Raw genomic sequence first — 113,933 nt, 5'->3', positions numbered from 1 at the left:
TCCTTTTCTCCAGAGTAAATTTTCATTAACTGTTTTTGCGGCACGTGACTCTTGCACATATTTCCTTCACAGCTACTCCTCAGAGTGCCAGAGTTAAATTCAGCCACAAAGCGTGTTTAAGAACTTGACTGAACTATACCCAGAAGGTTTTACTGCGCAGAAATACATATTGAGAAACCTGCATGCTTCCTGGAAAGTGTGTGTGTGGTGTTATCTTCCATCCTCATTCTTGATTCTTCTTTTCAAAACCTGACAGATATGTGCTGCTTGTAGGAAATTAGTGACATTACCTCAACAAATATTTTTTTCAGAATTATAATAATAGTCAGGTCCTGTAAAGATTAGAAATTAATGTATTCAGCCCATGAAGGATTGGATTATTGGCAACCCTGACCTGACCTTTTCCCCGTGAGCCTGCTCGAGCGTTAACTGCCTACAGCCATCATGATGGATGCATCTGGTGGTCAGCAGGATGGCAAGTAGCATCACCAGTTATTTATGTAGGCATGGAGTCCAAACTCTTTAAAAGAATGGGCTGGTGACAACTGGAATAATTGGGAAGCAGTTAAAGACCACCTAAAAGTAATTATGGGCACAAAAGATGGAAAAGGGAAAGGGTTAACTGCAAGATGCTAGGGGCTAACGCTCAAAATGCCAACAAGAAACTCCCTTTATGGGCAGAATTAATACACAGCATTGTTAACTGCAGCTGTGAAATGGGCTGGGAAGATGCACCAGCTGAAAAACAAAACCTGAAGCCCTAGGAGGAGATGGCAAAGTAATGCCTGTGAAACAGGCAACAGAGACTCTATCAAATGGAAACAAATTTTAAAACATACAAACAGACTCTGGAATGGAGAAATGAATTATGGAGAAATGCATTAGCCCTCGGCATTCCCAGAGCCACGATTCAAGTTCAGCCTACTACTGTTATCTTGAGATAAGAGCGAAACGAAGGGAAGGACCTTCAACTCCTTCAGTGGCAGTCCCCAGAACTGGAGACAACCACTTCCTCCCCTTGAGGGAGGAATTGCAGGGCATGAAGAAATGTCTGGGAGGCAATTGGGCCTGCCTGTCTGAAAAGTGGAGGCTTATCAGTGGATAAGTGATGATGGCCCATATATTTTGATTCCTGTTGGTCCTCAAGGATGCTTGGTGAAGTTTTTAATAGATATGGAGGCACAGATTTCAATACTAACACAAGAAGATGCTGAGAGGCTGAGCATGTGATCCACATAGCAGAGTTAAGATGATCGGTGTGAAGAGACCAAGTGTTGTGTGTCGAACTGCCAAGGTCAATTTATGAATCCTGGGCAAGAAGCGCATGATGACTACTGGCTTTGCAATTAAAGAACATCATGAAAATATTTTATGTTTTGATGTTTTAAATGGACCAATCTGATTCAAAAATTACTAAAGCACCACAATATCTGATTTCTGCTATGGCACAAAATGGGATTTCTGAAGTCAAAGCTGATTTGGACAGATGACTCCCCATATAACTCACCTGTCTGGCCAGTTCAGAAACCAGAGAGGAGGTGGCGTTGAAGAGCTGATTATCAGCACCAGAATGCTAGTACAGCCCTGCTAACAGCTGCTGTACCAGACATTAAAACAGCTACTTTGCAAGCAGTTGCACACCCATGTATGGCAGGACTAGAGGCAATAGATACATTCATTATGATTCCCTTGAAGGAGGAAGATAGAAATTTACTCCCACTTGGGAGGGAATACAATATACCTTTAACAGACTCCCACAGGTATAAACACTCACCCACAATTGCTTATGCTGCACTTGCTGAACTTTTACAGACAGTCTTACTCCCACAAGGTGTGAAACTTTACCAATATCTAGATGATATTCTGATTGGAGGAACTTTCCCTGAGAAGGTAGGGGAAGCGGCAGCAGCAGTATGGCAAACACTAAATAAAGCAGAAATTGAGATACCACACAGAAAATGACAGGGACCAAGTAAAGAAGGAAAATTTGTAGGTACTTGGTGTGTAACAGGCAGTGCAGTGATTCCTCCAGATACCACAAGAAAAACTGAAGGGCTGCAAGGAAGGAGATAGAACAACTAATGGAAATTCTAGGATGTTGGGGGAAGCATGTACCTGAATTTTCTATGATCTCCTATTTATTACACTCACTCTTACAGAAAGGCAAACCCTGGGAGTGAAAGTTAGAACATAAAAAGGCAGTAAAAACTGTAACTGAAGAATTAAAAACATATCAGCCACTGGGACCAGTACACCTGGGAGACCCTATTATAGCCCAGTGGAGTTTCACCAACTATGTTACTTACTGTAACAGGTTCTAAATTGTCCCTGATGGGCCAAAAAGCCTTTAATTGTTCAGCTCAACCACATTTAAAGAAAGAGTACAATGATATCCTGAACAGAAAAGGGACTTTTATCTTTAGTACAAGCAGTTAAACAAGTTGAGAAAATACATCAGGCATAAACTGTGCAAACTAGAGGACCATTAAATTTACTAGAAGCAATTCTAAGGGGAACGGCCCTGAGAAGGTGTTGCACAAAAACCCACTATCAGAAAATGGTATGCCTACCTACCAGTAGTTGCAGGAAATATGCAATTAACTGGTCATGCTAAGGTTTCTAAATTTCAGGTGCCCATAAACACAGATGCTTTAGTGTTACAAAAACCTTTTAAACCTTTGCCCATTCTGGATGCACTGCGCCTCACTGAGGGTACTCCAACAGAAAACAGGTGTTTTACAGATGCTTCAGAAAAAAGGGTCAATGGTAAATGGCAATATAAGGCTGTTGAATTCAATATAACAACAGGCAAACAAGTAATAGAAGGTGAAGAAAATGCACAAGTGGGAGAAATAAGAGCAGTTGTTTTGGCAGCACAGAATGGAGCAAAAGTCATATATGTAGAGTCTTATGCTGTGTGGGCCAGTGCCACACAGTGCCTCTGTCAATGGAAATCCTTGAACTGGAAAGTGAATAGATCCCCTGTTTGGAGAAACAAAGATTGGCAGATATTACTAGATATAGCCAGGAAAACACCTTTCAAGATGGGATGGGTAAAAGCTCATGCTAAGGATAATCAACAAGCCATAAAGTGGAATCAAAAAGTAGATAAGCTAACTAAAATTAGGAAAATCACCTTAAATCCTGAGTGGTATCAACTGGTAGAATAGTTAGATCAAAACCCAGGCCACACAGGTAAAGAAGCACTTTGCTGCACAGAGTAAAAACTGACGTGTAAACAGAAAAACTTGTGAAACTCTTCTGACAGATTGCCTCCAGTGTAGACCAAAATTACAAACAGATCATACTGCCAAAGCACAACCTCCCACCTATCAATGAAGGAAAAACTTTATGGTCTACATGTCAAATTGATTATGTCAGACCATTCAAATCCTGTGTGAGATACCGATACGTCCTCACAGGAGTGAAAGTAATCTCCAGCTTCTTTATGGCAGCTAAGTGTCAGAAAGCTGATGGATGAAATAAAGTGTAAGGGCTACAGTTTTGTTCCTTAAATCTGCCTACTCCTGATGTTATCCAAAAGGATAATGGTTCACATTTTTCGTTTAAGGGGAAGTGCAAGATCGGGCAAAACAAGAGGGAATTAAATGGGTATTCCACACCCCATACTACCCTCAATCAAGTGGGATGGTAGAAACAGCTAATGGCTTATTGAAAAGTAATCCCAAACCACATCAGTTTAATAATCGATATGGGCCTACAGGAAGCCTTGTAAACTGGGCATTCTTTGCAAAAACTGAGCTTAGAGCTCCACTTAGTGGGAAACGAGAATATCTGACAGGGTTACAGCCAGGACTACCTGTGATGGCCGATCTACCATCCACTGGTACTGTGCCTGTGACTTTAACTCAACCTTGTGACCCACTTGCCTGGGAAGCTACTGATAGCAGTGGTGCACAACATAGAGTTAGTGCAAGATTGATTCTTTTCCTTCTTTTTAATGGGGTAACCTGTTCAGACTCCCTCTGATGAAACAAGTCTCTTTTTTCTCTTACAGTGCCTTACAGGAAGGCAAACAGAAATGCTGTATTGATGTTACTATGCTAAACCCTAACAATGCTGCTTTTCCTAAGCTGTGGTCAAAGAACCCTAGAGTGGGATCAAGCTTGTGTTATGCACTTGGTGCAGCCCAGAATAATATTTCCCCAGCTCTCAGCTGTATCCAAGCTCAACTGTGGATGCACTCTATGGTAGCAGCAGAGAAGAGGGTAAAGAGGACACCTTACCCACTGAAATTTGAAATGCAATTTCAGATAATGCGACTAAATTTGAAAATGAATTCTACTCCTGGTGGTATTTAGTCAATTTTACTTATGACCCCATCCAAAAAAGGCCACAGCTTTTGTCTTAACAATACGGAGTGCTTCATTGTACACCATATACCCAATCATTGTGTTAGCATTAAATTACAATGGAGCTATACTCTCTCTCCATTAGAACATAGAGTATGGGCCCTACAAAATGGAAACAAATGGCAAACTGGTGATGTTATTGCATGCATTGTACAGGAACAACAAGGATTTATTCGTGTGAGTAATACCATCAAAGCCTAAGACATTTGTCTTGACACCAGACAAAATGTTTGACATTTTGAAATTCATCCTGATTAAATCCCTGAAACTGTACTTGTATATATATTGGAAAAGGATGTGTTCATATGGGAATCCTTTGTGATTTTATATTTGTAGATAACATTACTATAGATACGAGTAATCACTCAAATATTTGTGTTTGTAACTTTACTAAAATAGTATATTCAGCTCCTGTTACATCATATCAATTGTTACATTCTAGACAGACATTGAGTCAAGATTTATTACCTACCCCCATCAGAGTGAAGCTTACATTGGTGAAGAAGCTACTGCAACATAAAGACTTGTGTCAATGGCTAGAATGCGTCCGAAACAATGGACACAAAACTCTAATCACAGTTCATCATGATACAGAATAGATGCACCATGTCTTGGAAAGAGTGAAGAAGGATGTAGAACATCATTGTTGGGAAACTCTTCTGGAATGGTCACCAACAGCAATGGGAGCTTTTAATTTCATCTTTCACACCGTTGTGATTTTACTAACTCCAACATTAATGTGTCTACTGCCTGTAATCATCCTGTATATAAAGGTTCAATACATGATAAAACAAATAACCCAACTTCAACCATCCAAAACATACAAATTAACACAAAACAAATAGTACCTCACTACCTACTTACCGTGGATCAATAAGCACACAAACTATCAATATATTGTTTATGGTACAGAGGCAAGAGGTGACCATACCACCACTCTGTGAGGGTAAGGTGAATTGACTACAGTCACAGGGTGGAACGTGATGATGTGCTCCCTCTCTGCCCTGACCTGACCTTTGCCCATAACCCTGCTCAAGTGATAACCTCCAGTGGAGGTCATGATGGATACATCTGTTGTCATGGAAGCATCTGTTTATGATGGGTGCGTCTGGCTCAGTGGATTTAGAGGAGACAGATAACAATACAATAGCCAAGGGCTAATTTATGGCAATGCACCCACCTAACCTCAGTGCTGGTCAATATCCTGCTCTGAGAAGGAGTTTAGAATGCAGGGGGGTCCTCTCTGAAATTCATGACTCAACAGGAGGGTCTCACTAAGAGTTTTGTCTGACCCTGTCCTCTATGCAGTAAATAATCAAGTGTACCTTGTCACTGAATCTTGTTAAACCACTGTTGCATTTACCACTGAACTTTGTTAAGTCACTGCTTTATATCAATAAAGTATACTGCTACTGCTCTCTTGTGAGTGAAGTGCATCACTCTCTCTGTGACAAACCTCCAGTATTTTATTCTGCTTTTGACGCTCCAAGTTTATCTGTGGATGGATCTGCTTCTTCCAAGTCTGCAAATTCTTGCTCTATAACTGGCTTCAATATTTTCTCGACTTGTGTAAGTCTTTTTTTCAGTTTCTGTTGTGCAGCTTCATACTCAGCCAACAACCTGGCAAACTTTGTTTGTAATCTGTCCATTGCTCTTTCCATATAGGTGACCTTCTCTTCCAGATCTTTAGGATCACTTCCTAAATTTGCAACTTCGATGTCCAGCAACCCATCTTTCATTAGGATTTGCTTGCCTTTTTCTTCCAGCATAGCCTTTGCATCTGGATACTCTGTTAAAGCCTCCATGAGATCATCTTTAGACAAACAAAACAAGTCAGAGTATCCAATACTTCTAATATTGGCTGTTCTTCGATTGCCAGCTTTGCTCCCTTTGATATTAAGAATGCTGATTTCTCCAAAATAGCTGCCATCACTTAGGACCACAAATTGAGTAACTCCATCATCAGCGACTACTGCCAGTTTGCCTTCTTTGATAATGTACATCTCTCGTCCAATATCTCCTTTTCTGCAAATATAGTCTCCAGGACTGTATACTTGCGGCTGGAGTTTCAGAACCAGTTCAACCAACAGACCAGCTTCACAATCTGCAAAAATCCGAACTTTTTTTAGTGTTTCCAGGTGAACATTGATTGCAATCTCTGCTCTTAGTTTATCTGGCAGATACTTCAAGACTTCCCTTTCATCCACAGCCTTTTTGTTTGTCCACAGGTAGTCAAACCACTTTATAACTCTTTTCTCCATGTCTTTACTCACATTCCGAAAGTGCATATACTGCTTGATAGCATCAATCCTTGCCTGAAACTCTGCCCTTGCAGCATTCATGTTGGAGATCATAGAGCCCACGTTACCAACGATGGTAGCAAAAATCAATACTCCAACCAAGAAGTCAACGACCACAAAGAAATACTCAGAATCTCTTACAGGAGGGGGTGTTTCACCAATAGTAGTCAAGGTCAGTGTTGACCAGTAGAGACTGTAGACATACTTTCTAGTCAGACGGGCAAATTCAGGATCAGAGGTGTTGGGGTAGACCCATGTGTCAGCCCCAAATCCAATGGCTTTCGAGATTGAGTAGTACACACAGGCGTTCCAGTGAATAATAATCACAATGTACATGACAAGGTTAGAGATCCTGAAGATATTTGGGTAGTTTGTCCTTGTTTCTGTTCGCTGGAAGAATTCAAACATCCGAGCTACTCTGAGTAGTCTGTTGATTCTTAATTCTGGGTAATTCAGTCCTAACTTAAAGTATAAGAGATCCGTTGGTATGATTGACAGAAAATCTAATTTGAATTGAAAGGATGTCTTATATTTCTCTCGAAGCTTTTCTTCTTCTTTCACCAGAAGACCTTGCTCTAGGTAACCTAAAATCAAATGGTAAATAATAAAAAATGTCACAACTTCAACTGTGTTGTGTTTAATGTCAATGCAAATCTACTTTGAAAAATATTTTTTGTGAAAGTTCCGGATGGTATACAATTTCTCTTACTTTTTAATAAGCAATTTCTTATTTCAAAATATTCAACATAGTACTATATGTTTCAGCTTGAACTAAACTACACAGCTTTGAAAAGTAAACATTTTGAGCTCTGATTCTTTCCCTCCACTCTTCCACTATTGCAAATGTCTGGAGACACCTCCCCCTGCATCCTTTGCCCCCCCAACATAAACAAAAACCAAACCAAACCAAACCAACAACCAACCAACCAAACCAAACCAAACAAACACAAAAAAGGGTGTTTAAAGAGGGAAAATACTTTGAACATGGGAATTTCAGTTCTGTATTGAGTGTATCTACTCAATAGCTCTGAATATAAGATAAGATTTCAAATGAAACAGTTGCAGTTGAAGTTAATTGGATGTCTTGCTTGCTCAATGGTCTTGAAAAATCAAGCAAATACTTGAATCTCCTTAAATACAAAATCCAGATTTAGGTGCTACTTTTTTCAGAACCCTGATTCTCACTTGGCTGCGTTGCATATTTATTTTGTCTGGTTGAGTCAGCCACAGGCAGAACAGCTTGTTTCTAGATTACCTCATGCCTAGTTTACCTCAGGCTTTATGTATTCTTTGAGTAAAATATCAGAGTTTCTCCTGGTTTTACAGGTCACAGACTACAGTCTTTCAGAGACTGATCTCAATGTCTTTTTCACTATTGCACCTCATCAAGGGTACCCAAAAAATAAGAGTAGTAGTCTGAATATTTTAAACCACCTGACACAAATACAGAAAAGAGCAATAATTAACCATTGAGTATACTTACCTGTTCTTGTCCGTACAAACATGTCAGCAACATAGACGGCATCAGAAATGTAATCAATAATAAACCATATCGCTAAGTAGTCATGCTGAAGCTCATCAAAACAGGCTCTGAATGGGAAAATATGAAAGTAAATTACTATGAAATGAAAATTAAATATTTGCATGAAATCAGTGATGAAGAAAATATTTTAAAAATCTATTTAGGGTTACTATGATTTGCCGGAAGTTTTATATAGTCATTAAAGGCATACATCACCTAGCAATAATCATGGTCCAATTGTACATGACAGGCATTGTGATGCAAAACAACCAGTTATAATACATGTTTCCTGCTGGATCAATAATGAAAATATCTTTCTTCTTCCTAAGTGATAGGAAGAAAAAAAAAAAGGAGATCTAATGAGAAACTTAAAATAAAAATAACAATTTCAAAGAAAGGTATTCCAAAAATTGCTACTCTAAAATAAATGGTCTTTATCAAAGTTACGCTTCCTTGCTTGACTGTATGGAGAACACGAAGTTGCTTGTTAGGCATGACTTGGGATGCACACTTTGGAATCTGAATTTTGCAGCATGTCCCACTTCTGTTTATGGTGGCACATGTAATTTCAACCTTTTTACATTTATTTGTTTCCTACCCAATTAGTGGTCTTGTCTGATAATTGATTTTATCATCTTTCAAAAAATAAAATCATTATACAACTACCAATGTTTAAATAAGTGAGACAAATTATGTCTTTCTCACTGGGAAAAGTCTAGCTCTGAGAAAGATGAAACATTGGCATCATTTAGATAAAGAAACCAAAGCATGTGAAATCATACAATACAAGTTCCTACTGCACTATTTTAAGTTTCTTTTCCTTGGCCAGAAAATTATTAATTTACCAAGCAAGAGTTAGAGCAAGAACTTTTAGGTCATAGAAGAGTTAACTTGCTTGTAGGTGCAGAAGAGATTGCTTTACACTGGCACAGCTTTTGCTGCAGGGTCTTCTCCAAAAAATACGGGAGTATAAGCATCTTGTTTACAGGATGTCCATTAATGGATTCAGTTTTACATCAAAAGCAATTCTATTATACTAACATAGCAGGATGTAAATTAAAATACTCACTCTTCTTTATTTTCTTTCTTCTTGGACTTATCTTTATTTTTGGTTTTCTCCTTTTTTTCCTTGTTCTTTTGTGTTTCTCCATCCTTGCTTTTTTCTGTCTTGCTAAGAAATAGATTTACGTTTTCAGTTGTAACGGACTATGTTAAAACATATTCAGAAGCAAATTAAAAGTCTTAGAAATAGTAGTACTATTACTCTTTGTCTTACCTCTTCTTTTCTTTTTTCTTTTTCTTCTCCTCTCTAAGGAAAAGAAAAATATGATAGGCTTATGGGATGCACATAGCCATTGCTTACACATTTATTTATTAGAATAATTTTAATTCTGTAAAGATAACATTATACTCAGCTGTTTGGCCTTCGAAAATTGGTTTGCTTATAGTATTCACATAGAACTACTTTTATTTTAAATTTATATATATAATGCCAATGACTTTGGTATTGAGAATGATCATCATAATTGATGTGCATGAAGTTCAAATGTACATGCAGTCTCTTTTGGGGTTACTTGAATGACACAACTGTTTATAAAGAAGTTCTTAGATATATATATAATTATTTTTCATTGCTACTTAAACAACCAATATTGCAGTACTCCCATTTTATGAAATCACAAAGATACTTACTTGTCTTTATTACTATTGTTGTTAATATTATAGCGTGCAAATGCACCAGGTAGATACCATTGCCTAGGGAACAGCAAAGAAACCACATTTGTATGATATCTACTTAAATAAACAAATAAATAATCTAAATTGACATGGACTGTTTTTCACCATTTTAGTCATGGGCTAAGTTATCTAAGGAAATTGAAAGAACACATATTTTAATCTCCTAAATTTTACAATAAGCAATATATCACAAAAAACTTAATTTATTAACAGAGGGTGAAGAAAATTATATGATGGGAAGTATCTATGCTTAGCTAATCCCATGCAAATTATGAAAGAAAAAAACACAAAACCACAAACAAACAAAAACCAAACAGCAAACAAATAAAAAACAAGCACAAAACAAACAAAAGCCTAAACCAACAAACTAACACCCACCCCCCCAGCCCCTCCCCACCAACCAAATGAACAAAAAAACTCAACCAATCAAACAAAAATTGGACACAAAAAGGCAAATTTGACACACCTGTTTTCCCTTTTGTCCCTTGGTCCAGGGTCTTCACTGGTGTCTTGCACCACCACGCTGGGAATAATTGTATGGGAGTGATGGGTCTCAATCACTCCTACCTTCATGGTCTAGTTTGTCTTACCTTGGCAACTGAGGAAGACTAATTTAAAAAAACCTCAAGTCATTTCACAACTAGCAGAAGTAACAGGCATTTTTCTTTCTGAAAGATGAATCCTTTATATCCTTGCTTCCCCCAAAACCAACAATTGTATTTCCAATTTCCTCTCGCCCATGACATTCCCAGCAGACAGGAAAGGGCACTGTGGATGCTTCGGTGTGCTGAATGACCAGGCAAATGCTACTAAAAAGAATGTTCTAAACATCTTTGTCTTAGAGGAAACGTTAATTTAGATCTTTCTCCTGAGCCTAATCACACACTTTGAAAATACTTAAACAACTGTGTTTGAAGTGTCTACTGCTGTTTCATTTGGTTTTGAACCAAAGCCTCATAATTTATTGTATCAGGATGGATAAATAGATTCATGTACAGGTGACATCTTGAAAACCAAACTAGGAAGCATCCAATGGTTGGATGTCCAAAGAAATTTCGATATGTCTGACATCTGAGAGTTATACTCCGTTGAGAGCAAAGGGTAGGTTCTGTAACTAGGAACTTGAAAAGCATTGTAGTAGAGTCCCCTTACTGATATAGCAAGTCAGACATAAATACCTAAATGGAAATGTCAGTGGCTGTTCATGTCTGGTTTGTTCCTATCAATATTTTTAAAAATTATAAGTTGTAGTGAACATAACTTCTGCTCACCCTTTTTGCCACTATTCTTAGAACTTTATGAGTTACATCTCATCATCAATGAGACTGCCAGCTCTTTGGGCATGAATTGTGTCTTCAAGTGTGATCTGCTCTTGACAGGGCCTTTTAGATAGGATTATAAAACAGATGTTATCCACTGCAGTAACAAAATCCCTGCACATATGAAGTGAGAGTATAAAGATGTCTGTAAGCCACAAAATGACAAAGGAGCAGCTATACCACTAATAAATGAAGTCAAATGCCACAGAATGAATCAGTCTTAAAGAAAGTACTTCCATTCTGTAGTCAAGTACACTGCAAAAGAGAAGCTGCTGCATTATTGCCAGACTTACCTGACTTTGGTTTTTAGTCAATAAAACTAAAAATATTCCTATGCAGGAAACAGGAGAGGATCCCCATGTTTCCAGCAGTCATCACATATGAATGACACCTGGTGCAAAAAATAATACAGCAATATACAAAATTCTGCAAAACAGAAAGATAACTATTGAAGATTATGACGTGTTCTTCCACGAACAGTCCTAAATGTAGTCCAGAATTGCTGGTCAGTCTTTAAATGCTTAAAAGCAAGGATCTGGTCTAAGGTGTCACATTGAAAGATTCTAAGTTTCTAAGGTATTGTAAACATTAGGTTAGATTCACCAGGAGACTAAAAGCTGCAACAGGATTTCCACTGACTTACTTCAAGGATAAATTGTGTTTGAAAGTATGGAGATTGAAAGTACACCAGGTTGAATTAAGCAGCTTTATGTCTGCTTACAGATGGTCTGAAAGCTCTGCTAATGCTGGCACACAAAATTCCATCCTGATTTAGCCTATATCCTCCACAGAGACACGCTGGAGTCGACAGAGCTGACAAATACTGGTGCAAAATAAAGCTGTGTTCAACCACTTCTAGTTACTCGGCACTAGACAAATACAAATGTGTTCATCTCAAGGAAAATCATTCCTCCAACAGAGAAGGCTCTAAACCAGTTAGGTCACATTAGGAGTCCCAGTACCAGCATTTCTACAGTGACACTCATTTTTCTTGTTTACCTTCGTTCTTTGAGTCTTATTTCATTTTAAAAGAAGAAAAAAAATATCTTTGACTGTGTGCTATCCAGATATACTGATCTGCAGATGCACTGGAAGTTAAGGACAATGAGAAGTGTGGTAAAATAGGACATGTACAGAAATCCACACCCATCCAGAGGACATAGCCTGGAGGCTGGGGAAAAATCTGTATACTCTACATTTCCCTGTTCTTAAAGTAAACAGGATTTTCTGTGCATTTTTGCAAATAACCAGATTTCTCTGGCTCTGTTAGTGTCTATTGTAAGTGGAAGCACCGTGGGGTGCTTTGTGTTCTGCTGAAGGAGCCATGGCAGCCAAGCATAGGACTTGCTGGGAAAGAGGAGCTGCCATTTGGAGCAGGACTGGAGGTTTCATCTTACTGGAAACATTAAATGGGCATAAAAATCAGAAGTTTTTACTTCCCTGTAGTCTCAAAATACCAAATCTGAATGTCAGGCTCCGGTGACTGCTGTACCAGTTGCTCCTCTTGTCCATTGGTCTGGATATATAGCACAAGAATACAGTCAAATTCAATTAGTCTCTGAGCTAATTGTGGCAGGGGTAGAAATTCTTGAGTCTATGACACAGAAATGCTGATGCAGCATGTGCCCAGTGCAAGCTCAATAGACATTGCAACTGCTTCTGGTTTGGGGGCCATGGTTACCTCAGTAAAGCATTTGTATGACAAAACCCCAACACTAGGAACAGTAGAATATGTCCTGTCAAACCCAGTGAGTCCAGAACTCACCTTATTGCATTTTTTATTGTTTTATAGAGGTTTTTCAAACAATATTTCTGATAGTTTTTACTAAGTTGTGCCAGCACCATGTTTCCTACTCTCTAGTCACACAAATTTTACTTAAACTGATACACTGTCCCAAATTGTTACACTGCTTTTATTTTAATAATTCAATGCTCATTTTCACATATTGAGGTAGTGAGTTTAAAAGGTAATAAAGGGAAATGCCTGCTTTACACGTATTTTAGATTTTTGCCATATTGCTTTTACTGTGTCATCACAAATAGTTTGCTTTTAGGACCTTGGATTTTTAAATGTGACTACTATGATAAGCACCTGAGTTTTCAAACATTATGACCTAAAAACTAATTGTATGAATTACTACACACCAAAATCTTCAGGGCTGCACGAAAATGAAGGCAGTATTATCCTTTTACAAGATTGCTGTGAATGGAAGATCAGCTTCCACCTCTTCTCTTTTAATTTACCCATTTCCCACTCACTTACTGACCCACTATATTCACTTATCTAGTCGTTATTTTCAGAGAGAAAATGCTTTGAGTAAGGATGTCCTGGAACAGAATTTGGCATCATATAAAAGTCTACCTTTTTTTCTTTACAAAAAACAGCAAAAAACTTCATTAAAGTTGAGATCTGCAGCATGTTACAGCAAAATCTCTCTTTTATAACATGCATAGTCCTTAGCAGTTCTGCAATAAACAGTTTCATTAGTGTGCATGCTTACCTTGGGAATGTAATCTGCTGCTTCCAATAGTGATTTCAGTCCTTTAAATCAGCCACGTTTCCTTATTAAATAAGCAGAGCCACCACGAAAAGCTAAATATAATCAACATTTCATAAATAAATCCCCTATTGATTGATTTCTCAAACAGCCAGTGCCATGTGCAGTTCTCTGAATTATTCCCAAGGAAGGACATGTATATTAGAGGAGGATTTCCTTGACCTAGTGATGGATTTTGAGATTTAGAGAGAGATGAAAGTGACAGTGGCAGCCACTATTATCCCTCACCTGAGCAGAAGCTTACTAGCCCTATCAACACGCACAAGAAGTGACAAATATTGGAGCGTACTCTGTCCTGAAACTAAAAACATGTTGTTGTAAATGGCTATATATTCAGCATTGTCTGCTGGCCCAGCTTCTTAATATTGCAGATGCCTTTTTACTGTAGTAACAAGTCTTTACTAGAATAGGTAAAACACATAAATGGAAATTTCCTGTTTATTTTAATGTGTTTATAATATTGCTGAATAATAGGAAATGCTGTTTTAAACTACTGAAGGTTCTTAACTCATCTAACATAACTTTTTCACAAGCCTATAAATTGTGAATATATATTTAGTGGAAAATGCCATGATGCTGAAGTTTTAAGACACTGAACTAATCTTCAAGTTTGGTATGGATTATGACTTTGCAAAATAGTTTGTAAAGTAGCTGCAGTCCTCTTCTATTAGAAATGTGGAAGGGTTCATCTCTAGTGGCCACACAATCAAGAAAGCCCCCAAGAAGATGCTAGTGCACTTTGAAAGAGAAGATACTGAGGTATTTGGCCACCTCAGCTTTCTCATTTAACTGCTGGATAGCATGTGAATGAGGAGAATTATGTTCTCAGGAGTTTGAGTGGTGGATTTTTTAATCTGTTACGTTTTACATGGCCCATTTAGAAGGGAAAAAAAAAAAAAAGGCATTGCTGAGCATGAAATCCAGTAAAGAAAAGCTTATGAGCAGCAAAAGGAGTCAATGTTCAAATTTGGAATTGTATTTTTATCACAAGTGAGACATAGATGAAGTTATTGAGTTACTTTTTAACTTTGCTTCACAATAAGCAGAACCCAGGAAAGGAGTCCAGGCCCTGGGACCCCAAGATTAAGACACATTTGTTTCTGTAACCAAGAGCAAGAGGAAGCAACGCAGTTAGCATTTATATGAACTTAAATCTTGCAGCCCAGGTGACTAAGTGGTGATTCATAAGTGGATTGACATGTTGTGGATTTAATCACAGACCCAAAATGACACTCAGAATCACAGGTCAATCTCCTGACCAGAGAAAAAAATTAGTCACTTCTATTGCTACAACTTTCCAACCCTGAAGACAGTCAGTCGATTTTGTAGGAAAGAGAATGTGCATTTGAAAATTAAAGAATACAATATGGTTTTAACAAATCGGTAATGGGCAACAAGGAAATGCATAACATCATGCCCAGTAGAAGCCAGATATAAAAACCTACAGTGAAGTATCCAACATAACAAATGGATGAAGAAGAGAATAATCTTAAAAGTTCTGGCATGTTTTTCACTGTTGTCTTCAAAGGGCTGAAATACAACTCCTGACCTAAAATCATAGACATGGAAGGCATCTTGCAAGGTCACAGCATCCAGCTAGTAATGAATCAGGATGAGTTTTGCCTCTGTCACTCTCATGGGTTTGCACTCTGAAAGATCTCCATTTCAATGCTGAGCTGTGCTTTTGTGAATACATGGTGGCACTGAGTGTCTGGGATATATGCCTTGTTGTGTGTCACAAGAACATCAAACTAATTGTGAATTCCTGCATTCAGTGCCTACCTTTGTCCAAAAGATTCAGATGACCAGCCAAGCCAAGCAAGCCTATGTTGTGTCTCTCAAGCCAGTATGAACTCCAAAGGAAATAACACACCTTTCTACTCCTGCGGAGAACAGTGAGTTTTCTTTTAAAATAAGCAGTCCTGCAAAGCAACTCTAACTTATTTTTTCTGATTTGTTTTACCATGGAGTTTTTCAAAGAAGTTATCAAACAGAGGAAGATGAATCCTACTGTGCCAGACCAGTTCCTTCTGTTAGTGGCCAGGACCTCATTTATCTACAAAGAGGTTTTCAGGACAAGTTCTGGGTGAGCTCAACAGAGTGGTCTCAGTTCTGCCCTCCTTTAAAAGCCAATTATTTAGTTGTCATTGACTTTACTGACAATTACATTAGTTTAGCATCAATATTTTTTCATGCATATTTTTTCATTCCATATTTCGGTGAAGTAACCTTGACTGATGGGAGAACGACTACACTACTGGATTATTGTTTTAGTAGGACAACTTTAATCTATTTTGCATCTTGCTTTGTCATCATCTGTAATTCTTCTCAATCCTATTAAAGCTACCTCTAGTTTCAGACACCCATAACCAAAACACTAGGCACATTATACATGTATATTTATTTATAAATAAGGAGCTTTTAATAGCCTGCCATTGCCTTTCAGCTTACTGTGTTGTAGCTGCGTACAGAGATGGGTGTTTGGATTGGGTCCACAGTTTTGGCAGGTTTATTTTCTGCAAATACATGTCTGTCTTTTCCAGTGCTGATGCGATCTCAGCAATGTCGTGTCAGAAGTGCTGTAGCTGAAAAAGCTCCAGGGCTTCTAACTTATTTAATAATCTTTTGCGTAGACTGGTGTTATAGGGAATCCAGGGTCGTGAAGCACCATCAGCCTCAATGAGGCTCAGTGACTGGAAAACTATCAGCGTAAACAGTATCTCCACCAGTAGGTGGTACTGTATTTTTACTTTAGAGTTAAATGGGTGCTTGATGGAGAGGAAAGAAGTAGAAGCATTTTAAGATGCGTGTTGGTGTGTTGGATTCCCATATGCAGATGAGGCTGGAATCGGAAAACACTGGATAGACTGCAAGCTGTCTGTGGACATGAGCGCTAATAGGCACACAGTACAGCACCACACAGCATGATCATAAAATCATAGAATGGTTTGGGTCGGCGAGGACTTTACAGATCTTCTAGTTCCAACCCACCTCCCTGCCATGGGCAGGGTCACCTTCCACTTGACCAGGTTGCTCAAAGCTTCATTCAGCCTGACCTTGAGCACTTGCAGGGATGGGGCATCCACAGCTTCTCTGGGCAGCCCGTTCCAGGTCCTCACCACCCTAACGGTGAAGAATTTATTCCTTATATGTAATCTAAATCTACTCTCTTTCAGTTTAAAGCCATTACCCCTTGTACTGTCACTACATGCCCTTGTAAAAAGTCCCTCTCCAGATTTCTTGTAGGCTCCTTTTAGGAACTGGAAGGCTGCTATAAGGTTTCCTTGGGGCCTTGTCTTTTCCAGGCTGAACAACCCCAACTATATAAGCCTCTCTTTATAGGAGAGGTGCTCCAGCCCTCTGATCATCTTTCTGGCCCTTGTCTGCACTTACTCTAAGAGGTTCATGTCCCTTTTATGTTGGAGGCCTCAGAGCTGAACACAGTACTCCACGTGGGCCCTTATGAGAGCAGAGCAGAAGGGGAAAAAGCCTTGACCTGCTGGTCACGCTTCTTTTGATGCAGCGCAGGATACGGTTTGCTTTCTGGGATGCAAGCGCACATTGCCGGGTCATGTTGAGCTTTTCATCCACCAACACCCTCAAGTCCTTCTCCTCAGGGCTGTTCTCAATTTGCTCTCCAGCCAGTCTGTATTTGTGCTTGGGGTTGCCCTGACCCATGTGCAGAACTTTGCACTTGGCCTGTCAAGGTTGTCTAAGTCCTTCTGGGTGGCATCCCTTCCCCCCAGCATGTCGACTGCATCACACAACTTGGTGTCATCGGATAATTTGCTGAGGGTGCACTTAGTCCCACTGTCCATGTTGCCAATAAAGATGTTAAACAGTGCTGGTCCTGATACTGGTCCTGAGGAACACCACTTGTCACTGGTCTCCACTTGGACATTGGGCCATTAACCGCAAGTCTTTGAGTGCGGACATCCAGACAATTCCTTTTCCACCAAGTGGTCCATCTGTTGAATCCGTGCCTCCCCAATTTAGAGACAAGGATGTTGTGTGGGACCGTCTCAAATGCTTTGCACAAGTCCAGGTAGGTGACATCAGTTGCATGATAGAAGACTACATCAAAGCCTTTTACTAATATATTTGATGTCAAGACTCTGTTTTTTGCATGACTACTCTGAGCGGGGATTAGCACTTCTGAAATATCCACAGGCATGACAAATGCTGTGGCTGGCCATGCCCACCAGCAATTTGTGTGCCCCGAGCTAACCTGCAATGAGGCTGTCCTTGTGCTACACAGGTTGAGATTAGCTTGAGGTGCCCCTTCTCCTCCCAGCCTAGAACCTGCAAGGAACAGAGGGGCAGGGCCACCAGAATACTCTGGAAAAGACAGAACTTGGGATAAGGAATAAGTGTGGCGACTCTGCAGGAGTGCCAGTAGCTCTAAACAGTCACTTAGGATTTCTGATTAGCAGAATTTTATTTCAAGCTAAAATAACATAGGAAATCTGAGTTGGTTGCACAGAATAATGAAGCTAAAATGTTCACAAATACAAAGGTAATTCAACTGAGATTAATTCTACTTAAAAGAAAATCACTATATTATATTGTCACTAATAATCATGGTAGAAAATGCTCTGTAGTTAACATGGGGTTGGAATATCTAGCCTTGCTTCTCTTTCATTCATTGCATCAAAGTAGGAGTTAAAGTGGCACTATCAGGGCATTTTTAAGGCAATATCTATAGGATTAAGCTCTTCACAGCAAGTACAGCAATCTGATAATACTGAACTGCAATCCAGAGGCATCAATTTCTTGCCTCAGTTGAAGTCAATTTCTTTACATGTTGCTCCTACAGGTCTACACTAAATCAACAGCATTTGGAAGCAGGTGGATTTCCCATGGTCAGAACTCCATTCTCAAACCTAGCTCAGTAATTTCTGTGTGGCTGCATGTCAGGACAGGCAATAAACCTGCCTGTAGCTGCTGTATTGAACGGAGCTGCTGTATTGAATGGAGCCCAAGCATAGACCCTGTTGAATAGCAGCAATTGCAGGCACAGAAGAGTAATGCAGAACAGGGAAGCTGAGCAATGATGAAAGGACTTCAAAATGCCACAGGCAGCTTTCCTAAATAACGCACACACAAAAAAGACACATCTTTCTTCACATCTAGCTGCACAATGAACAGTTTTTCTCACTGTGGTGAAACCCAATGTCATCATGTTCGCTACTGACGATAAATTAATTAAATACTTCATAATAGGACATATAAGGAACTCTGTGTATATGTGTATGAGGAAAAAAAATCCTCAATAAAATTAAAGAATTTATGACAAAGCCAAGAAGTCACACAAATTTTGTTTAATTAAGTCATTTATGGCTAACAAAGACACAAGGTGGGTTTTATTAAGGCACAAAAATGAGGTTTCTAGTGACTATTTCATTTATAAATGCAGAAGTATAAAGTTGGCTAGATATTCAGTGCTTCCATTTTTATTGAAAACCAACAATTAAAGTCAGTGCTTAACAGTCAGTTTCAGCAATTATTTCATTCATTGCATAAGTGACAGAATTTTAACATAACTTCTCTCTTGCATTTTCCACACATTTAACGAAAAAAAAAAAATACTACAATAACCCAGAAAGGTATAATAGGGTTTCATAACAACCTTATTTCTCTTTTAGAGAAAAAAGAACTGCCACAAAATTGTTTTGACTGTTAGTATATGCATATTGTTACTTCATATATGAAAAGGCTGATCTGTGCTTAGCCACAGTTGGCACAGACCCACTGAAATAAATGGAGCTGCCCTGATTTGCACTAGCTGGTGACCCAGGCATTGCTCTGAACCAGTCACAGGTACCGTTTTGAATGGTGAACTAGCATCTTTTTCCTCTTTATGTCAGATGATCAGGTTGCCTATCAAGACTTTATTTTCTTTCCCATTTGACCTTTACAAGCCATCCAAAATAAAGAAAAATATATCGATGTTGATAAATTATTTTTATGTTGTTTCTTTCTTCCTGGCATTTTCTCAAAGTTCTTTGAAATGAGTTGGGTGTGCAAAGTACTCATAAGTCATCAGTGAAGTATACATACATGAAGTACACCCACTCCCTTCCATAATTATATTATAGATTGCACATTCTGTCCATCGACTTGGATTGTTAGCTGTAAGTTTTTTGCGACTTCATGTTTTTTTATTGTCAGAAAGAGTTTCATAGTGTTAGCACAGTTGGCTTGTATCAGAAGTCGTGTGGCCAGCAGGACTAGAGAAGTGATTGTACCACTGTATTCAGTGCTGGTGAGGCCCCACCTTGAATCCTGTGTTCAGTTTTGGGCCACTCATCATAAGAAAGACACTGAGGTACTAGAGAGAGTGCAGAGGAGGGTGATGAAGCTCGTGAGGAGCCTGGAGCACAAGTCTTATGAGGAGTGGTTGGGGGAGCTGGGGCTGTTTAGCCTGGAGAAAAGGAGGCTGAGGGGAGACATTATCACTGTCTACAACTACCTGAAAGGAGGTTGTAGCATGGAGGTTGTTGGTCTCTTCTCCCAAGTAGCAAGTGATAGGACAAGAGGAAATGGCCTCAAGTTGCACCTGGGGATATTTAGATTGGACATTAGGAAAAAATTCTTCACAGAAATGGTTGTCAGGCACTGAAACAGGCTGCCCGGAGAAGTGGTGGAGTCAGCATCCCTGGAGGTGTTTAAAAGGCATTTAGACGAGGTTCTTAGAGACATGGTTTAGTGCTAGGGTTAGGTTAGGTTATGGTTTGACTCGATGGTCCTGAGGGTGTCTTCCAACTGAAATGATTCTATGACTCTTCTAGACTTATGCCAGCATGTCCCCATGGTGCTCTGTGGAGATGTGTTAAAATTCATAGCACAGTTTGGCTCCAGTTTGGAGAGCCCTGTGCATGCTAAAGGTCCTTGGACTCTTCCAGGATGTTTGCTGGGCAACCCTAGGTTAGCATGTAGTGGCTTATTAAGCCACACATTTTGTAAATGTATTTCACTTATCCATGGTGAAACCAAGGGCTTAGATTTGTACCTTGAAACTGTTGGTTGGGTAGTACAAATAATTGTTTCTTATGACACCCTGGAGACTGTTCAACCACAGGGAGTCATCTGAGGGTAAGTACCACCAGACGCTGCCCTTCTTCGAAGCTGGGATAGTGTGGCAGAGCCAGTGATCAGGGCTAGTGCAGGCAGCTCATCACACACTTAGGTGCTTGCACGTTAAACCGCTCACCTCTTGCCTCAGTTGTGAAGGGGAGGAAAAATAAATCTATAGAAATTTCCAGTATACTCCAATACTGCCCAGGTACTCCAGGAGAGAGCTCTTTCCTTTGGATTCAGGGTTCAGGTGGGGCCGCAGAAGTCCCCAGGTGAAAACCGGGACTTTATAATGATTTATACGAAATGAAAACCATTCGGGGTCACTCCTGGAGTCCTCCGTACCCGTTCCCCTGCCGGACGCGCCCACAAGCACGGCGGGGATGCCACCGCCACCTCCAGCTGCCAGCCCAGGGGCAGCGGGGCGGGCGAGTGGGGCGCGCCCAGGTGCGCCGGGACGCGCCCGGGCGGGCGGAGCCGCCGCCGCCGACCGCGACGCTGCGGAGCCCGCGGAGGGGGCGGCCCGCAGCCATGGGGCACCGAGAGGCGCTGCCCGCCCGCCCGGCCTGCCGCACGGGTCAGTGCCTGCGCGGAGCGGGAGCCGGGAGCCGCGGGGCTGCGCGGAGGGGGATGCAGGACCGCGCGCGGCGCGGGGTAGAGGAGCGCGCTGGGGGCGAGGCGCTACGCGGAAGGTGCGCGGGGGTTGCGCGGTACAGGCGACGCGGCGGCGCGCGTAGGATGCGCGGCACCGGGCGGAGGCGAGGGCGCGGCACGCGCGCGCCGCTCCCGTAGCCCCCCGCGCTGCCCCTCCGCCCGCACCGCGGGAGCGGCTGTCGTGCTCCTGCATACGTAAGACTGCTCCGCCGTGACGTCACGCAGTCGTTTTTCGAAGAGTGTGGCGCTGCCAGCCCCGGGGAGGTGCCTGCACTCCTTCTCCCTTGGTCGGATCGTGGATAAACCCTCTTTTCAGCATCTTTTGTGCATTTTTGTGATTGAGGATGTGCCGGGGAACCACCCCTTGCTGCTTCTCAGCCCATTAACTTTCAAGCCCAGCAGCCAGGCCTTGGCAAAAGTGGGCTTGGTATTTCCCAGGTGACCAAGAACGGCATTTCATATCCCTGCCAGGTGTGAGCAGACTCGTGAGCGCAACAAAAACGGTTAAATGACATGTCTAAGCTAAGCAAATAGTTTTCCGGGTGACTTAGGACCAGTATTTTCAGTGGCAGGCTGAAAACTAAGCTGACTGCCACTATGAACCACAGCCCTAGACTTTTGCAGAACTACAAGTTAGAAGTGCTGCAAGGACTGTTTGTAGCAGGATGGCTGATCTACTCGACTCAGATAATGTTTAGGTTTTTGAGAAAACATTTTTGAATTCAGCTGAATTGTAAAAACACTTTAGAAGGTACAACAGCGGCTGCCTGAACTCAGACTGGTTTCTTGTTGCTATCAGCCTTAAGTCACAGCTCAGAGAGTTTATTTCTGCAAAGAGAGGTTCTGCTGACAGGTTTGTGTTTGTTGACGTTTGGAAGTGGGTGGTGAAACTAGCTTAGCTACAGAAACTGGGTGCAGAGCAAGCCAGGCAACCTCAGAGATTTGTCACCTTCCTCAGCGCTTCCAGGTAATCTTCAGACTGTTCAAAGTGGGCAATAAAGTAATAGTAATTCCTGGATCACCTCCTCTTCCCAGCTCTCAGGTGGTTCTTTAATCAGTGGAGTGACATACCACTTTGCATGCAAGTGGAACAAATGACATGTTTTTTAAAACCAGAAAAAGCTTCTCAGCACCATAAACAGAGATCACAACCATTCAAAATGGCTCTTCTCAGCTGGCAGATGGAACAGGCAAAAAAAAGCAATATCTCTTTGTAAATATGAGCAAGCATATTTCAGAAAGGAGAGAAACATGCTGTGGCAGTCACTGACTTAATACAGATGACATGATTAAAATGTCATTATTTGATGTTGTAAAGTGTGCTGGGGAATGGAAAACTTAAGAATCAGTAAAAAAAAAAAAGTCGTAGTAGTGTCATATGGAAGGGAATAAGCCTGCCATTCATCTCCAGCTAAATGAAAGTACACCATTCACAAAAAGGGGGAGAAGAGTGTTATTATATGCTCTTTAGAAACCTAACACACTGATAGAAAGCTGCCTTTACCATTGCAGGTAGCTAAAAGACCACACTTATCCAGAGTTTTTGTCTTGATGGTTTCTTTTAATGAAAGGCAAGAGCTGTTGCTGCTTCTCACATAAAGCCTGTAGTAGCTGAGTGGTAGTGGTACAACTGTCACCAATCTGATTTAGTATCATTATAAGGTATTGATAGCTAAGAGATTTGATTCACTGGCAACCTCTCTGCTTTTTTTGCCTTGCCCTGATGTGTGTTAGCTAAGAGAAACATTTATGCTTAAAGGAATTCTCTGACATTTTCTTTTGTAATTTAATGTTTAATAATTAATAATTATGTCAAAACTTAAGTATATACAAAATTTTCTTCTAAGATTATGCTAATACTTCAGAGTTTAAAAATACTTCGAGATACAGATTCAAATCCCATTTATTTTACATTATCTAGTTGCAACTTATAGTAATGATAAGTTGGCAGAATACTACCTGTCCTATGCACTTTGCAAAAGTAGTTTCATGTAGCTGTAAATTCTTTAAGATTTTAATCTTTAGCTGCAGAATATGGACATACCTGTCTTTTGGGACTATTTTTATGAGGCCTGGCTTAGCAATACAAACCAACTCCTGTTATATAGAAACTGTCTCAGCAAACAAGGAAATGTGACTGCACAGCCCAAAAATCAAGTGAGAACTTACTGTTGTATGTTTGTTGTACAGGATGGCACAGGACAACTGGGAGCAAGTGTTTATTCTCAGTTCCTTACTTGTGAAGGGCAGTATCTCCCAGTATTAGTACCGGCATTGTCAGCTGAAAATGAAGATGTGCTATCAAATTTCATACTGTTTTTAACAGTTTTGGTATTTTAACTATTCCTTCGTAAACATTAGGTGACTTATCCAAGGCTGGCTGTTAATTGTGCAGTCAAACACTTTTGACAGAACATTAATATTGCCAGAGCTTATGTATGAAAAGACACAAAGGCATATCCTTTTTTACCAAGTCTCCAGATGTTTTTTTCAATTGGAAAACAAAAAAAGAGTGTATTACTGATGGTGCCACTCAGCGGGATGAGTCCTTCATGTGTCATTTTAATTACAGGGGAAACATGGAAAACAAAATTATTTGTTGCATCCAATGCTTTGTATGAGTCACAATAGACTGAGCTTTTATATTTCTGCATCTGCTGTTTCATATTTTAACATGTCTTTGCAATAAAACCTTTATTTCCAAAAAGGCTATCCTTAAAACCTATTCCAGCCTAGGTTCTCTGATCCATGCTGCTTGCATGCTGCAGTCTACTGTGAGAAATTGTGAAACATCTGCCTAGACTACTGTGAGCCCTGTGGCAGCATTGCTGCTTGTCCTCTGCTGCCCCATGCAAAATAACAACTCCTTTTGTTCTTGGAAATGCAATACCTTTTCTTCCTTTAAAGAACATGTCTAGGCTGATGATAGCAATGATGTTATTCCTACCAGCTGTCATCGTAATGTTGCTGGTAAGGCTTGGCTGCCAGCGATTATGGAGCTTTAGTCTCAGCTCAGGATCACCCATCTCTGCAGCTGCGTTGCAGGAATAGCCAAGGGGACTGTCCCATGCAGGCTGTGGTCTCCTTCCACCTGGGGGTTGTTAAGATTAGGTGAAAATTGCTGTGAGTTGTAATGAGGCCTCCACCTCAAAACTTTATGATTGGTTAAATAAGATCTGCCTCATGCAGTAGTCACCGAACAATTTTAATAAAATGTATTGGCACCCATATGAAGCAAGGGTTTGCCTAGGTTTTTTTCCTTCTCTATTTTAATAGTTGTTTCCAAATCTTAGCTACGAAGGTAAAACTAGAAGCCTGGAATTACAGCAGGCTTACTCTAGCAGGCAAAGTCTGAAATAATAGATTTGGTTTCTGTGTTTGTGTTTTGGGGATGTGATCTATGTACAACACAAATGAAACCTTTCTTCTTGAGGTTTCAGGTTAGCTTTTTAGGATTTCAAGTTAAATTTTACATTTAAGATAATACTTTATTTTTACATTCCTTGGTATTGCCCTAATTGTTTTACTGAGCCAATGTAGTGCAAAAAATCTGTCTAAAATAAGGCATGCACATGTGAATTACAGGTGTTGGTTATGACCTGGGACAGCATTGTGTATATTATGTGGATTTTGTGTGTTATTTGCAGAGTCAGAAATGACGAGTGCTCTGAGATGTGGAAAGCAGCATGCAGAGCAAGGATGGGGCTCCTTCAGAGCTGTGCCTGATTCATGAATCACTTGTTCTCCTTTTTCTCCTCCCAGGTGCTGTGCTGTCTTTTGCTTGCCATGACTCCTGCCAAGCATGGTGCCAGATCATCAATGTGTCCGAATCCCGCTCTTCTCTCCTTGCCTCTGTGGACGGGACTCTCAATGAAACAAACTGGAGCATTTCCACACCTGCGGGAAGCAAATACCGGCTCTACGTTGGTTTGGCTTTGGCAATAGTTTCCAGTATCTTTATTGGTTCTAGTTTCATACTGAAGAAGAAAGGACTTTTGAAGCTGGCAGACAAAGGAGTCTCCCGAGCTGGTAAGTGGTGTTGACCACGTTGCTTGGGCTGGAGATGCAAACACCTTTGTTATAATTTGGCAAAGTCAAGGCTCAAGTCACAGATTATACGTTTAAAACTGTCATAGTTGAAAAGTGTCATACTTTAACCGTGGTCAGAAGTCCTGTCTTGACTAGGGATGGAAATACAGTATTATTTCTGTGTGTGATTACAGGAACTGAGCTTTCAGTATTCTTAGGGCTGTGGTGGCAGCAGTTGGTCATAAATCTCATGAGGTGGTGATATTTCCTCCCTGACATCAGTTCTCCCTTTGTCTTACCCTTCAAAACACCTGTCTCTTCCCCTCCCCACCCCCCAATTTGAGATGGAAAGTCTTAAGACACTAACTAGATTTAGGTCTTTTTTGCAATTATCTGTAGAAATAATACTCATTACAGGAGTTTCCACAGTTAGTACAACTATTCTTTCATCAAAGGCAACAGATGAAGAGCTAGAAAAAGCATTTAAAAACCCATTAGACTAATCTCAAAATTCCCTTTGCATGGATTTAAATATATAGCATTAGCAGTTTTTGTTTTGTTTGTTGTGTTTCTTGCAATATACTCTTCCAGAAAATTTGGTTATTTGAAAAAAAAAAAGGTGTTACTGAATGTTCTATATACTTATGTTTTATGTAAAAAAAATAAAGCATGCAGTGACATTTTTCTTTCTAATTTCTTTCAATTTAAAGTACAAGGATAGCAAAAATGTAGCTGAGTATGAATATGTTGGATCTGACCTGCAAAAGCACTTTGAAGCATTTTTTAAGCTCACCAACAATCTTCATAGATATTTTACTTTTGCTTGGAACTCTCCCTCCATGTGTATTTAGTCAAGTATCATTTTTCAGAAGTTCACATCAAAAAGCAGTAGAGTAATTAATGAAAAATGTCGGTCAAAATCAAATGATGCATTCTTCATATCACGACCAGATAACATGCTCTTTCAGTACTTTATATAACTAGATGCAAATGTGAAGCTGTCGTTTTGTGTGTTATAATAAGGTGATCTCTTTCTTCTAAGGTGAGATTATGCTCTTTTTTTTCTTTCAGGACAGGGCGGATATTCTTATTTGAAGGAATGGCTTTGGTGGGCGGGATTGTTATCAAGTAAGTCACCTCTTTCCTCTCAGCCTATATGTAAATGCTCCATAAAGCAGATTGTTTTAAGTTGATTTATTCCCTAATTTTTCAGTCCTCTCACTAAAAAGAAAGGTCTTTGCAATCACCTTTATGACAAAAGTCGTTCTGAAATCCCATCTCTCAAATATTGTGTTTGCTCTTTGAAGCTTTTTGCAGTATAACAAACTTTAATATCCAGTTAAATGTAAAGGGATTGAATCTCTCCAGCTCCTAGGAGTACTTAGGGGGAAAGTATTTAACATTTTTCAGCCTTTATTATGCCCAGAGGAATTTCTATAATTTTGAAAATAAAATGTGCATATACAGTGTAGAAAATAGATTTTGGGTTATATTTGCTATCACAGCTATAATACAAAATACTTACAATATCACGCCTTTTATTGCCCACCCCTCAACCTAACTCAAGTGTTCTTTCTTCTGCAGTGGGATTAGGAGAAGCTGCAAACTTTGCTGCCTACGCCTTTGCACCTGCAACCTTAGTTACCCCCTTGGGTGCACTGAGTGTTCTCATAAGGTCAGTACAAACTGGAAGCAAACCTTGGCAAATGAGCCATTTGCTGTGTGAGGGAAAATACTGGTTTTGGCTGAAAGTAGAGAATTTTAGTAAGAAAACTGAGAAGCAATGTATGGAGAAATAATGCTTTTTGGTCCTTGGTGAAAAGATCCCTTGCTTATTTAAAACTGAATTATCTGGGAAGAGGCAATGAGAAGTCTTGTTACAAAGGCTAGTATATGCTTTCTCAACAGCCTTCTACCTATATTATAAAGTATTTCTTATCAGCGTTTACCAGGTATACTGCTGGTGCACAGTGGTAGAAGGCTGTAATTTATCTCTTCCTAGAGAATTGAAGCATTCTTAAAAAGTCCTTTTCTTCAGTTGTGACAGAACTTTAGAAGAAAATATAATATTCCCCCATTAAAATATTTTCAAAACAATTTCTTTTTTATAGGAGCATAATTCCATATTAAGGCACACTTTGTAAGCATTTGAGGTTTGTTTGGTCTTTCCCAAGTCCTTCTGAAAAGAAGGAAAAGAAAAATTTAGCTTTTTAAATATCCACAGTTAAAATCTGTGGTTCATTTGAAATTTTTGAAACACGAATGCCTTTCAAACACTCGTTATTTCCTATGTATAAAGAAAAAAAAATTTCCAAGTACTTAAGCACATATATTAATATGGCTATCACAGAAGCAGAAAAGACATGGATAATGCTTACAACAGGCTTTCTGGGAAATAATTTAATAGCAAAATGGGATTATAGTATTTTAAATGGAAAACTCCTATATTTAAGACCTGGGTACACTATATGAAACATCGTGTTTAAAACCAACCTGGGACACTGCTAAAAATAAAATGCAGCCATTCTGTCATAGCAAAAGTAGTGTAACTGTGTCCCCTCCAGATGTGCTGGGGTCAGCATGTAGGTAGATGCAAACTGCCTGCCTGGCTGCTGCTTCTCAAAACAGCCTGAGTTTTAACAACCACTCCTTTGACGTGGGTGGCAATCTTTCTTCTGAAACAGAGAGGTCGTAAGAACTTCATGTCAGCAAGCTCATCGCCCTTGTGCAAAACAAATAGCTGTAATTTGATAGGTTGGTTGAAAAATATTTGTGGGCATACCTACACCCTGTTAAGCCTGTATCTGTGCCCAAGGTTGTGCTCTAGCTGGCTGATTGTGCGCACTGTAAGGTGGCCTCATTTGGGCTGTGTTGTTATCCTTTGGTTAAATCTTGAACCCCTTAAAGATCTTGGGGTCAGTCCTCTTTGATGGGGGGATGTGCCTTCTCTGTGTCTTTGGGGGGTCCTGGCAAGCCGGGCAGAAACTGTGCCTGGGTTGGAGAGCCCAGGGAGGGATGAGGAGCAGTTTCCAAAACTTGTGTGCACTGCTTGTAATGGAAAAAGAAGCACTTTAAACCACTTCTGCTAGAAAATAACAGCTTGTGTGGTCAATCTATGGGTGTGTGAGAGTGCATATCCCTGACCCAGGCAATCAGTAATGAAGCTCCTTGAGCAATTTGGACTCTTTACAGCCTGGAGGGGAGGGACCAGGGCTGCTAACCCCCCAAACACCTGACCTGACCTTCCTGATCCTGACCACCCTTATTGCAGAACTCCTTAAAATTTGATTGTTTCAGGCTGGTTTCCCATAGATGTAAATTTAAAAGAGATTTTGAATTAATATAATGTTACACAGACAGATTTGAAATGTCTCACGTGGCTGGTGAAGCTGAACCTTTTATTAATATTTATATTTTGCAAACAGTGCTATATTGTCATCCTATTTTTTAAATGAGAAGCTGAATATTCATGGAAAGCTGGGCTGTGTACTGAGCATTTTGGGGTCAACAGTCATGGTTATTCATGCCCCTGAGGAGGAGGAGATCACCTCACTAGATGAGATGGAAAGCAAGCTGCAAGATCCAGGTCTGTATGCAATTACAATGAACTTGTGCCACAGTTTATAGAGGAAGTGTTTGGGCCACCGAATCACTTTTAGCATATACTTAGTCTGGTATTTTATCTCATGCACATTACTCTTTTTGCCTTTCCTCTTTCTTACAGCGTTTGTTACATTTGCTGTTCTCCTAACAGTTGTTGTCCTCGTGCTGATTTTTATTGTGGCTCCAAGTAGAGGTCAAACAAATATACTGATCTACATTTTAATTTGCTCCCTCATTGGTGCCTTCTCTGTCTCATCTGTGAAAGGCCTGGGCATTGCCATTAAACAAATGCTGCAGCAGAAGCCAGTCTATCGACATTCATTGGTTTACATTTTGTTGGGCACCTTAGTGCTCTCAGTCAGCACTCAGATCAACTATCTCAACAAAGCATTGGACGTGTTCAATACATCTCTAGTGACACCTATTTATTATGTGTGTTTCACCACGACAGTTGTGACATGTTCCATCATCCTGTTCAAGGAGTGGAGTAGTATGGACCTGGGTGATATCATTGGAACCCTAAGTGGATTTTGCAGTATCATCATAGGCATTTTTCTATTGCACGCTTTCAAAAATACTATTGTCACCTGGAGTCAGTTGATGTCCGCTGTTACCAAAGAACCATCATTACCACACCATGAATACGAAACCTGTCAGACTTTGCTGGAGAGCATGGAAGACCAAGCTTTGGCATATGAGGAGGACAATGTTTTATTCAGTCAATGAAACTCTCAAGCAGTGTTCATCATTGGAAGTATTGTGAATTGCAGACTCAACCCACCCGTGTCTACCAGAATGCTCTTCTTTCCTGCAGTCCTCTGGAAAACTGTCTGTAAGGCCACTTAAGTGTGGGCTACCCCTTTGTGTGCCAGCTGTTGGTAGTGATGAATGAAAATGTTCAATAATTGACATGACAGACACCTGATGGTGATCATATGTCAGGCAATGAACAACCTTGTCCTTTTTTATGCAGCATCTCCTATTGGAGAATTTCAGGAGAAAAGAATGGTCCTTGTAAGATATATTTACAAAGTGCAATTTTGCCATCATGATAAAAGATAATCCTTGCTGAAGTCACAAGCACTCTCCTGTTATCTTAGTGATGGCCTTAATATTTTAGGCTTTCTTTATATGTTTGTAGTTTATTGCCAAGCAAACTTGTAGATAGTCTACCCGAAGGATATTAATTGCAGATATAATATGAAGAAAATATTGTTTAAGCCCTTTAGCTTTTAATATAAAATTTTATGCAAGTTTTTTTCATTTTTGATGACCTACCAGGGAACCTTGAATAGAAGTCACCAAAAATTTCTGCAATGCAGTTCTTGGTAACCATTCTTCTTCAAAATCCGGTTTTTAACAATAAAGTCTTAGCTCTTCTACCTTAAGAGTCCTGAACTCATTGCAAATCCCTAGATGTGCATGTATCTTTTTATTTTAAAACTATGACACGGTTACATTTTAAGAAATGGCAAGTTTATTAGAGGACTGGACAGTTGCTGTTGGCTTAAAAAAATTATGTAAGGTAAAAAAATAAATTATTCAAAGGTAGAAGAAAAACAGAATGTGTGTTTAAGAAGTTCAACTCTGTTTTATACTAATTTGAGACTTAAGAAGGAGCTTTATTTATTTCTATACTTCTTTCTAATATCGCTGTTTATTCATCAAAACCCATTTAAGCATTTCATTTTTTTTAATAGTTTTCCAGAAATATCTAATTGTTTCTTAAGAGCAAAACAGTCTGGTTATTTATATTCACTTATAAAAGCAAAATCCATTTTCCAATCCTTGAGCTCTTTCTAGAAATACTAGGTAGAGGAAGGGCTGTATGCGAGGGCTGAGAAACATCAAAACATGTTGTTGTAGTTTGGCCTTTTCATCTTTTCTGAAAATGAGTATTCACGTCTATTAGATGTTGTAGCTATTAATCTAGTGTAGGCTTGAAGGGTAGTATCTGTACCACAGTGTGATCCTCAGTTGTGGTCACTGATTGTATTAGGTTTGCGTGGCAAGGTTTTAGTAGCGGGGGGGCCACAGGGGTGTTTTCTGTGAGAAGCTGCTAGAAGCTTCTCCCATGTCCAACAGAGCCAATGCCAGCCGGCTCCAAGATGGACCCACCACTGGCCGAGGCTGAGCCCATCAGCAACAGTGGTAGCACCTCTGGGATATCATAGTTAAGAAGGGGGGAAAAACAAACAAACAAACAAACAAAAACCCACCAAAACCAAAACAAACAAAAAACACTTGTGAGAATATGTGAGATGAACAACTCTGCAGACACCAAGGTCAGTGAAGAAGGAGGGCAGGAGATGTTCCAGGTGCTGGAGCAGATTCCCCTGCAGCCCGTGGTGCAGGCCATGGTGAGGCCAGCTGTCCCCCTGCAGCCCATGGAGGTCCATGGTGGAGCAGAGACCCACCTGCAGCCCAAGGAGGACCCCACACCAGAGCAGAGGGATGCCCAAAGGAGGTTGTGACCTTGCAAGAAGCCTGCGCTGGAGCAGGATCCTGGCAGGACCCGTGACCATAGAGAAAGAGAGAGAGATAAAAAGAGTAATTTTCTTTACAGTTTGCCTTTTAACAAAAACTTACATTGAAAACTTACATGTGAATTACTCATACAATTTAAGGAACAGCTGAAAAAAATACTGGTTGACCCTAAAAAGAGAAAAAAAAATCCTTTTGCATAGCTGATGGCCCCTCTGTTTGCTTATACAGCCACCACTGTGGTGTGACCAAAAGGGTTGTTTGTACAAAAGAAGCAACCAGTCCAGCTCTTGAATGGATGTTTGGCATTTTTAAAACATATGTGGTTATACTTCCTTTGAGAAGGGTCTGGACTTTTTTATACCAAGTCTGTTCTCTTTTTACATCAACTCCTGGCAGTTGATTAACTTGCACCAAGTAAAAAAATCTGTATTTTCTATTGGACCTGCATATCTGCTTTTGTACATAAATAACATTTACTAGGAAAACGATATTATTTTCTTACAATGTCATAGAACCAAAGTTAATGCTTATTTTCATGGTATACAGGAAGTCTGTCATGTTAAGAAGGAAATTATTGGTTACCTTTTTGTATAAAAAACATTTGCTATAAGAGATATTATTTTTGAAACTGTTTATATTTCATTATTAATTTGGAATAATTTTGGTTTTAGTGAAATTATGCTACTATATCTGGTAAATTATTAATTGTTATGTACTAAATGAACTGTGTTTTTTTAAATGAAGGATAAAGAGGAGTGCAATTCTTATTTCTGGTAAGCATTTATACACTATCTGATCGATCCAAAGTGAATAATCTTTGTTTTAGCAGCTGGTCCTATGCACACATAAGTGGATACTAGGTGAAGCTCTGGCTGATGTCCTTGCAGTTCATGTGCATCTTGACCTGATCATGACCTTATTTTAGAAGCTTTGGCTTTTAATTGTTTTTCTGATAGGAAAGAAAATGTTTTACTCCCTTAGAAAAGCCATTGTGTGAAACTATTGTGTATCCACCAGGAGCTAAAAAAGTCTGCAATGTTATGATGGAGCTGGAGGGAAGAACATGGGGAGATCAAGAGGGTTTAGCTTCTCTTACAGAGTTACCCAATTTGTCCAAATGTGTTATTTTACCCTGGTGTTCTGTGAAAAGCATTAGCAAGGGACATTTAATGCTGACGATTAGGAGTCAAAATACACAGATTTTGAGAAACAAAAAGAACAGTCAAGTGAAAACGCCTTTCCCTCTAAACTAGGGAAGAAAATCCAAAGCTGATGTATTAGGCATCTCTTCCTCATGGCCAGTCTCAATGAAGAGTATTTCAGTGATCTGTCAGGTTTTCCAGGCACTGAAACGAAGGGTATTATCTAAAGTAATTTGAAGTGGTTTGGAAAGTAAGGGGGATGGTTAAGAGCTAGAACAAAGAAAACCTCAGAGGCAATATATTGCTAACCAAATAATGGCTTTTAAATGCTGATACAAAACAAATCTTGGTAGCTATTTATTACTACCATACCTCAGGACAAATGAATGGGCAATTAAATTTATTGCATGGCTGCACTGACCAAATGCAGGTAGGTCAAGAAGAGCTGGATAGGTTAAATAACCTATAGGGAGTTTGTAAGGGAGTACATAGGTTATGAGTTTCTATAGACATTCGTTCTGCCATCTTCCTTTATCTGTCTTCACAGCTGTACCTAAAATAGTCATACTATAAAAAATTTTTGTCCCAAAGAGCACTGATTCAAAACTTCCACCTCTTTACTTGTCATGGTTGCATCCTGCAGCTGTATGGGGAATTATACACTTCTAGCAAACACCATTCTCATGCTGTTTGAATGCCAGCAGCACAAAACTAGTGTGTTAGAAAATACTCTTTTAGCAGAGCGGGTTTCCCGTAGCTGACTCCTTTGTGGCAGGTTTTAAAACGGTGCTGAGGTTCAGAACAGGACAGAGAGGCTGAGAGGGAGCCAGGCTGGGTGCGTGAGGGAGAGGTGGTGGTGGTGGTGATGGGGGTCAGTGGATCTGCAGGGCTCCCTGTTTGTGAAAGTTTGCGCGGGGGTGGAGGAGTTTGGTCGGAAAACCAAATGGCACTGCAGAGAAATGTCACCAGACCTGTATGCACAAGTAATTTATCTGCTTTTATTTTTTTTTTTTTGTCGGGAGTACTTTTGATGAGAGAAGTCATTTCACTTCCTGAAAATACATCCCAGTTTGTCAATAATGCTGGTCTTTCATTAAAAAAAAATATATAGATATATAGATATATATATCCTAAGCAGCTGGCGCACAGAAGCTGGGAAATTTGCCTTTTTTCCTCCCATCCATAACACTGGCTTGCTGCAAGTTTCCTGGTGTTTGTTTAGGAAACATCAGCAGAATTTTTATGAATGCTGAGCACCCATACAGCCTTTGTCCAGACATTCCCTGTGTGGAGGTGTTATAGTGTCTCCTTCTAACCTTTACGGCTCTTTCAGATCTCGCTTTTATCACAGAGAGGTTTTTTAAAAAAAAAAGACAGCAGAACAGTTAACAGACATCCGTTTGCCCACATGTGCCTCTTTATGGTCAGGGACATGAGTGACATTCACTGTTCACCAATATAAGTACTTTCATATTTTCCTGTTTGAATATGGTTAGAGCTTGAGCGAAGCTTAGAGACACCGTGAACACTAAGATGGCCTACTTAGTCTTTTTTTTATGGGTGTAGCAGTTTTCGTAAGTAAATACACTGTAGATACCTGACCTTTGTCCTGTAGATCTTTCTTACTGCCGATTAAGCACCAATTTGACTGACTTTAAGCATGTTCTAGTGTTTTCTCATTTATTTATTGTCAACCTGATGATAGAGGCTGTTGAATTTATCTGTGTCAGAGTGCTAATAACAGCCTACTCATAATTTTCCCAAAGCTACCTATAGAAATATTATATTGGGAAGCTGAGGCCACGTGGGCAAGCATTATTTGCTCCACATATTAGACCAATATGTTTCAAGGATGGATGCATATTCACCATGGGACAACTAAATGAAACAGGTACGAGCAGGTTGCTTTGAGTACATAAACTTAACGGAGCTGCTTTTTACTGCACGGTGCTGTAGTATATTACATATTAACTCGCAGTAATAAATGTGGCAAAACCAGTTTTACAGGAGCTGTTGAAAAACATGTCTCATACATTATTCAAAGTCCCCATGTACTTTTACATTGCAGAGACAGTTTGAATTTCATATTTGTAGCACATCATCTGCTGAAAAGCCTTGTACTTCTGTGGCCTGGGCATAAATAGTGGTGAGCATAATGCGCAGTACTGTGTTGTATAGATCTGTATTTAGTCATAGGTCTGATAAGGAATTGAATGGTCATATATAAGTTGATTATAAATGTAAACAGCTACATCAGTTGGTGGCAATTCTTCTAGCAGATTGTATGAAATGATAGGGATATCATGCTTCACTTCAAGCAGAAATGCCTTAAGAGTTGTTTGAAGGTTCTCCTAAACGTTCAAACAATAGGATTAAGAACTTCCTTTCCCAAGGGACTATCAAAATGCCAGGAATGGACGTGACCCAAACATGCCGTCATCTTCTGGAAATTAAAAACTTGGGATGATTGAGATGTTCCATTTTATTGATGCAGTTATTTTTTAAATTTGAAAAGTAAAAATTGTGCAGAACTCAGTCATTCTTCCGCTAGTAAGTTTTAAGTATTTTGTCTACAAAATTTTATAAAACTAAATATTATGATGTATTTACCTATAAATAATACACAATTCAATCACGTTTTTAAAAAACTGTTTATTTCTAATGGTCTGACCCTATTCTATATTAAACAATTATTAACTTCATCTGCCTTGTCTATAATATATTTGTATCAACAGAAATTAAGATTTAAAATTAAAAGTGAATAATAGCATAACAAGTAAGGTTACAGACATTGTCCACATCAGCTGTCTCAGCATCCTTCTGAGCTAGACTAATTCAAAGCACTTTGCTTTCCTTCCAGGTTCCAGCTTTAACTTGTTGATTAACCATTCTGGACACTTGCAAGGGGAGGACTAAGGGAAGCGCAGGTGTTTGAGTAGGCAGCAGGAGACAAGAATTGAGAGACAACACTGGGAAATTCAGGGTTAGAGGTTTGGATAAGAGAAACCACTGCTCCATTTCCTCAGTGCTGAAGGCTTTTGCAGCAAAAGGGCTTGACTTTAGACATAACCCAGCTAGAGCTTTATCAGAGGTTCTTCCTTAATTTTTGCTGCTGCCAATCAGTATTACCCAGTGCGTAAGTCATACTAAGTACCAAATAATTTAATAATACTGTTACAGAAATTAGTGTAGCTCTGACCAAAAAAAAAAAAAAAAGGATAAATAAAAGCATGGTTACTTCTTTCCAGACAGATTTTTCTTCCTAATCATGAAAACAAAGCCTTGAGAGTCCTGAACCAGTCTCCTGTGGTATCTTTCTCAAATGAGTGAAAATTAGGCAAAGTCTGAACAAGCTGCTTCAATACGTAGGATCCTGGGACTGCAGTTTAAGTGGAGACTGCTGTAAGAGGCTGAGGGTTTCCATATCTTGACATGCTTAATGCTAATCTTTCAGTAAATACATTAATGTAAAATCTCCAGTTATCCCATCTCTGTTACATCTGTGAGGGTCTCTATTAACTCTGCAAAAGTAGGACGTCCTTCAGGTTTCTGAAAATAAAAGCAGTAGATAGATAAATTTATATTGGCAGATTGATCAATGATAGTAGCAGGCTTCAGAAAATGGTTCCGAGAACATATGAGCTACCATTGAAAAACTACATTTTATTTTATTTATACAGAAGAAGATATCAAGTTTATCATATGAGAGGAAAAAATGTTCCTCATGACATCAGCAAGGTGAGCACAGCCACTTTTCCATGCATGCATAAAATTTCTTTATTTCAATTCTGGACCAGAATTCCTATAGGATTTCTCCCCTGCTAATGGGTTACTGGAAAGTACTACCACTCAAGAAACCATGATACTCAGGAATTTTTCCTGGGCTGTTGAAAAAAGATCTTCACTGTTGTATCACTTGATGTATTGCAGCTCAGTACAGAACAAACTCCCAGGTGATGGCAGACAGGAGAAGAAAAACATTCTTGCCCATCTTCTCTCTACTGGCTGACATCCCAATGGATGATTGAAGTAAACAAGCAAACTAGATGCAGTTTAGATTTCAGTCTCTTAAGCTTTTTTTTACTCAGTGTCTTAGAATTTCATATAGAGTTAAAAGACAGGCAAGAAGGGAGACGCAGGATAAAGGAGGCAATGGTAGCAACAAGGTTCCCCTGCTACTCTCAGTGTATGCCTGCCTATTTACATGAATGCATTGCACACAAAGCTCTTCTGAAAGTACTTTTTATCCAAAACTAAAGATTTGTTTCCTGTAGACACTAGAGAAGGAGGAACCTTAAGGGATTACTCAGAGAAATTGCTGAAATAAATGTTTTGATACCAATATAGAAAGAAATAAGTGCTGGAGGAATGGAGAAAGAACATCAATTACTAAATCATTGTAGAGAGGGTGAAAGAGGCGCAGCCTGGGAGCTGTAGTAGTGTACAGAGGTACTTATGTACACCTGAATAATGCGGTTTAAAATCCACACTTAGTGGGCACACCCACTTTGTATAGGAATGTGTTAAGGTCTTTCAGAGCAGAGCTAGAGAAAGCTACACATGATATGTAGGTGTGAAAAAGGGTATTACATTTAATGCAGTAGAGAAGCCAGGCTATAGTGGTGTATTCAAAACCAGGGGTGGTTTAGACCCATTGTACCAATGGTTTGCTTTGTGCTTATTAGATGCATCAGTCAAAAGAAATAGGCTTGTAAACTTAGGTGTGGATTGTGAAAAGCATAGTGAGACATCCAGAGGATGTCACAGATGTGAAATAATGATTTGATGCCTCCGTTTTTTAAGATTGGTTTTAGACCTACGTTACAAATTAATAATAAAGTAATATCACAGGAAAAAAAAGGGCAACAGACCTCGTGCCAGCAGCTGTACATGACTTGGTACACGGTTTGTGATGCCAAATGTGGTCGATAAAGCCGGTTACCCTGAGAAATCTCACGGACAACTTCAGAATTTGATTTACTTTCAAAAGGCATTTTACCTTCTGTGAAAACTTCCCACATCAGTACACCTAGAAGTGAACCAAAATATTTAGGATGAAACAAAATGCCTGAACCCACAAGCTATTAAACAACATTACAAGCACAAAAACCACTCTTGATTTTTTGTGTATTGCACGAAAATATGGGCAGCATAAACTGAATGAAGACAGACTACCAAAATAATTTTCAACTGCTAGAATTCTGCTCTCTTTTAAGTCAGCTAGGATGGTGGTCTATCAAACTGAGATGAATATATACTTGGCTAATGGACATGTACCAAAAATGCACTTATCGCTCAAAATCTAATATTTAGGCATAGAGCCTTTCTATTAAAAAACACACTCATCCAATATAACCAAGATTTGAAAAATGGGAAGGACTCAAGCTTAAGATAGGTAGTATCAGTAAAAAGTTACACTATTAAATCACATCAGTAGTTTTAAGGAAGCACTATATGTTGCACATTAACGTAATCAACTCACCAAATGACCAGACATCTGATTTGCTGCTATATTTTTTGAAATGAAAGACTTCAGGAGATGACCATTTGACTGGGAACTTGGCACCTGAAGAGCTGATATATTCATCATCAATTACATACCTAAAGAATAACAGGAAACAGCATATACTTTGATGACAGTTAAATGGCAAGCAGTTCTGGCAACATTTCCACAGGTGGTTTTTAATTCCATAAATACATAGTATCAATATAGCAACAAAGAAATGGTATCACTAATTTAATATGTACACAGGTACCCATACTGGAAGTTATGCAGTTAAAGAGATTTCTGTTAAAATTGATTATTTGAATTGTTCATGACAAGTATGTTAGAATAAACCATTTTAATATGCCCTGTTAGACTGACATGATGGTTGCTATTGTCATCTTCTGGGTATATATTGATAGGAAAGATCCCTACACCATGGGCAGAAAAAACAGCAGCAATAAACAATTCTAGTTGCTTTTTAAAAGAGTCCACCTTTTCAACCATTTGCACCCAAACACTACTGGCAGAGAGCTATGCTTTGTAACTGATGGGTGGAATCCACTGCCCAACCTCACAGATGTAATTCATGGCATGTTATTACACGAGCAACACAGAAAGAAACGTTCATCACATAGAAGGCAACAGCTGTTGCAGACACTCTGGAAAAGTAATTGTCTTTGCCCTAATTTATAGGAGCTGACCTCCCACGTAAGATGAAATTGTGTGCAAAATGCGGGCAGCTATAGAGCAACATTTTTAAAGGCTATTAGGCTGATTTCTACCTACACATTTGCGCTCTGTGCACATTTTTCCAGTATTAATGTTCCTGAGCAGGAAGTACAGGCTACAATTGTCAACTACATAACATTTGTTTTCACGGGAGGCGTAATGCAAAAGCACCTTTTAAAGTACCTTTCACATTCAGAGAAATCATCTCTTTGTCTCCTTTCCTTATTTTGTTGCGGGCAAAGAAAAACAAGAGGTTTCTGGATAAGGAACGCAGGAAATAACAGTACAAAATAAGCAGGAGTGGCAGTTGTGTGAGCTCTGAATAAGATTGTGGTGAGTATCTGTCCTAGAGCTGCACCACTGGTCTCCACGTTTTGGCAGCAGTGAGCCATTTGGGTCCATTATTCTCAGACTGGACCCTGACAGCCCTTTGGTCTCTTACTGTGTTTTCTGGTGCATTTGGATGAGTCCAGACCCCTGATACTGACCTTACCCTTTTGGGGAGCAGTGCAACCAGTGGGCACTGCCATGGTATGGGACAGCCTTTTGAAAAATAAGTGTTTAGTTATGAACTGCTGGGATGTTATAACCCTTAGGTTAGAAATAGGAGGCAAAACCTGGGGGAAAGGTAGGCAGTGTGGGTGTGCTGATCTACTGACTTGCAGCTGCAAGGTGAATGTCACCTCCTGCTCAGAGCCATGTACTGCCTTTCAAGCTCATCTGCTTCCAAAGTGAGCCGATTTGGTCTGCTAATCCAGCAGAAATATCAGCCAGTAAAACACAGAAGTGTAGAGCTTTTTACTGGGCTTGCAAGGGGAAAGAAGGAAGGAGTGAGACAAACCCTCTGGGTAGCAGGCAGTCATTTGGTCAGCTCAGCTATAAAATACAGCACATCTGTGAGGGCAGAGCTATGTTTCTCAGGCCTGTGCCTGTCAGAGTGCATTTTGCTCTCCTTCTCCATGTTTGGCTGGTCTTCTCATTAAGCAGAAAAACCACTTCCCTGCTAGAACAGCGCACATCACGCTTCCTGCCCGACCTGCTCAGCCGCTGCTGCCTTGAAAGGTCAGCACCGCTGCCCGGATCTGTCTCTAGGGACCTTCTGCCCTCCCCACTTCTCAGAAAAGTTGAACTCGTTTCTTCAAGCTTCTGGCAGCCCTGTGCACCCTGGGCCTTTCTCTGTCCATAAACACTTCTGAAGTCTACCTGGCACTTGGTTTGCCTGTCTTACACTCACCAATGGCAAGAGGAGGACACGACATCCAGTTCATGGTACAACAGTTAAACAATGTTATAATTTTCAGCAGAATTCAAAAAATTGACCACAGAGGGATTCCCCAAATCGGTGAGGCAAGCAATCAGGTTAACTCAAGCTCATACTGCAGCCAACTGAGAATAGGTACTCACTAAACCTGCATCAATGGCCTCGTACCTCGCCATGCCAAAGTCAGATACTTTAACGATGTGCTCTGCGTTGACTAAACAGTTTCTTGCAGCCTGGGAAAAATGAGAGACACATATCTGAAATCTGTGCTAAAACATTTTAAGGAAAATACAGCACCTGATTATTTTTGTTTCAGCTCATACCATTTGTATTCTAAGAGGAGATGAGTGTCTTGCTCAAAAATATAAGTGAATTTCTGGTTCTGAGTCAGTGAACATATTCCACTACTGTGTAGTTGCACATACATAGCATATATAAAATTAAATGCTTGTAGTGTGATTTACAATATTTTTACATATTTCTGCATGGTGAAAGAAATTTTAGGCTGCTGAGCCTAGTTATTCAAGTAGATGTTTTTCTGAACACTAGTATTAGGACAGTCAATGTTAATTTTTAAAAATGTTTTGTTACTTTTTCATTACAGAGCTCAGGAAATCCATTTCTTCAGACAGTTAGAGAGGAGAGCAGGCAGGTATCCTCTGTGTATCCAGATGTGAGCATTGAGAAAAAAAAGCAGAGAGTAAAGAAGCAAGCTCCTCTTCTGTGGTTCTCTGTCTATGAGGGGTATGGAAGAAATGCCACTCATATATCCCAGAAGCGAGGAGCAGAAAAAATGTAGATAGAAAAAGATTCTGTTAAAAAAAAGTAATATCTTCGTTGTTGCTAACCTTTTGTAGTGCTATTTTGGGTTTGTTGTGATCACTGCATGATACTTTCATGCTGGGATGTCCTAACACCAGCCTGCTCCATGCTAATATCCCAATTTTCTCTGACTTCTCTCAATTACCAAGTAATTTTTCCAACTTCCCACGGACAAAAGGACAGCTAAAGAGTTTTGGTTTACAGCCAGGAAGACACTGTTGTCTTTTTAGATCCTGCAGGGCTGAAGTCTTGCAGGACACATTAGTGCCCTACAAAATGCAGTGGCATGTTCTGTACTAGGAATATTTACCAAGAATCTCAGAAAATCCGTTGTACTTACTAAATCACGGTGAATAAAGCTATTTCTTTCCAAGTATTCCATCCCTTCACACACATCCAGGCACATGGCCAGCAGCATGTCTCTGCTGAGTTTCCCTCGCCTTTGCCGAAGGTAGTTGAGCAGGCAGCCGTTCTCCATGAATTCAGTCACAACATAGAGAGGCTTGTGGTGTGTGCACACTCCGTAAAGCTGGACCAGCTTTGGGTGGGAGAGTTTCCTGTTTGTAATCACATTTTAGACAGGCTAGCATTTCTCCTTGGCAGGTAGCTAGTTCTGAAAACTACTTTCAGTACTTGATGAAATTGTTCATTTCAATTGGCGTCAGCGTTGTTCCACTGTCTGACACATTTCTGCCTACAATCTCTTCCAAAAGGTTCACTCTTTGAATTAATAATTTTTCTTCAGTTATATAAATGCAGCAATTATAAAGCTTGATTTGGATGATATGAAATGGAAATGTCTAGTTATGCCTGGCTTTCAGGCAGGGGACATGACCCTGCAAGGGTTCTTCTCTTCTGGGCTGTGCCAAGACCCAGTCTGGATACTTTGCAAAATTAGCAAAAATGGTAATACAGTTTCTCAAAAGATTTAGTGAGGTATGAGCTCTGCCAGTGGTGCTAAGGGCACTGAATTATGGGTGAAAGAATAGTTGTAGGAGCACATTTATTTAAGAGCACATTAACTCCCCATTGAGCTCCACAGCATGAAGCAGTGCACACTGTAAAGCAAGAGTCTGGCGATGTGTACAGTGAGCATCTGCGTCAGCCTGATTCAGACCTTTATATCAGCTTTTTGTCCTGCATATCCACCGTTCCCATTAAACTGGCTTGTGTCTTTGTTTTCAACTGAATTAGGTTATGTTTATTTCTTGGTCATCTCAACGTCAACTGTCAGATACAACAGCTGTTGTACTTACATCATCACTTTGGCCTCCTCGATGAAATCATCTTCAGACATTGCACCTTCATTAATTGATTTAATGGCAACCTTCATGGTTGCTTTCCATTTACCCAGCTGAACGACTCCAAATTGCCCACGCCCAAGTTCTTTCATGAATGTCAGTTCAGATGGGTTTAATTCCCACTCCTCTGCAAAAGCAACCCAAGATGTTACAATAATTAGGTCAGCTTTCCTGAGCCATGCTCCAAGAGACATGCCTTATTTTCAGCTAACACATGCAGCGAAACATCACACCTGTTCATCAGCCATAGCCTGAGTTTTAAATATTTGAAAATTTCCACATGCTCATATATGTTTATACATAAATGTTATTTTACAGCTTGTAGAATGTGAGGTTTTGGAGGTTCCTATTATCAGCTGGAAGGTACTTCCTGATCTAGATACACAAAATTGGCATTTATTGCTTGTTTTCTATAATACTAGATAAGATTTCATTATTATTTCTGAAACTCACGAAACTGACAATGAAAATCTTCCCCATAAATAATACTGATTTTCCTAAGCATTTAAATAAATCAAATAGCCTTTGAAAAGCTATTAAATGCATATTTGAGTCTTAAGCCAACTAGCAAAAGTCCAGATAGCTCTGAAATGCACCAGTGGTTGTAACAAAAGCACAACAGTCACTGAACAGAAGGGCTCGAGTCAGGTGTCTTATTTGGTTCTGACACCTTATGAGGAACTGAGTGTGTTTCTGGTGAATATGTGACTGTTTATGTGTTTCGTATTACTGGGAAATTTCACAGATACAACTTAATTATTAGCTGGGTGAATGTGATCTAAATAGTTGCCTAAACAGATACCTAAATCTCCACCAAAACAAGATAAAAAATTTACCATAACTAAATCCTGCTCTTGCTGATGAAGAGCAGTCAGCTGATCCAACTGGATGTCGGAGACGAGTGATAAGACCTATAGGAGACAAACCAACGATATTCTGTTGACAAATTACTCGATTTTGAGGTATGCTACATCAAACATCATCTGAAAGAAAAATATTTCAAATTGGATTTACATTTCTTATTTTCTGAAGTTACTTTTTCTTACAGCTTGTGTGGATAAAACACTACAGTGAGAAGAAATGGAGGAAGAGTGTTCAACAGTGCCCTGACTACAGAAGTATCTTTATTTCATGCAACCAAAAGTGACAGTCTTGCGTGTCTCTACAATGTTAGTGATCTTAAATAATTCTACACAGAATCAAGTAATTGTTTTGGTTGGAAAAGACCTTTAAAATCATAGAGTCCAACCAATAACCTACAATACTGCATCATCTACCTAAGTGGTCTTTTCCAGCATGATTTCTCAGGATGTTTTGCCATTGCAAGAAATATTTTTGTGCCTGTCATTCACTCTCTTTGAATTCATGAGCCCATGGAACCAGGGAGTTCCTCCCTTGCTATTTTCCTGTTTTTTCTCCTGGAAAGTACATCTCCTTGCAACCTGACATCATGTTCATTTTCTACAAAACGCAAAGGAGCTGGACACTTTGCTTTTTTCAAGCTAGCTCACTGTGCTCACCTAGGACTCCCTGTCTTCATTCATTCTTCCCACTGTTACTTTCAGGTCCTTGCCTGCTTGATGGATCTCCTACAACCGTCTCCCAGGTGACAGGCTCTGTACATTCCCATATCTTCTGTCCTCACTAGTGTGAGGGAGCTCTGTGTGTTCTCCCGTCTCCACTCACTCAGGATAAAAACATTTTATACTGTATTAAAATGCTAGACAAAACTGAGATGAAGGTTTGGGGTTTTTTTAATGCTAAATAAAAGGCTGCCACCAGCCAACAAGAGGTGTCTAACTCTGATAGGCTTCAAAGCAGTCTTAAGAGAGTCCTTGTGCTCCCTAATTCTGCTTTTGATTGTTTGTGGGGTGGGTTTATTTTTGCCAAAATCAGTAAAATGCTGCCTTCTGATGCATAGCATAGCTCCTGCTTTTCTTAAATTGCATGCATGCACATCACTGTGGACAAGGCAAGAATTGTGATCAAATTTCATACAAGTCACATTCAGTCAAAGATGAATCAACAGAATTGATTCTGTTGATGCAATAGAGCAGGTAAATACATTAGGCTTCTAGCTCTGTAAAAATTAATTTAATTCATATAGATGAGTTTGATAATTTTGCTTCCCCCATGGTATATGCACACACACTGCAGGTACAACTTTGTCAGAAAGGATCATGGCATGTTTGAATTTGTTAGCAATAGAAAAACTTGTTTATTTTTTCACAAGGAAAATATTAGAGGAAGAGTGATTTCCAATCTCTCAAAGTCCTGAGGAGCTTCAAATTATTAGTTACAAAACCATACTACCTTATATGCATTACCTGCAGCGTTGTGTTGATGATACTCGATGAGTTCAGGAACAGATGAAAAGAGGTATTTTTCTGCTACATAATATTGTCCTAAGTGGTTTTTCTTAATTTGATAATGTCGTATGTCTCCACTATGAGTTCTGAAATCAACAAAGGATTATAATTTTCAGTAAAAATAACTTATATAATCTCATTAAAGTTTACTTGGAAAGAATGTACAGAAAAATCTGAAAACTTGGGATATAACTGCTTAAAATGGCTGTGTGTAGCTGGGATAGTATTTCAGGGAAGGGAAAAAAAAAAAGCCTCCTGGAATGGATGTCTGTCCTAGCTTTCGGAGAGGCTGCATAATGGTTTTTATTGTACAAGTACTTAGCATCGTATCATTGAGTCCATGTGACACAGCTGTAGTGCTTAACAGCTATTCCTCCCAATTCAGCATTTCTTTGAATCTAATATTTTAAAATTAAAATGCTCTTCAAACTCAAAAAGTTAAAAATATATTTATACTTCGAGATTTAATTTTCTGTTCTGCTTCTCCAAAGGCTCTTCACTGGAGCTTTTATTTGATGCATTTACTTTTCTGTATTTCTCCACATTATCTCTTCCTCGCTTTCTGCATATTTTGCTGCCCATCTACCTCTGCTTTCTGTGAGATTCAAAATGAAGAAATTATGTTTACTTTTGAGGCTGGAGGTGGTTGCTGAAGGTTGGTACCTTACTGCAAACATGAGCCTGTGCCCAGCACAGCGGGAAACAGGGAGGGCTCACCCCAGCTTTCTGAGGAGGAGAGGGAGGGAGGAAGAGGATGGTGGCAACAACGATGCCTTTTCCTCGCTCTTCTCAGAAGGAGACAAGGGAAGCAGACACCACTGATGCAGGAGGATGTAGGAAGGCTGAGGGACAGGGGTGTAAGGCAGCTTGAGATGGGATCAGTCACCCCTGTAGGTGATTGCTGTTGATGTGGGGGAAAAGTGAGTCCCATTGCAGTTCTCTGGCAGAAGAACTAAAACTGTACAGTGGGGAGGTGAGGTGATTTTAGGGGAAAAACAGGAGAAGTTTGGGGAAAGCAGAGTCTGGGATGAATTTCCATTGTGCAGACCCTGCAGAGAAGGGAAGCGGTTCGGTGCAGTGGCCAAAGGCTGTGGCAGTGTGTTGTGGCAGCCATGGCACTTCATGTAAAAGAAAGGCAAGAAGATGCAAATGTACAGCCTTCACCTCTACATTACATGGGTGGGATGCACAGCTTTCACAACAGATTATTTGAGTGCAGTTAGTCTTGTCTTGGCAGGACATTTGCACCCTGACTCCCAGAGCCACTGCCCTGTGACATTTCTGCACCCAAGGTAATTAACTCTGCATGAACAGCACCCCAGTGGTTCCCTGCTCCTGTGCACGGCCTGTCCAACCTATTCTACTTCAGGGAAACTCTTCCATCACCTCTTGATTCAAACCCTAACAATTCAGAGCAACTCACCCTTTAGCCTGCGAATACATGGACAGTGTAAGAAGTCCCTGTTGGCTTGAATCTCTGACAACAAATGCACCTTCTTTAGACTGAAAAGAAATCCAAATAGAGTTATTTTCTGCTTTGAGCTTTAATAACCCTCCCTTGAGACAGATTTCCAGTTGATTACCAAATTCTGTGGAATATCTATGACTACTTAGGAGAGGGATAAAGCAGTGGAAAACAGGAATTGATAGTCAGAGAGTAATTGATAGTCAGTGATTTATAGTGAGAACAGTTATTGATAGTCAGAACAGTAATTGATAGTCAATAATTGATAGCCAGAGAAAAATTAACCAAGAGAAAATACTAAGTGCCAGACAATTTCTTGGAGTTAAAAATTTAAGGTGAATGATACTCTTCAGTGTGACGTAGTAAAAATTCTTTGATTTATTAAAAACTGAACTTGTACAAATCACTAGAAAAATACTGTAAACCAATTCTATCTAGGACGTTCTTCTCTTGTCCATCTTGCCCAAGCCCTGTGTTAGTCATTGAGCAAAGACTTAATGAGTTTAGTTGAGTTGGGCACTTAGGTAACTGATAGAGGTTAGCATAAATTATAGATTGTTTGCTCTATTTATAAGGAAGACACAAGGTTTTTGTTAAGCTCTGCTAATCTCACTTGTTTAACTATATGGATTTCAGTCTTCAGTGTTTTATTTGAAAGACAAGCATAGTAAACAGCATGTAATTCAATTTATCTAGTATGGAAAACCTACATAGAATTTGCTGGTGATACAACTTAAAACTGCCAGGTCTGGATAGTCTGCACTGTATGCGTACCCCAGAAAGCCTTTTTGTTTAAAGTACACGCGCTCTCTCTCTCTTACTGCATACCAAACAGATTTGGATTTGACTGTGGTAATGCTCTTAATGCCTTTGCTCATAGATCTTTCTAGATATCATTAGCTTTTTGTATAAGCTGAGTTACCTTCTGGCGTAAGAGAAGTTCTGCCTGGCTTCTGTTTATGTTTTTGCAGTACCACCTGCAACAAGGAGACAACCTATCTTTTAATTTAAGCCAGTAAGAATTAGTATTTGCTTTGTTTAACAAAAGTAATCCACCTTAATAGTTGCTCAAGTCCAAAAGCCCGAGTAGAACTATTGTTGTAGATCTCTTAATTTTATTGGACCATTGTAAATGTGACAACTCTTTGCTCATTCATTGTGATTAAACATGAGCTCAAACAAAAGAAAACTCTTCTCTCCAGTAAATTAGGTTGAAGTAATTGGAATGATCTTCTAGCCAATTAATTACATGTTCACAACAGGAATAGATAAGAATATAGAAGTATTATATAGTGGGCCTACAGAAATAGGAAATATCTGGATTCTGACATTACGATTTATGCAAATGAATGTTGTTGAAGTTCTCTCTGTTGTAACTTCATGTTACACCCTCTGAGCAAATAGTTCTAAATCAAAATGGTTAATTAATTCTAAGAGGAATGTTTTGTTATGAAAAAATAGAGCTTTTGATAAACACTTGTTCTTGTCTAATAAGGATGGAAGGATCAAGTATTAAAACATATTGCTACAATCCATTTTTAGAAAAGAAAGCATGATTACCATATCCAAGGGTACTTACTCATATGTTTCTAAATTGCTCTTCCTGTTCTCAGTAACATAGTTGCTGGGAATTAGACCTTCATTCCTGAAACAACATATTGGGTATAATGGCATAGTGTGGTATAAAATATTCATAGGATTAAGATACACATCTTCCTTTTGTTGAATTACAGAAGTTCCTTATACTACAGGCTATGTCATTAGATACTGAATCCCAATTTGGGAATTCAATAGAAGTAAAAGTTCTTTCATCCCATGCACAATCTTTCTGCCCTACAACTGTGGGTGGCCACTGAAATGAAGAGGTCAGCTGGGATAAGTATTTATAGAGTGCTGAGAGCAGAATGTTAGTGAAAATTTTCAAGTAAAATCAAAAGAAAATGTATAACAAAATAGTATTTCTTATGATTCAGGAGCCACCCTCTCCATTTCTAGCCTATATAAAGTTTTATATGAAATATAAAGTGTGTGCTTGCATGTATATACAAAATAACCATCAGTGTACTCTCACTGCAAATATGAATTGAGAAAAATAATTTTAAAGTATTTAAAGGAAAAATTTGAATGAAAAGGAGACAGTTATTATATAACATATAACCATTCCCAACATCAAAGTACAGGATACAGCGAAGAAATTGCAGAGAAAATGGAACAACATGAAACAAATATAAATGTAGAAAGGATCCTAACTGAAGTTATTTAACTCTCGAAAACATTATTACATTTTTTATCAGGATTTTGTTTCAGACACATCTTGATAATCTCTATGGTCTTTATGAAGTGTTTGACATATACACTGCATTGTAAAGCATTTGAGGTATGGAAAGCTGGATTTGCACATGGCTCAGAGCCAGTGATTCACATGGTCCTCAAACATCCTTGTGTTGCTCAGGGATTTCCAAGCCTAGGTCTTAACTCTGAATTCCTAATAGATTCTAGATTTCCCACCCATTCCTGGAGAGCCAAACACTGCCAAAAAGCTTGCCTGTGTCAATTCATGTGCCTCGTACATAGCTCAACACTTTCAAACCTGTACCTAAATTGTTGTATGTGTCCCATTCTATCTGCCTGCTTCTTTGGGGGTTGTTTTAGGTTTTTCTCTTTCTGTATAGGGAGATTGAAATAGATGCCCACTCTCTCACCCATGTTGGTCTCTCGCCTTCCACCAATGGGGATCATACTGTTCGAGGATAATGTATTCTTCTGACTTCTTGAGCGGTAAATCCGAGGGCCCTCTAGCAAAAAAGTCATACAGTGCAATAACTCTGAGGTTTTTTGTGTAGTCTTCCAAGGCCTCAGCAGGTAGAGGAGGTAACGGCTTGTTCTTTAACTTCAATTGCTTCTTACGCTAGTGAAAAAAAATCTTTCATAATTAGTCTTTTCTCCCTACTATTTCTTGCTTAATTGCCCTGGTATTATGCCATGTCATTAACTAAAAGGAACTCATCATTGTCATTACTTCCCCTTGTAAAGCACTATCACCTCATCACTTGTAAAACAGTGGGACTTAGAGCTGAGTAGTTTGGTGTCGAAGCCAAAATAACAATGGAAAGTACAGTGAATAACAGACAAGCTCTCTAGCTAATTGGGGTGATTTCTACATGGTATTAATGCTGGGTTAACTTCTCAGCTGGTGTGAAAGTAGAGCAGGATTGAAACCAGAGGAGTTACAATGTCTGGAATGTTTCATCATTTATCTGAAGAATTAACATGAAGGGCACCGCAGACTTTCTTAGGAAATTGGCAGAACATAATCATTTTCTTCTGCATCAGCTTAGGTCAAGTAATGCTTTGAAAACTTGGACTAATTCTACTTGAATCTAGTAAAACTGAGGTGGATGTTTCACATGCCAGCTTAGCAAAGCAAGCTTGCATCTGCCCACTCTTCCCACCTCTATCACCTGAACCCAAAACTGTGAGAAGGAACCACCTTGTCCATGACAGAGAGCTTGGGAAACCTCATTATGGTCCTGCATTTACATCCATATGAATCTTCAGATACCTTTATAGTTTTTAGGCAACAAAGAACCTTACATGCTCAAGAGTTAGTTACTCCTCTGCTTGTTCTGGTACCATATAGCACATCACCTCAATTCTTTCTTTTCACCTGTCAAAATGTTACTTACCTTGCTCTTCCAAGAAGGTGCATAGAAAGTGTCTGGTTGTGAGGCTGAGTACTGGGTGACCAGGCCAGTATCAGGGTCCAGGTTCATTTTTGTTCTCATTGCTCTGATTTTGAAAAACAGGAATTATTCGTTTGAATATATATCTATAAATATTCACATAAATACATTAATGGATATATATGCCTTCATTCATTAGGGATTTGCAGGGCTGAGTGTCTTTAAACTTCTGTACATTTAGCTATTCTACTGAAAACAGATATTTTGATCACCCTGATTGCTGAAAAGCTTAAGCATTTCACATACCTTTTTTGCACTGTGCAGCAGCAACAGCAGCAGCAGAAAACAGACTGGATGGTGTGATCTGTGAACAAGAACATTTTTCTATATTGGCAGTGTTTCTCTTTGTTTGTTGACAAAACTTTCAGAATTAAGGACTACCATATGTGCTTAGCCCCATTATTAGCTTTGTCTCGCTGTGAGATAGCTAGCAAATCATTGAGGCTGAATTTGCATTCACCAAAGACAGAAGACCTTTCCTGTCACCCCATCTATTTTCTCTCACTGTCTCCCTTACATCTTAGTGATTATGAGGCCATGTAATGAGTTAAATCAGCTCACTTAATCACAAAGGAAAAAAAAAAAGACCTTGACAGTCAGATCAGTACCAGTCTGACTGATTACACCACCCATGCAAGCTCTAACCAGTGCAATGTAGGGGATGAGAATATCGTCAGGGACAGGAGATGGGGAACTATCTTATCTCCTTCAGAAATAACATAATTTTTATGTAATTCAAGCCAAATACAAAAGCACACCTGAATGACAAGCTTTTTCTTATTGTGAGGTTTATTAAAGGAGACATGCTACATTCAGTTCTTTGAGTTAATAGTGATTTTCCATTTTCTGTTGCAGCCATTAATATAACAGATGCATTAGCCCAGGTTTAAATGCTACCAAAGAGGTGCTTTTACACTTATGTGCCAAGTGATGGATAATCCTGAGAAAAATACATTGGATGCATCATCACATATGTCATACATTTACAGAGAAATCTATCTAGTGTATCTTGTATGAGCAGCAGACAGGATATGGTATTAAAGAGGCCAGAAGGCATTAATAAGATTTGAACAAGGTAAATAGTTGACATCTGCTTTGGTGCACTTCTACTCAGGTTGAGACCTAACTTGTGTTCCCACAGCAGCTCAAGCCAAGCTGTGACACCTATGGTCCCATCATCTTTCCGTTTGCACTGCTGCTCACCTCATCTCCAACAGAGACGTGACACTAAACCAGCAAAGAATCACTGTCTGCTGGGTGGGCTCCCTGAACCATCTCACCATCATACATCGCCCATGGGAGGGCAGCAGCAGCAGCAGGCTGAGCTCAGGCTCTCAGATGTGATCTGTGCTCTCTTAGAAAGCATGAGAGCCAGGCATGCAGATGAGGCTCCAGTCATGTTCAGCTGCACTGGCAGAAAATCAACGTTGCATCCCACTCCAATGAGTCTTAAGTTTTCTCTGCCACAGAGGTCATTGTACAAAAAGGAGCCTCAGAAAGTTATTTGAAAGTTGAATATCCATGTTATTTGAAAGTTGGTTGAGTATTGAAAGTTATTTGAGCATCCACAGTTTTGGTATTTTGTTGTTTTGTGTTTCACAAGGTATGTCTTTCTCCCACCAGTTTGTTTTTCTCTCATGGCATTTTTGGCTTGTTGACCCTAATGACTTAATCCATCCTGGAATAAATAAGACGTCCCTTCTCATGTTCTGTAAGACTTTTGCCAATGCCTGTTACCAACGTTTCAGCCAAGTGTGTTGAAGGTACACACCCTAACACTCAAAATATTAAGCAACCTTACTACGCAATTAAAATGTAATTGTTTTCTCTATGGACATGCCTAACTTAGAAAATCTTGTGCTAATAAAAGAAATGAGAATGTCAGATGTCAGAAAGATAAGACCAAAACTGTTTCCTAGCTGAAAGAGGAAGAGACGTGTCTCATCTGTGTTTTGGTTAGAGTATTTATCTTGAAAGTCGTGGGGCAATTTCCCTTAGACTGTTGCATCCTGTAAAGAACCTATTGCGTGGGAAGCTGGTGAGCCTACACTAATCAGAAGACACTATCAACAGTTTGATAAAAGTTTCCACTGACACGTATGCAAAATACAGCGAATATGAATACTCAAGCCAGCTGACACAGACAATTTTCTTTAAAGAAACAAGGCTGAAAAGATGGTCAATGCAATGTATTTGCTGCATAATTTTCCAGTGTACATTAAACTGTCCCTCAGCTGTTTAAAATTATAGTGGCTGAAGTTTGTCTTACTGTGGTCTCTAGCATTGTTTTACTGTAGCATTGAAATTGTTAATGTTCCAGGTAAACACAAGCTTGGAATTTAAAATCACTTTTTAAAAGTCAGCTGGGAATTATTTCTGCTTTATTACCATTGTTTTTTTCTTCCCCTCCCCGCCCCGAAATATTAATTCAAGAGTAAAGTAGTGTCACAATGTTAAGGGGTGAGTGTCTCTAAAGCAATTTTAATTGATGCCTTGGAAGCATATTGGATGACAGCATGGTCTTGCAGGTACTGTATTTTGTAGAAGTTATGGCAATTTCATTAGAAACATGGTTGTTTAAAATTACTTGCCACTTACCAAACCTTCCCAAATGTCTTGGGAAGGAGTTGTGTTTGTTCCCTTACCTAGATCGTGTTAGGTTCCCATGTCTTTTTATAATAGCTTCTGTGTTTCATAAACAATGAACACCATGGGTGAAAAAATTCTTGGATTACATTTATTTTGGGCATTTTGAGTTTTATCGATCCTTATGAAGCATTTAGTGATGTGCAAAAAAAAAAGGAATAAGACATTTGAAAACTTGTCTACTTCTGATTAAACCATTCAGCCTAATTAAATGTATTATTCCTAATTAGACAGCTTGCTTTCCTTATAGAACATTTACAAGAAATATTTAGAAGCAGAACTGCAGAGTTTCAATGTGATAAAAGAATGAACTAATATTATTTTAAAGATTTGGCTGTTAGCACAAAAGCAAGGGCTTCAGATCAAATTATAGATGTGTAATTTCTGTTTTGCTTTTCTTATGAGCCCAGTGATTTGAACAAATTTATACAGTAAGTTCAGGAATCCTTTTTGGCTTCAGTGAATTTCAGACTTGCTCTGTTAATGGATGCTTTTCTTGTTTTACTCTCCCTTTATTGCACTAAAAGCAATTAGCAATAAATGAACGTATGTGATGTTTTTTTAAAAACAGCCTAAGCATCTATGATATGAAGTATTTAATCTCTTGTCCTGTCCATAGAACCACAGGTTTAGGTTAAAGCTTTAACTACAATGCTTCCTGGGACACATTCTCCATTTGGTGAGTGATTTTTCCAAGCCTGGAATATCTAACCAATTAAAGATCACAAAATATGACCAAATTCTTCAGGTGAAAAGTGAAGGCTCAGATTAAACTAAAAGCATGGGCCAGATAGGCCCATGTTGAATTGAGTTGCTGGGTCCTGAGGAGCTGCACAAACTTCATACGGTTCTGCAAAGTTTCCTCCTAGTTATTCTCCTTATTGGAATATTTTAAGTGCCAAATCATAGCCTATCAATCCAGCAGATATTTATCATCCTGAAGAGCAGCACTTCCACCTCTTTGAAAACAAACCTGCCTTTACACATCTCTTCTTAGCAACCTCATCACTTCTGAAATTCTTTTGTCCATGCATTACTCCTAGAGCTCTTGTGGAATTAACTTGTTAAAAATTAATGAAAGCATAAATTATAGCAGTGCAAGCTGTTAATTTCTGTTTGGAAATTTGTCAGGTGTGTTGGGAAGCATTATCAAGGCCTTCAGTCCTGAGGAGTGAAAGTCCTGCTTTAGTTAAATTTAATTAAGTCAGAAGTTTTGACCTGATGGATTGGAATTTAAGCATCTCAGGCAAAGACCTATTATTGATCTATGCATTTTACACCCTCCTTAGCCACAGGTAAGCTTCTTGCAAAACACTTTTTCTCTTTTTGATTAAAATAAGGGGTTTTGAGTTCATAACTCACTACAGAAAGACGCAAAGCTGCTCTGCAGTGCTGTTTTAGAAAGACTCAGCCAACACGGCAAATGGTAGAATCTTTGATACATAGAATGAACAATCTGATGAAACTGTCTTGCATCTTGACCTTCTGCTAGCGGCTGAGGCAGATGTTTGCACCCCCAGTTGCGGCAGCAACACTCTGCAGTGGCGCAGGAAGGCGGCGTTTCCTGCCTGAAGCTTCTCACAGCTGCACACACCCTGCCCTGACTCCAGCTCTTCCTTCCTTTCTATTTTCTTCTATTCAACAGCTATCAGACAAACTATGAAATAATAATTTTTAAACCACTACATTTTAATGTAAAAAAATGCTGTATTTTAAAATGCAAATAAGAACTTGAAAATAGATTATTAGAAATTATTCATTCTTTTAAATATTTCTTCTTGATTTTCCTTTCTGATACACCCTCACTGGAATAAATGGAATGGTCCTGATTTCCTTCCATCTTGGACCAAGGATCTTTTCTGAAGCAAAACATTCTGGATTTGTCAAAAAATGTTAGTGTCACATACACATTAGCAGGCCTTGACCCCTCTGGTCCATTTCCTATGTAACCATATTCGAAAGTTCATAAATTATGAATGAATCAGTGATGGTATCAATGAGAGTTGTGCTTCAGCAAGGAAATCACATTTTGGATTCCATATTTTGAAGATAACAGAGACATCAGTAAGACCATATTATGAATGACAGGCTGCTTGGACAGGACAGAAAGAAATACAGGCTAACATAAAGAATTATCCCATAATTTTTAACAGCAAATCATTTTTGAAGTCTGTTAGAATGAAGTACTTATGGACCTATCATTATGTTTAGGCCTTGCTTCTGTTTGCTACATAATCAAAGGTTATCCCGAAACTTCCAGAAAAAGGGGTCAAATTTTGCTTCTTTTAAATCCACGAGAAGGAAGATCTCTCCAGGATCTAAAGTCCTGCTAGACCTCTCAGCCCACATTTCCCTGAGTTCTATGAAAACATAAGCTACCAAAACACACTTGTCTTTGATCCTCAAGGTAAGTCATCGTGGAGCAATTAAAGTCAGTAGCTTAAAATCTAAGTTGAAATCAAAACAGAGAGCATTTGAGCTGTTGAATCTAGAATTTGCTGAATCTTTCTTCTTAGGTTTCTCCAATTCTGATGAAAGCTTGCAACCTCAGACAAAGTTCAGCCAATTCTACAAATAACGCAGAAATAAAAAATGTTGCCCATTTCACTGCTCATATGTTTTTCTTTCTGGAAATGACTACATTAGGAAGAAGAAACTTGTATTTAAAATGGTGCTGTATTATCTCCCTGGTGACAGGTTTACAAATAGGAATCCCAACACTAGCATAGAGCAATGATAGCCTATTGAATTCTGATGCCCAAAATCAGACCTTTTTAGCATGCAGAGTGTTGAAACAAGAAAAGATCATGGCAAGATAAGCATGTGGATTGAAGTGGAAATACTAGGGAACTGGTGTTGAAGCTAGCCTCACAAATAGCCTAAAAATTGGCAGCTGATATTTTGGGAACCAACTCAGAGAACAAGTTTATCTGTGCATAATGGAGCAGATAGGATGCTAAAGGAAGAAGAAGAAGATGGACAGCTGTCAGGAACAGCTGTTTGCTTGAGAAGCTGAAAGATAGTCTCATGAAAACAGAGAAGGGAGAGTGAAAACACACCAGTCCTTTGAGACTGTCCATCACCGCCTGTAGCTGTCCTGAGAAAGTCCCACAACACCCAGCAGTATGCTTTGGTGTGATGACACTGTCTGTACAGATGGACAATTCACACCCCTTTGTATGTGCAATCTTCCTCCTACATTTGGTTGTAACTCCCTCTAATTTGCAGCCTTGGGGTAGTACCAAAGATACAAGCAACAAATTAGAGGTTAATTTTTATAATTTGCATGTTATAAATTTATTATTTCATGGTTTCTTGGCTTGAGTTTCTTTTTCTGATTCGCTGTTTCTTAAGGCACTACTAAAGTGCTGTAGTCCAAGTCTAAGACTTGCACAAAGTTCTTGCTCTTGCAGCAGGGGCAGCAGGTTAACTGCAGGTTAACACTACAAACTCAGCTTCACCCATCAAGCCCAAATCTTTACTGTAATACACAATATGCCTTGTGATCTGCTATATCTGTCAGTTTTCAACAGTACTAGAAAATCAATAATCTAGTAGGAAGCCAAATGATAGTTTGCTTCTAAAAATACGTTGAAAGACAAACTTTCATCTTTTCACATGTGCAAGCTGAGGCTTTCTTTTTTTCCCAAGATTTAATTCTGCTCTGGAGGAAAGATAGTTCCAGTTCTACCCATTTTATTATTCATGTCTATGCTGTACATGCTTTTGGAATCTCTCCCTATCTGTACGTAAAAGTATTTGCTTTGCTGAATCTAACATACAATGGATTCATATTTGAGCATCAATTTTGAAAGTCAAGACAAGCAGTCTCAACAAAGATCACCTGAGCAGCACAAAAGAAAACTGGCTGGTATTTTTATGGCAATAAATAGCTCATTTACCAAGTACACTGCAGCTGCACAAAACAAAACTGTAAGATGAAAATATGAGGCCCAGTTTACTTACAGGTAGAAAGGATCATGTCTGTCCTCTTGTATTCAAATGAAAATGCAAACCTCTCTTCATCAGTTGTGCCAGTAAAACAGCGCTAGCTGAGCTCTTCACTCTGATGTGAAACATGGTAAACCACAAATACTGCTTGACCTCGCCTACGTACCTTTTGTGTTTTTTAAAAAATAAGCTCCAAACAGACAAATCTCAGATCTATTTTTTTGTTGTTGTTGTTTTTTAAAGATAAAAAAGTGTTTGCTTTCTAACATACATTTTACAGAAAAAAAAAAATTAAATTGTAACCAGTAGTTATTTAGTATTTATTTTTTAAAAAGGAAAAAAAATACAGTGGATGTAAATTACAGCATTTGCTTCTGTTCAGATGAGTTTTTGACCCCAATATTTGAAAAAAAAATAAATAGTTATAATAAAAAGGGGAAGGACTGAAGTTGGTTAAGGATGAGCAAGTGCATCCAGAAATAATGATGGTGCAGTAATTCAAACTGCATCAGGAGAGTCAGCAAGACAGCTCCCTCCAGAGGTGTTCTGATCTTTTCCAAAATTAATCCCCTAGGGCTTCATTCAACTAAAAAAATGCTTTCATCTAATAACTAGGTGCCTCAGAGATCCAGGCATACCAAGTAAGTATCAAACCCAAAGGCAAGTATGCAGAAACTATCCTCTGGTGCTGGGAAGAGGCACGCAAAGGGGCCAGATCCAAAGCACTCATCTCTGTGCGAAAACTGCTGCCAAAAGTCAGCAGTTAGCGTCTGTTTTATCATAGAAATTAATAAAAAAAATATATAAATATGGTATAGAGACACATTTAAGGTTAATTGGAAAATATTAATCTCCTGATTTTCCTATGCTTAATTTGTGTTTTACGGGAAACATTACTTATAACCGTAGAATTCCTCATGACATAGTGTTGGAAGTGTTGGCAATGCCATACTTTGCAGGGTCTCCAATGAGAAACTGGGGTGCAAAGAAGGAGTTAGGGAAGAAAATATGAGCTTGGCTTACCTTAGATTTTCCTTGTTCCTTTTTCTACTACAGGTAGAAAATCCTAGATTTTCCCTTTTAACAATAGATGCAGTTGGTATTGATTGGGTAGTGGTTTGGACTCAACACTTAGGTTTGTTTGCATAGTTGCAATAACCTTCTGAGATTTTATCATTAAGAAAAAGGAAATAGCAATTTAAACACTTCCAGACAGCTTGTAACTTTTCAATGGTGTAGCATGAGAAAAGGAAAACACTTCTACCAAGAAGCAAGAGGCTTCCTCCTTTTGAACATAAATGTTTAGATAAAGAATGTCCAAAACTGATTAAAGAAATACTCAAATGCAGCAATGGTGGAATGTGTTAAGCTAACTATAATTACGTTTAATAATTTACTGGAAATAAACTTCACCATATTGCTCTCTGCACACTTGCAAAAAAATTAAAAAGTTTTTGTGCTATCTACACAAGTAACAACAACCAAAAAAATTTAAAAAAAAAAACAACAAAAAACCAACAAACATATATATATATATAAAATAGAGTTACCCAAGAGGTGGCTACAGCAAAACTGAAGTGCAAATACTCCTCACATCCACTGACATAAGGTCAGTTTAACTGAAATAGGCTTCAGCAAAGCTGTGGAGACATGAGCCTCTAGCAGAGGGGAAAAGGCAAGTAAGATCTAAAGAGAGTTCAGGCATATCTGCACCAAACATTTCATCATTGCCAAATTCATTTAAATACATATTCATACTACTGTATGTATTTAGTACAGTGTGCATACGCAGATACATATATGTACACACATGGACTCTGATAACACAATGTTCACATGAACAATGAGTTTAGCTTATGATGCACTGAGGGTAAGTTATTGGTAATACATTAGTTGGTTCCAAACAATAGTTAACATTCATTTTATTTACATACACTTGTAACATGACATTTTCTGGTAAGAACACAAAGGTCATATCACTGTGCATACAGATAACAGACAGAAAGAGGAGCCCTCCTTAAACACATCTGAGAGCGTACTTACTTTCATTTACAACCCTATGTATCGAGTTGTGTATGTAAGTGAAGGTAGGACAAACTTGTGCTTGAAAATCTCAAGAGGAAAGCACACTTTATATAAATAAGAGCATGGAATATATATATTTACAATACATACAGCATATAAATTATTTTAGAATTAATCCAAAGCAAGGTACTATGATACACTGACAGCCAGTTATGCTGAATCTCGGATTTATTTTTCACAAGTAACATCAAGATTAACCCTGGGAGGTCTCTGGTTGACCAAACACCCTAGATTGGCTTGGGAAACATCACAGCCCAGTTCTGAAGCAAGGATTTTTGAGTGTTACACGAAACCGAAGACTGTGCTGTTAACAACCTACCATGTGCAAATGAAAGAGACATATTTTGTGTTCTTGATCTGTCATGAAACACCCATCATGTTCCTGGAGAATCTCTGGAAACATTTCTATGTCAGTAAATAGCTATTTATAGATACCTTTAACTTTTAAGCATGCAAATTACTACTAATACTAATGCCTGGGTAAAGAGAAAACCAGAAACATGGACTGTATGTACATGAGCCCAACCTAGTAAATGTAAATTAGGCTCCTCAGCCTTGGCCATATTCTCTCTCTTCCTCCACAAAGAGCTCAACGTGCCAGCTATGCAATGCTGACTTTTCAGCAAGCATATAGAGATGGCAAGTATTGTTGAAGATACTGTGCTCATTTCCCAGCATCACCTAAGACTCTCCTTGTGCTGGAGTGGATCAGATGTTACAGGTTCCGCATGATTTTTAGCAGCATCCAGCAGCTTACAGGATCAAGCCTTTAAAAAGAAATGGTGAAGCCACATCTCAGGAAAGTAGCTTCTTTCCTGCACTTGTGCAGCTGTTGTCTTTTTTCAGAAAGCATCTTCACCCTCTGCAATGTCAATGATCATGTGAAGCAAGTCTTCAAAAGTCGGGCGTCCCTCTGGCTTCTAAAAATAAAAGCATGTACAGCTGTGATCAAAAAGCACCAAAGTTGTGTTGATTTTGATAAATTAGTGGTCTTGATAACATTCTGTGGCAACGAATTTAATGTTTCATTAGATGTGACATGTAAAAATATTTCCTTGTGTAGATTTTTGGATGTGTTGCTTAATCTTAGTAAGTGTCACTGTCACCTTTTTTACTATAGTCTTCATATAATACATTATTTTGCATAGTTCTACACTTTTTCATTTTTATTCCCCATCCCCATCTCCCCCAATGAATTGCTCCATCTTTCTTTACACGAGTTCTTCATGCTCCTAAGAACTGAGTGTCATTTCCTGAAACCACTTTTTACTTCAACATTATTTTTTGGACCCCACAATGAGACTGCACCATAGACTTCTGCAATGGCATCCTTCATCTACTTTATTTTACATAGAGTTCCTTATGCATCATAACATCCTATTGATTTTTGGTTTGTTTGGGTTTTTGTTTTTTGGGTTTGTTTTGTTTGGGGTTTTTTTACATTATGGCAATACACTGAGGTAGCCTCTTGGCTGATCTTGTTCACACAGTTAATTGTTCTGGATGTCTGGGTAACTTGCACTATTCCTCAATTTATCAGCCCATTTATCAGATTTGTATCACCTGCTGAATTTTGAAGCCTCGCTCGATATTCAATTCCCTCTATAAATGACTAATAGATTCATTAAATGAGGACTGAAGTACCTAGAGTTAATCATATTTAATGACAGAGATTGACAGTATCTTGCCATTATTTGTGTCCTGTTTGAAAACAAAGATTCATTCTCTCCCATGTGATGACTGCTTAGATTTTATTGTTAATAACCCCTTATGAAATGAACTAATTTTTAATCAATTCATTGATGTTTATATAAATCATAAATACATGTCAATATCCAAAGAGCATTAACAAATAACTTATTCTCTTCTAGATAATTTATTATTCCATTTTAATGACCATGTCAAGCTGGTTACCAAGTACAAACAAAATTTAATGATCTTTTCTTTCCTGGTTCCCATGAACAGCTTTTTGAACTACAGATGTATTTGTCATTCCAGAGCCCTCCAAGTCACTGTTATTTTTAATGTATTTTTTGCTGCATAAACCAACTGGTTTGTAAGTTTTAGACCTTCACCAGTTGGTTTGATGATTAATTGCTCTCTCTTCTAGCACCTTCTCCTACATGACAAGCCTCAGACAGTATGTCATCTTTATTACTGGAAAAGAGCAAGTTTTGCCCAGCACACCCTGTGGCAAAGACTAACTAGAAATAAATCATGTAGCTCTTTCCACTTTTGGTTTCCTCAATTGCTCTCAAAATTAGAGGCACCTCATTAACTGCATCTATCCTCTTAGAGACTTTCTGCTTTAATAATACAAGAACTGTTTTATACTGATGTAATTGGTAAAGTATTAAATTTGGAGTTGCTGCCCCTTTGACCTCTTTGAAAATTGTACAGTCAGTATCTTTCTGGGTTAGAAGGATTAACAGTACAGTGTATTTTTATCTTTCTTTACAAACCCTGCATTTGGATTTAGATTCAACAGCAAATTAATCTATATTTCTTATATAATTTATGATCAGGTAATGAATTATTCCTTTAAAAATATTTTCAGTTATTCTGGCATGTTTCCATAATGATTTATAAACTGAGGCAATACAAAATCAGATTTTCCATCTCCAGACTGTTCTGACTTAATTTTTTGCTAGCAGTATTTGTATGCAGCTGTCATCATGACCAGCACAGATTTAGCAATTATTCCATTTTGTTACTAAATGTCTTTGCATTGTTAATCTGACAGTCCATTTATTTCATAGAAATTTCCTTGGTCATTTTTCTTATCACAGCTCTAGTTCAGTGGCAAACCAGAGGGAGATCTTTTTCTTAGCAGTAAACACATGAACAGCTGACAGAGCTGGATACAATCATAACGCTGCAATAGGGATTAATTGCTGTTGTTAGATTAGACTTTTTTTTTTTCAATTCAAAGACAAGAAAAATTAAAAGGTATATACCTCCTGCCAGCACATCATCATCATTTCATACACCTGCTTGCAGGCTAGTTTGGGCCGATACAAACGATGCCCTTGGCTAACCATCGTTACCACTTCATAGTTTGAGTTTTTTTCAAAGGGCATTTTTCCTTCTGTAAATACTTCCCACATTAAGACACCTAAGGAAAAAAAAAAAAAAAGTAAATATTAAGGAAACACACAATTAACTTCTTAAAAATATGCTAATTTTGAGCTCTGGGCTCAGGATTTCTGATAGATAAATAGTCTGAGATTCATATTCTAGAAAGTGTTCACACATCATCGCTGAAAACATCATCTTCTAGTAGCGTGGGTTTTAATAAGTAACAAATCTAAAGATCTCTGTGGAACTTCATGCAAGCATAGAACCATGGCAAATCATTTCTCAGAGCTTCTTCCCTCATGTCTGAATCCCTCCAATAAACTAGAGCTTAACTGCTATAGATAAAATGTAAGAACAGTGCTTTATTTCAGCGATGAATGTCTTACCGAATGACCAGACATCTGACTTGCTGCTGAATCGGCTATAATTAAAAACTTCTGGGGGGCACCATTTCACAGGAAATTTAGCCCCTGAGGAGCTTGTGTATTGATCATCAAGGACATACCTAAAAAAAGAAAAACATTATATCCTTCAGTAAGCCTTCAAGACTGCAAATTATAATTCAGATTTGGATTTGAATATTAGAAGCTCATATTGCCACCTAATGGCCGTAACTGTTAGCACTGCACAATAAAAATGCTTCTCTGTGGTAGTGCTAAGGTTTCAGTCAGGACCCAGTTTCTTTTTATTATGACCTCAGAGTCTTCATATAGTTATTATAGTCTTCATATAATTATTAGCTATACAACACAGGTCTAGGCCACCTGCAAGTTAAATGTCTATTACAAGAGAAAATAATGCAAAAGCATAAATTTCTTGCTGTTTCTCACAGGCCAGTCAGAATTCAGACATCATGGGACATGCAAGCACAGAGATATGGCAAAAGCCAAGAGCAGCATGATTAAACCATGGTGCTTTAACATCTTCCTTGTAGGTGCTTGCTCCCCCCTGCCTCACCCACACATCACCCACCTGATGTAGCACCCATGAGTGCTAAGAAAGGCAGAAAATTAGCCCCTCTCCAGGTCTCAGCATCTCCCAGCACTTCAGCTAGTGAGATGCAACTCTGAACCATCTACCCCAAGAGGATCCCCAACTCACCTAACAGCCTCTATCATTTATTTACCAACATACAGATCAACAACTGTCTCTGCAGTGTGAGCTGTCCAAGACACAAGCTCCAATGTAACTCCTCCATCACTACAAGATTAAAATTCATAAGATTTTCACAGATGTTGCAGCAAGTTGCTAATAGAAGGCCAGTCAGATCACAGAGTCAGTTCAAAGTCAGGTCTCTCATGGTAAGCACTAGACATACTTACTTTGAGAGAATAAACTGCCTAGTTTTGATTTTCCAGAATTAAAATTAGTAAGGAAATTGACACATGAGCACAGAATGAAAAAGGTTTAAAAAGCACTGGAAAAAAAAAATTAACCAAAGGATGTTCCCTAGAGAGGTTGTTAAAGATAATTTTTTCAGCCTGTTAATTTTGCTGGGCATGTGTTACCTAAGTACAATGGTTAGGTGAATTTTCCCAAATCCCCACAAATCTGCACACTCAGCCATACCTTGTCATTCCAAAATCTGAGACTTTGACCACTCCTGAGTCACTCACCAAGCAGTTCCTGGCAGCCTACAAAGGGAATGGTTAGATTTGGATTAAAAACTTGCACTCTCTTGCAGACAAATTACAATGGTTCTAATGTGGACTTTATCCTCATTGCTTAGCAAGTTCACCAGTTCACCAAGTTCGGTAGTGCATTCTCTTTATAAAAAGTACATGTGCATTTGCTCATAGTAGTATTGTTTTGACAACTAAACCATTTTGTAAAAAGATCACCAGAAAAAATTATCATCTCGAGGGATTAATGAATAGTGAAAGTGGCGCCAATAGAGAGCAGAGATACACTATTATATGAGTACAAATAGCTATTAATTATTCATTAAAAAATCAGAGAAATGTTATGCCATTTTATTGAGAGAAACCTCTCATCATTTTCTCTACAGGCTAATTTTAGAGTCTTGATTAGACCCTGAAGAGTCAACTTCAACTACTTAGAATTTTCTGCAAGAACGAAAGCAGTTATGTACAAACAGGTTGTTTCAAAAAGGAATAGGTAAGTTCAAAAATAAAAATTTCAGAGAGGAGTGTATTGCCTAATGGGATGTTACCAGGTCTCTGTGGATAAAGCTGTTTCTCTCCAGATACTCCATTCCCTCGCATACGTCTTGGCACATAGTGAGCAGGACGTCTTTACTCAAAACTCCCCGTTTTTGTCTCAGGTAATTGAGGAGGCAGCCACGCTCCATGAACTCTGTCACGATGTAAATAGGTCTCTGTTGTGTGCACACACCGTACAGCTGAACTAACTTAGGATGTGTTAGCTTCCTGAAAAGGTTGAGATCATGCCATTATTACTTCCTCCGCCCAGTACTAGCTCTCCACCCCCACAAAACTGCAAAACTACCACCTGCCCAAAGTGTTTTATTTATAACCAGTAAATGGCACCAGGGGCCTAGATCTGGTAATAAAAGCACCAAGCACCAAACTCACATCATTACTTTAGCTTCTTCAATGAAATCTTCTTCATACATCGCACCTTCCCGAATTGCCTTGATGGCCACTTTATACTGCGCCCTCCATTTCCCAAGGCGCACTACGCCAAAGAGACCGCTCCCCAGTTCTCTCATGAATGTCAGTTCCGAGGGATTAATTTCCCATTTCTCTGTAAAACAAAACAAACAAGAGGCCATGACTGCTGTACTAGGGAACATACCTAACTGGTAGGTGATAACGAGGAGGAAAGGGAAATGCTGGATTACTAGCAAATTGGGGAATTCAGGGAGAAAACATTTTAAAATTAACTGGAAAATGGGCATTTCTACATCTCACAAAACAAACTTTTAGCTAGACATAGCCTTTAAGCAGCTCCTGACCCACACAGAAGGCAAAACTTAAATGTTCCTGAAGCCAACAATTACACACTGGGATTATCAGATTTGATTTCAACAATCTGCCATCATAAAAAGTTGTGCCAGTGTGTGAGTAGCTGTTCACGTTACCTGAAGAGCCATGCTTAAACAGGTTATTCCAAACTTAAAAAACAAAATAAAATATAGATATAGATAGATGTAGATGTAGATGATGTAGATGTAGATGTAGATGTAGATGTAGATGTAGATGTAGATGTAGATGTAGATGTAGATGTAGATGTAGATGTAGATGTAGATGTAGATGTAGATAGTGACCCTTCCACAAAGATCAAAGGACCCAAGATTGAGTCAGAAGTCTGGAGGCTTATGAAGGAGCCAAAGGCACAGCTCTTTAATCAGACAGAGGTGGCTACAAGAGCATGGAGGAAGATGCTGAATTCCCTTGGAGCACTGGCACCACATTCTGCCTCTCCTCACTGCTGCCCTTGGCACCACACACCTACCACCAGCCGTCATGTCTTTGCATGCCAATCCTCTGAGCAAGGGTCTCCAAGGTACAACCTCACCGGCATAAGTTAGCGTAGGCAATCGCACAATACCAAATTAGGTCTTTTCAAAACTTTTAGAAAACATTGTGGCAACTCGCATGTATAAAATAATTAGAAAAGCTACATGCAGATTAATATAACACGCAATTACCATAACTGAATCCTGCTGTTGTTGGTGCTGTTGTCTTCTTTGGGGTCACTGGGTAACGAAGCCGGGTAACGAGACCTGAGGTTCAAAGATAATTCAAGAGAGACAGCTTACTTCTGAAACAGTGCTGGGCAGCAAATCAGACACTTATTCACTGCAAACACTGATTAATAATAAGCTTATCATTATATACAGCTTTGACCATATTTTCTGCTATTGCATTGTTGTGACTAAGTGGCTACAAGAGGTACATAAGGCCACTCATTGCATCTGACTTGCTGCTGCCTCTTTACTGGTGAGAGATGGATATAGATATATGCATACATATCTGTGCTTTACTGTTATACTGGCACCAACAAAGGCTGAGGACCCCTTTCAGATCAGAAAGATAAGTTATTTTTAATCATTTCTGTTTCACACATAAAGCCCAGCAGTTTTACACTGGGATTTTACATTCACAAAATAAAGGCTTCATGCTAACTGAATATTCTCCTAAAATCTTGTGAGAATTTGATACACCATAAGGTAAAAGCAATGAAGCAATTAAAACACAAGTAGTAAAATTGGCTATAATAAATGAAAAGCAGGGCTATGTTTTGGAGCATATTTTCCAGAATATCATCATGAAATGCCAGGTCATCTGAATTAGATATAAACATCTGGAAAATATCAGTCATGGTGGAAATCTATGCACAAATTAGAGTTGAAAAAATACACTATATTAATATCTGTGTCTTGAATCTAATTCCTAAACTCTCCCTATCTGATCATACGGTGAGCAGACACCAGCATGAGCCATCAGCTATAGATCTGAAGTGTCTAACCTTTACAAAGACTCACATTTCCTAAACAACACATTACTGCTCTCCTCATCTGTTTGCTATGTGGGAAAAATTAGATCATTTTAAGCAGTGGCAACCCACAGCTAAAAAGCTAGTGCCTGGAGAGTACTCTGGGGAAGCACCATCCCTATCCATCTGGTGTAAGTTACAGGCAGCTCATGGAGACATGAAATGGAGCTAAATGAATGAGTTTTCCTGACTTGATACAGCTGTTCTTCTGTTACTCTTGGGACAAGAACATATATGTATTTATATATATAAACGTTTACATAAAACCTTTCAAAAGAGTGCCTACATGGAAAAAAGGGAAAATGCAGTGTCTCATGGCTTCCCTGAAAAAGAAAGATCTGTAAAAATCTAAATACTTTCATTAAAATTCTAAAACGCCTTACACCTTTTCAAATCAACCCTAAGTGACAGAAAAAAATCCAGTTCATATACCTGCTGCATTATGTTTATGATACTCAATTATTTCTGGAATGGAGTTAAATAGATGTTTTTCTGCGAGGTAGTACTGCTTCGGTGATGTCACTGTTTCTTTTATATGGTAGTGTCTTATTCCTGATGAACCTTCTCTGGAAAAATAAATAGTAACAATAATAATAGCAATTATAATAGTAATAACACAATGTCATTTGTTGTGATTTCTTTCAAGAGTTGCACATTGACCAGGAAAAGGAAACCAAAAGGGCCAGCACAGGAGCCCCATGTCACAGGCTTCAGGAACAGCTTGAATACCAAAGCTCCCAAGCGCTGGTGACTCACCTTATTCTCAGTGCTCAGACCAACCTGAAGATTAACCCATAATAGGTTAATTTTCAGCCCAGCGAGCTCCCCAGTCCATCTCACCACACACCAATACAAACATTTGGGCTGCAGGAGGAAAGAGACCAAGTGGGGTGGGAAATCAAGGCCTTCTTTGAGTGGCAGTTCAGGTCTACTCTGGATTAAAGCAATCATGACCTAACCAGGGAGCTGAGAAGTTCATTTTAGTCACACATCTTTTCTGTCGCAGCACCCCTCATTTCTTTGGTGAGCTCTCTCCTGGGCTTTCCCCCAGCCCATGGATTTGGAGATGGATACAAATGGATTCAGACAAGACAAGGTGTGCAGAGCAGCCACAGAAACTCACCCTCCAAATTTTGTATAAAGGGAAACTGTATACAGGCCAGGCTGACTTGAGTCTCTCACCACAAAACCACCTTCTTTATCCTAAAATGTAAGAACATTGACAGTTTTGTACAAGTGGTTTTAAGCTGCGTGTTTCTTCTACTCGTTCTGTGATTTGCACATGACAAAATAAGCATTTGTTTTAATAAAAGCAGCTACTTTACACAAATTTGATGGCTAGTACTGCAAGGCTGCTGTACTCACCTCATTTCTGAGGAGCTGCTCTGCCTTGCTTCTGTTGAGGTTTCTGCTGAACCACCTGCAACACAACATCAGTAACCAAAACTTCTCCAAAAAAGCAAGACTTCTATAAGATGCTTAAAGCAAAGTATTACAAAGCTACAGATTCAATAAGTTTATAATAACAAAGGTCAACAACTGAACTTTAGTTAATATACAAAAATCAGTCTCTATTACATTGCTCAGTTATCCCATTAAAATGTCCTGAAACAAATCCAGTAAGATCTCACACAAGCCAATAAAGTTCAGGTAATGGAAGTAATTTTTCAGGAAAAACACTTCTCAGGCTGATGGCAGTAGCTGCTCTGAACATCAGCCCGAGGGCAGGCTGGCAGCCCTGGGGAAGCAGCTGCCTACACACCAGTCAAGCCACCTGTGTAGCTGGCTGCTCTTTCATTCAATAACTTCTTGGTTCTGATTTTCCAAGGAGGACCCACCTACCAAAGAGGAGATTGAAAGTGAATTAAATGTCATGGCTGCACATCCCCGAGCTCGGTGCTGCACAGGCAGGTTAAAGCAGCCACAGAAGCACTGACATTTGAGCCAGCTGCAGTGAATTATATAAAAAAGGAAAAACATGCAGCTCACAAATGGTGTGGTGCAATCGTTTTGAGCTATGCTGCCAGGGCAGTAACTGAGCAGGGAAGTGGCAGAGCAGCCTCTAATCAGGTTCGGCTCTTCTGGAGATGGTGGTTTCTTGCAGTTGGTAAATGACCTGGAGTAATCCTCCCTGAACTGCACGGTGACTCAGAATTACAGCCCCAAGGTGGCAAGGCACAAAGTGGCTGGACCAGATAAGGCAGCCCAGTTCCTTCCTTCCCTTTCTGTCAGCCCTGTAGCCCAGCCCAGAGCAGGGCAGGGCTCTTAACAAAAGCCTTGAAGATCACGAAGAAACAAAGAACAGATCATTCCCTCTAGTAAAGCCAAAGATAAAATCCCAAAAGAAACCCTACCTTCTGTCAAAACATAGCAGTAGGAGCTATACATGGCTGAGAGTAGAGTTGCAGAGCTACTAATGTAGTTTGTAAACTAGTTTTCATTATTATTGCCTTACAGCTCCATTTTATCTAAAAGTCATGAAACATGTCTTAAGTTCTCAGGCACAACATTTTATACTGTACTGAAATTCGAGTATCAAGAAGAACAGGCTTGGAGGCTACAGTGTTCAAGTTTATTCTGATGTTGTTAAATAAGTTCTCCATAATTAAACATGAACTAGAAAAAGCATTTAAAAAAAAAAAAAAAAAAGCTATACTTTTATAGCTGATAAGTCATATGCACACATCAAGACTTAAAATACACTGAGTGATATATGTTTGTGAAATTAAAGCTGCCTTCCAAAATCTCTGATCTGTTATGTTTACTTTGAATTATTTCCACTGCTTTTTACTCTATCTTGCTGCCACACACTTCGGATAAACATGTCACTGTAATATTTAAAAAAACATTCAGCACATTTATAATGGGTAAATTTCCTCTTTGTCTATCAGAGAACTGGGAGGGTTTTTTTGCTTTAATAGTAATAGTCTAAAAATTACATGCCTCTTAGCCATCTCACTGCCTTGATTCTACATAATGAATCACAGCAAAATCAATGAGGAGAATCAGAACAAAAATATTATTATTTCAAATATTTAAACTGCATCTCTGAGCTAATTGCTATTGTATGCAAATAATTGCTTACAAAACTTTAAAGCATAGGTTTCATCTTATGAACTTCAAGATTTTAATTTAAATATTCACTTACTCATATTGATCAAGGTTGTTGGACTTCTTTCCTGTTACATAGTTGCTTGGAATATATCCTTGTTTTCTGGGAAAAAAAAAAAAAAAAGTATGTATGTAATATATATGTATGTATATAAAAGATACAATCTGAGTGAAAACATGTAAAATTGCATGCCCAGAAGGCAGTGTTTCATTCTGTTAACTACCAGAGGTCTCTCTCTGTCATTTATTTATTACTGAGCCACCCACTCTACTGCTGATAACACAGAGACTTGTTTTCCACATCAACTCCACATCAACATCCCCACATTAACTTTCACTGCACCTAGAGATGGGACACAGGCAGCAGAAGTGTCCCAGAAAACCAGCAGAAGGGGTGAAGAAGAGTAACCCTCTGCTACTCTATCACTGCTGCTCTCAGAGGTCTCAACCAGTCACTGGAAATATGTTTGGAGCCTACCATGACCCGATAACTCACAATTACCCCTAAAATATTGCAACAGGGACCTGATAAATATTGAAGTATGGAAACCTCCACCTTTAAAACTGCATAGAAAAATTCTAATCCAGGGAATATAAAATTGTAGTCATTAAGGCATCTCAATGGAACTCTCTCTTAACCCATTCAGAGATCAACCCTAATGATCCAGCTATTAAGATGATGACTATTCAAGTCTAGAAGTCAGAGCCTGTTAACCATATTGCTCCCTAATGAGCTGTTCCCCAGGGAAATGGAAGTACTATACCAGTTTAGTGAGGTTTTGTAGGCTGGCTGATGCCTTAATTGGGAAACCATGAAGTCTGACAGGAAATATAATTGTAAAAGCTTCCACTTCTGCAACCATCTTTGCACTCTGGCCCCACAATCTATTGAGAACCACACTTTTAAAAACTGGTTTCCAGGTGGGATTAAAGACAAGATCCAAAAGACATAGGTAAAGATAAAGACAGAAAGTGGGGTCTAATAGAGTTCTTTGTTGACACACAGTCAATATAAACTACTACAACATGGAAATAGCCTTACTATCTTTGTAATTAAAAATAAGGAACCCATGTTTACCCATATTTGTCTCTCGCTTTCCACCAGTGAATGTCATTCTTCTCAATCACCGTATATTCTTCACCTTTCTCTAATCTTAAATCATGATGTTCTGTAGGCTCAAAGTCATACATTGCTACAACTATCTCCTCCTCTTCACTGCCATTTTCTTCGACTGGAGGAACAGGTGGCGGAGGTCTTCGCTGAAAAAAACCCAACATCGTTATCATCCCACTCTGCTCCATTTTTCCACCCCACCCACCCTTACCATCATCACACCAGTGCAAACCAGCCCAGACGTCCCCGAGGCAAAAGCTGGGCTGGCTCTGGGTTGCCCCAGACGTGAGCTTGTGGTGGCTCCAGGAGGCAGCAACCCATGGGGTTGACTCACCCTGCAGCTGCCAGCAAAGGGCAACCCCAGCTGGTGTTTGCTTTTCAACCCTCTGTCCCACCAGCAGCACAAGTACAGCTAATAGGTGCAGCTAAACTTCAATGGTTTTTTTTTTTCCACCCTGAAATAGAGCATGAAGCCCACTGATGCATTTGCTGTAAGATATGGAAAGAACCACAAGAAACCTAAACACCATCTCAAAAAAGAGATGTTTTAAAGACACTACCTACCACACTTTTTTCTGGCATTGGAGAGGGCAATCTCATCACACCTAGCAAAAGAGCACAAGAAAATATTTGTGTTTATCCATTTACCTATAAATTTAAAAACTGAATAAAAGGTTTAAAATTCAGATAAGATGTTAACATTTTAATTAGCATTCAGGATAGCTTAGTAAGCCAGAAAGCAAAAGACAACTCCAATTAAGCATTAGGAAAACATTGATTAAACATTTATTGGCAAAAACATCTTAAATCAGCTGGCAGGTTGCATTCACCACAGGATTTAGCAATATCTGTGCCACACCAGAGTGTGTGACAGAGATCCCTGAACCAGCCCTCAGATGCAGAAATACATGAGAAATGAAAAAGGGATAGAGATTAAGAAGGAATACAAAAAGGAAGCAGTGATCCTGTCACCACAATTTAAAGATCTTTTTCTATTACTATCTGCTCTTCTAAAAAAATTATACTCCCTCTGACCCTTGCTTTGTGAAATATAGCATAAGTGTTGTATGCATTTTTTTTATTATTTCTCTCAGGTCCAAGAGTATTTTTTTCTCCTGTGCTGCTTTTTTCCACCTTAAAAAAGATTGAGCTGTATGTCAGGTTTTCATCTTCCTGTCAAGTAAGGCTGACCATGAGCCACTATTTATTCTTCAAGTGTTTTAATGCAACTAAATTCACAGGTCCCCACCATTCTCATTTAAGGCTCTGATGTAGGAAAACATGCAGGCACTGCCAGTTTCACTGGGAGCCTTCGATTTGGATGCTGGAAGATGCATGTGCCTATGGAAGTCCTGGCTCATCCAGGTTCAGAGTATAGACATTTACAAACCTCTAAGAAAATTCAGTCCCATGTCTGGAAATACATTAAGCCTTCTTGTATCATTTTTACAGTGCTGCAGTAACACTGAATGCAACATGGTTATTCTTTTACATGGATATATAGAAGTTATTTATTGAAACTGAAGAGCTGGAAAGGATTTTGAGCTGAATCTTTTTTGCCATCAGGTTTTATCCTCAGTCTGAGGTAAATGCTTGGTCAAATGAGCTTCAGATGGGAAAAACAAACCAAGTGAAAAATAAATTCAGAAGCCTCAATGATTCCTTTCAGCTTTTTCTAAACATTTTTTGGGAGGCTTTTATATTTTTTACAAAATGCTTGGAAACAAAACAAACATTTTGATTCACTTCAAGTACAGTATCAGTTATTCACTCTGCCCTGTAAATTTCCCTAATATCTCAGCCTTTAGTTGTGATGACCCGATCATCTAAAAAAATGGCAGAAAACCAAAAATAACTTCATATGATAACACACGTACTTACTGTTTTCAAAAAGATTATATTTTTCACATCCAGGTGCTAATTTTTCTGTTTGTCTGCAGCACTGATAAATTCCTTCTGTCCAGAACTTAGGATGATATTTTACCATTATATTGCTGTTGTTCTTTATTTCTACAAGAAGAAAGAGCATATATTTAAAGATTAAAAAAAAAAAAACCAAAAAAAAAAACAACCAAAACAAAAAATATAAACAAAAACCACACACAAACAAACAAACAAACAAAATACCGCAAACCTGCAACAGGGCTATTTTTAATAAATATTACAATATCTTTAATGTGAAGCATAATCTACATTTGCTTCTTGTAAGGATCTTCTTGCAAGTTTACATGGAGGCAATACAACAATAGTAGAGGACATTTTTAGGATAATACATGACTTTATTCCAGAAGAGAGTGCTGTACTCCCTGTCTAAATCAGCCAGCCCAGCAATGGTGGGTGTTTGGTGCAAAGGAGACCCAGCTGCCAGCCTGCACCCCACAAAGCAGTCAGGCAGCTGTGAAGACCCTGGGGGCTCTGACTGCCCCTTTTCTTGTTATTACTGCTGCAAGTCACTCGTAATTTCCACTACAAATAGTGTTTTGGAGGGAAAGATAGCTGACTATTATTGCTATTCTATGACATAGTGCCTGTGTTAGTTCTGAAAGGCTCCTTTCCCGCATATCCTACAGGCTTGCTGGGGTTCAGAGGTTATTCACTGACCTGTAGTCTCCAGCCCAGGAATTATTTCATATTACTTTACAGAGCACCTGCAATTAATGTGAGCATTTGATGTGGCAGAAAGAATTAAGAGGCTCTTGAAAAAAAGATCTTTATACTCACTATGACAGCATTAATCAGATCGTGACTCAGTGGACATGCCTCCTGTCATTTTACATTAGTTTATGACCCACAATGTGGATGTGGGAAAGAATAGAAAGAGTAGAGGAAAAAACTCATGGCTTGAGATAAATATAGTTTAATAACCAAAGGAAGAAGAAAAAAAGTGATGTAAAGGCAATTTCTCACCATCTCCCACCAAGCAGACCAATGCTCAGTGAGTCGCAGAGCAACAGCCAATACGGAAGCCAAAAAACCTCAACCCCCGCCTTCCTCTACCCCAGTTTTTAAAATTGTCAAACATGACAGTATACGGCCTGGAATATCGCTTTGGTCAGTCCAGGTCTGCTGCCCTGGCTGTGTCACCACCCAGCTTCTCATGCACCCCCCACCCACTTGCTATTGGGGCAGAGGGAGCAAAAGGCAAAGTCTGTAAGCTGGGCAAACACTGCTCAGCAGCAACTAAAACACAGGTGTGTTTTCAACACTGTTTTGGCCACAAATTCAAAACACCGCAGCAGTTAACTCCAGCCAGCCAGCCAACTCAAGTAAAGGCATCTACATATATCAGATGTTAAGGAAGAGCAATTTCCATTACCTTCTTTCAGATTCCTCACCCACTGATCCCGGCTTTGTGCACTTGGTGCAAAAATATAAAGCGTATTAGCATCATATACAACCTGGAGAAGGAGGGGGGGGAAGAAACAATCAAAATATATTCACCTGGTAATATTCATTTATTTATTCCTCAGGAGTCAGAACAAAACAAATTACTTACATTTGACAAAAATCAGTGTACTCAGGCACAAAATACAGAAACTGGGAAAAGGTTATTACAGTTTGCTATTCATATATGATGCTTCCAGTAGAATAAGGAAGAATTTTCTAATGGTACATTATCTTGAGAGTATTCCTGAAAAATGTTTGCTTCACATTTTGTTTTGTTTATTCTTCATCATGAGTTTTCTAAAACCAGTTAAATTTAATTGCTAAAGCTATTTCATAATCAGACATCCTTTGTTCCTGGCCACTTCATAACTCCTTGTCATTTTGTACTGCACTGGGGAGATTCCTGCCTTCTTTTTCTTCACTGCTTGTACTGGTGGAAAGCAAGTATTGTCCTACTTCACTCCAACCATTCCCTCTATCATAAGCAGGAACAGCATCCAATCCCCTATATCTAAACATTTATTTTTCCCATCTAAGCCCTTTGTTTTCTGTGTTTATTTCCATTAAGTTCACAATGGAAGAAAATGCAACCAGTTTTATCTTAATTTTCTTATTCTTATAGAATTTAATAGTAATTAAATTTCATGTGAAAGAAAGAAGATGTGGAAAACGGGTTGCCAGCTAATCCATTTTGGATGAAGACCAGGACAAGGCACTTTCCAGGCAAAACCCAAGCAGAGAGGTGGGGAAAAGAAAAAGACCAAATATACGAGGCACAGCTCCCAAGAGAGGGGACTACAGGGCTTGCTGGGGATGGTTTTTAATCACTAGTCTTGAACCACCTCCCACACAGGCCGGAGTGCCAGAGAATGGGCTCAGCATTTAGAAGTGACAGTAATTTCAAGCCAGTTACATCTAAATGACTTGGCATTGTTGAAAAAAAGCACTGTAATGTATATATTTTATACTAAAGGAACATACCTGAAATGGATATTTATTTTGACAGGGAATAATACCATCATTTTTTACAACTTCTACACATTTAATCCTTGAAATATCCACAGATCCTTTTCTATATTTTTTCTATTAAAGAAAAGAAAAAAACATTATGTAAAATAACTAATTTATCTTCTTTTTTTTTTTTTTCAGCCGAGACTTCTTGCTTTCTTTTCCACTCTGACACCGATGTTGCTATAACTGTAGAAGTAATTTGGAAAATGAGAGAGAGGGTATAAAGATCTACACTGGTGAAAGTGCAAAGAGTACAGTGCAATTGCTTTGTTAAAAGTACTTCTTTCCAATCAGTTGTAATCATAGGTTTAATCTACTCTTCTTTAAAAAAATATTAGAAATCAAATCAAATCAAATCACAACAAACAAAAAAAACAAACCACACACAACCACACACACACAACACTTGAGTACAGAAGAAGGAAGGCTTCCCCTTTGCCAATTTTAAATTATTATTAAAACGAGTGAGGAAAGTAGGTGCCAATGCACCCCATCATCTGCTCCCTCACCCTGCTGCTGAAATGCTCCCACCATTTTGGGGCTACTGTTGTGTTTCAACAACTTCCAGAGAAACTGGGATGCTGGCTCAGGCAACACAAGTTCATGCTGAGGTAGGAAGCAGAAGATGGGAGTGAAACCCATTCCTGGGCCAAGCTGGGGTCTGTGTTGAAGAACTTCTTTGACCAAGGCTAGCAGAAGCCCAGAAGAAGCAAGGTCAAAAGCACAGACAAGTGAGCAGAATGGCTTGCCTAAATTGATAATTATGAGGATTTTAAAGTCTGCAAGGAGTGCCCTGGCTGCTCAGCAGGTGTTGCCCAAAATAACAATGCACAGAAACATGGCTCCAGAGAGGAAGGTCCTTGGAAGAACAGCTGATAACACAGGTAGTGTGTACCAGGCTTCAGTCTACATGAAACACAACAGGTAATTACAGTGAAGTCCACACACATGCAGACCTTTTTAAGGTGTCTGCTTCTGAAGGAATTGATCAAAAACATTTTCCTTTACCTGAAGCAGAAGCAGCTAAAAATGAAAGCCCAGCACAGAAATTTACGAAGTGTTCTACATGGCAAAGGGATACAACTGAACACTACACTTCTGAGAGCAAAATGATGAGCAATCTATGGAGATTGTACAGGGCCACCACTCACTTTTGGGAGAAAATAATCTCTAACAGGAGACAAAGTTTCTACTGGAATCCAGAACAAAACTGAAGTGGCAGCAGTTTATGACTGGTCCTGAATTAATCCATATCAGAAATGTTGACTTGCCCAGCCCATCCAACACATGCAGACCAGAGTAGAGCTTATGAAAAATGGATGCTTTTCACACGATGTAGAAATAATTGGTAATTGCTGAATTACTTGAGATACTCTAATCCTTACTTGGCTGCCCTCTTCTCTCCTGAGGACAGAAATTTCAGCCCAAATAGCAGGAGTCTGGCACAATCATAAGCAACTGAAAACACAGTCTTATAAACAGAAGCAAAGAGCAACTACAAATATAGCTGTCACAATTCCACCACCCTAGAAACACAATATTTGCTATCCATGGACATTTCATCAGCATTTAAAATACATTTAGCATTTTAGCATTTAAAATACATTACACACCAAAAAGATGACCCAATAAGGGTTTTTTTTTTTTTAAATGGGGGCAGGGGGAATAAAAAAGTTAGGTATTTTAACGAACCATTTTTAAAAAGTCAAATCATAAACATTACCACAAGCTGCAGTACAAAGTTATACCATGTTATGCTGAAAAATAATTTTTACCAAGTTTTTTACCAAGTATGCAACCTTGGATTCTTTGATGAAAGGAAAAAAACAGTCTTCCTTTTATTTTACGGTATCCCCTTACTAGAACATTGGCTGCTTAAAGTAAAACATACATTCCAGCAAATGCCAAAAACTGAGTTGCTGAAGTCTACAATACTTGGTACAGCAGCAAGTATTGCTTCTCCCTTGTCACTGCATGGCAGGCCTGGCAGATTCAGGGCTGCCAGATTAGCCAAGGCTAAGCAGCCAAGGCAGAGGAGGAGAATCCAACAAGATGCAACTTTTCATGAAGCACAGAATTCAATGCCCCACCTAGTTGTGTTGGAGACACCTCTCCAGATCTTTTATTTTGCAGAACAACATAAAAAGAATTAAACTTTTGACACTTCTGTAGCATATCTACCCAGCTTTCCGTGTCATATATTGCTTGGATCCCATCTGCTGGTTAACTGAGGTGGTGGGACAGACAGAGAGGTGACATGCATTATTTTTGTTTGTTTGTTTGTTTTTGTTGGTGTTTGTTTGTTTGTTTGTTTATCCAGAATGACAGGAATTCTTTGGAGGCATAGGCTTTATTACTTTCTCTCAACCTGCCTCTCCTCCAAGACTCAGAGATTCTCATGCCAGTTCTGGCATTCAGTGACCGCTCACTCAGAAGGAACATACATCTGCCAGGACGACAAAGGACAGGAATACAACAAGGTAATCAATTAACATGTGAGGGGGGAAAAATAAAGCAAAATAAAGTACACAGCACATCACTCGAGTCATTCTGTTCCCTAAGTCATCCCTTAGTACACTTCATGATTTACGGTGGCTCAGTTTGCTTCACCATGAGATGCCAAATTAAGCCAACTCAAAGTTGATCCGCCTTACTACTCAATCCAGAAAACTAAGCCTAATGTCAGAGAAGATTCTGCCATTTTGCTTAATCTACAGATTAAAAAACCTTACACTTGTGAAATTAAATATAAATGCACTGCTCCAGGCACATTTCTGATTGCATCAGAAGCAACAGTTGTTAACGGCCAGTAGGCTTCAAATTGTCAGGTGCGCAGCTGTGTTTTAGCTCAGCATTGCTCACCATGAAACCCAAGGGCACAGGAGCAGGAATGAATGACTCAAGAAAAACACTAACAAGACCACTGCAGTCTCCCTCCCCTCCCTGTCAAAAAGATTTCCCTTTGTAATAGGACTTCTTGCACACCACCTCTGTTGCATTTATTCTGCAAGCCTCATGGCTTGCTCTAGACTCAGGTGTATGACAGACAGGAAATGCAGAATCAAGGAAGACCTCAAACCCTAGAGTAGTGGGGAATTAGAGGTGCAGGCACGAGCCAGCCATGAGAAGTCCACCCACAACCACTCTTTCCAACAAGTGATCTCTACTACAAAGAGACAAAATTAGTACAAAGGCTAATTATGCAGTTTCAAACCACAGGAGGCAAAGGGACATTTTTCACAGTTGTTTTTGGAGGTGGATGATGGATAACATAGTATTAAAAGGTTAGATTCACTGAAGAAATATAACATTTCACAAGCACATTCATGCTAGCTCTCTCAACTGGACACGAGCATTCACAGAGGATTTGGGGAAAAAAAAATCACAGGCCATTGATCAAAGCTGGTCCATCTCTTTTCTGAAGATAGACACACATCTCTAGGAGGAGACATGGTTAGAACAGTAATAAAGGTATACAAATATTATTAATATTTCCTAATAAGGATAACAAATCAATAAAAATATGTGCTTCAAAGTCACACTTAAGGTGCTTGCTGAAAATAACAAAATGGAAGTGACGCTACAGAAACTACTTTACAAAGTTTCTCACAATGCAAAATGCCATATGTACTTCATACTTGCCTATGCTTCAAAGACTTGATTTACAGTTTCAGAGCCCTTGGCTCACAATGAGGATGGCCAGTCCAGACAATAAGTGACGTTCGCATGCAATGCAATGCAAAAAGAATAAGCTATTCCTGTTACTTAACATGAGACAGTAATATCAAGAAGTTATAACATCAGACCTACATTTTCAGTTATGGAAGAAATATATGATTACACAACTATCTTAAGAAAAAAATCTTAGAATACAGGAAGACAAAAAAGTGTTAGATAAATATACAATCAAACAGCTCATCCTCTGTACACCTGGAATTACTCCTCTGCTGAATGTTGTAGCTGTACAGCTTAAGAAGCCTATATTCCCATTATCAGATTTCTTCAGTGTAGTTCCTCTTTCCTGATGAATATATTCTGCTGCTTACCCTCAGAAAAGTCGGGGTAGGGGGGAGGTTAAAAAATACAAGGGAAAAAAACCCTCAACAAAAACATGCAGAAGTGAGCCCGGCTGTCAAGAAATAGCTAGATTTCGTCTTGCTCATGTTGTCTCTTGCTCTCTCTCTTTTGCTTTTTGTTGTTCACACTATTTCTTTCTCCCATGCTTAATCTCATGTAGGAAATCCTGAGGTCATCAGCATGTGACCCATGGAACTTGCATTCTCACAAGCATAGAAGACATCTCCTTTTATGGAGCTGCTCTGCAACTTTATGAAACTTCTGAAAAGCCTCTCTTACCCAACATCCCCTGTAGAGAACTTCTGTGGTAGAATATACTCCAAACACAAATGTATGGGTGTTTGGGGGGCTTCTTTTTTGTTGTTTTTTGGGGGGGTGTTTGTTTGTTTTCATAGCATTGTGCTGGAAAGTGCTGCAGTTCCCTCTTGAGAGGCATTTTCACACAAGCAACTACTAATTAGGGAAATATAATTACTGTAGCTAAGTGTTAGATAGCCAGATTTTCTATCCCCTTATTTTCCAGTGTGTCAGACGTGTTGAAGAATGCCCTGCCTCCTTTCAGTACATTTTAAAAATTATTATTCTAAGAAAAGCAAGTATTAAGTATTTCTATTGATCCTTCCAAAATGGCTAGAATCAACATAAAAAGCAAGAGGTGATTGATTAGTCTGACCTGATCCAAGATCTCACTCTGGGGAAGAATTTCAAGAGGAAAAAGACACAAACATAAGTGAGAAGGAGAAAGTCTTACACTCTCTCCTGCAAAACAGAAAATCGAGAATCCTTTACCATTTTCTGGCTGCTCAGCAGATGCCAACCACCAGCACTGGAAATACAGAAAAGCACAAAAATAAATTCTTCGTAGCAGCACTGATGCAACTTCCTAACCATTACAATGCGTTATCTATAATTTACTCGTCTTGCAATTGAGAGGTAGTCAGTCCAATGCACACAACTACAGTCGTGATATGTTGCTGCAATCAAATAAGGCAGCAATATAAGTGAGAGTAAAGTACACAAAATAAATCAGCTGTGTCTCCATCTCTATCAGGCCTTAAATCACCTACAACCTTTCAACTTTCAAAACAACTAGCACATAGCTTCAAGTTTTTTCAGACAGCTCTTCCCCATTTTCTGTTAAGTCCTCATGGAGCTTTGAGTCTGGCCAGCCCCGTTTAGCATTTCTGTGCTGTCTTCTCCCCTCTCAGGGCCATTGCTCTGTCCATAGGGCAAGTGACACGTTTCATCAGCTACCCCTCTAACACAGCCTTCATGCTAACACAGCTTGAGCCAAGAAGGAAGGATGAGCCCAAGTCCACAGCCAAACAACCAAAGCCCCAGGACAGGACCTGAGAGGTCACCTAACCAAGGCACCAGCTGCTTTACCAAGTCTTTCAAGGTCCACATGATGGAACCCACAACTACAGAGCCGAGGGTTTTTCATCTCTGAAGATTCCTATCCATCTCCCCACTTCGAACACTTGCTGCTCCACTAACTTTGCGTCATAGTCCAGGCTTTTGGGAACCTCATCCTTCCCGCTGTTCCTCAATCTCGCTGGATCCACATCTTCCTTAAAACTTATTGCCCCAAACCAGATGCAGCACTGCAGCTGAAGCCCTGTCAGACTGTAAGGATTCACAGTCCCATTTATTCATCCTAATACAACATTTGCCTTTTTCCATAGCAACAGGGTACCACTGACACATATCCAGCTCATGATTCACTATCCTGTCACCCAGGTCCAGCTGGAGACAGTCTGACACTGACAGCTACTTATTCCCATTCCATACTTGAACATTTCAGCATCTCTGCCTAAAGTTTTACCTTTTGCATTTGTCCACACTGAATCACACTGTACAAAAAAACAAAAAACAACAAAATCAAAACAAACAAACAAACCAAACCACCACACTGCATATCTAATCCCAATATACCATTTCGATTTCTAGACTTGTTTTCCAAAACACTTGCAGCTTCTTCAAGTTTTATGTCACCTGAGAACTCAACAAGCTTCTACTTCAGCAACAATATCACTACTGAAAATACTGAAATGCAAGACAGGATACCACGTTTATGATAGTCTTTCAATCAAGCCACCAATGCCTACTAATCACTGTACCAGTTTTCCATGTGTTCTGCAATCAGATCTACAAGAGGTTTATACAGGTCATTTCTAATGCTGACATCTGAAAATGTCTCATAGAGCAGTGTCAAAACCCATATTGGAATGAAAATACATAGTATCTGCTTCTTCTAAGATACCCGCGAGATTTGTTGCCTCATGGCAGAAAGAACATAGACAAGTCTGAGATTATTTTTTTATTATTATTTTTGTCAAACCTTTGTTGGCTGACATCCAATTTTGGTATCTTCCAGGGGCTTTCAACAAGCCTATTTTTTGTACAACTTTTCTGGAAATTATCTTCATAGCTCATAGTTCCTCAGCTTCTCCTCTGCACTCTTAAAACTAGCCCTTTCTCTAGCCTTCTAGAATCTCATTTATCTTCCATGTCTTTCTTCCCAACACTTTTAAGACTCATCCACTCCTGTCTAGTCATAAGGTAAATATTCTCATCCATGCCTTATCAGTGTCTTAACAAATACAACGTACACTTTTCAACTTCAACTTTTTCTAATTTTTCCCATCTCATAAGCAGAAAAATTCTTCTAGAAAGATAGTTACTGCAGATCCTCATTTTATATCAAACTTTTCTTTTGGTAGATGTTCTAGAGAACATGGAATCATTACTGGAACATAACCAACTTCTTTCACAACTAAAGTTTCTTTATGACTTGCTCTTTTCACATGAGTATTCCTGTGCATCAGTTCAGCTGCCTCCATTCACATGAATAGCTTGGAGTTATTTCTCCAATCTGAACAGTTTTCACTTGCACCTGCTTGAAATTTCCCCAGCTGTGCCTGTCTTCTCTTGAGTGTCCAGATTATCATCAGTACAACAGTTCTGCCTATGAGCAAAAAAAATTATTTAAAAAAATATTTTCCTGAATCTTGGGGAAGGAGGGGAACGAGAACAAACAAACCAGGAAACAAGTTCCTGGTTCCCAATGACAACATCTACTGCTTTCCAGTAGACCATGTATCCCAGACCCTCTCTTTAAAATGTTTTTTCTTCTCAGATTCTCTCAGCTTCTTTCCTCCTGACTCCTTTTTGCTCCTCCCATGAGGTTTCTGAGGCCTTTGATCCAGAACACAGTCTTCTTGTTCATTCGCCTCGATAGCTCAAAATGCAGACAAACTTTATGTGAAGCTGTATTTTGAACTACTAATTCCTACTGTCCAATCTACCTCATTTCCTAAAGGAAAGCTACCTCCTTACTGTATTTGCTCTGAGCAGTGCATAGCTACAGTCCCAGCTCAACCCTCCTCTTCCCCAGGCTACCATACAACAGAGGTGCAGGTAACTAACCTGTGGTAGAACTTTTCCTGGTTACCATAATGCCTCATCAATGCTTTGGACTATGTCTATGCACTTGTTGGCACATCTTATGCTTAGATAAGCAGCTTCTCAGAAGGACTGGGTTTTTACTATAAGTGTTCGGTGCTGTTATGGGGGACTGAGCCCCAAAAAATAATTAAATCAATATAAATATAACATGCCTTATATGATTTTTACATCTGTGTATTTACTTGAAGCAAGACTCAGCTTCCTATATTGCTCTTTCTCACCAGAGGCTGATATCTCACAATCCCATTACTCTAGCTGAGCCAAGACATCTATATATAGGAATCACAATGCAGGTACAGCTAATACCAACAAATATGTCTACAAGTTTGCTTGGCAAACTATAAACTGGAGAGTATCCATTGATCAGTCACAATTACCAAGTGAATTGCTGATTCTCTGTGTTGATTTCTATGTAATCAAGTGCAATGAAGTTAATTTTAACTATCTTCCTAATACTACTAATCTGTAAAAAAAAAAAAAATTAAAAAAAATTAAAAAAAATTGTAGTCATTACAGAGGTTTTATACAATTAGAAAGAGTGGCTGCTCATATTCTGAGTTAGCATTTAAACACAGATCTTGTGAAAAAGTTTAAAAAGCCCTCTAGTCCACCATGGATCTTCAGTTATTCATAAGAGGTATAAGCACAATGTTCTCTATCCAGATGAATGTGACAGGCATCAATAAGGGTGAGATAACCTGTAAATATATCATTGTACTTTCTCAGCAATATAATTCATCCTGAAAATCACCATTACAAGTTAATAATTACATCTTTAATTTATATGTGTATATATATATAAAATCATACTTGCGTATTTTTAACTATCCTGACTGCACTTCAAAGATTTTGATTCATTCTTTGTCTGGCAATGCTGAGAAGAAACTCTGTTTAATTCCATTAAAAATTACTAAAAAGTATGAGCTGAACCGATCCAAAGCCACAACCACTCTTAGAGACAGTTGTGAACATACGTCGACAACAAGTACAGTTAACAACTTACACACAGTTCTTGTGAAAATGTATATCCACTTCCACTCCCTAGAGGCAGCCAATTCACAGTCCTCTTCCAGGTCTAGCTGGAATAAAGTTACTATGCAAACTTGCAAGTATTTTAAGAAAGCTCTATCGTTACTACCTACAACTTGGAACAAAAAAAGCTCTGCCAAACTACTCATTTCAGAAGCTATTTATCTTGCATTTAAAAACAGGAGTAATCAAATGATCAGAAGCATTTTAATACTGAATCGTGCTTTTATTTACATAAAGAATTAAATCACCTTTGCAATTACTAAAGAAACCACGTAAATCAGAGTAATTAAATTAAAAATAATAAAGGATAAGCACTATAGGAATAAACAACAGTAGAATCTATACACACTAACCTTCTGATAAAATGTGACTAACACGGGGGTTTGGAACTCTAGAATGTTGTTATGCTCCAAAGGAAGTATTTGCACAAGATTAGTGTTGCAATGAAGCTACGCAATTTTAGCCCGAAACTTGCAGCTTTAGAGTGGGCACCACAGCTTTGAAAGTAAATTTTCCTTCCTTAAAATATCATCATGGTAATTTCAGTTGCTTCTGTCTCCTCTCTATTCAAATTACAAGAACCAAATACAACTCTTGCAGACAAATCTTTTTTCCTTAGGAACGAACTTTAAAAAATTAGCCACCCCCAAGAATGTTCAGGTTTTTATTCTGCTTTTTTCATGTATGTTCTGGTTGGGGTTTGTTAGTTGTAACTGTCTTTCTATTCATGCAAGACAGTTTTCACACAAGTCTGATCTTGATGGCAAATACCACTACTGCCAGTGAAGACAAGAACACTCCACACCTCCCAAGATCAGCTCCTCAGAAAGTCACCTTCTCTGTGACTCCACAGAAGCATCCCTCTAAATGAGACTCTTAAATGTTTTTCCCTCTGGGGCTATTATTTGTCTTCTCCGTAGAAGCAAACGGTTTACGCACACTAATAAATCAGTAAGTGCTGTTGTCTACCCCAATATCCTCTGTGCATCCCCTCCAGAGCTAACAGGTATTGCAGCACAGACTTTCCACGATTTTGTCCTCTCGCTAATGCCACATACCCCCATTCACCCAAACACACACAGGGTAACCACAAGGACCAGGATTCAGCCCATTTTGAAAATGCAAAACCCAATATAAACCATTTATCGCTGTAAACTGTAATCTATACAGCAAACATGAGCAAACAATAAAGATGCTAAAGCTTAAAGCAATTTCACATTCATAAGCTCGTACTTGGCTTCATACTTAAGGTCAGCACAAGCTGCTGTGGGCTAGAAAGGTTTATGTGAGTGTACTGCACCATGTGTGGGAGGAGAGCAGCCAAACCACACACATCAGCACACTTTCACGCTGAAGAGTGTCGCTGCTAAGCAAGCTGAGAGCAAAAGAAATACATACCACAATGAAAGGGAACATTTGACAACTCCAATAGATATGAGGATACTAGCAGTCTGCATATTGATAAGAATTTATAAACTTATGACCGGATGTGTGTCAGTTCTGTGGAAGCACCACGTTCATGAGAAACATCAATGTGAAATTTTTCAAACCAGCAAATTAGCAGGGCACTTTACTTGCGCAGATCAGCTCCTTTCATGTATTCCGGTGACAAGTACTTTAACACCTACTGTTATTATCTTGCCTTCATCTCAAAGAATTTTCCTCACCTAAAATGCCATCTAAAGCAAAAACCTCTAGTCTGGTGGCACTTTTACTTCAAGTGAGCTGCTCTGTCAGCACGAGTTAACTAAAAGTTGTGTGAAACATGTTACCTGCTACCATAGCTATTCTGCAATACATCAGTAAGCCTGGTCCAGTCAGGGCCGTCAGACTGCCCTAATGTCTTCTACCAGTTCGGAGACATCTTCAGACCATTAATTGAGAAAGAATTCATAATAGTGAAACTTACTGCCACACAGGAGAAAGAAGATAAACCAAGAGTACCTAGTGGACCACTCTGGTGGATGCAGTAGCTGAATGCTATTTATTTCTGTGTGGCTTGTCCCTTCTGTGTGGCCAACCTTTGCAAAGGAATGTGTGGAGCACTTGCACAACGCGACACCAGCCACCAGGCATAGCGGTAGAGCCGTAAATATTCCTTTCCAGTACAACTGTTCAGGTGATCTTTCCTGACGTATTTCCAATTTCAGTGACAGCTAAATAACACTAAGGTTGGATTTTCCAAACAGTCAGCTGAAAGTGTGAATGCACCACTCCTTTGAAAACAAACTCCAGAGAATTTTAAGTTGAATGTGCAAGATATGAAGCTGCTTTTGACAGAAAAATGGCCAAGTGTACGTAGTGTACGTATGTGAAGTTATTTTCATAAATGCCTCCTTGGATTTCAAACCTGTACTCCCTTCAAGGTGAAATTCGCAGTTCAGAAGAAGTCATACTGAAACTTCAGCTACATTTTTGCTGGTTAAAAATAAATTAAAAAAAAAAAATCCAAATTAGATTTTTTTTTATTACTGCATTAAATATTTTAAGACAAGCAGGTTTATTTCAAAATCACCAAACTTTCCTTATACAATTCCTACTGGTTAGTATTTTTTTAATTCTTAGAAGAACATAGTTCAGCATGCTACTTCAGGTATGCTTCTGTTCATTTTTCTGTGCTGTCATGCCACACAAAATTGGAAAGAGATTTCTTAATAAAATATTTCACACCAATGACACTACCTGCCTTTGCTATACAGCCACATTACCTGGAAAACTTACACTGCAGTTAAAGACTCCAGCTCACACCAGTAAGCACAGTGCAGGAGTCCTAAAGAGCAAGGACCAGTTTATACAAAAATGCCTATAACCTCCCACTTCCAAACTGCCATAGTTACTACTGTCTACATAAATCTGTTTAAAGCTGGGCTGCTAAGTCTACAGCGCATATTTGAGAACGTTATACATACTCAAGTCTGACTGTAGCATATTCAGTTTTATAGTATATCTCCATACTCAGAATAGGATGATATTTTACTTCTTCCCTGTTTTTGTACATTCATGATCAGTACTCTGTGCTTGGTAGCTGATTTATTTATTTCTTACTACAATGGATTTTTATTACAAATGGAATCCATCGCATTCAAATCTCATTAAAAACTTTTGCAACATTGAGGAAAAAAGACAGAAAGTACACTTTCCAACAATAACAGCTGATAAACCATTAAAAGCTTCATGAAATATAACATTAACTCAGCCTTTTACATGCTTGTAATTCTTGTTTGGCCAATATTGCATTTCCCCAAGGTTTACTTACTATTCCACAGAATTTATTTAAAAAAAAAAAAAAGCCCAAACCAGAAGCCATCTCCAGCTTAAACAGAATATTCCTCTTTTCTGACAACATTAAAAATTCATCTCCATGATGCTTAAGGCAAGTCAGTTCCTACTGTTTCTTTATTTTCAAGCTTTTAAATGACCATCTTTTTAACCAACCTTAAGGTGACACATGTCCCATTTTTTAGACAAACAGCATGACAGCCAGAAGTAGTTAAGCCATAGAAGCCATGGTCCTATTGACTTCCTACACAAAATAAGTTTTCTGTGACTTACAATTGTAGAGCTTTATGCAGGTGACCTTAACGAGGACTTAGGTTTCTGTGCTTTGAAACCAGTTTTGAAATTCAGTCTCTTTACTGTTTCTGTGGTCATACTTCATTGATAGCTCTCACACCTCCTCCATGTACAGTCCAGCACTATTTCTAAGTGCAGAAGCTACATTTCTCCTTCTCATGTCAGCCATGCAACTCCAGCTTCACTGTAGGCACTTTGTACCATGTCAAGATGCCTGAGCTGCTTAATAGCAGGTATAAAAAAATGTAAATAGGTTATGAGCAAGTTTAAACAAGATTTTACCCTGATGCAGTAATCATGCTTATGAGATAATTGGTTTTTGTTCCAAGTAGGTATAAGGTGCTTTGTCAAAACATAGGACAGAAAAAAATAAAGAGTGTTTCCATAATGTGCAGTTTCTGGTCAAAGAGCAAGTGATCCCCCACCACTGGCTGCACAGAGTCAATTAAATATTTCAGCAGCATTCACAAGAATATTTGCTATGGTTGAATGCTTTCTGCTGTCATAAATGTTCCACTTCTGTCACCAGACATACCAAGTATCTAATTTTGTCATCTTATTTACAATACCAACTTGCCCACACTAAGTATTGACTAATCTGGTTAACGAGATTTAATTTACTCTTTGTTTTTAAAAAGAAGTGGTATGAGTATTCTCATGACCACAAACTCTGGGTTCTTCTTGAACTCTCTCTACTGAATCACCACAGAAGTTAAAATGGAAGGAGAAAAAAAAGAAACGGCCAGAAAATACTTCAGTTTGGCCAACAGCCACACTGAGAATCACGTCCTTGCCTACAGGAGCAGAACTCAGCCATCCTTAGCAGATTGCTACCACTGCAGTTATGAGATTAAAATGAGAGTGTGGGATCCTCTTGGCTTAGATTTCCATGCTTATCTTACCAATCTGGACTTTGAATATTGCCAAGCCTGAAATTAGGTCAGTCCATACAGATGCTTTCATCTGTCATATCTTTAAATTGAATCAGCATACACAGTAGTCACATTTATTTCAGCAATAGACCTCCAACTATTCAGAGGGGACAGAATTATTTTAGTCTCTAGTAATCTCTTTTTCTTTTTTTTCAGCCAGAATGTATGACTGTCTTAATGTAAATACAAATTTACAGTCACCATCATTGGCTTAAAAAAAAAAAAAAAAAGAAAATCACCACAAAAACCCACACCACAACACACCTGATAAAACCCACAAGCTTTTCCATTTCAGTTGCCCAGTGACACAAAGGAATAACTACCACTGTGTCATGGAGTTCTTAGTCACACAGTATTATTTTTTTTACTCAAATAGAGACCAAGAATTGCTGACAAAAATATTCAGCATGCACCTCTAAGATCAGGGCTCCTTATTTTCAGACAATATTTTCAGATGGGGCTCTGAGCAACCTGATCTAGTTGAAGATGTCCCTCCCCATTGCCATGGATTGGACTAGATGACCTTTGAAGGTCCCTTCCAACCCAAACAAACACTATTCTATGATGTTATTGATAAAATAAAATCCTGATTGATGTTTAAAATAATCTAAAGCAGGAGAAACTGTGAAAATGAAAAGGGTTTGAGTTTAGAAAGCTATGTGTTATGGTGGAGCCAGTCTAACAACCTGCTGATTTCAACAGTTGGAACATCCTGTCCTCCTCCACTACCAGGCATTGCCTCTGGTGCTTGTTTGATCCTGCATTGAGCTAATGCATCTTGGTAACCCAGCAGAACAATAATCCAACAAAAATAAAACTGGATCAAATATATTTCCACTGAGCAGCAAGTTTTTTCATACCAGTTTGGATTCCAAGAGCATCAGGACCAATTCGAGCACTTGAGAGAGGCCTGTGAGGCCAGGACAGGGATGACATGGACCTGCCTGTTTCAGCAGCAAACTGCTGGGTTAGTGTAGGCATATTGTATGTTTTTCATCCCAACTGTCCTTATCATATGTTGTAACATTTTAAGTCACTGCCTTCACAGTTGAGGGCACTATGGGCAGGCCTGCTCCATCTCACTGCAGATAAAACAGATAGATTAAACCCCCTCTTAGACAGATCCACCCATCAGCCTCTCCTGAAAGGGTATTTTAGCCAGAGGACATTAACCTGCAGGGAAAAGGCAAAGCTGGAAGGGGAAAGCTAGAAGTGGTAACTGCTTAAAGGGTGACAACTAAACCTGCAAAACCTGCTAGTTACATTTCTATTTGACCCTAATGTAAGCTGACACAGGATAAGCATGCGATATGTGTTTCAGAAAGCTTCTCAGCCCCCACCTATTTATTGCCTAGGGAAAAAAAAAACAAACCAAACCAAACCAAACCAAAACAAAAAATGCATTCTAACACAGCCAGTAAAAATACACAAATTCATATTCCCAGATGGACTGAAAACTGACTGGTCAGACCCAGAGAGTGGTGGTGGTCAGTGGCACCAAGTCCAGTTGGAGGCCAGTGACTGTGTATCCCAGGTGTCAGTACTGGGTCCAGTCCAAAACTGGCAGTAGTGGCTAACACAGCAGGGGTCATGCTGCCATCCAGAGGGACATCCACAAGCTGGAGGTTCCTGGGCTGGCAGGAACCTCATGAACTTCCCCATGGAGAAGTGCAGAGGCCTGCACCTGGGAAGGAACAACTCCAGGCAGCAGCAGACACTGGGGCCACCCAACTGGAAAGCAGCTTGGCAGAAAAGAGACTGGGGATCCTGGTGGACACCAAGTTGAACAGGAGTCAGCAAAATGCCCTTGCTGCAAAGACAGCAAATGGTATCCAGGTCTGCATCAGACAAATTATTGACAGCATGTCAAGGGAGGGGATCCTGACCCTCTACTCAGCGCTAGTGAGGCCACACCTGGAGTCCTGTGTCCAGTTCTGGGCTCCTCAGTACGAGAGAGACCTGGATATACTAGAGAGAGTCCAGCAAAGGGCCACAAAGATGATGAAGGGACTGGAGCATCTCTCCGATGAGGAGCGGCCGAGAGAGCTGGGGCTGTTCAGCCTGGAGGAGAGAAGGCTCAGGGGGGTTTCATCACTGTGTATAAATGTCTGAAGGGAGGGTGCAAAGAGGACAGGGCCAGGCTCTTTCCAGGGGTGCCCAGTGACAGCACCAGAGGCAACAGGCACAAACTGAAACACAGAAGGTTCTATCTGAACATCAGAAAGCTTTTTTTTTTTCTTTTTTTACTGAGAGGGTGATTCTGCTCTGGCACAGGTTGCCCAGTGCAGTTGTTAAATCTTCATCCATGGAGATATTAAAAAGATATCTGGACATGGTCCTGGGAAATCATCTCTAGATGGCCCTGCTTGAGCATGGAGCTTGGACCACATGGCCTACAGAAGTTCTTTCCATCTCAGCCACTCTGTTCTTGATCTTGTTCTTAATCCTTGACTGTGTCCAAGCTATATTCAGAGAACAGCAACTCTGGTACTAGAGCATGGTAAGCAAGATCAATTCTGCTGCAAGCACGAGCTCTGACAGAGAAACATGCTTAGCAAGCCTCAGCTCTCCTGTATTCCCTTCTTTCATCAGAGGTAAGACAGCAAACAGAAGGTTGCAGAGCTGTCTCCATTAAGTTTTAGTTGTTGAATGCCTTCCCAGAGTGTAGAGCATGCTCCGCTAGCTGCTGCAGCCATTTTAATCTCTTTCAGCATTGTGACATTGTGACATCTGGAAAGTAGCCTCAGTTAAGTGGAAAAATCTCACCCCCAGCACTAAAGATATGACTGGGCAGTCCAGGGGTAGGTGATGTTGATGAAACTGAGTCTGGAGATGATTTGAAAAAATGCTGGTTTGAGGATTCGCCTAGTTTACGCTATTGACTTCTGCTGTAACCAGATTTACACAGAGTGGTAACAGGGATTAATTGCTTGTGCTGCCAAAGAGCAACTGCATTCAGCTTCATTTAAACCACTGGGTTACATGATTCACTCTAATGGATCTCATCTCTAGCAAGCTTGTTCTGCAAAGCAGTGCTCTTATCAAATGCTGTTTCTCCTGTTTGAATTCAGTTAATTCCTAGATTGAAAGTAGTGGCCTTCACAGTAAACATAGCCACAAGCAACTACAATTGTAAGTTTTTCTACCTTTTCCCCACTTTGTGATAGCAGTGATCTTTCATTTCTCTGGAGAGAGAAAGAAATCAGCTTTAATAACCAGCTCTAAAAGCTGTTCTATTTCTGGCATTCTGGCTATGTACTACTGCTCTGATTAAGAGCTAGTCCACACTGACTAGCAGATAATTTATCTACACCTTTGTCAATCTGCAATATAAACAAGAAAAAAAGAGAGATGGCAGCTTATCTCCATTGCCACCTATGGCCATTGCCTCTATCCGCCTCTGACAGTATGATATACAGTAGGAAAAAAGCCAATAGTATACAAAAGCAAAAAGGTAGAAAGGCACTCCATAGTATAAATCTGTATCTCCTACCTCTGCTCGACCTTCATAATATGTTAGCATAGACTTTGTGAGTACAAAGAGCCTCTCTTTGTAGTTTAAGGGAGAAGTCCTCTTCTTCTGTTGTGATCTTTTAATCAAAATCTCTTGTAGGATAGTAGTCGTATTCATTTCAGCCACTTGTCAGCTCTGTTTCTAGCCATTGAATATCAGTTCCTGTGAAGACGAGAGGAATAAATCATTATGATATCTTTGGAGGATCACAGAGCTGAAGATTTCTGTAGTAAAAATAGCTTCTACTTATAATTGAAACTACCTGAATATACAGAAAGCTGGAACTCACCCAAAGCATCTGGAAGTTTACAGAAGTTAATTATTAGACAAGAAAATTCAGGCTTTGCTCAGCTGAGGGCTGCACTGGCACATTCCCAGGAAGCCAAAAACTGTACATGACTAGGACACTGCAGCCTACACCACAGAAAATATGGGTGAGAAATCCAAAACGAGCTCCAGACAAACAGCAGCGTACAACCACTCTTCAAGGTCCCAATACATATCAAAGTTTCAATTGCTAAGGTCTATACATAGAAATGCCATTTGCAAAAAAGTTCAGTACACAAAACTGAACATGGACTAGTAAGTCATTTTGAAAATTCACCCCAGTTATATTAATGAAAAATTTTAAACACAAGTGGTCACTTAGAAGATGTCTATTTGAGAAGAAAGAATTAACAGTTATTTTTCAGAAAGTGTTAAGGATAGGCCCTTCATCTTCTATTTATAAAGGGTCCATGCTGACCATCAACAATTTAAGTAATTTACTTCTGACAGTTCTGGTTACTCAGTACTATCAAGCTGCTTTAATGTTTTACACCATGACTGATACCTGTAGAACACACTTAAGAGTACATAAAAACAAAATGCACCCACAGTTACTTTGCAAAACTGACTGCAGCGTCCTGCCAACAACACTGCCAGGCAACTTCTCTGTTCTTTGCAATTATGTCAACTTGAAGCAAAGCTGATCTCCTCCCTCATCTGCTGGCTGCCGCCCTGCCGTGCTGCTCTGCCTTGTGTGGGTGCAAGTGTTCCTCCCGCCGGGCTGGGAAGCAGGCTAGGGAAGGGATCCAACCAGGAGTTTCATCATGCAGCACAGACTTAACACATGAGGTGGAATGGAGGCAGGAATTAAAGGTGTGGGAGAGGTTGTGGAGAAGCTGTTCCAGAAAACTTTTTTCCCCCGTTACCTTTCCCTTTGCCAGCTTTCTGCCAGACCTGCCCACTGCACTGAATGTACATACATTTTTCTCTGCAGGCGACATAACTTCACCATAGACAATACAGTGTATTTCACAGCATTGTCCAGAGAAGCTCAAAAAGTCAGAGCTCTCCTCACAACATCACCTTATGAAAGTCTAAATAAAATTAAATGTAAATAAATTCACTTTAGTGTCTCTCCTGCTTTGTGGACAAACATGTAATTATTTGTTGTGACCGTACATGAAATGACACCCTATACCCTTGCATTTCACTCTGTTTTGGCCAGCTAAGCTCTCACATCTCACACTCATGCCACTTCACACAGCTAGATGTACTTGTTCACTGATTTAAAATATCCTTTTATTGTCAAGGTATATCTCTGCATATGCTAAAAAATTAGTCTGTGGTTTAGATAGAACTACAAAATAAGACCAGGTTAGGATGCATAAGTAAAATACTCCAATGGGATTGGAAATAGTGGTTGTTATGAATAATCTCCTTTTGTTTTTTCTCTTGCTCTGATGCATCTAGACTCTTACATTTTGTTGGTTGTCTGTCACATTGCGTTCTTGGGAAGAAGATGGATCTTTTTGAATTAATAATTGTCAAGTGCATTATTTAATTAATCAAGCTGCAAAATACTGTTTTATTGCTCTTCTAAAAAATAAGTTGGCAATCTTAAAGGTAATTGTAGAAGAAAGGATACCACCATGAACTGAAAAAAAAAAGCAAACATTATTCAAAGAATTGAAAGTCAGTATTAAACTTCAGATCAGCTTAAAGCATATGAAACTATGGGTTCCTAACACAGGCTCTCCCACTCAGAACAGTCCTTCTGTTCTGTATAGTACACATTTTCTCATGGCACTTAAGAAAAACATAATTGTTGTCTTAGAAATAAATATATTGGAGATCCCCATACTACTACACTACAGAGCACAAGAAGGATTCAAACCTTCATATTGATAACGCTAAAATATTTCACTTCCCTGTTGGCTTTGGTGACATTGACATTATGGAAGAAACTACACAATAACCCTTTTGACAAAATCAGCATTAAAAATTAAAACATCAAAGGTGTAATTAGTCAACGTCAGCACCTGGTTGTTACACTGAATTTCTGCTGCCATGCAGATCTCTGCAGATAAGAACCAGTTTCCCAGGACAGATCAGTCTTTGGATCCGCATTTGGCCACAGAAACCCATTTTGGGGGGTTTTTTTCCAAGCCAATGGCTCTAGCCACTTTTCTGTTACCATAAATAAGACTCAGGACAACAGAACCCTCACCTGTTATTCTGAAAGTTCCTTTCCAAAATTGCAATACTTTGTTGAGAAGCACCTGCAACAGCTGCCCTTACCTCTTAGCAAACCTATATATCGCTTCTTCAGTTTTAGAACTTTTCTGCGTTTTCACACCCAAATATTCAATTGTTCCCAGAGCATCCCTTAGGACACGAAGCTGTGTGCATGACACATTGTTACGTTCTTCAAAACAGCCGTGGGAGTTTCATGCTGCCACCCATCTAAACTTTTCAGTCTCTCCTGCCAAAGGCTTGCCCTGACAGCGGACAACCTTACTTACATGATAACAAACATGATCCAATTTGCAGAGATAATGAGTACTCAGAAAGAGTTACAGATGCTCAGCGTTTAGAAGAGGGGCAGAGAGAACCAACATTATTAAGTATCAAAAAGTCTGCATCAGTTTGCACTGATCCATTTTCACATTATACAAATATTTACCTGTGCAGCCATCAAGTCACCACGTCTTCCTCAAAACAAATTAAAACAACTACTAAGGAAAATCTATTACTTTATACATTTCAACCAACATGGCATTAAGTTTTACTTGCAGACAGAGCTGCTTACACCTGCCACCTTTCCCGGTTTTCACTAGGAAAACCGTAGCACAAATTGACGAGGTAACACCACCAGCTGCAACACTACCCTTGTATTTCCTGAGTCCCACTACCAGGTCCTGGATTTCATTTGTTTATTGAAACAATTAGTCACCATAAACACATGTAATATTCAAACTGTTGAATATTGAAATGGATGAAAGACCCAGCGGTCGTTATATTGAGTAGAAAAGAAAGAGTTCATCTCAATCTGACCAGGGCTTCTTTGATCCAAATGCATCAAGTAATTGTCACCTTTCATAGAGTCATTTTGGTTGGAAGAGACCCTTAAGATCATTAAGTCCAACCATTAACCTAACACTGTCACTAAACCATGTCCCTAAGCACATCTACACATCTTTTAAACACTTCCAGGTATGGTGACTCAACCACTTCCCTGGGCAGTTAAAGTCATGGAGAAGTCTGGAAGAACAAACACATTCTGAAAAACACATTTATCATAAATGCAGTCATAAAACAAACACCAACATTAAACATTTGTCTGTGGCTGAAAACAAAATTAAAATCAAGCTGAAGCTCTATTTTCTGAGTTTTTTTCCCCTCCTTAGTGATGGTAACATTTACCTAGGAGTTTGGATTCTCCCTTGCAAAGTCTTAATGCTGAGCTGATGGGCTGCCATCCAAGATAGAGAATCCCTCTAAGAAATCAGCATCCTTAGCTTTCTCACTCAGGTTTCATGTATCCTGCACAACTGCTCTTTTTTAGATTTTGGGCCCATGGTAGGAATTCCATGTATGCACATTTAACATTGAAACCATATCACCTAGTTCAGTACATTAATTAAAATGATGTAATATTCACTAATTCATTTTTTTAATCAAAATGTCAATTTTAAGTATGCCATTGGTGCCACTCAAACCTATAACTCTTCCAGAATATTTTTTTTTAATTAATTCAGATCAATTTTCTGATCAAGTTCATTATGAGTCCCTACAAACAGCTGCAGTGGGGTAAATGACTAGGCAGCATGCTGCAGCTCTGGGTAGAGCAGAAAAAGCAGTACAGAAGGAAGAAGAAAAGGAGAACTCCTCACCCTGGGTTTTCTGCTAAAGCTGCTGGTGCTTTATCATGAAACTCCAAACAGAGTTACACACGAATAGTTACTTACATGGGTATCCAGGGCAGGTTTATTTGAATAATTACTACTCAGTCTAAGCAAGGATTGCAAAATATGCTCTTGTGCTTTAAATGGTAGAAGTCTTTTTGCCCCACATCTAAGGCTGCAGATTCAAACTCCAAAAAGTAAAAAGACAACTGTTATTAATCCCTGTTAAAATGGTAAATTTCACAGAAATACAGAAAAATATACTTCAGCATAATCTGTCATAATTTTAAAATTAGAATTGAGGGGGAAAAAATACAGTAATGATATCTGAAATTTATCATATCCTAGAAAAAGGAGAAGTAAAAAAAAAAAACAAAACCAAAACAACAAAACAAACAAAAACAAAAACACAACAACAACCCCAACACACCACCAAAAAACCCACACCCACACAAAAACCCCAAACAAACAAACAAAACCACCTTGGATTTGGCACTTTTTTAAAGCAGACTCTCAGAAACCAATTCCATCATATGGAAGCTTCCTTTTTTTTTTTTTTTAACTTAGGGAAATGCAATTTTGGAGGGCTACTTTTGAATCAATTTAAAAATTTTATCCAAAGATTTGCAAAAGCCTAGTCTCTGAAAGTCAGCCAAAGAGTAATTGGCTCATTTTGTATATAATCAGATCCTGTGAAAATAAAATTCATATCTGCCTGCACTAAGTTTAGGTTAAAAAGTAAACAGGCTAAGGAGTAACACAGTGATGGGAGATTCACCAAAATAACCATGTGATGTTGTAAAATACCCTTTGTTCAACTGAAAACCACTCAGGTACACACACAGGAGGAGCATTTCATTGCAGCCAGGACAGGTTTTACAAAATTCCTTGGAAAGAGGCTACTGTATTTTACAAAATACAAGCACTTGTTTCCTTTCAGCATTATGACTTGGGTGTCTGGAGTAAGTGAAGGAAAGAATGCTGAAAAAGTGATGGTCTCTCTCAGACTGCATCAGCTGGCATCAAGGTGGTTCATCATACCAAACTGGATCATCGACTCGTCAACCATCACAAAAGAGCAAAAGTGCACAGAACAGCTCAGGGAAGAAATGGTAAGAGTAGCAAGAGGGTTTCTCTCCCCTTACAATGATGAGTGTAATTGTAAGAGAATGACATGTACATGTCTCTAAATCACTTGTAAATGCAGCGATTGCTCTTTGTCGTGACCTCCTGTAAGCAGTACACTCCAATTACTAAGTTATCTTTCCACAGCTTCATAGTGCACCTTCTTCAATTCCCTCATGAATAAATTATTTTGGAAAGGAACCTCTGCTTTATGAAACAAAAATTACATGATGTAGAAGATATGTTGACATGGGCATTTTTTTAATGTAATTATTTACTGTTGAGTCAGCAACACTATGGGATACCACACAAAGTATGGACTGATCAGTCCTTTCACTGTCCTCAGCAACTTCTTGTATTTTTCTTCATCTAGAGCTGAGTATCTGTAGCTTTTCTTATTTTTCCCCACATAAAAGCTCTGGAATACCTATAGACTTGCACTGACTATTTTGCCTTCAATTTATTCAGATCAGAAAACCTCTTCAGCATTGGTAATGTTCCTTGCTGGAAGAAAACAAAGCTGAAACTTAGCTGGGAAACAACAGCAAGGTACTTCAGTTAAAGTAGCAAAACCCAAAAGTTTTCACAGCCTACTTCCTACCCTCAACTTCCCACAATTTTTTTTTTTAGTCAAAAGATAGGAGTTCATCTCGCAATTTAAAAGACTAGAAAGTTGTCTTAATTTCTGTACTGAAGATAACCAAAACTCACTGCCCAAGAGTTGCAAATTTTTCTGAATGTGAACATGTTGCCCTACTGTATCTGTTGCCTGCAAAGTGTCATTAGTACTGTTGTAACATCTCCAAACCCGTGTTTTTGCTGCTCTTTCAATGCTTGTGAAAAGTTTTTCGTGTTCTTCACCATCATCTATATAGATTAAAGTTTAAACCCAGTCTTCATTTACCCCCATTTTCTCACACAGAGTAATAATAATATGACATGAAAAGCTCATGGTCTGTATTGTTGGGGGAAAGAGGTCTTTATATATATATGCATACACAGTATGGATAGACATACACAGAGTAGTTGCAATTCATCATATTCATGGGAATTAAAGACATATGCAAAGCCATACCCAGAAAAACTTTAACAGTAAGAGAATCTCAAATACTCTGCAGTCTAGCTTTTTGAGACTTGAGAAAATTAGATAGTTCTGTAACCACATACATCACGACTTTGCATCACCTTCTGCTCAACCCAATAGCAACCATTAACTGCTACATATATTTCTATAATAATGCTATTACCTTTAGCTACTATTGTTCAATTCCACTCCAGCATCCAAAGTTTCCACCTTGTTTTTGCTGTAGACTATGTGACCTACTACAACTGAACAGTGCTTCCCACTGAAGAAACCCAATCTGAAGTCTTCTGCAGGTAGAACTGACCTCTTCTACTGAGAGTCTGAAGTTTGGGGCTCGCCAGAAACTGTATGCAGTCTGACAAACTAAAATAGCCCGTCTGTCAGCAGGGTTTACCGCATTCACACAGCTTCCAGGCAAGAGCTTTGCATATTTGGTGGTCTTAGCACACAAGTAGACCAAACTTTTACAAGAAAATAAACTTATCCCCAGCTGAGCCTTCTGACAAAACCTCCTGCAACAGCCAGCAAAATCACATATGAAAAAATTAGCTGTATTTTAATTATCACACATTTGATTCAGGCAAAGCAACACTAAAATTAAAGGCAGCAGTAAAAAAAGAAAAATCTTTTCAAATATGTATTTTTGAGCGTGGATTTCTGATTTTTGAGTGAGATAAGAACCAAATCTAAGCCTGTCTAATATTTTTTTGTACTGATGTTTGATATTAACCCTTAGAAGGGACATAGCAGATTTTCCCAGGTTTGAACTTAGCTGCTCAGGTTTATTTCTAAATACCACTTATAAAGTACAATAACATGTGAAACTTAATTTTCTGCTGAGATACAGCAGCTCTTCTTATCAGCTGTGAGGCCAAGACCAGGACTTCATGATGCTGCAAGGAGTTTGACCACAGCTGGCCAGATGACATAGACTGTAGAGAGATTTGCTTTTTCACTCCTCTAGCGTGAAGGCCTGGTGAAGAATGTTAATTTGGTTTACTTGCACAAATGTAACTGGCCCTCACCTGACAGAGAAGAGGTAAAAGGTAAAGCACAAACAGAAAGAGAAGGTCAGGGCCTGAACTGGGCGGTAGGATGTGGCACACTGGCCCTTCTTGCATGTCTCCTTGAAAGGAGACAGTCCTCTTTGTTCTGGCAATTATTTTCAAAGCAAGGTTAGAGAGAAAAATGGAAGAACTGCCTCCAAACCAGCAGGACACAGATCTGCAGGAGCAGAAGCTCAGCCCAGAGTCTGCTTCAATTCTACACAGACCAAGGCTACTCCACCAGTCCCCTGATGGCCCTGTGATACCAGGTGGACATACAGCAAAGCACAACTGCTGCCTCAGCCTTTTTTGAAAATCCCTGCCAGTAAGGTTGGAAGAGACACAGTAACACCCACTTACTAAAGAAACAGGCAAAGATGAGATTGGCAAAGGAAACGGCGTTGCTTGTGCAGAAGCTTTTCCTACTTTTCCAGGAAGCTGGAGATTTAGGGGGCTGGAAAAATAAATGTTCTGTTAACTCAGACATTGAACCTAACTCCGGGAATCCTAAAGCTCACCATTAAGTAGTAGGTAAATTACTTTTGTACAAAAAACTGCAAATGTAAGAAAAGCAAAGCAAATCTATGGAAAAGAAAAAAACAAAAGTCATAGTTGGAGTTTGTTTTTCCAAATGCTATACAATCTCAGGTAACCACAGGACCACAGGATGTATTATACCACAAAATAAGCTCAATTTATTTCAGTATTCAAGACATCCTCTTGACATGGTCTAACTAAAATACTGCAATACATACAAATTATTACTTGCTTTACACACAGGGAATGACTAATACTTCCTCAGTTACTTCTCTTTCCAAACACTCTAAGATGAACTTTTTCCCTTGAACAACTCCTTGTTCTACAACTACTTAAGTTAGAGAGCTACTTGTTCTCCCACTACTAAAGTTAACTCTCTCTGCTCTGCCAGTGTACGTGCCAAGTAACCAATACCAACACAATGAACTTTGCACTAATTTGAATGTGAACACAGTCCTGTTTTGCACCATTGGGCTGACCTACCTCTTAAAGTTATGAATGGTAGAAATAAGTCACCTATTCACCATCTAGCACCACCTCTCCTCTGGTCCAAAGCCCAATCATTATTTCAGCACATAAAAGCAACACCCTGCCTTCTAGATCACTACCTGTGATCACCTTAAAATCTACCAAGAAAACTTAATTAGTAGCTGAAGAAAAGCTTTTCTGGCTTGCACATACTTTGCCAGCAATAGGCAAACCTGAAATACTCCGAAGGAAGCTGACTGTTCTCTGCCACAGCAAAGTGCCTCTGGTACATCTACATGGCACAGCTGAAGTCACAGAAATCCTGGCTTTGCTCCCGACAGCAGAAAAGCAGGACCCTGCACTTGCACCACTGAATATTGCTTCTCCAGAATTACTCCTTCGAGTGCAGATTCTGCTGCACATGCCTGCAGTCCTAGCTGCCTTGCTGCTTCTCTCACTGCACTCTATTTGGCCATCATTTGATAAAGGCTTTATGAATTAAAAATATATTTTCATGTCTCACAAGAGGTATGTAGAAGTGGAAGCATCAATTATGACTTCATCTCAACCACTCTCTGTCTCAAGCTACACTTAAATGACCTGATATGCCTTGCATGCGTAGAAGCATAGAGGGTCATGAAGCACATATAATGTCCTCAAATGCCTGCAGGAAATCCAGTGGTATGGATACACAGGTTTTGAAATCCACCTTCAAAAGCCAGCCTCTAGTTACAAAAGCTCAGACTACGCCACCCATCAGAACCCTGCTAGACTAGGAATAATGACAATATGACAGTACTCAGAAAGGTAGCAACTCACCCTCACAATGTGCCAGCCAGCAGTACAATTAGTGGGATGAGTATATTTGGAGAAGTTCCTTAAAACTGAATTGAATCAAACCAGCATTTTGTTTTAAGGCAGCCTGCAAACATCAACTATATATGTACTGCTTATTGCTAAAGAAGCAAGCTATTTACCTAGCAACCGATCATCCGCATTTTGCCCTTACACTTTGTTCAAAAGAAATGTAAATAAACTTTTTACTTTCAGGGGGAACTACCATTTCCCAAACTGATAGCAGGCTGTAGCTCTTTGTCTGTTTGTCTTCTAAGATTATTTCAGTCATTAGATTCTCTTTAGTCAGATGGAACTGTCTCATCAGATTTCAGGCAAAAATTCTTTTATCACTGCTCCAGTGTTCCTCAATATATTCTTTTTTTTTTCCCCCTTTGCAGTTATATGGAAGCTATATTACTTCCCAAAATGGATAAAAACTTGTAGCACCTGCAACGTAAAAGCCAGCTGAGTGCTTTAGTATCAACAGAACGACAGCTATACACGCATCCTTGAGCCTCAGGGCAAAGGGATGGCTTGTGGGAAAACTAGTCCAGACCCACTTATAATAAACTGGCTGCCTTCCAGCTAAGGACTGCACGATAGTAAATTAAGCATATGGCTGGGAAGAGCTGCAAGGAAGTCCTGAAGTCAGGGAAAACAAAACAAAACAAAACAAAACAAAACAAAACAAAAGGTTGGCTTTCAGGGAATTTGGGGGTATCTTAGGCATGCGACTTGCAGAAGAGAAATCTACCTCTGGATAAGCACTAGGTTAGAGAGAAGTGATGGATGCTCTATTGTTTTTCTTTCATATTAACACAAATTTTACAGAACCCGATGAGATGGCTCTGAACCAGCTCCAGGGATGTACTGTCACTTTTTCCTGGGTGGTTGAAGACCACAGTCTACCCTCCATATTGCTAAAAATCACGATCTTCTTTGTATCTTTTATCAAGCATCCACCTTTCTATGTCATTCACATAGAGTAGACGCAAGCAGGGTTTCTGTCTATTCCATATGAATGGTTGTCAACACCCCCATTATAGGCACAAAACCAATTGTTCTCTCTCTAAAAAGAGAATAAGTTTAATAAAATCATATCCTCTTTTGAGTTAATCTTTTAGTTGCTTTTCAGATGACCTATGAAGAATATCTTCGCAGCAAGCTGTAATATAGAAGTTCAATAATGAAGTTTCACTGGCTAGTTAGATTGAGGCAAGAGTTGGACTTGTGAGCAAGAAATTAAGCACAGCTCCTGCAAGCCCTGTACCCTCCACCAGGACCAATTCCAACATCTGTACACCTGCATTATGCTTTTAGCAAAATTAGGCATGAAAAAGACTTAGTCCAGATCTTTTAGAATATATTGCTGTTATCTTACCCATATGTTATGTGGTAAGATGCTAGCAATAAATACTAACTAGATAACATGCTTTTTTTTTCCTCATTTTAATGATTGTTTAATGTAAACTAAGTATTCCAGAAAATACACTATGTTTAAATACATTAATTAACAGGGCCATTAGTAAGAAAAATACACACTTATATTAATAACTGGTTTAAATAGACACAGAAACAAGCACCCGTGGAAGCTACACAGAAGGAAATACTTCAAGAATAAACAGGGAAATTTCAGCTGAAGACAAAGCTGTGAAGTTGACTCAGATGATGAACTATTGGCGAGAACTCACATGCTGGCATCCACATTGGCTAATGGGTGTATTTCCCCTCAAAGTCTTTATTCTGAGGGAGTATTACAAGGCCATCTCATAATTGTTACTTTTCTGCATCTACTGAGCAACTGACTAGCCCCAAACTGCCCTCATACAGACAGTGCCGATACCTCCAAAGTTACAGGTCGAAACTGCCTTCTGTGCGTGAGGAAAAACCCAAGGCAACAAATAGGGCAGAGGAAATACTGCAAGTTCCTCCTGCATCATTTTCACCAGGATATGTCCCTTCCGCTATGAAACGAGCACAAGAGAGTGAACCCAAAATGAATGACCGCTTACATTTCAGCCAAAATCTCTGCTGTTCCCACATCTGGCAATTCAGGGCTATGCATACCAAAGCAGTGGCGTTGGCAAGGTCAGCATCCTTATCTTCTGATTCCAGACTCTTACAGTGTTATGTTGGATGGGTTACAAGGTAAATTTGACAAACTCAAAATTCCCTCACCATCACACCACACCCTCACTTCACCAGGGTGGGACAACACAGCTCTCTTGGTGCAAGTATTACCACTCAATTGCACTCAAAACTGTAGAAGTAATGCTGCCAGACCAAAATTTAATGTTGACACGCTTTGTGCATGTCTACCTGACAAACTACGAGAAGTACTGTACTTACAGCAGCTTTCATTTTCTTTAATCAGCTACCAAAACTTTTCGGTTTCTGCTTTGCTCTGTACTTGAACCACTAGCATGTTATGATAAGGATTATTAAAAACTAAAAGTTTTTTTAAAAATAATAAAATTATTAAAAAAGAAAAACAAAAAACAACCACACACACAACATATAGCCCCCCCCCCCCACCGAAAACCACCACACAAACAGACAACCACCTCTAAGTAGAGTCTACACTGCTGGGTACATTCTGGAGAGACACTTGCAAGAGTGAGGCCTATTTGCCTGAAGTTACTGAGGTAAGTCCCACAGAGTTCTACTCTAAAATTATTTCTAGTGTTCTCTTAAATTCTTAAACTACTACTTGTATTTCAGCCACTTACTAATAAAGTCTCCATACACAGGACTGAAAATCCAGGCTGTGACCTTGAAAAGTTTCTTCTTCACATGCAGTGCAGCATAAGCAACAAGGAACACCAAAGGACTTTAGAATTGCTTGTGTCAAAATAGAAGTATTAATTTAGGGGGAAAAAAAAAATCTCACTGAATCTGAAAAACTGAGGCATTGCTGTGGTCTTGTATTTTCTCTTTCCTCTCACTGCAAGGTAGTCAGCATCTCTAGCAAAGTGGCTTCTTGTCTCTGCTCCCCTTTAGGTCAGTTCTCAGATGTCCAGGTGTTTCAACTGCTTCAAGCGAAACAGGGACTGACAACACCTGTCAGGTGTCACAAGACATTTGGCATCTTATGGAACTGTATTCGAACTTAAACTCTCTTTGAGATACAGTCATTAATGGTTAATACTGTTTTACTCCACTAATCCACTTGGTTATTTACAGTAAGGCATAAGGATACTACAGAAAGGGCATCACCAGAAGTTGGGCTGCCACAATCCCATCCCATTAAGGTAAAAATTACAAAGGGTAAAGTTAAGACACTGCAAATAGTCCTTTATGGGTAGGTTTCAGGCTTTCATGGGGAGTGCCTTATTCGCCCTGACTTTCAGAGTTAAGTTTCAGTTCAAGAAATCCAGAAAAACTTAGGAGAATTTGCTTCTTGTCCATGACTTTATTTTTACACCAGGCAGCTCTAATCTCCCTCATGCTTTGAAAGAGTATCTTGGTGGGAAGAGAAAAAACACTGCGATGGTGGAAGAGCTGCCTGCAGCTCCTGACACAGAGCCACAGCCCCCCAGCCTATCTCTGCTCTCCCACCTTTCACCGTGTTGTTCTCCCCAAATCCCCTCCCATGAACAGACCCTCACAGTTCACCTGACACACCAGAGTTGCAAATATGCCTCCTCCCAACAACTCAACCCATTCCACTCAAGCGCCACTGAGGATGAATGACAGGTCAGCTAAGCTGCAAGCCTGGCACCAGCCTTCAGCGCCAGGGACAACTCAGTCCTCAAGTCCTACCATAACAAAGCAAAACACAACAGCCCAACCAGCCATGGTCTGAACGAAACAGGGCCTTAATTGGAAAAGAAACCATGTGTGGGTACATAATGAAACATATCTCATAAGTAATCTGAACCGAAGTTGCACTGGCAGTTTTGAACCTGCCACTCTTGAGTGCCAGATTTCTTCTTGTTTAAAAACAAAAAATGTTATTTCAAGCTTTTTTGCTGGATACATTTTAGGTAGCAGTTTTACTTCCAAAAGATCCCAAAGTGTATTTAAGATTACCAATTTAGAGGATCTGCATTGGGCCAGAAAAAGTGGTCCATTCAGCTCAAGTCACTTTATATGTCAAGAGCACATCCCTCAAACTGGGTCACACAACCCAAGGTGGGACAGGAACCCTCTCTCCTCCCCACACCATGCCACTGGGGATGGCTGCAGCTCGCGATTTCAGCTGGGAAAATATGCTAATAATTAGAGAGGGGAGGCAGGGAAAACACACACACAATTATTCTTTCTGACAGAACACAGAGCTTGAGCCTGTGCTATAGGATATCCTGTAATTCACAGGACAAGCAGCAGCCCTGAATACATTAAGAATTTGGTGTATTATGGTTATCTCACCTACCCAATAGGCTAGCACAGAGAACCTGACAAAAAGAATTTTGCACGGGGCTGCTTAGTGCAGAGTTACAATGGATACTACATTCAGCTAAAACTGAAGGATAGTCATCCTCTGGATCTGATAGTGAGTTATGTGGCTATCCTGGAGGTTGGCAGGGCAAAAAAAGAAAAAAGAAAAAAGTCTTATTTTGTTTAGTAAACATAAATGGTGAGGAATTGGTCTCAGCATAACATGACAGTGAACAGTGTGCTCTCTGGCAGGGCAGGGTCCCAGTGTCCTGCCCAGACCCCAGCTCATAAGGAAGAACCTCGTTTCCTGTACCACCCAAAGCCAGTTTTTTCTGCCACACGTTCAAGTGAAAACAAGGCCTACATCTAAAACATTCATACAATTTAATCAGATCGTGGCTCATAACAGGCACAGGGCTGAGCAAAACCCCCCTGACAGGAAACTCAGCTGTGACCTACTTGTGCATACATAAAGATGTGGCAAAGTGGTACTCATTCATACATCTGCTGATAAGTGAAATGTGAATGAGGAAAAGTGGGACTGCCAAGAAAGTGTTCACTCAGGTCCCATGTACCCCAGCACACCACACTTATTTTAACCCCCTTTATCCTACACTTGTTTAATGTTGCATGGCATTTTCACTGTAAGAACTGAAATTAGGCAGTCCAGTTGGCACCTCGCTGCTTCGCCTCAGAAGAGGGGCTGTGACTGCAAACATTGCCAAACACTTCTCCTTCCCATCACCAAGAGCTGGGTCCCGCAGCTGCCCACAGCAGGTGGAGAACGGTTCTCACACATCAGCCATGGCCAGGCTCAGGATCTCCTAGAGCAACTTGTCTCTCTGTGGCAGGCTCCACAAAACCATCTTTCCTGCCCACAGTACCAAGGCTGGATCACACTGAGCTGGGCATGGGGTTTACTGAACCACGCAGAATACAGGACAGAGTCATCCAACCAAGGTACATCTTTTCAGCAAAGTGCTTTTCCTCATAGAAGCTTAGGTGTTGTCGAAACCAAAGACTTCTCTCAGGCGATGTCATTCTTGCTAAAAAAGATAAACCCTGCCCATGATGGACAGACCTACACCCAGGAGGCTTCTGTTAATCCCTCAGAGATTTCATGATCCCATTTGAACACAGCAGCCGCTTCATGGTGCATACAACGAACCAAACTCTTCTTATTCCATCCCACCTCTGCATCTAGGAAATTGTAAAAACCCATTCGCCTGCCTGCAAAGCACCTCCTACAAGATTCATCTCCTTACGTGTAAAATAAGTCTGTTTTTCAAAGATTTATCCCACATGGTATTTTCCCTGACTCTGAATCACAGCCTGCACAGCTGATCCAGGGCAGGGAATGACTGAGAACTGCCAGAGCTGTAGTGGCCACGGGGCAGTGGTCAATCACAAGCCTATGCTCCCCAGTTCCTCTTCTACTGCGCCAGATAAAGGGCATATGTTCACCCAAACTGCGACTTCCCTCGCCTACATGGTTCTTTCCTAATGCTTTTTTCCTTTAGAAAACACACTTAGAAAACCAGAGCAGAAGCAGGAGAGCAGAATACTCCTCTGCCTGAGGACCAGCAGAGCAGACTGGGGCTTTACTTTTAGAAATAACATCCCCTGTTAACAAAAAAAAAAAAAAAAAAAAAAGAAGCAAAAACAAAACCAAAAAAACCACCATCACCACAAACATTTCTTGAGACCTGATTGACCATTTGTTAAAGCTTGGGTGCAATATCACTGGTTTGTGGCCAATCTCTCAGCAAACACTGTAAGGAGAGTCCTTCCCTTGCATTTTGCGTAACAGAGGAAGCTATGGATATCTGCAAGTCACTTAATGAACATCATCACTCTAACTTCCACAGTGCAACAACTGACTGACCATCACTACCACTTTTTAGCCAAGATATTGATAATTCTGTACAAATAGATGCATCTACATAATAATAAAAATATCTGTAGCACAAATCCAAAAATATGTGATAAATGTCCTTCAGAAGCACATATGTTCTTTGAAATAAAAAACCCACCACCCCAGGACTTCTTCTTCATGCCAGTCTTTATGTCACTCTGCCCTAGTACTGCTTCCATATATTTTTTTATACTGGTGTTTTCTTGTCCCATTTCTGCAGGAGAGCTATTATAGACTACTACAACTGATTCTTTACCATACAAAAACTTGCCTTTTTTAAAAGCACACTTCCAAGTTCTGCAGTAAAAAGGTAACAGGTTACTGAAAAAAAGTCAAAACAAGCTAAAGTAGAAAAACATCTTGGAGGTAAATGATTAACAGGGGCTAGACACTTTTTCCACGATTTTTGCACTGACAGCAGGAAGTACAGAATTCCATTGTCTAAGAAACAAAAAAATGGTTTGCACATTTGAGATATAAATATTTGTATGAAAGTTACACCATTCTGCACCTTATCTTGTATATCCAGTTTATAAGCTAACACGACACAGAGGGAATTAAATCTACAACAAGCTGCACCTACATTTGGCAGAAGGGAAGACTTTTCTTGATAATTCCAAGCAATTCTGTGAAAGTAACCACTTCCCAGACACTTTAATTACAGGATACCACACTATCAGGCATTTCTGAATACAATGTTGTTTCAGGGCAAGATGAAACAATATGGAGCTGATATTGTTTTATCAGGTCTATTTTATTTTTCTCCCTTTTAGCCATTGTAGGCAGTCAGCCAGGTTACTGGATACACCACAGTGCCAAAACCACAGTACTGAGCCCACAGTTGATTATTAAAATGTAACTTAGGACATAAATCTAGCTGCCTCAAAATCAATGTTTTTAAAAGATTTAAAAGGCTTTAAAAATTCTACAATAACATTAAAAAAAAAGGTGGTACTCCTACAAATTGTGAAGGGCTAATAAAATCAGGTCTGGCAACTGAGAACTAGAGTTACTTCATAACGGAGGTCTAACTGCCAGTATATTTTAACTATATCAACTCCAAATCTTTGTTTTGGATTTTCACACTTGTGAGATCATCTCATTAAAAAAGAAAAAGGAGGGAGTAAGCAGGTGCTAAATACAACCACATTGCCCTGCTTTTATTGGTTTCAGCAGGAAAACTCATATAGAAATTATTTGGTTCAAAACACTCATAAGATTCATGTAGCAAAACGTGTGAAGCACTGTTTCCTTGAGGACTAAATGCAGAGACAAATCACAGAATGTTAGGGCTTAGAAAGAACCTCGAAAGATCATCTAGTCCAGTCTCCCTGACGGAGCAGGAACACCCAGATGAGGTTACACAGGAAGGTGTCCAGGCAGGTTTTGAATGTCTCCAGAGAAGGAGACTCCACAACCTCCCTGGGCAGCCTGTTTCAGTGCTCTGTTACCCTCACTGAGAAGAAGTTTATTCTCAAATTTAAGTGGAACCTCTTGTGTTCCAGTTTGTACCCATTACCCCTTGTCTTACCATTGGTTGTCACTGAGAAGAGCCTGGCTCGATCCTCATGACACTCACCCTTTATATATTTGTAAACTTCAATGAGATCAGCCCTCAGTCTCCTCCAAACTAAAGAGACCCAGCTCCCTCAGCCTTTCCTCATAAGGGAGATGCTCCACTCCACCATCTTTGTTGCTCTGTGCTGGACTCTCTCCAGTTCCCTGTCCTTCTTGAAATGAGGAGCCCAGAACTGGACACAATATTCCAGATGTGGTCTCACCAGGGCAGAGTAGAGGGGGAGGAGAACCTCTCTCAACCTACTAACCACTCCCCTTCTAATACACCCCAGGATGCCATTGGCCTTCCTGGCCAGAAGGGCACAGTGCTGGCTCATGGTCATCCTGCTATCCACCAGGACCCCCAGGTCCCTTTCCCCTACACTGCTCTCTAATAGGTCATTCCCCAACTTATACTAGAACCTGGAGCTGTTCCTACGCAGATGCAAGACTCTACACTTGCCCTTGTTATATTTCATTAAATTTTTCCCTGTCCAACTCTCTAGCCTGTCCAGGTTTCGCTGGATGGCAGCACAGCCTTCTGGCGTGTCAGCCACTCCTCCCAGTTTGGTGTCATCAGCAAACTTGCTGATAGTACACTCTGTTCCATCGTCCAAGTAATTGATGAATATATTGAATAATACTGGCCCCAGTACTGACCCCTGACGCACTCCACTAGATACAGGCCTCCAACTGCACTCTGCCCCATTGACCACAACTCTGTGGCTTCTTTCCTTCAGCCAGTTCGCAGTCCAGCTCACTACCCAGTTGTCCAGATCACACTTCCTCAGTTTATCTGCGAGGATGCTGTGGGAGACTGTGTCAAATGCTTTACTGACGTCAAGCTAGACCACATCCACTGCTCTGCTGTCATCTATCCACCTCGTTATGTCTTCATAAAAAGCTATGAGGTTGGTCAAGCACGACTTCCCCTTGGTAAAGCCATGCTGACTGCCCCTAATGACCCTCTTATCCTTGATATGCCTCGAGATGGCACCAAGGATAAGTTGTTCCATCACTTTCCCAGGGATGGAGGTGATGCTGACTGGTCTATAGTTACCCGGGTCTTCCTTCTTGCCCTTTTTGAAGACTGGAGTGAAAATGTGATTATTTTGTTACAAGATGTAATTTCTCAATACCTAAAACATGTAGAATAAAATTTATATAAACATGAAGACTATCAGAGGAGAGTCTGATAGCAAATGAGCTTTTTCCTGCTGTAGTCCCCTTACAAACCATAACCACCCTCCCCACCTACAAGACCAGTGCCTGTGAAACAAGATGAGGCTGCCTAAAGGGCCCCTTCTGCACAAGGGGTGTGATCCCAGCAGCGCAGCTGGTGTGCTGAAAGAGGAGCATGTGCAAAACCACTCTGGGTACTCCCTCAAGTGTAACTGGGAACCTATTTGTACTGGTGCTGCTTTCCGATGGCCTAAAATATCCTAAACATTTATATGGCAGCCATAAGTAACAACCGATCTTCAAGTCGCTGGAGAGTTTTGAGAAATTAAAAAAGCAAGGCCTCACCCTGCAGCCACATCATACCAAAGGTGAGACAGTCAGATAAAGCATCAGCAACATGTACTCTAAAATGAAAACAAATGCTCCAGAAACAAGTACCTGCAAGACACATTTTTGTCTACTTTTGCTACGGTCAGTTTTCCATCTATAAAAGCTACAGTCTCACTTATTTGACTCAAAACAATACTAAGTATTTCAGATTAGCATTTGTCACAGTAAGGTACACTGTCATTCCAAGCAGAGAGCTCATGGCCATATTTACACTAAAAGCTCAGCTTACCGTTCAAATAATTATCAGTTCCAACCTACAGGGATGCAGAAAGAAGCCTGTAGAAAAGCACCATGCAAATGTAGTCACCTGCTGCATGAACTGCAGATACACTGTATCCCAGAACAAGGCTACACAAGAGCATTCATCACCACCAAAGGATAACCACACCGTGGGATGGAAAGCTGCAGAAATTAAGATGAACAAACTCACACACAAGGCTAGTTGTGCCTTGAGATGAGGAGGAACAGTCTTAGTAAACAACATGTATATAAGGAAAGATTCAGAAAATAAAGTCACATAAACAAGGAAATACTCAGCAACTATTAGTTTTTAAATGGATTTGGCAGCCCGGGCCACAACCCTTTATGTTACACAAATTATAGCAATTTTAAGCAAATGTTTAAAACTCAGCTTTTTGTCATAGCTCCCGCTTACAGACCCGTGTGACGCTTAGACGTCGAGGAAGGAATACCTCTACTCTTGCAGTGTCCACACGCTTTAAGCTGCCAACTGCGGCTGCTCCTGGGTGCGCTCCATGACCCACCACCCCGCCCGGCCAGGCTGTCCCGCCACACCGGGAGCCGCTGTGTCCCCCGGACCGGTACTGCTGCGGGGCGCGGAGTCGGCTCCCTGCGCTCGGGGCAGCCCCGGCCGGCAGCCTGGTGGAATAAACTGCCGCCCACGGTCTCTTTGCGGGGACCGTCCCGCTGCTCACCAGCCCCGACTCTGCCCTACCTGGGTGTCCTGGCCGCCGCCGCCGCGGAAGGAGCCCTGGCGTCGGGGACGCGGAGGGAGGCGGAAGAAGGACGAGAGGGAGGCACCGCACTGCCCCGCTCCGGCTCGGGAAGGCGGCGGCGGCCGCGGCGCCTCCTCCTCCTGCCGCCCCGCCGAGCGCGGAACCCCGCGGGGCGGCCACGGAGGAAGCGGCGGGGGCGACCTCTGCGCTGGAGCCTCCGCCCCGCCGGGGCAGTAGCGCTGTCCTGAGCGCCCCCTGCGCCCCGGGCAGGTGCGGGCCGGCGAGAAGCTGAAGTAAGAAGCTGGTCCACATCAAACAGACACGGCAGGATCTGCCCGAAAACGTGTTGGTGAAATAAAAGAAAACGGCAAATTGTACAGTCTGGAGCACCATGCAAACTCTCCCCCAAAATCTAGGTATATCCATATGCTTTGCAACAGCTGGCTTTAGAGTGTTTGTGACCAGTGGGTGCTTTGGCTCGGGTGTTTCTTGTTCCAGGCTGCAGTGAAGAGTGAGCACTCACAGGGCTGTGGGCTCGGCTGCAGGGAAGCAGTGGGCACAGCTCTCCTCTGCCCTGAGCAGACTGTGCACCCCTAAGGCTGCTCCTGTGTAATGGCTATCGGAGATCTGCCCATGCCCAGGTGACTCCCAGGGTTACAACGCCTTCCTTTGTACTTAACCGTGTGTGACAGTCACATTCAGCCACCACAAAGCTCAGACAGAGCTTCTTTACCTCCTTGTCTTAGCCCAACCTTATTTATAGAAACTGTCAGTCTGCAAAACCTCATTGAGAGAAAAAGAGCTTGTCAAGTTCAGTTGAAATATCTCCCTCATGTTTCTAAGTGTCAGTCTAGAAGAAAGCAACCAGGGTCTCTGCTGCTTGCAAGTGAATTGTTTTGTTGTGACTCGTGCACAATAGCTGGATCAACACAGATGTCTTTCTGTTCAGCTCGCAGGAAATGACTTACAGAGCCTTTGTTTTCACTTGGGAGATTTCCTTAAAATTACACTTTTGGTTTTGTGTCCACATCTCCCATGCCTGTCACGCTACTATTGAGCCCAAGGAGTTATAGGGCTGCATCCCTAGTCCATGATGTATCCCTGATACAAACACATGGGCAGGGTCTGTGTGACCACTTCATGGTGACCAGTCCCACCAGCCCACTCTCACCACCCTCCTTCCACTCTGTCCCCACATGTTTATAGTAGCACACACTCAGGTGTCCATGCAGACCTCCTTACACGCTGCCACTGATGTGGTCAGTTTTGCAAAGCACGCAACTTTTGCTGTTTTTCAAGGAACAGCAGCTACAGCTTTCCCCACCCTGTCTGCTGCTGCTGCAGCAGGAGGAAAGGATGATAAAATGGAACAGTTGCCTAAGAAGAGACTTGGAATAGCTTTACCCCATAAGGTGCCATTTTTGAGCTCCAGAAAGAAACATCATCTAGCAGAGAGTGGTTACGCTACAATGTGGCTTGACCAGCAGCAGCTATATCACTCCCAAGACTTCACTCCAGAAGAGCTGCAGCAGCAGCAAAGGTACAGGAGAGCACATCTCTGTGGTCCAAAGAATGTGGCTATTGCCATTCTGAAGGTGTCCTTCTCACAACTACTGGCCAGGAGTTAACCACTTGGATGTCGATTGGTCAACTAACAGAGTATTTGTGATGTAGGTGTGAATCACAAGTGGTTTTTGCAAGTTTTGTGAAACTTGTCAGTTCTCAATCCTAAAAACACTCACTCTTCCCCTCCTACCTTCTTCTACCGCAATGGCAAATAAAGCCATAGGCTGGAAAGCGGGGTCAAAGCAACTACAAGGTAACACATCCTCTGGGGACAGGAACATGCTTCTGAGGAACTGAAGAGGGCTGGTCACTGCCAAAGGCCTGAGCTTTGTCTAGCTGTGCTTGCTTCGAATTAGAACCGCTCTGAGCTGGATGGCAGATGTGAGAGCAAGGAGAAGAACTCTGTAAACGCAGGGGTCGTGAAGGATGAGAACATACTGAGCAGGCTTCAGGAAACTCTCTCTTAAATGCACACCGAGCACATGCATTGAGGAAAGGCTCAAATGCCCTCAACAGCTTTGGGAAAGCTTTGGGAAAAACTCAGGTAAAACTTTCCAAAAGCCATGGGAAAAGCATTGTCCATTTCTCTCATGGCTTGGGAAGAAGGGTAGCACCATGCATTTGGATTTCTGCTGCACAGATTAGGTTTCTTGTGGCCAGTATGCCTTCAATCTTGTTAAACAGAGCAAGTGGTGCAATTTCAATCTGAAAGACAAGCCAATCCCTGCACAGTGCCACGTTTGCAGAATTAACGGGGGAAGGAGTTTTCATTTTCCAAGGAGAGCTTTGTTGTCTTTCTGTACTTCGTAAATATCTAATATTACCCATCACCAGAGCTACTACAGTATCCTGATCTAATGTATTTAAAGAGCAAAAGTACTTTTCAAATATTAAGATTCTTTTATACATCTATAGAATTTTTACAGAACGGAGGAGTCTAAGCTTTCCATTCAGGGGCATGTTTTGGTTTCAAGATTTAAAAAAAAAAATCTACTTTGAAGAAAAAGCAGCAAGTTGAAATCAGAAATTATTTCATTTTCCTAAAATTTCACATGCAGAAATGTTATGCAAATGTGGGGAATGCAAAAAGAAGGGGAAGTTTCAGGGCTTTGGTTCTGTCTCTAGAAGAGCTTGGTTTTACTTTGCTATTTCCATCTTGTCTCTCTTTCCTCTCAGAAGTTCAGGACCCATGTGGACTGGGGTGGTGTAGCATCCATCTAACCTCAGGGCTGCAGGAATTGGAGCACTTGTCTGATCCTTTTCTTTGGTAAACCCCCA

At 39.7% G+C, this 113,933-nt stretch overlaps 4 protein-coding genes across 5 annotated transcripts; 1 reads left to right on the top strand and 3 right to left on the bottom strand.

Moving 5' to 3' along the window:
* Positions 1-5,839: 5,839 nt before the first annotated feature.
* Positions 5,840-10,505, bottom strand: CNGA1 (cyclic nucleotide gated channel subunit alpha 1; the record flags this gene model as incomplete). Its single annotated transcript, XM_080344008.1, has 7 exons — positions 5,840-7,257; positions 8,157-8,263; positions 8,412-8,519; positions 9,265-9,366; positions 9,472-9,504; positions 9,888-9,950; positions 10,399-10,505. 7 exons carry the CDS (start codon positions 10,503-10,505, stop codon positions 5,840-5,842), a joined length of 1,938 nt encoding a protein of 645 aa, XP_080200134.1.
* Positions 10,506-21,417: 10,912 nt separating this feature from the next.
* Positions 21,418-29,898, top strand: NIPAL1 (NIPA like domain containing 1; the record flags this gene model as incomplete). The annotated part of the gene is made up of 6 exons (XM_080343668.1): positions 21,418-21,463; positions 25,303-25,569; positions 26,641-26,697; positions 27,154-27,244; positions 28,995-29,155; positions 29,294-29,898. The coding sequence occupies 6 exons, from the start codon at positions 21,418-21,420 to the stop codon at positions 29,896-29,898; spliced, it is 1,227 nt and encodes a 408-aa protein (XP_080199794.1).
* Positions 29,899-36,281: 6,383 nt separating this feature from the next.
* Positions 36,282-56,705, bottom strand: LOC308039653 (tyrosine-protein kinase TXK-like; the record flags this gene model as incomplete). Its single annotated transcript, XM_080343146.1, is given in 16 exon segments — positions 36,282-36,350; positions 37,673-37,830; positions 38,284-38,402; positions 40,448-40,512; positions 41,442-41,658; positions 42,358-42,529; positions 43,239-43,313; positions 44,730-44,857; positions 46,195-46,274; positions 47,159-47,213; positions 47,816-47,881; positions 48,939-49,144; positions 49,923-50,025; positions 50,226-50,283; positions 56,592-56,612; positions 56,615-56,705. Coding segments are annotated over 16 exon segments (1,683 nt in total).
* A 2,798-nt stretch (positions 56,706-59,503) lies between these two features.
* On the bottom strand, positions 59,504-91,563 carry TEC (tec protein tyrosine kinase; the record flags this gene model as incomplete). 2 transcript variants are annotated; one of them, XM_080343144.1, is made up of 17 exons in its annotated part: positions 59,504-59,581; positions 61,619-61,776; positions 62,126-62,244; positions 63,309-63,373; positions 63,913-64,129; positions 64,295-64,466; positions 65,374-65,448; positions 66,654-66,787; positions 67,345-67,424; positions 67,587-67,641; positions 69,370-69,435; positions 70,411-70,592; positions 71,011-71,051; positions 72,328-72,456; positions 73,763-73,844; positions 74,815-74,916; positions 91,420-91,557. In XM_080343144.1, the coding sequence occupies 17 exons, from the start codon at positions 91,555-91,557 to the stop codon at positions 59,504-59,506; spliced, it is 1,893 nt and encodes a 630-aa protein (XP_080199270.1). The 2 variants fall into 2 exon arrangements, with proteins under 2 accessions (XP_080199270.1, XP_080199271.1); XM_080343145.1 differs by lacking the exon at positions 71,011-71,051 and having other exon boundaries at positions 70,411-70,625; positions 72,320-72,456; positions 91,420-91,563.
* Between the last annotated feature and the right edge of the window lie 22,370 nt (positions 91,564-113,933).

The sequence above is a fragment of the Nesoenas mayeri genome, assembly GCF_963082525.1.
Source record: "Nesoenas mayeri genome assembly, chromosome: 4".
Classification (NCBI taxonomy): Eukaryota; Metazoa; Chordata; class Aves; order Columbiformes; family Columbidae; genus Nesoenas; species Nesoenas mayeri.
This window is presented reverse-complemented; position numbering and strand designations above follow the sequence as displayed.